Source organism: Dasypus novemcinctus, chromosome 14 (genome assembly GCF_030445035.2).
Source record: "Dasypus novemcinctus isolate mDasNov1 chromosome 14, mDasNov1.1.hap2, whole genome shotgun sequence".
Lineage (NCBI taxonomy): Eukaryota > Metazoa > Chordata > Mammalia > Cingulata > Dasypodidae > Dasypus > Dasypus novemcinctus.
The window spans coordinates 83218333-83354139 of record NC_080686.1 but is presented as its reverse complement, the minus strand read 5'-3'; the positions used below and the strand labels follow the sequence as shown (position 1 = coordinate 83354139).

Below are 135807 nucleotides of genomic sequence, written 5' to 3'. Positions count from 1 at the left end.
GTGGGAGAGGAGGGTTTCCCAGTCATGACATCTTTGCTGTGTCAGGTTGCTGGTTTCCAGTGAGAGCGCTAGCTGAGGACAAGAACATGGGATAGTCTGGTGAGTTTTAAAAGAGGAGGATCTGGTCCCTGGGACCCTATCCTGGGAAGCCTTTCACTAAGCATAGTCTGAGCACCCATCATGATCCCACCTAGATCACTTATTAAAAATTCAGATTTCTCGGCCCACCCCTGTGCTCCTGAATCAATCTCTCAGGGGTGAGACCTGGGAATCTGCATGTTTAACAAGCACTTTTAATGATCTGACCCACCATATTATTTGAGAACCACTGACCTGATGTAGAGACTTTGGGGTGAACCACATGGAGTTTTGTTTTTTTCCCCCATATACATCTTTATTGTTGACACTAGAAATTGGTGTGGTAACTTTGTTACAACTGATTAAAAAAAAAACCAAAATATTCTTGTTAACTCTATTCCATAGTTTGCATTAAATGTATTTTTTTTTCATATATGAGCCTATTATTAACATCTTGTAGTAGTGAATATTTTGTTACAGTTAAAGAAAAAATATGGAACGCTTCACGAATTTGTGTGTCATCCTTGCGCAAGGGCCATGCTAATCTTCTCTGTATCGTTCCAATTTTAGTATGTGCACTGCCTAAGCGAGCACCACATGGAATTTTAAGCAGTCAAGCATATGATAGAATTGTTTACATGGTTGCTCCTGAAGACAAAAATCCATCTAGTCTGCTTCTCCATTTTGCTGCAGCACATCCTGTTGCTACTTGTCCCTGCCATGTAAGGGGTGCCTGCACCAACTAGCCAAAGGAGATGCAGGAGCGGAAAGGAGGCCTCCCTTTCTCACATCCTCTCCCCCCTCCTCATCTTACCTTAACCAAAGGCATTAATCCCAGGTAGAAACACACATGTCCTTTGATCCCAGTAGAGCACCACTTTGAACACATCTTGAGTCATTTCATTTGGTGATTCAAGGATGGGAGGAAACGCATTTAGCAGCTTTCTACGAGGTCACCAAGTACCTGACGAAAGGACCCCCAGGGAGAGTTAATACAATCTGTTGGAACTCAGAAACTCACTAAATCCCTTTCTAATTTTGTAGGACTGGTTTGCATAGTCTGTAAATTCTGTGGGGGCTTTTTGTTTTGTTGTGTTTTGGCAGAGCTTAAGGAAAATTACCATGGGGGTAATTTTCCATACTTTTACCATAAATTTTTAATTATCCACTAGGAAAGAAAAAAAGCAGTAAATTGAATGTTCTGCTCTTAAGAGAGACATATGCTGGGAGGAAGGAAACTCACAAGGCTTTTAGTGACATCATTTACAACGTCCTTAGAAAACATCCACGTTGCCAATAAGACTCGGACTCTGTAGGTGTCTGAAGGAAATTAATTGATTCCTGTTTTTGTAGGAGAGTGGAAAGGGGATTAGAAATAGTGAATAACTGCTTTCACCTTGACGCCTGTTCGTCAAATCTGCAAACAGAAATAAGGGTCCTGAAGTATTTTCTGAGAGAACAAGTTTAAGGAAGTGAAGAGGCATCTCAGGTGGTCTTAATTTCTGGTTGGGAGGGAGGATTTTTGTATCTTTTTTTTTTTTTTTTTTTTAATAAAAACAGTAATATATGAATGGTGAGATTTGAATTGTGTAACTGCCCATAAAGAATGTAGATGATGGCTTTTAAACACTGAAAGCCTTCTTACAGTTTTTACGATGTCTCTTCATGTTAGTCAAATAAAGATTGTATCCAAGGCTCTGCATTGAATTTCATGATAGCTGCAAAATATATTGAGCATTGCTCTGTCAGACACCTTACAAGTCATGATCAAAACAGGTAAGTGCTCCAATCTTTATTTCACAGGTAAGGAAACCAAGACTCAGAAACACCCAAAGTTAAATATATGTATATATATTTTTGTAAGAGGAAAATTTGTGATTTGAATGTAGACCATCTGATTTCAAAGTCTGTGGAGTTTACCACAGCCCTAAGCTTTGTAGTTTGTCTAGACAACTTTTTCTAGGCTCTTTCAGAGCTGATGTGTACAAATGCACACATATGTATGTGTGTGCATGCACACACACGCACACATACAGAGACATGCACACAAACATACACATGCACACAGACACACATACAGAAGGATGGTTATTCCTTAGGAACAAAATACTCACTTCATTTTCATTGTATAGGAACCAGGTACAAGAAAGAGAGGATTGGGTGAAGGAATTAACAAAAAAAACAAACCATGCTTGCCCTTGGAGAAATAGATCAGCACCATCAGTCTTCTATTATAATATCTGTTTTCAAGTCATTTTAGTTTTGTATTTTAATTTTGTTCTTTGGCTGTGTATGTTCTTATTGGCAAGTGGCAATGTCGTTGATTCTGGTTTTCTCACCCGTAAAAGATAGACTTAGATTAAATGATCATTAAATGCCTTCAGTTTCCAACATTCTATGAGTATATGTGGTTCCTGCCTTCAAGGAACTTGCAGTATCTAAACGGGTATAAAGACACAAGCAATGTGCATTGCAAATAGAAGTTCAAGTGAGTTACTCAAGTGTCTCTTAAGGTGGTCTTGAAGTCACTGCTGAAAGAATGGTAATGACTGTAAAGAGGCAGAGAGATGCCATAATGCTGGTGTAATCAGTAAAGATTTCCCCAAGTTGATAAAATTTAATCTGTGCTTTTAAAAGTTTCATCCAACTAGACGTACAAAAATTTTCAAGATGAACACATGCTCTTTGTAATAAGTCAAAAACTACAGGGGGCTATGAAATTGAAGGATAATTAGGATAGGTAGGGAAGAAGGTGGGAGAAAAAGTCTGTAACGAAGAAAGAGCTTGCCCTTTTCCTAGTACAGATTGGTTTTTCATTTTGTTGTGTCCCCATTAACACTTCACACATATTGCATCTAATATCATGTTGTATCATCACCATTCACTCATGGCCCCTTTCCCTGGTCTGCAGTTCCTTGATGACAATTCTATATCACCATTGGTTCTGTGCCAGCATTGACTATACTTTTAATAAATAATTGGTTGAATGAATAATGGCATGTTTTGAAGGAGTTCATTCATTCTTTACAAATAATCCTATTGTGCACTCTATGCATGCAAAGATTAAACCGATTTTGTCCCTGCCCTCATGTTGCTCCAGAGTTCTTATAGAGATGTTCATAACTTTCTGAAATGCACAGTAGCAAGAGAAGAGTGCCTCAAGAGAAATTTTGTAATTACGACTCTACCAATTTAGATGGACCAGAGGAAGAGTTCAATTTACTTAAGGAAAGACATAAAATGAACAAATATAGTCCCAAATAACTAGGTGATTATTTGTTCTTTTGTCTGCTCCTTAACTCTCAAGGTGGATCAGTCTCCCTAGGACTTGGATGTTGACTCTTTTTTTTTTTTTAGATTTATTTTCATTTATTTCTCTCCCTTCACCCCCAGTTGTCTGTTCTCTGTGTCTACTCACTGTGTGTTCTTCTGTGACTGCTTCTATCCTTATCAGCGGCGCCAGGAATCTGTGTTTCTTTTTGTTCTGCCATCTTGCTGTGTCAGCTCTCTGTGTGTGCGGCGCCATTCCTGGGCAGGGTGCACTTTCTTTCGCGCTGGGCAGCTCTCCTTACGGGGCGCACTCCTTGCCCGTGGGGCTCCCCTACGCCGGGGACACCCCTGCATGGCAGGGCACTCCTTGCGCGTGTCAGCGCTGCACATGGGCCAGCTCCACACGGGTCAAGGAGGCCCGGGGTTTGAACCATGGACCTCCCATGTGGTAGGCGGATGCCCTAACCACTGGGCCAAGTCTACTTCCCTGGATGTTGACTCTTAAGTTCCCTCCACTATTCCAGCTCATTGTGATGTTATGTGCAAGAGGCTAAGATCCCTACTGACCTTTGGGCAGAAGTGTATCTAATTGCAGAAGAACCCAGAATACATATGGAAGGAATATAAGAAGAGCATTGATTTCCATCATAGAAGGAACCAGATCTTAAATGGGCATACTGGCTTGAGACCGAAAAGAAATGGAATAGAAAAGATAGCAAATAAAATGAACTGGTATTGGCATTTCCACTGATCCCTTCACATGGGAATCTAGTTGAGTGGTGGCTCCATTTTTAAATTAATTTATTCACTCATGCGACAAATGCGAATGGGGTGCTTATAAACTCTCAGTCACTGAACCAAGCTCTGAAAGACGCCAGAACCTTACCATTTGTATAAATCTGAGACAGAATATGCAAAGCTTCAAAACTTTTCACCTCAATTCAGGAAAGGAAGAAGCTTGGGGGTGATTATTTCATTCAAGTTGTTTTTCTAGTTTCAGGTAAATTGTTCTGAAAATCCAAAACATTAAAAATTTCCATTCATGCAGGATTTTGTTGCTTGATAAAGATGGTGAATTTTAAATTTTTTGGCACTAAGTTATGTTAACCAGCTCTGACTGTTTTGTTTACTAAGTCCTTAGTTACATCCTGGAGTTGACGTAGGATGTCTTGCTTTGAAAGTGTGGACACATTGTCCAAGCTCTAAAAGAGGAAAAAACACAGTACTTTGCTGGCCTTAAACTGAGATTTATAATAAAGGAGGATTTCAAGGGTGTTAAAACTAGAATAGATGATGCTGAACAACTTTTTTTTTTCAGTGGACAAAGATGAATTACATGTTTGGATTTGGGTTAGAGGAAACATTTTGACTTGGGATCAAGGGGAACAATATGACATTAAGACTGTTGGTTATGCTTATCAACAGGAACTCCCATGCTTGTTAGAAGCACTTCTGTTTCCCATTGAGGACATTTTCATTTCTGACCTCAGGCATGACCTATAGAGCCTGTGTGAAATTATGAGAGATAATACATAATCCTATCTCTTTGCCAACTTCGGTCTTTTCATAGAGTGGCCATTAAAATATCATCCTTATTTTCTTCATAGAACACTAGGTTGAGATTATTCTAAATGGTGCAGCCTACGGATTGCAGATTTATTAATGTTGTTAACTTGGTATTTTCCTTCCATGAGGAAAGAATACCTCTGCATAAAGCATTTAGAGAATAATTAAACTCCATGAGATGTTGTAAGGCATCTTGTCCAATTCCTGTCTCTTACAGGTGAAGACCCTCATGCTGCATGTCTCTCTCAAGGTCACCGTGTCAGGTAGTGGAGTATTAAACTCAAGGTTCCCTGACTTCCTGCTAAGGGCATGTCCAGCCATAGAGCAGCAGCACTTTCGTCCTGTCCCCTTATAATCTATAAGGACCTTGAGGCAGAGAAGGGTGAGGCAATCTGTTGCAGATCACAGGGAATTAAGGCAGAGCCAGAAACTGGAACCTACATCTTGCCACATGTATGAAACCCACCTCTAGGACTTCTGCCGGTGCATCCTGAGTTTATACTCTCCAGAGCTACTGAAAAGGACCCTGACTCTTATGGTCTTATAAGGGACAGAAGCATGGGATGAAGGGTCTCTCTTCTTGGTATCTTTTTTTTTTTTAAGGAAATTTAGATTACATAAATGTTACATAAAAAATATAGGGGATTCCCATATCCCCCCCTCCCACATTTTCCCACATTAACAACATCATTCATTAGTGTGGTACATTTGTTACAATTGATGAACACATTTTGGAGCATTGCCACTAAGCATGGATTAGAGTTTACATTATAGTTTATATTTTGTCCCATGCAATTTTGTAAGTTATGACAAAATATATAATATTCTATATCTGTCATTGCAATGTCATGTAGGACAATTCCAATGTTTTGAAAATGCCCCCTTATTACACCTAGCTTTCCTTTCTCTCCCCTCAGAACTTCTGGTACCCACTGCCTCCACATCAATGATAAAAGTTTTTTCGCTGCTAGAATAACAGTAAATCTGCAGTAGAATAATTGTAAATCTACTTTAGTCCATTGTTCATTCCCCAATCTTGAGGATTTTAGGATGGTGATGCTCTCTCTGCGTCTAGTTAGGAGGGGGATTAGATCCCAATGGGCAGATGGATGGAACTTTCTTGTTTGCAGTTGCAGACTCTCTCTGTTCCTTGGGATGGGCGTTGTCCATCATCATCACCTTGTTAGTAGTTCTGGGTGAGTCCAGTGAACTGAGAGTAGGTGTTGCAACTCTGCTGAGATTAAGGGCCCAACTGGCACATGGACAGATCAAAGATTTAAGTCTCTTGGACATATACCTATCAAGTATAGTACTAACTGTAGGTTCATATAGAAGGGGTAGAAGAGCCATGTGTAAAGAAACCACAAATGAGTCCAACTCTGTCACACTGGGGAGCGTAAATTCCAAGGTAAGGTCCACTGTTAGGGCACCAAACTCCTGAGCTGTCTACCCTGCCTGTAGTGTCTGGATGTCTCTAGAGCCCTCAGGAACCCCGCTATTTGAGGCACTATTTACTGTGGCAGTCAATAAGATCCTGCTGAGACGTGCATAAGTGTAACCTCTGGAATGACCTCCTGACTCACTTTGAAATCTCTTAGCCATAAAAACTTGTTTGTTTTTACCATTTCCCTCTATGGTCAAGGTCTTTTTCCAGGTGCTTGCTAGTTGGTGTTTGGCACTAATATCTCGGTGCCAGGGAATCTCATCCCTGGGAGTCATGCCTGACACTGGGGGTGGGGGGAAGGAGGGAAGACAGTGTGTTTTAAGCTGAGTTTGGCTTAGAGAGAGGCCACATTTGAGCAACAAGGAGGCCCTCAGGAGGTATCTTAGGCAACATATAATACTAGGCTAAGGGGGCGGCGGACTTAGTGGTTAGGGCATCCATTTACCACATGGGAGGTCCGCGGTTCAAACCCCGGGCCTCCTTGACCCATGTGCAGCTGGCCCACGTGCAGTGCTGATGCGTGCAGGGAGTGCTGTGTCTCACAGGGGTGACCCTGTGTAGGGGAGCCCTACGCTCAAGGAGTGCGCCCCGTAAGGAGAGCTGCCTAGTGCAAAAGAAAGTGCAGCCTGCCCAGGAATGGTGCCGCACACGCGGAGACCTGACACAGCAAGATGACACAACAAAGGGAAACACAGATTCCTGTGCCGCTGACAACAGAAGCGGACAGAGAAGACGCAGCAAATAGACACAGAGAACAGACAACCGGGGTGGGGAAAGGTGAGAGAAATAAATAAATAAATAAATCTTTAAAAAAAAATACTAGGCTAAGTTTCAATTTGAAAAGAAAAGGTTCATAAGTACAATCATCAATACCAAGGACCTGGTGCACTGGTCAGTCCTACTTCACTAGGCACCACCCTGTACTCAGAGGATCCTTGCTGTCCCATTAGAGAATGTAGCAGGAAGCCATCCAAATGAATGAAAAAGCAAACTGTGATATATACATACAATGGAATATTACTCAGCTGTGAGAAGGAATGCAGTATTAACACACAGAAAAACATGGACGAATCTTGAAGACCTTATCTTGAGTGAAGTAAGCCAGGCACTGAAGGCCAAATATCACATGACTTCACTGATATAAATTAAGCAAATTGAGCAAACTCACAGAGCTAGAGCCTGGAAGATAGGTTTATAGAAGACAGAAAGGGAGTAGCGGGTTGTGAGCCCATGTCCATATGGGTAAAACCTATGATAAGGTGGAAGGATGTAGTTGTGCAATGAATGGGTGTGGCAGTGGTGCAATGATGCTATTGGTTTTGGTGGTGCTGGTTGGTGAGGGGGTTAGGGTTGGGGGTAGGGTTGGACTATACATGGAAATGGGGGGATGGTCGGGGGAAGGAACAGGCGAATTCTGGGGATTTGCAAGTCTATGGTTAAAACTACAATGTTGCAGGAAGCAGACTTAGCCTGGTGGTTAGGGCATCCGTCTACCACATGGGAGGTCCATGGTTCAAACCCCAGGCCTCTTTGATCCATGTGGAGCTGGCCCACATGCAGCGCTGATGCGTGCAAGGAGTGCCTTGCCACGCAGGGGTGTCCCCCGCGTAGAGGAGCCCCACACGCAAGGAGTGCGCCCCATAAGGAGAGCCGCCCAGTGCGAAAGAAAGTGCAGCCTGCCCAGGAATGGCACTGCACACACAGAGAGCTGACACAACAAGATGACACAACAAAAAGAAACACAGTTTCCTGTGCCACTGAGAACAACAGAAGCGGACAAAGAAGAACACGCAGCGAATAGACACAGAGAACAGACAACTGGGGCAGGGGGGAAAGGGAGAGAAATAAATAAATAAATATATCTTTAAAAAAAAACTACAATGTTGGGAATCTTCTTTTGGCAGATATGGCAGGGGAGGATTACTGGTGTAAGGTCTTAGATGGGGGGTGGGGCATACAGGACAGGGTACACCTGCAGGCTTCTATAGAATATGTAAATGCTCATCTTGACACAATGTGTGCTATCTCAGTGGGTGGAGACCCACACAATAAACAAGAAAAAATTAAACTCCCATCCTGGGGAGTCATGTTATGTTCTCAGATAGAGGGGCAAGAGTCACTTGAGAACATAGGCAGTGCCTCATAAAAGAAAATAGACCAATATGTCAAGCCCTCAATATTATTGCAAGTAACTATTAACCTTATTCTTTAAAAAGTGAAATTTAGTGGTTACCATAGGTCTCGAGGGGAGGGGGAAAGAAGAATAGAATAGATGGAACATAGGGCATCTTTAGGGCATTAGAGTTGTTCTGCATGATCTTGCAATAACAGAAACAGGCCATTTTAAATTTCATCAAAATTTATAAAAGTATATGGTTCAAAATGTAAATCATAATGTAAACCATTGACCATGGTCAGTAGCAATGCTTCAATATTTGTATATCAACTGTAACAAATGTACCATCTGCATGTAAAATGTTATTAATGGGGGAGAGTGGTAAAGGGGGAGGACGTAGGGTATATGGGAATCCCCTATCTTCTGTACATGACTTTTCTGTAACCTAAAGTTTCTTTGAAGATAAAATGGAAAAAAAAAAAAAGACACTGGGGGAATATTGAGGAGAAAATATCACTGAACATACAAGACAACAGATCTTACAGTGATGAAAGACATAATAACATAATGTCTAAAAATTTTTTTAAAATTACGTATTTTATTTGTTATTTTAAAAACTCATTATTTCATTTTCTTATTTTATTTGGTTATTTTCTTGGCTTCATCTTTGGAGAGGTTTTGGATCACAGAAGGGTCACAACTGTGGCAGGGAAAACATTGATACAGGGTGTCAGTGATGGGGGATGCACAGGAGGGCGTTCATCTGGGGGCAAGCCTCTAAGGCATATGAATGTGTTCAAGTGTTCACGGGGTATTGTCACGGTGGGCGGAATCCACCCAATAACCAAAAGAGTATTGAATTCCCATGCTGGAGAGTTGCTTCTTGGTATCTTTACCTTTGGTATCTTTGCATAGAGGAAAGTCGATGGGACAGGACTTAGAGATTCCAACAAGAAATTAGTCAAGGTTCCAGTTTCCCTTAATTGCAGTGGATCAACTGAACAGCCTTATTTATTAATTGATCAATTATCAAGTACCTGTTGGTATGCATTGATAACATGACAGAAAAAAAAATTGTGAATCTGTCTGTGCCCTCTACCATGTAGATATACTAGATATAAACCTTCAAAAATATACCTAAAATGCACACACCAGCTATTCCTTTTATTGTAGTTTCATAAATTGAAACATCCTTGAAGGCAGGACTGTATCTTAATTATTTCTATCTGCAGCACTTAACATGACCAATACCATCCTGTTAACCTAATGAAATCACTTTCAATAATAACATAAAAGATGCCATAAGGCTCCTTTATGGGTAGAGTGAGATTCAACAATGGGAAACAGGAAATAAAAGCAGTAGCTTAAATAAGTACAAATGTATTTCTACTCCACATTGAAGATGTCTATGGGCAGTAGCCAGAGCTCCATGGTATAAGTGACCTAGACACCTCCTTTCTTATTGCACTGCTGAGTATGGCTTCTACTCCAAAATGCAGCTGGAACTATAGCAGTTACACTGACATTCTAGCCAGCAGGAAGGAGGATATGGTGAAGAATGATCACCCCCTCCTTCTAAGGATACTTTCCAGAAATTGCGTACACTACTTCTGCTTATATCTTATTAGCCAGAATTTAGTCAGAGCCAAAGCTAGCTGCAAGAGAGGCTGGGAAATGTCTTTTTTTTTCTAGAGGGTTGCAGATCTACCTAAGTATCAGGTGTTCAATTACTGAGGAAAGAAGGATCAGGGAAAATACTGGCAGGGTCTGACATAGCTCCAAGTGCCTGAAAAAAAAAAATGTTTCACAGTTGTATTTCTGTACTTTTTATTTTGTAAATTTGGGGAAAGCATCACCAGTCTTTAGTTTTAGTATTAATATTATAGATTATATAATAAACAGAGCTAGTCTGCACCCTGGCTCTGGCAATTACTGCATATATGTGACTTTGTTTATGGCCCTTAACACAGGTTTGTTGGAAGAATTAAACTACAGTCCTTGATACACATGCAGTTTGCAAAAAATGATGATGTTTATTGTTATTTTTCTTTTTATTAATTTCCCTGTTGAGAAAATATACACTGAAAAACAATGCCAGTAAAAGATATACCATCCAATCAGCTTGGAGTATGCATGTCTTACAAGCTGTAGTCATTACAGTACCAGAACAAAGAGTTATTCTTTCCTTCTAATTTAAGGTGGTTGGGGAACAATAGCTGTAAATATTTTGCATATATACATTCTGTTCCTGTAGCCCTGTGGAGAATACCATTCCTCGTAGTATTCTGTGCAGGGGCACTAGGTACCCGAGATGTAAATGGCATAGAAGAATTCCAGAATCTTTAACTATGTTCCATTTTAATATGTCTATAAAACATATCTTTTTTTTTCTTCATATTCAGAAAAACTATAAAGTGATTGCTACCTCTTTCAGCCAGTTTCTCCAGTTGGTTGTTTTCTAATCGGTTGAGCAATGAAGTTGCACGCCAATAGAGGCAAATGGGCTGTAGAATCACCTGCAGGGACCTAGGCTTGGAAAAAACACCTCAGCTGAACAAACATTCATTGAGCTCCTGCGTGGCAGGCATTGCATGGATCACTGAAGGGCACTGATGTCTGGTAGGAAAGACAAACATGAAAAAATCATCTAAGAGATAAGCTGAAGCCCACAGGAAGAGTGATTATAGCATCAGCTCTCACATCAAGAAAGTTATTATATTCAGCTCCCTACAAAGTTAGAGATGAATGGATAGAACTCATATGGACAGATCTCTACTAAAGAATGTACAAGGAAAAATAAAGAGATTTGAATTGTCACCTCTCTTTTGCCATTGATTTTGTCGGCTCTGTAAATTTAATTACCACTTATGGAGCACTTGCCATTGCCAGGAATGAAGCAACTGCAGATGAGCTTCTTTTAGGAGGGAGGTGGTTTAACGTTGTACCAGTGCAGTCCAAGGCGTAGCAATTATATTTTGCATGATGATCAGAATTAGTAAAAGGAAGCAGGAACAATTTTTAAATAGGAGTCAATAGGAAACTATGATCTGAAAATGTATTATATTTTTAGGATCTAGGCATTTGTTAATCTACAAAATCTGACTTGAAAGTTAACAGTGGAAATAGATGGTGCCTTTGAGTTCAGGACAGGCTTGTGAGTAAATTGAGCTGCATCCCTCAGGTTCTGTGTGATCCTGGGAAGGTTGTTAGTGTCTATTTGCCTCTACTTCCTTTTCTGGGTATTTTAGTGACTAGTACTTGGAACGACATATGCAAAACACTAATGTCTTGCCTGGTACATATTAGAGGCTTGATATTACTTTGTCATCTTCCCCTCTGTTCCCCTTCTCCTTCTATCCTTGATTGCTCTCACCAATTGCCAAATTCCATGGACAACTTTTAGTTCTTGCTGTTGGAATCTTTTTTTGACATTTGACACTGCTGACTATAAGCCCTTTCTCCATCTTCTTTCTATTGTTTTTCACAATGCCACTGACTCCTGGATTTACAGTTCTATCCATTGTGGGCCCAGCTCCCCACCTTCCCCCAGACCCTTCAACACAAGTGTTCTCTAGGTTCCATCCTTACCCTCCTCTTAACTTATTCTTTCTTTTCATATTAATCTATTTTGTGGTTCTAGCCTCACTGACTTTTAAATCGATACCTGCTGCCCCAGCTCATTCCTGTATTCCAGTTTCATATTTCCTACACACTGATTGCTATCTTCCTCTGACTGTCCCAGGCACATCAACATATTAAAAATGAACTCTCTCCCTCTGCTCTATTTCCTGAGTCAGTTAATGCATGATCACCACAAAGTTACCACTTTCTTTTCCACTTATCTCATCCTTCCCTTTCAATCAGTCTCCAAGTGAACTGGTCTGCAAACCTGCTCTCAAACACTCTTTCTTCCCCATTACTACTGCTACCACTCTAGTTCAGCTTAGCTTAATCTTTGTTGTTTTTGATGATTGCATCAGCATCCTAATTGGTTATCCTGTCTCCATTCTTTTTCCTTGTCCAGTCCACTGTCAAAATCTTAATTAGTTTTATATCAGTCTGCTCTTCTGCTCAACTATCTTAAATGGAAGAATTCTGGCTGAAAACAGGGACGTAAAGGCATTTCTACCTCAACTCTAATTTCTAACATCAACTAAAAGAAAAAAATTATCTTCAAAGAACTTAGGAAATAGCTATACCCTCAAACCCTGAAGAATAATTGCCAAACACAGTAAAACTTGAATCTCATTGAGGGAAGGCACGTAGAGTAAATCCACTTTTCCAAAATGAGCTGTTACTCTATTGAAGAGCCAACCATGCCTGGGATAGCAATATTTGGAATGGTGGGTAGACTGAAAAAGCATCCTTGTGCCCTTGTCCACACTGCAGAGGACTATGGGAGGTGGAACTGATAGAGAACCCTGCAGACATGTCACCTCTACAAGAATTATCTGAGAGGCAGGTGGCAATCATATCAGCATCATCTATAGACTCAGGCAAACACATGCCCACACACAACACTTGCGACATAGGAAACACCTGGCACTATGTGACACACAAAGACCTTCTTGTTTTTCTAACAAATAGCTCTCCATAAAAAAAAGATGCAGGTACACAAAAGAAGACAAACACAGACCTTGAAACAAGCATTAGAAATCAAAGGAGACATTACAAAATGAAAACATAAATAAGAGAAATAAGAATAAACATATCTTTCAGGTCGGTACATTTAAGTGGGGTAAATTATTAAAAGGAAGACATTCTGGATGAATAATAAAAAATAAACCTATATCTCACACCTAATAGCAAAATAAACTCTTGATTTATGAGAAATATGAATATATAACAGGAAGTGTTAAGAGTGTGAAAGAGATCATGGGTAGATTTTAATATCTTGGAGAAGGAGAAAACTTTCTAAGCATTGGATAGAGTCCAGAAGTCATAAATGAATAGTGGTCAATTTTCCTATTTTCTTAGTATATAAAGAGCCTTTATAAATCAGGAAGGAAATGACCACAACCTAATAGAAAAATGGGCAAAGAAAATAAAAAGACTGTTAGCAGAGAAAGAAGTATAATTTGCTTATAAACATATAAGAAGTTATCATCATCATCCAGTTAAAGAAATGCAAGTCACAACAATGAAATAAAACTGTTTACTTATTAGATTGGCCAAGATTTAAAAATTTGATAAAAGAGTGAGCTCAAGGGTGTGTGGAAACAGATACTATCTCACACTGGTGGTGGGAGTATAAATAGGTACTTTTTATAATTTTTATGGGCAAATTGAAAATACTCAGATTTTAAAAGCACATAACCTTTGATCCAGCAGTTCTGTTTTAATAGTTTTTCTACAGAGACACTCACGTGTTTGCAAAGACCCAAGTGCAAAGGATGGACTGCAGCCTTGTTTGTAATAACAAACCATTACGAACCACCTAAGTATTTAACAAAAACTAGTTAAACAAAAGATGCCTCAAGAATCTAACACATGGCATACTGTATAGTATATACACCGACACAATATAGCGCAGGAAAAGAAGCAAGTGCAGTATACTGTATACATACTTATTTACAGAAAGACTTGTAAGAGTATTTATACATGGAAAATTTCTGGAAGGAGAGAGATTAAAGGTTTGACACCAGATCCTTCTGACGAATGGACCCAGTGGTCTGGGATAAAGAAGGAAATAATTATTCTATTATATCCTTTTTGTACTGTTTGAATTTTTGTTTTTACTATGTGCAAATGGTTTCCATAATGAGAATAGAAAAGTCTAAATACAAAAGTCAATAAAACACAAAAGAGGAAATTTCAGTCTCTTTAATGGGCCTGCATTATTTATAGGATCAAGTCCAGAAGTTCCGCCTTAGCTCAGTAAGATCTTGGAAAACGAGCCCAGTTGACTTTGCCAGCTTGATTGCCAAGCCTCTCTCTCTCTTGCTGTTCCTAGAGCCATATTGAACTATTTATTGTTTCTTGAGCATTTTATGGCTTCAGTGTTTTTATTCATCTGTACTTTTTGCTTGAAATGTCATGCTTATCTTTTAAGATCTGAGTAGGTCTCAAATCTGTGAGGTCTGACTGGACTATCCAGGGTGAAATTAACATTCCCTCCTTACTTAGTAGCACTTTAATCAGAGGGAGGCCAGATTTGTGTTATCTACCTGCTGCCATGAATCCAAGGAGGACCAGATGAAATGAAGCTCCTTACAGAGCACCCTGATTAGGCCTCCAGTTGCTGTGTAAATTGGACTCATCCCCTTGGGCCTTCCAGAACCAGCCATCAGTGAGTGAAGTTTGTGCTTGGTGACAATCTGGTCTCGACTCCAAAACTCTTAGATGGGTTGCCATAGGAATGAAGGGCAATTAGGGTCCAAACGGTTTTCCAAACATCACGTAAGTTTATGTGTTTGACTTAAGTTATCCTACACAGTCTTTGTAATGGCCCTTCAAGGTAGAGCGAACTATCCTTGCATGCTCTACAAGTAAATCTGGTATTAAAGGTGGGTAAATGAATTGCCTAAGGTTACATTTCTAGTAAGTGGTAGAATTTGATTTCAAATTTGGGCTTTTTGTCTCCAAGGCCTGTGCCTGTTCCTTCCTGGAAACTGTGCGCTAAGGACAGACAAAGGGAGGGCCAGGGTGAGACAACAGGGCTCTCCCTTGAGATGTTCCATCCCCACGCTTCCTCTGTTCTCCCAGATATGGAGCATGGACTGGGCTGAGGGCATGGCAGAGAGGGCAATACAAGGAATGGGGTTGGTGAGTTGGGTATGGCAACCTCCCTTCCATGGTATTCATTTGCTAATTCTATGGAAATCTTGGATTTGTGGATGCTCTCCTGACCCAGGTTCTGTCCTTGTAAAGGCCAGCTGGGGATATTGTATCTCCTGAGTATCATAGAACAGATGATTAATACTTGGCAAACTTTAGAACAGGAAATGTGAAACACGTGCTTGTTTGGTGTTCCTTCACATGTTTCTAATCAACCAACCAGATTTCACTCAAATCTTTCATGGCTTCTCTGAAATTTGTAATGAAATTTCGAGCCAATGTAGCCCTGGACCAATTTGTGGTTGTTATAATAACTATCCTCTTTCCTGACTCCCTTCACCACTTAGAGAAAATTATTATTGCAGTAAAATTTCTTAGTCATACTTTCCAGGGGGTTGAAACTTTTTAGCCTGTCATATGGATAAATATTATATTATGTAATAGAACAATATGGCTGAATAGGTCTTTGCATAGAACTTTATAAAAGGCACACAACTAACAGTGGAAATCAAAGATTGAAAATTCCATAACCAGGACGTACTGCACCTTCAATTCAATGCAAGAGTCAATTTGAGCACCTATTATGTATAAGGCACACCAGAAACTAGATCTATGGAGATAGTTTCTACATTTATCTTTTACGAAAGCCTGTAAAAATTGAACACATCTCAAAGTGGACTCACCATCTTCTCCATGATCCCTAGTGCAGGTGATGGCACCACTAGGGACACATTTACTGAAGCCAGAAACCCTGGAATCATCCCTGCTTCTCCTTCCCTTACACTTGCATTTAATCAAGTCCAGGAGATTTTTTACATCCTAAACTTTTCTTGCTGTTACCTTTTCCTCTCCATCCCCATTATCCTTTCCTTTTACTATCTCTTGCCTGGGCTATCAGTGGTTTTTTCTTTGATTTTCCTGCCCCTAGACTCTCAACTTCTTTTTTCCTGCCAGAGAGATTATCCAAACACTAATATGATCACATCACTCCCCTATTTGAAGCCTTTCATGAATTCCTTATCACCCACTGGATGAATATCAAACTCTTCATCAAGTCATTCAAGACCTTCTATTGTATGGCCTTGAGTACCAGGTTGGTGGGTAGGGGGAGGCCTCTGGGGATTGGGGGACAGGCATGTGAACGAAGACAACTTAGACAAATGAGGATCTTTTTGTTTGGAAACAGCACGACTGAAGGGAAAGAAGTATGAAATTTTTAGTCTTAAAAATCTGAAAGCTGAGGCTTGGGATGAGCTAAGATGGCTCCCAATTCATAGTCATCCACCACTTCAAGAGCATTCCGTGAAGGCAGAAAAAAATACATTTATGACAAGTACAGGACAGTGGGTAATAAGCTTGTGGAGCACTTCTAGGCAAAATATAATATTCATTGGAAACACAAAGTTATTTATTTTTTTTACATATTAATGCATCCATTTATTCCTTCATTCATTTCTTTGATCAAGAGAGGTCTATTGACTCCCCAGACAAAGAGGATGAGAAGTAACAGGGGCAAGGGGAGACATGCTCTCAAGGGAAGGCAAATAAATAAACAGGAAATTTATTTATTTTTATTTTTTATTTTTGTCTTTTTTTTTTAATGTTACATTCAAAATGTATGAGGTCCCCATATACCCCCCACCCCGCTCACCCCACTCCTCCTTTAACAACAACCTCCTCCATTATCATGGGACATTCATTGCACTTGGTGAATACATCTCTGAGCACTGCTGCACCACATGGTCGATGGTCCACATTATAGTTTACAGTCTCCCCCAGTCCACCCAGTGGGCCATGGGAGGACATACAATGTCCAGTAACTGTCCCTGCAGTACCACCTAGGACAGCTCCAAGTCCTGAAAATGCCCCCACATCACATCCTTTCTTTCCACTCCCTACCCTCAGCAGCTACCATGGCCACTTTCTCCAAATCGATACTATATTTTCTTCAATTACTAATCACAATAGTTCATGAATAGAATATCAGTAAGTCCACTCTAATCCATACTCTATTCCTCCATCCTGTGGACTCTGGAATGGTTGTGTCCACTCCACATTTATATCAAGAGGGGGCTTAGATTCCACATGGATGCTGGATGCAATTCTCCTGCTTTCAGTTGTAGGCCCTCTTGGCTCCCTGGTATGGTGGTTGACTTTCTTCACCTCCATGTTAGCTGAGTGGGGTAAGTTAAAAAAACCAGAGTGTAGGAGTTGCTAGCCTGTTGAGGCTCAGGGCCTGGCTATCACATGGACAGTCCAGACATTCAGGTCCCCTGGGTGTACACTAAACCCCAGTGCTCCAACCACAGGTTAAACAGGCAATTTATAAGAGTGTAGGATGAGAGCTCTGACATGAAAAACAGTGCTTTGAGAACACATATTAGTGGCACCTAATCCAGTCCAAGAGGGTCAGGGAGGGTGAGTTTTAAGTGCAAAGCAGAAAGAAGAATCTGACTTACCTAGCTGAAGAATGAAGGAAGAGAAATTCAAGCAAAGGAGAACATGGACAAAGTCAAAAGTAAAACAGAGGAGGATTGGAGAAGCTGGTTATTGTGGGATTATAGTGCTGAGGTTAGAGGGGGAAGCAGGTAGAGGGGTGACTACATATGAGTCTACAGCAGGAAGTAATGTACCACGCAGAGGCACTTCTAACTCATGCTGTGTGTTTGGCAGAAGTGGGCCAGTGCTAGGGCTCATGACATGGGTCAAGTGGACTGAAGTCCAGCCTCACTCTATCCCTTACCTGGACCCTCTTGTGTATAAATACAGCCACCGTGACCAAATGATTGCCAAATGGTATTAGGGAGTTGATGCTTTATCCTTGAGAGGGGGAAACTCTTCAGTTTCTTAAGCAGAGATTTAGATGGTCAGGTTAGAATTCTAGGATGTTGTCTCTGGCTGCAGCATGGAAGTTAGGTAAGACTTCCAACAGGAGTCAAGGAGAATGGTAAGGGGTCCAACTCAGTGAGCTGAGGAGAGATGATGAGAGATGCTGGTGGTCTGACCTAAAGGAGTAGCATTCATTGGAGTTAGTGCCATCATGAACAATTAAGAGAAACTTATTAGTAACCTCTGAGAAGCAAGGTAGGAATAACAGTCTTGCTCTTTCTTACGGAAAGCATGCCTTGGTCAGACACACAGAACCCAGAACTTGCTGGACTATGACTCTGATTCAATGAGAAGTTGCATTAACAGTAGAAATCCCACAATGGAGTAGGAAGAGAAATGGGACAAGATTCCGTCTGTTCCCAAAGCTGGCTCAAATGAGTGTCCCCGGCTTCCTTTAGTTACATAATAGCCCCACTTGAGGCTGACAATGCCATTTACGTTTGTGACAACTTGTTCTACTTTTCCTCCCACTGGAAACATTTACACGAGGCAACTGAAGAATCTCATTCATTACCCCCAAAAAGCAACTCAAACATTCAAAGTTGTGCAATCACACGGAGTTAAATTTTTACAGGCCTTTGGTCTGCCTAGTGTGGGTGGGATGTGAGCCAGCAGCGCGGGGGAGTGAGGAAGTGCAGGAAGTCAGGCAATACTTGAATTAGGCACATTACCGTTTGAGCTGGTCTGTGTTAGGATCCTCAATCGCCAACTCAGGGGTGCTTTGTGGGCTAGTACTTGGACTGGAAAAACAATTAATGAAGAAAATAATCGTTTGTATTTTCTCTAGTTTTCTATCCAAGTTTTTTAGTTTGTTTGTTTTTAATCTGTTCTTTTAACCCAAAGAAAAGCATAGTCATAAAAGAACAAAGCACTACGAGGACTGACTTCTAGCCTCAGTGTCTTCCCTACCTACTGTAGGCATTGTGATGTTTGATAAGACATTGTTTCATCCAGGCCTCATTTCCTCATCTGTAAAATGAGAATCAGGTCATTTTTAAAACTCCTTTAAGAGCTCACAATTTACGCTTTTGTGACATGCTTGCACTTTGAATGGTTGGCACATAGTACATTCTCAACAAATGCCTTTCAAATGGAAGAATGAACATTTATGTACTAGGTCCAAGCGTAGCTATTGGAAATCACAAAGATACATGAAAAAGTTCCATGGTTTTTAGTTGCTCACCGTCTGGCAGAGGGGATGGTCACACACACTGGTGATTACAGGACACTGTACTTAACTTTATAACACAGGCATGGTCAGAGAGCTGTGGGATTGCAGAGGGGAGGAAGGCAAGAGGAATGGTTGAGCTGAATCTGAACATGGGTTTGCCAGATGTGCAGGAAAGGAAGACCATTCAAAGTGTTGAAATCAGAAAACGGTCCATTATTTACCCTCCATAACTCAAAATAGAAACTTGATGCTTACATGGAAAAACAGCTCTCCTGGGGCTTGCAGGATAATTGTCTGAACAGTTGGTAGCAAAATCAGTATATTTTATGGCCACTTGCTACAGAGGGTTGTGTCTGACCATTGGATTGCCTACCATGGGTCAGCCACCCCAAGTGCTGATTGCAGATGTACTGAAGAGACACCCCAGGGAGGCTCAGCAGAGGATGCCACAGGAAGGTTGGACACATAAGAATTGCAGAAGGAAAAGAAAGAGATTGCTTGAGAGGCTTGTGGATGAACCAACAAGACCCAGCATCTGTGGAGCCACCGTCCCCTGCCTGCTAGTGGCACTGCTGTATACTAGGTGGGAAGAACTAAGTTGCTTACATTAACTTTTGATGCCAGGAGTGGATCTAGCCCACCTCCTTCTCCCATTTTCCCTTAAGAATATTGCTTCGGCTTCAGCTAAACCTTTCCACTGTTGCTACTCTCAGAAAGTAGAACCCAGATGAGCATCTGGCAGGGATTTTATTAGGAGGATAGCTACACAGCATGTGAAGTTTTCCCAGGGTAATGGTTTGCAGAACCCCTTTTTCATATTAAATCTTACTTATAGGAATAATATAAAAACATCTGTGGTCAAATAACAACTGCCACCAAAAGCATCAACATTTAGCAGACATTTACAATGCCCCAAGGGCTGCGCTCCGCGCCCAACACACACTCCCTCTTTCAGCCTTTACCGTTCTGTGATGTGTGGCCGCTATTCTTGTCCCCCTTCTCCTTGGTGAGGAAACTGGTCACCGAGAGTTACATCAGTGACACTGATGGCACAGCTTGAGACTTTGCCGGCACGTCCTGGGATCCATGCCCTCTTTCTCTTTCCTCTGTGGAAGCAGGTGTGACTAAGCTTCTCTACCCTCCTTCCCCTCGTTCTCTCTCATGTTGGAGGTTGGGAATTTGGGTAATTTACCAGGCTGCTGTGTGATACGTTCTAAGACATACTGTCTTGGTTTGACCCTCAAGGATTTTCCCAGAGTTCATCTTCTGTCACACTCAATATGAAGGGGATGCTTATGGTCAGAGGTAGATGCCAGTCACAAAGGTGCATATTTGTTTATATCTGTTTATATGACATGGCTGGAATAGGCAAATCTCTAGGTCAAAAAGTAGATTTTGTGGCTGCTTAGGGCTGGGAGACTGGGGGAAATATAGGCAGTGACTGCTAATGGGCTTGGGGTTTCTTTTTGGGCCAATGAGAATGCTCTACAATTCGTTGTGGTGATGGTTGTACAACTCTGTTAATATCTTAAACTCCACCGAATTGTTCAATTTGTTGGTTAATTGTATATTATAATGAATTATTTTCTCAACAAATCTGTTAAAAAAGCAAAACCATGTCAAGCATCTCATTAAGAATTCATCCAATGTTTTAATCCATTCATTTGTTAATTCATTCCACTTATGTATGGAGTCCCCTCTCTCTTTGGGCACTGTGCTTGGTAGGGGGTTACAAGGAGAAAAGGGCCCATGCTCAAGACCAATCATGCCCCAGCAGCAGGCAACAACCATGATGGCCCTGACGAGGACATGTGCAAGGGGAGATGAGGCCCGAGTCCTGTGGGGGCATTGGGAGAGACCTGGTAGAGTAGGTGATGCTGAACCCACACCCAGATTTTACCGGCGAGATAAGCAGGGACATTCCTTAGGTAGCCAAGAGGGGTGTTCCTGGTAGAGCTAGCAGCACATGAAAGCTTGGAGACACAAGAGGACTTGCTTGTTTGGGGGTTCATACGGCTGGCAGATCATGTGTGGAAGGACCAAGGAGAGGAGGACTGAGAGATAAAGTAGGAGCTGGAGGACGCCATTCATTCAATCATCCATTCATGCCTTTACTGACCACACCTGTGTACCAGGCAAAACTTACAAAAACAGACACCTGGGGCCCACCCCAGAAAAAAAAATGGTCTGAATATGCTTTGGGCATTAGTATTTTCAGAGTTTCTTGGGGGATTCTAATTGTAGTGAGGATCGAAAACCATAGGCTATATGTTGGAGATGAGAATGATTAATTGAAAAAAAAAGAAGAGAAAGATGGTCCCTGCTCTGGGGATCTTACAACCAGCAAATGTTTGCTGAGAGTCTATTAGATTCTAGGACTACTCTGGCAGTGGGGATACAGAAGCAAATAAAAGAGGAGAGCCCTAGCCCTCCTGAAGTTTCCAACTAGTAGAAGCAACAGGAAATAAGCAAGTATCAGAGGATTGTGATAAATGATGTGAAGGAAGAAATGAAAGGGACAGGAGCCAATAAGAAAGGCTGGCTCCCTAGACTGGCTGGTCAGGAAGGTCTCTTTGAGGAGGTGACATTTAAGCCAGAACCTAAAGGATGAGAAGGAAACAGCCTTGGAAGATCCATGGGAAGAACGTTCTGGCCAGTGGGCACATGTGCTGTGTGTGCACTGTGTGTGAGTGTGTATGTGTGTTTATTGTCATTGCAAAGAGCAAGCAGGCACACGCTCAAAATGCCTTAGGAAAAACCCAAGGTTATTGTATGGGAGTAATTCCAATGTGTTTATAAGCTGTGGTGTGTTTTATTAATCCTTGTATCCCTGGAATCCAGGTTGCTGAGTGGCAGGTAATAGTTGTTTTATAAATGGCTGCTGGATAAGTGAACTAAGGAATTGGAGGGGGGATGATTAATGAAACAATATTCTGGAGGAAATGTGAAGGGAGGAAATCCATAGCATATACAAAGGGGAGAGGTCAGCGGTGGGAGAGGAGGAGTTGAGAATGGAGCTAAGTTTTCTGGGGTAGGAGGCAGAAAGAGTTCTCTTCTGCTAGCTACCATGTTGGGGGAGAGAAGGTTGTTTGCCGAAGGCAAGCCAGGAGGGAGGGGGGTAGCAATCTACAAAGGTGGGAATAGTGACTCTCTAGTCCCACCTGGCCAGGGGCACTTGCAAGGACTGCCATGGTGCCAGGCACCTGACCCAGGCTGCAAACCACGCACGATGGTGCCAGCGATAACGAGCCGATAACTGCATGTTGGGTGGAGGTTTTGAAGATGAGTTTCCAGTGGTAGGACAATAAACAGACTGGGTGAAGGGAGAGAAAGATCGAAATTGCTATTAAAGTCTAGACTGGGAAGGAAAGGAGGAAGGTCAAGAAGGACCTGAAAGATAAGAAGTGGCGGGAACCAGGGGCAAACCTCCAATGAGTCAAAACGCTAGAAGTATGGTGGGAAGAAGGGAGTGAGAGAAATGGAAGGGAAGGGAGTTCCTTGTGGCTCCATGGTAGGCGCTGCATACATTAAAGTAGCTTAAATCATTGGGATGGTTACAATAGCAGAGTACTATATATATGCCAGAAGAAATGCTAAGGGCTTTACCCATATAATTTCATTTAATCCACGTAGCATATACCACAGTTTCCGTTTACAGATGCAAAAACTGAGACTTACTGAGGTTAAATACATTGCTCACATTTTTGTAACTGCTAAGAATAACCTGCATCGGTCTGATAAAGCTAATGACCATATGCACCAAGCTAAGCTGACATTTTTCTTTCTTGTTATAGAATATATTACTCTTGTGACCTACTCTTGTGAGCTGAGAACCCGAGGCAGTTCTGTTATCCCACTCAGCACTGCAGGATGAAGTCCAAATTCCCTCGAGTGACACACAAGGCTGGTCAGAGTCCAGGCCCACACCCTCCCCTCTGGACCTGGCAGCCCACACCCTGCCCACTTGCTTTCCTGAGCAATTCTCAGTTCACTGAATGCACCATGATCTCAGGCACCAGCTTGTGCTTCTCCTCCTGGCTGACTCTGACCAGTTCTTCAAAACTGAGTGTGAGTATCACCCCCTGTCCCCTTCTCTGAACAGAGAAAATGAAAACCATGGCCCTGGTCCTGCAACTCAGGGCAGGCAGGTCAACGGCACCTCTGTAGACCTCCGACTTAGCCTTCCTCATCACACTCATTCTGGAACGCTGACTCCTCGTCCAGTGCTCCTTCCCTAGCCACAAACCCACAGCCCCTTCCCTTTGGTTTCGTATTTCACCACTGGAAGGACCCAGAAAGAGCAACTGAGCAAAAAGCAAGAGGCACTGACAGTGGATAGTGGTTGAGGATGGCAGCAGCCTCAGGAGCCCCTGGCGTGGACCCGTACCTCTGAGTTGCCAGTCTGGTTCCCATAGCATCCTGTTAACAGCCGGTAAAGGGAAAATGGAGATAATAAAGAAAAAGAGTAAAAAATTTCTGGGTATCTGCAGATATCAATAACCAGAAGGGCTATTAAGTTAAAAACAATTCCCAACACTCATTTTTATCATTCAAAACATTGAAAATAATTATAGCTACTGTTGCTTTATAGCACTTGGGTTGTATTTAAGTTAGTGTGGTGGATTGCCCTGCAGCAAGGTGGGTGGTTTAGTGGCTGTGGACAGGATGTAGATGGAGAAGACGCAGGCTTTCACTTTCTGGCTGGGTGACCGAGCAATAAAATAATAATAATAAAAAATAAGATCCTATTTCCTGAGCCTTTGTTTCTTTATTTGTAAAATGGTAATCCTAGGAGGGCCTCTGCCAAGGTCAAATGACAGCAGGATTGTGAAAAGCCTTTTGCAAACTGTAGCATGTTCTTTAAAAAAAAATGGTGGTATTATTCCAGATAGTATTAGAGAAACTTACCAACATACGCTTGCTCCTGTTTAACCTGCAAATGCTAGCTCAGAGAACGCATCAACCACACAGCGGCGAAACCTCTGCAGGAAAATCCACTGTGAAAAGAATTCATCCCACAGAATGAAGGAGAAATGGCAAACCAACCCGCCCCGAGACTCTCCTTGAAAGCTCCATGAAAAATTAACTTGGCGCAGCTGGGGGTGGGAATGTGAATGGCTGATGACCCCGTCTTCTGTCTCGGACACTTTGCTTCCCCAAAGCCATTTCAATCAAAGGTCATGTGTGTATCTTGTCAAAGGCCAGCTTCCAATGGAATCATTGTCCCCCGGGACAGCGGCCCCCTGACCACATCTGCACTGGAGAAATCCCAACAGCAAACGGCCGAGGGCAAACAAGAGCAGTCGGGAGCAGCCGTCCCAGGCCCCGCAGAGAGGCCGCGGCCCAGCGCCCCGCCCGGGACGGCGCCGAGACCCCGCAGCATGAAGCGCCACGCCGACCCGGTAATGTAGGCGCCTCTCTCCTCCTGTCCTCCAGGGCGTGGGCTCCCGGCTCAAAGCTGCTGTTGTCAGCAGAGAAACCTCGTAAGGGGCCTCCAGATTGGCCGGAAAGCGGTCCCAGTGGGGCTGCGCTCCCGAGCACTCGGCTGGAGCCCTTTCCAGGCGCGCACGGTGCGGAGCCCAACTAATTTCGAGTTTTCTTGGCCAGGGAATGTTTGGGTTTGTAAATACGTATTTCGTGTCCGACAGACGAGCGGTGGCACCCGCAGAAGAGGGCCGCGGACGAGTCTCCTCTGCTCACCACCGCTTGAGGCGGGGCAAGTGGGCGAGCTCCTAAGCAAGTTGCGGGATCTGTGAGCTATGCCCTCCCGGGGCCAGCCAGAAGGCTCGTCGATTATTATTATTATTATTATTATTATTATTATTATTATTATTATTATTAAGCATCTTGTTAGATACAGGAGTTACAAGAATGATGAGGATTTTTAAAGCCATCAGTTTCAACAATCTTCTCTGGACTCCTACTCTTCTCCAAATGAAAGATATCATCTCTGATGGAGGGAGCCCCTCCTCGCTGATGCCACAAAGGAAAGGTGTTAAGTGGCGTCCACAGTTCAGGCTGAGCTAGCCCTTTGTACTTTCCTATTTGGGTAAGCCTTTCAAATGGATCTGGCTAATTTTGTATAAGAATGGAGGGAACCTGGGGTCTAAACTGCTTATGGGTGCTTTTGATCTGGACTTGGAAATCTCCAGAGCAGGCGGAGCAGGTGGGGAGCGTTGGAAGTGGCAGTGGTGTGGAGCCATCTTCAGGTGCAGAGCGGCGCCGTGGGGGTCAAAGGGTTTCGGGGGCTACCAGGCTTCCACGCTCTGGTTTCATTTTAACGAGTTAACGCAGCCGTTTTTCCCTGATAGGGAATGAAAACAAAAACCTTTCTATTGCTCAGCAGGACTCAGAGGGAACTGGATTCTGGTGTTTGTTTATGCATTGATCCCATACCCAGTTCCACAGAGGGCTGGAGGTTTTCCACATTTCAGTTCATGGGGTATTTATAGAACTCCAGCTCTTCCCCTCCTGTTGCTACCCTGCTTTTCTCCTCCTCTTTCCCACCCAACTTCTTGAATGAGTGTCCTCACTCAACCCTATGTCCCCAGCCACCTGGCATCTGCCCTCACCTCTGAAGACCAACCTTTGACAGCGCCACCATAGAACCCTTAGTAGCTAAACCACAGAGCAAGTTTTCAACCTTTGTTTCCTGTCTTCTGTGTCATTTTGAACTGTGTCATAGAATGAACCTTTGTGTCATTCCTTCTATTTTGTTGACTGTCTTGGATCTATGACATCATGCTTCCCTGGTTTCCCTCTGACCTTTGGAGTTATTGTTCAATGTTGGTGAGGGTCTCCCTTCATAAATAAATGTTGGTGTGCCCCACTCTTTTTTCCTTGGCTCTCTTCCCTTTTCACCCTGTAGTCTCCCTAGATGATCCCATCCATTCCCATGGCTTGGACTCCTACATACATTCTGGCGTTCTCCCAGAATCTCTATCCTGATCTTTCTCCTATATCCCAGCCAGTTATCTACCATTGCCACTTTGATGTCCCATGGAGCCCCTTAAAACCAACATGTTCAAAACCAAATTTCCCTTCTTCCTCCTTCTCCCAGCCTTGCCCCTCTCCTTCTAGGCTCGGTTGCACAAATGGCATTATGAGTTGTCCAAATCAGACACAACAGAATCATCCTATCAGAGCACTTTTTAAAATGGCAACTAATTATTTACTTGTTTGTCTCCCATTGGTCTAAAACTCCTCGAAGACAGGAATCAGCTCTTTTTGTCTGAGTATCCTTAGAACCCAACTGGGATGCTCAGAGAAGTCTTGTGAAATGTTGTGCAATTGATTGAATGAGTATTTGAGTGTTATCTTCAGGTATTGATTAAGGGGACAGAGACACAAAAGTGAACTTGGAAATTATTATCTATAATGTGTGGTAAGAAGAAAGGTCAACAGTGATAATCAGGGGAAGACACTGCCTTCTGCTTATTTAACAAAGGAGGGGCTTAGACTTTTTTTGGGGTATTTGAGATAATCATCCAGGTCTCCTGGTCAACCAGCTCCCTCCTCGATCCAGGTCTCAAGTGGTAGGTTTCTCCTGTGGCCACCTGCATCTAGCATAAACTTGCCTCAGGCACGGAAGAGCTGCATGAAAGGCCTTTCACGGTTTTGCTTCTGTTGCCTTTGTGAAAGCAAAAGAATCTTCTTCAGGCTGGACACTGGCATGGGGAGGGGGTTCTGAAGGTCTAGAGAGCCCTTAAATACTCTGGTCCCAGAGAAAATGGCATCTAGGGCCTCAGAAAGAACAAAGAGGCAACGTACTTGAGGGCTCCCAGAGTGGTAGAAACTTCCCAAGACTGGAGACGAGAAAGTGCAGTCCTGTTTTTCTAAAGAGAGAAGTGGAGGATTAAGTTTTGTAGGGAGTGATTTAAATTATTATTATTGGGAGTCATGGTCCTTTTGAGATTCTGATGTATGTTACTTTTCTCAGAAAAAATGTGTAATACACAACACAGACCATTTTTCATAAACGTTCATGGGATTCATACAAGTGTGTCCTTGGACCCCTTGAGTTTTTATGACCCTCAGGGTAAGAATCCTTAATCAAAGGGATGAATTCATTCAACAGATATTTGAGAAAGGGGAGTAGATAGTGATTAGTAGGAAACAGTGCAAGTGAAATTGTGCAGAATTGTGCAGTTCTTTTTAGAGAGGATCCCAGCTGTTTTAGGCTGTTGAAGCAAATACCATGAAATGGATTGGGCTAAACCATGGGAACTTATTTGCTCATGGTTTTGAGACTGGGAAAATGTCCAAATCAAGGCACCATCAAGGCGATACTCTTTGCCCGAAGCCTGTGTGGTTCTGAGGCAGGCTGCGGTGAGCTCTGGTCCCTCCGTCACATGGCAAGGCACAAGGCAGCGTCTCCTGGTCTCTTCCTGCTGCTTCTGCCTTTCTCTCCCTCTGAGTCTGAATTTCATCCTCTTAGGAAGGGCTCCAGTAATAGGATTAAGGCCCACCCTGACTGAGGTGGGCCACACCTTTGCTGAAGTAACCACATCAAAGGTCCTACTTCTAATGAGTTCACACCCACAGGAATGGATTAAATTTAAGAATATGTTTTTCTGCTCCAAACCACCTGCTTTGTGTAGAAATGACTGTGGACTTAGAGTCACAGCACCTGGGCTGAGATCCTGCTCTTGTACTCCTGAGTCAAGTGACTTTCTCTCTGAGTGATAGTTTTATCATCGATACAACAAGGACAATGAGTGATGGAAGGTTTAACTAAGATAAAGTGTGTGAGTGCCTGAAACACAATTGTACTCAAGAAACCTTAAATCAATTCAAAACGTTCCTTCCAGGAAGGCATTTAGCCCAGATCTTGTGATAGTCTTCTGCATTAGAAGGGTGCACGTGGGCTGGATTGATGACTGGCTGAATGAATTTATCCAAGGAGAACTGATTAACAGGTGATGTCTTCAGTGGTATGGGATGGGGCTCTGTCTTTATTCTTGTTTTATTTAAATCAGTGACATCCATGAAGACATAACATACTGATAAGCCTCTCTCAGAGAAAAGGCACTGGAATTAGGAGGCCAAAAGCTATCAATAGGTTATAATCTATTTTGATTTTTATTTGGTGAGAGACAGAGATTGATACAAAATGTCTTACTGAGGGTTCTAAAAGTGAATTACTAAGTATTGGATGTGTGTTAGTGATAGAGCATTGGAGTCAAGTGACAGGTTAGCATTTAAGGTTTGGGGGTTTAAGCTGACAATAGGATCAATAGTGAGATGTTGCTGCTAAGAGAAAGTAGCCATAGATTTTATTCTAAGAGGTATAGTGTATAGAATATGACAGACGATAGTCAATCCACTACTGTATTGTTTAGACCACATTTGGAACAATTGTGTCTAGTTCTGGGGGCTACACATTAATTCATTAGCAATTAGATTTTTTAAAAAAATATTTATTTATTTCTCTCCCCTTCCCGCCCCCCACCCCAGTTGTCTGTTCTCTGTGTCTATTTGCTGCATGTTCTTCTTTGTCCACTTCTGTTGTTGTCAGCGGCACAGGAATCTGTGTTTCTTTTTGTTGCATCATCTTGTTGTGTCAGCTCTCCGTGTGTGCGGTGCCATTCCTGGGTAGGCTGAACTTTCTTTTGTGCTGGGTGGCTCTCCTTACGGGGTGCACTCCTTGCGCATTGGGCTCCCCTACGCAGGGGGCACCCCTGTGTGGCAGGGCATTCCTTGCACGCATCAGCACTGCGCATGGGCCAGCTCCACATGGGTCAAGGAGGCCGGGGGTTTGAACTGCGGACCTCCCATGTGGTAGACGGACATCTAACGACTGGGCCAAGTCCGCTTCCCAGCAATTAGATTTTGAACACCGACTACATACCAAGCCCTTTGCTAGATGGTGAAGGTAACAGTGCTGAAAAAACAAAAAAGAGGACCTGCTGTCATGGAGCTCACAATGTAGCAGAGACATTTCATAAATAAGCAGGTGGTTATAGTTCTGTGCTATGCTTGATTTGCTAGTGGTCCATGGAACCACCTGAGGAGGGGTATTTAATGCAAGATAGACTTTCTAGAGGAAATCATATCTAAATTGAGATCCAGAACCTAAATAGGGGTTAATAAGGTGAAAGTGGCAGAGGGAAGAGGAGATGCTAAACAGTATTTCCAGTGTGATAAAAAGCAGAGGTGATGGTACCTTCAATATAAGGACAAGAGGCCTTTTCAAGGACCTGAAAGAAGGATTGCAGAGGGAGAGTTGGGATTATGTGTGTGTGAGAGAGATGAGAATGCAACAGTGGCAGAGCCTAGTACTTCATTCAGAATTTTTGCAAGCCATGTTGTGGAGCTGTAATGGATCCTTAGAAGAATAGGGAGCCATTGAAAGTTGTATGCAGATCAGTACCACAAATGATTTTGTGTTCTGGGAAGATCATTCTGGATGCAGAATAGAGAGTGATTTGGAGGGAAGATAGATGTGTGTGTGTGTGTGCATGCGTGTGTGTGTGAGAGAGCGTGTGTGCTCGCAAGCACTTAGGAGGCATTGTGGCAATACAAGCAAGAATAGATGGTGGCTCAAATCAAGATGGTGGCAGAGGAGATGGCAAGAGTGTACCAATTCAAAAGCAAGTTAGGATATATAAAGAGAATATATCCAATATATCCTGAACTCCAGGGGAATGCCTTAGGAAGGATGGCTGAAGAATATTTAATCTGTAAAAGAGAATATCTAGAGTGTCATGGCATCTACTGTTTGAGTTTTCACTCTCGTGTAGAAGGGAGAGTGGCATGGGGTGTGTCTCTCCAAGATGGCAGGACTAGGCTAAAGAGTAGGGGGGGTGGGCAGAAAAATTTCGGTTCAATACAATGAAGAATTTTCTAACAGACCTGTCAGCAAGTTGTTGCTAGAGATATTGAAATAAATGCTTCGTAATTATTCCTGGAAAAGTTGGAGAGGCAGTGAAAGGGGTAGCAATGCCTGAGGGCAGTGACAATTCCTTTCAACCGCAACATTCCAAGATTCTGCATAAAAAGTTCAAAAGTCTTAACTTGCATGGGAGGCCCCCAGTGATCCCGACCCTTGTAGAGGGGCCATTGGTCCTGGTTTCCTGGTGCAGTCTGGTGTTGTCTATCTCCTACTAACTATCAGTAGCATCCTCTTTCCCTCTCAGAAGGGTCCTAGTTTGAACAATAAGTGTTATAATCATCCATCCCCCTGACTTAATTTTTCTGCCTATGCCCCAGCATCCATTTAGAAACTGCATGAACTACTCTTACTGAACTGTTACTCCCCCACTGAACGTAGCCTACATTTTGGTGCATGTTCATTTACTTCTGCCATTTCCAATGTCAGGAATACGCCTCCTCTCCACATTCCATCTTCCTCATTGAAAATATACTTTTTCATCAAGGCAAACTAAATCCAATGATGAGTCCTTCATCAGGCCTTCTTATAACATGGTAGGTTGCATTATATTGCCAAGTGCCTAATTACTTTTATACTTATTTGATCCCATTTCCTAGATTATCTTTTTTAAGTCCAGTACTAAGATCTGTGAAAAATAAACTAATTCAGTGGTATTTGTCTAAAAACCTTTCAGAGGGAGATTTTAATTTACTTTAAAAAGTCATATTTTCAGTATATAAATGTTACATGTATTTTGTAGGAAAAAAATTATATTAAGGAAAGTACAAAGAAAAAACATAAACTTGTCTACAATCTCACTACCTAGAAACAAGCACTATCAATACACTGGTGAAAGTCCCTTTAATATTCTTTTATGCACGTGTAGTCTTAAAATTGGAGTCATGCGTATTTTTCTCTAACCTGTTTTTCACCCATGTGATACAATGGGATACAATATCCCATGTCATTATATAGTTTTCAAAAAACAAGACCTTCCCTGGTGCATTGCATTCCACCCAAAACTGCTTCAAGATTTGCTTAACCAACTCCATTGCTGGACATCATGCTGCTTCTACTTTTTCGATGTTACAAATAATGCTGTGAGGAACCTCATTTATATATACATCCGTATATATACTGTATGTCCATTCTGTATGGGGCACTTACATCTTCCAAAATGGCAAGACAGTTAATGACTGGAAAAAAAATGGATGTCAGATTTCTAAAAAAGAACGAGTAAAAGAAAAAAAATCTAATTTTCCTTTTAAAAACTTCATTTCTATTTAATTTAATATGTATCTACTATATATAAGATTTTATAGTGTGTGTACAGTTGTTAGTCCTATAATTCAATGATTTGGAAATGCATCAACAGTCTGTCACCTTCATACAGAAATGATTGCGTGATTAATACATCTCTTGAAAAGAGGATTGAATTTTTGAATCTGTAAACCTCAGTGTCTCCGTGAATATCAGTGTGAGGCAGATTTTTGTTTCCAAATATGAAAGGAATATGTAAGGGAAACTGATGAAATGTTTGTTCCAGGATAAAGATAATTCTCTGAAAGGAGGGACACTGTCTAGGTTTTTAGTATCTGGAGAAGGTATGCGGCCATGGTGTTGGATATTTACTCTAAAGCTGGGGTTCTTAACCAGGGGTCCACAAACCCCAAAGGGGTCTGTGGAAAGATCTCAGGGGGTCTGTGAGCTTGAATTGAAAAAAATCAACTTATTATCTTTATTTTCTCTGACCACTAACTGAAACCTAGCATTTCCTTCACTTATGAATGTATGCAATAAATAAATAAATTGCGGTAGTATTCATTTCACCTGACTGGCAAGGGGTCCATGGAACAAAAAAGGTTAAGAACCCCTGTTCTAAGGTAAATACGTCATCATCTTCGACATCCAGTAAGCTGGTAGGTCTCCCTTGTACAGTGGAATACTTTTACCTGAGGAGAAGCAGGCTTTGATTGAGAAACACTGTGAATTTATTTTACAACTTTTCTGTGGAATAAATGAAAGATGTCAAGGCAGCATAATTCTGTTAGCATGGTTTTTGCTAATAACACTCAATATAGCATTATTTTGCTCGTTAGTCACCAGAGTTCCTGCTGTAGCTCATAGGAACAATAGGTAGTAGTGTGTTGCAACTTTATAGATTGCAAAGCATTTTTATATCCATTATCTACTTTGATTTGATAAATCAAAGCATGTGAAAGAGGAATCATTATCATCTCAGTTTTAGGAATAAGGAAATGGAGGTTCAGGGAGGTTAAGTGAATTTTCCAAGCGTGGTAGTAGTGGAGCTGAAACTCAAATGTGGGTCTTTTGGAACTAAATATTGTTCTTTTAATTTAAATAAGATGCCTTTCACTTTCATAGACATGCCAAATATCGTCTTTAATTATCATTCTTTAGAATTTGGACAGACATGTGTTGTGACTTGCTGAGCCAGTTTTTTCTTTTTTTTCAAACTCCCCTGAGAATGGTTTTATAAGTCCATTTGTTGAAAGATGTCTAACGTTTGAAGGCATCTACCATTCCCACATCTTCCTTATCAAATATTTATTGGGAATCCTTGATTTGGGCCCCTGTGTTTATGTGTACAGAATATTTCTTCTCCACTGAGAAGCTTTGTTTACTGACAAAATGGACTTTCTCAATACACAGTTTAATTAGTAACAAATCCAACTGCAAAACTTGGGGCATTGTGGATATAATTGAGTTTTCCATTATTGATACTGCCCAGCTATTACTTCGACATAGTGACATGAGGGGTGCCTAACATTTTCTAGGAAGCTGCTTGACTTTAATCAGTAGGAACACGTGCAAGGATATTGCACTTTTTCCTAGGGTGACCTAAGCTTGTTTTGGCACCCATGAGCATAAAATACTAGATTGTCTCAGAGCATTTCAGTGGCTTCTACCCAGGGGAGTTATTAGTTTTGGAACTTGGGGATAGTTCCATAAGAAAGCAATTCTTTCTCTCTGAAAAAAACAAAATAAACTTTGTTAGGTTGTTCTTGTTATGATGTGCTTTCTATAACAGCGATTCCCAAATTGTGGAGCCATAGAGATCTATAGGTAGGGTTGCCAATTTAGCAAAAGCAAACAAACAGGTAAACTAACAAAAAGCATATCCCAGTTAAATTTTAATTTCAGATACACAATGAATGATATTTTAGTGTATTTCCAAAATATTGCAAATATTAAAAAGTATTATATCTGGTAACTATATATATAGTTATATATAAATATACACACACACACATACATATACACATATATATATGACAATATTGAGGAGTGGAGTATTTCAAAACGCTATGGAAACCATGCATTTACGATTTTGGTTGGGAGTTTTTGGACTCCACTTGATAGCACTGGTTATTTCATGCTGAAAACCACACAATTATACCACCATTTTTTTTCTATATTTGTATTTTATTTATAATAAATGTTTATACTAAACAACATATTACCAAGTTAGTGATTACATACAATGATCTAATTAACATATTCAAATCTGATATATGTAAAGGAGATTTTTACACATTTACATATTTTCAAAGATAGAGATCTTTTTTTTTTTGTCTTTATTTATTACCACCAGTTTTGATTATGTTTATTCTAAGGTTCATGCTAACCATGAACATTATCTCATGTAATCCTCAAAACCAGGGACTGATAAACTATGGCCCAAGGATGAAATCTCATTGCTTCCTACTTTGTAAATAAAATTTATTTCTTTATTGAAGCAATTAAATTTGTTTCCATATTGTCAATGGTTGCTTTCACACTACAACAGGAGCTGAGTAGTTGCGAAGAAGATCGTGTGGCCTGCACAGCCTAAAATATTTTTTATTTGACCTTTTACAGAAAATGTTTGACTATTCCCATATTTAGAATGAAAAACAGAGGCCTCTAAAGGCTAAGGCTAAGTAACTTGCATAAGGTTTCACAGCTCTTAGAATTCAAACCAAGGTCTGTTTAATTCCAAAGTCTGTGCTCTCACTACAGCCAATCCAAGAAACTCATTATCAATTACATTTGCTCTAAATGGCCTTTCTTTCTTCCTGTCTTCCTTTCTTCCTTTCCTTCTTATTCTTTCTCTAAATGGTTTTAATAATAGGGAAACTGAGTCTGTGATTTGCTTACTTAAAGGAAAGGCACACAGTACAGCTAGTGGTTAAGAGCCCAGTCTTTAGCGCTACACCACCTAAATTCAAATCCTGGTTCTGCCACTTGACCTCTCTCTAGTCAATTCCTATACCTTTAAATCAGAGTCAATAATAGTGGGGATTAAATGAGATAATGCCTAAAAGGAAATTAGAACAGCATCTGAAATGTGGCCAGGAATCTTCAGCTATCTCTATTAAATTCAGCGAGTATTCATTCATCCACTCTGATTACTTTCTATGGTTTATGATGTGCATGTATTTGCAAAATGCAAAATGTGAAATCTGACTGTGCAGCTGTGAGCAGCAATGCTGAGGACTGTTGAGAAAAGCATTGTTAGACTGGAGCGGGCCGGTGAAGAGCCCGCATCTCTTCAGATTCATCACAAAGCCCCCTTTACTCCATAGGCTTACGACCCTCATTAAAATGCAGGGCATGCACATCCCACTTGTTTATTCCTTTCATTCCTAGACAAATAAAAGTCTAACAAAGAGGCAAACTGGTCTGTCCAGGTCACAAGTCCGGTTGGGAATGAGGGTATTTTGGTGAAGTTAGGTCAATGCCAGGAGGCTGCCATCACGTTGTGAACACTAAAAGTGATTTGGGACTCTGGAGCTGTATGGGTAGTATCGGCTGCCATGCTAATTACACTCTGCCACCCACTGCCAAGGGAGATTGAGAGGCTCTGAAAATTAGAATTGGCAGCCATGTTTCCTGGGTATTTCGATTTCTATCTGTCTGGGGAATAGGGCTGGTTCAGACACAGGAAACCCAACACTTTTATACCAGATATGGAACTTTCAGGAGATGACGGAGATGCAAACTCTGTCCTTGAGGAACTTTCAGTTTAGTAAGAAGAATTATTGGCATGACAAATTCAAGGGATGAGGCACTGTGTGGTGGAAAGAACACACAAGTAGGGTTGCACTCTTCACTCTACCACTTACTGTGTGGCCTTCAGCCAATTATTTAATGTTCTTGAGTCTTGGTTTCTTCACTCATAAAATGGAATTATATCATTATTTCATGCAATTATGTAAGTACCTTCATAGACGGTAACTATTATAATCACTGTCATTGTTTTTATTATTTGTTCTATCACTTACTGTGTGGCTTTGGGCAGATGACTATTCAGACAAGAGTATAAATAGGACGATTCTAACCACCTTATTTGTGTGATTCAAGACCTAGCTGCATTCTCTTATCATTCTCACCCCTTTGTTTCATTTTTTATTCTGAGGTCTTACCACCCATCGATGCATTTATATACATTATGTCTTTTCCATCCAATAAAATGTGAGCTCCATGAGGAGGTACTTGGGTTCTTTTGTTAATTGTTGTGTCTTCTGTGCCTACAACATAGTAGGTTCTTGATAAAATATTTTCTGCATAAATGAATGAATGCTAAATTCTATGTTAAATATTTAGAAAGTGGGAGGCACCTGCTGTAGATACATGGGAGTCGTTACCATGCTTACGGTCATAATTACCTTCAGAATATGGGGGGTACCACTGGAAGAACCAATACAGGGAGAGATGGCACTCAGCAATCCTTGCTCTTAGCTCTGGCATCTCATCGATGGTGTTGAGGTTGAGTGAAACAGCTGGGTCACTGTCCCATAGCAAGGTCACATGAGATTAATTTCAAAATTAAGTTTTCAGAATTTTAAAAATCGATTCTCAGGAAGAAGGGGAAACAGCTGCAGAAAAAGGGGGGTGGGGTGGGAAGACTGGGAGAAAGAGAAAAACAGCATCTTTTGCAAAACATTTTGTCACATGAGGTCATAGGCTACCAGTCTGTGACCGAGATTTACCCAGCGCCACACTTAGCAAGCATGCAAAAGCAGCTGCCCTAGTCAGATGACCTCAAAAGAGCCCATTGGCAGAATGGCTCCAACCTGAGATGGTGGCAAAGGAGAAATTGTCCTTTCTGAAATCTGTTGTTTCTGAACTGTTAAAGGCACTAGAGAAAAATTTACCCAACTGCTTTCCTAATGTGAGATTGGGGGAGTTTCTTTTAAAAGTAATAAAACCCAATGTACCATAGCACAGAGAATTATAGCAAGAAATATCAAGGACCTGAGTGCTGGTTAGGCAAGTCTGAATTTGCCAGCTCTGCTCCTTGCTGGATGTGTGAACTTAGGCAAGTTACTTAAACTCTGAGCCTCTGTGGAAAAGAGAAACCAATAAGTACTTTGCAAAATTGTTGAGATAATGTCTGTAAAATGACTGGTATATCTTGGATGCTCAGTAGATGGCAGCTGTTGTTATTCATGATTAAAGCTACATGGATTATTTTCTCTTCTTTAACCCTCTGAAGAATTATTCCTGCTTTACATTTTTCCCCCTTGTGGCTATGTTTGCAAGGAACATCAATATCTAGGTTATATATTTCTTTAGGATGGCTGATAGAGAGCAAGAGGGAGATAAAAGCCATCATTTGTTACTACCATCAGGGAGGAAAGAATTTGCTTACTTTTTTGCTAAGATGATTTTCAGCAAAACAGTGAGGTAGGTGGGGTTGATCCAGAAAATCTGTAGCCTTGTAGCACCACCTTTCTTTCCTCTATTCATTAGTATCTTTTCTAAACCCAGTACATAAATACTTATAAGAATCATTAGTATGTAATGTCTACCAAGTGCAGGTGCTTTGTGTCAATCGCTTTTTACATCAACACAACAGCTTAATGAAAAGAAATAGTGCGTTGAGTGGAATGTCAACATCCAATGAATTGATGGTGGGGGAGAATTTGGGTAGACTTTTACGGTAAATCACCCTATATGGGTACCTCCTTACTTGGCCCACTTAGTTTAAATCAGTGGTTCTTAAACTTAAGCAGGCATTAGAATCACCTGGAGGGCTTTTTATAACACCAATTGCTGGGCGTGACCATGGAGTTTAAGTAGGAATGAGATAGGGCCTGAGAATTTTCGTTTCTAATAACTTTTGAGTGAATGGCTTTGCTACTAGTCTAGGGGCAACACTAGAGAGGTTACCTAACTCAGTCAAAGCCACAACTAATGAGCATCTGAGCCATGATTCCAACCAAGTCCTAAGAGTCCAGGATTTTATAACAGACAGGCTGTATAACGTTCCTTGTAAGAGCAGTAGAACTTGGCAGGACAACTTAAGGTCCAGAATGTCTGCATTCTCTTGCCTAATACTCTGGTGGCAATCTGAGGTTATTGAATTTCAAATATGCAGTGGCTCTTTGTTTACAAAGGATTATGAGAGCCCCATTGGACTCCAAGAGGCAATGTAAGGTCAGCTCCTTTTATGCCTGTCTCCTAAATCAACCCAGCATTTCATTACTTTATCTCTTAAGTCCATCAAATGATTTTGTGAAAGGTGTTTCTTTCCTTTTTTCTTAGCCTAGTCCTGACAAGCATTTCCTTTAATTTGTGTAAGTTAAATGGAACATGTCAACTATTTACTTATATTTATCTATATCTATTTCTTTCAGGAGATGATGTAATAAGAATAAGGTGTGTATTAGGATCTTGGCTTTCCTCTTGATTTATCCAGAAAAAAATAAAACCTAATTTGGTTATTTAATTTGATTTGAGTTGTCTTTGCTGGTTATTAGAGAGGGAGAGAGAGAGGGAGAGAGAGAAAGAGAGAGAGATGGAGAGAGAGAGTAACTCAGCTAAGAGAATTTTAAGATGCCTAGAGTTGGAAAGTACCTTAGAAATTATATAGGCAATCTCCTGAATTTATTTTAGAAGAACTTATAACCAATATCACCCAGCCTTTGCTTGAATAGTGACCATGAGTTCATTCTTTGTGGGAGAACTCATTCCATTGTCTGCCTGTACCAATTAGTAGAAAGTTCTTTCTTATTATGAGATGCAACATGCTTCTCTGTTACTTCTAGTTTTGCCTGAAGAAGCACACAAAATAAGACTCATCCTTCTTGCATTGTCCTTCAAATATTTGAAGAAGGCAACTGCATCCACCCTTTCCCCTCACCCATACAAAGTATTCAGACTGCATAATCAAAATTCCTTAGAATTTTGTCCTCATTACATGTTCATTCTCTGAAAAAGTCAGAGTGAGGCTTTTGAAACATAAATCAGATTATGTCACTGCCCAGCTCAAATTCCTCCAGTGGCTTCTCATCACACCCAAAGTAAAACACAAAGCCTCTGCCATGGCCAGCAGGACATCTTTGACTTGGTCTTCTACTGCTCCCTTTAACTCTCACTCCACATCAGCCACACTGACCTCCCTGAATACCAGGCATACTCCTGCCTCAGGGCCTTTGCACTTACTTCAGAAAGGTACATGGCTCCTCCCTCACTTCATCTATATTTATGTTCAAATGTTATCTCAGAGAGACCTTCATTGACCACCCAATTGAAAATGGCTCTTCCCCTTCCTCTCTGTTCCCTTATCCTGCCTTATTTTCCACTACTGGAATTATGTTACATATTTATTCTCTTACTTAAATGTGGGATTCATGGGGCAGGGGCTTTGTTTTGTTCACTGCTGCATGCCCAATGCCTGGCACATGTTACATGCTCCATAAATATTTGTTAGATAAGTCAGTGAATGAATCAATGAATGAATTGGGTGAAATGGACTCCTCCTCATGCTGGCCATGCCTCCCTCGATACTGTCTCGTGTTTTAGTGACCTCTTAAAATGAGACATCCAGTAGTAGACACAAGATCGATAGAGGCTGGTCAGAGTCAAGTTCAGCGGAACTTTTCTCTTCCAGAGGTGGACAGTAACCACTTATTAAAGGAGCCTAAGATGAAATAAAAAGATGAACAAGAAAAAGAATGTAATCAGAGTACACCACTTGGCTCAGCAGTGAACAATATTTATAGTCATAATAATGTAAACATTGAATATTACAATATCCAAAATCCATGCTACAAAACTGTTTTGGTAAGATGGGTGGAGAGAAAAAGGTAAGGAAAGAGAATTAAATCTTTACCTACTGTAATAACAAATCAGAAGATAATGTTTACTGTTTAGAAATCAACAAATAACAGTATAGCCTATTATTTGAAACTATGGTGATAAATTCCAAAAGAAAGAGCTAAAAGTCCTCTGAGGTGTAGGAACTAAAAGGAATAGGAGAGGGTATGAGCAGGGAGCCACTGTATTGTGTGTAAATCTTTTAGTACTATTTGATTCTTAAAACTCTGCATGTTTTATTCTGATAAATATAAAAAATTAATTTTAAAAATCAGTCGCATATTAAATAGTTTCATTGTTTTCCCTCAAAAAAGAAAAAAAAAGAAAAGAAAAAAAGAAAAAGAACATACCCCAGACCTGTGATTCAAGATTCAGGAAGTGACCACCTGATGCTTAGAAAGATGGAGAATGGACATTGAAATAATGCTGCAGAAAAGCTCCCATTTTTATAATCTAGTTTGTAAGAAAAACAACTGAAAGGGGCAGGAAAATGAACCCTGTCTTAATTCTGAAAATGTCATGTGCATAATGGCAATCTACAAAAAATCTGCTGGACAAGAAGGCACCTGCAGGACAGGAGAGCACCTGGAAGCGGGCTTGAGTACAGTTCGAGTGAGCCAAGCCTCAGTATCTCCCACATATAGCTATTCCCTTCCTCTATCATAGAACTCACCATAGTGTTTTACAAACTGCTGACTTCTCCATCTCCCAAGTAAAACAGGAACTCATTGATAGTATGGTTTGTGTCTTTTATCTCCATGTCCCTAATATCAAGTAGTACTAAGCACAGAGAAAGATTTCAATAAGCATTAGCTAATCTTACTATAGTGGGTGCTTACTAAATTCATGTTGATCCAATACTGAATGCATTTTTAAAATTTTGGCAGAGTTTCGGGCAATTGCCTGACAATGACCAGCATTCTCTTCTAAGCTGTTGGAACTTTGAAATGACATGGTAATGACACCCAAGGTTCTGGTTACTTTCTCATTTACCAACTTTTTTTTTTTTTTGTCAAAATAAGGTCATTCTAGAAAAGAGGTTAATCTTGTGGATTCAGTTATCTTCTGAATTAAGAAACATTATCATGTATCAAGACTTACTGAAAATTTATCAAATTCTCTGCTTTAATAAACTCAGGTTTCTTTCAACACATAGTTGAAATTTCCAACCTTTTTTAGATCTTGCCAGTTGTAATCTGCTCTGGGTAATTGTGGAGAAAAGATTGACTTTTCCACTTAATAGGTACTTGAAATTGGGCAAATTGCCTAATATCTTTGAGATGGTTTTCTCATATATTCACAATGAAAATACTGTAAAGGGTTTTATGAAGATTAAATGAAGCAATATATGTAAGTGTCCCTAGTGTGCTGCCTGGCATACAGCAGGCACTTGCTAATTAATAGCTACTACTTTTTTTTTTTTTTTAGGAGGTACTAGAGATTGAACCCAGGACCTTGTGCATGGTATGTGGGAAGCAGGTGCTCAACAACTGAGCTATACCTACTCCCCAGTGAGAACTGGCTTTTCTTTTTTTAATTTGTTTTGTTTGTTTGTTTGTTTTTAGGAGATTCCAGGGACCAAACTGGGACCTCATATATGGGAAGCTTTAGCTACGTCTGCTCCCCAATACCTACTATTTACCAAGTTCCTGCTCCATGCCAGATATGGTGCCATATATACAAACTTGCTTTTCCCTTTCTTTACACCCTTTCTGAAACAGAGCCCATCCTGAGTCTTTGCTTTTGGGGTTTCCTCTGCTGGGAATACCCTTTTTCCGAGGATCTACTCTAAAAAGGACTTATTGTCAATGACTATATCAAATGGCTATTTGCTGTATTAGCTTTTCTGAGCTCCCAGTCAGAGTTAGTTTAGCTCTGTGACCCTGCCTTTCAGTTTTATTAATTGTAAATTGGGAAGAATGAGATCTAATCTTTCTATCTCATAAAGCTGATTTTATTTTTTAAAGAAGTCTTCTTCAAATGCAAGCCATTTGAGTTGTTTACAGTGTGTTATCATTCAGAGTCAAGCCCCTCGAGATCTGTAGGCAAGAGCTGGATTCTCTTCCTAAGCTGTTTTATTTGAAAGTAAAATAATTTGATGAAAATGGCATGGCAGAGAGCCTGAATTGCTCTGAGCAATTCCTAGGAAATCCTCCTATTTTTAGGGATGTAGAGAGTTTCCTTATACACGAGCTAGTTAAAAAGGCCCATTCCATGGCTCAAAGCTTCAGTTTGTTAATTTTCAGATTCAGAGGAAAACTGAGGTGATTCTGGAGAGAGCTTTGAAGACAAAGACCTGAGAACTAAAGATTAGAGTTAATGCTTCTCTTCTAGGAGCCCAGATGCTTTGGAATTTGCTTCTCTGCTGGCAAAAACATAATCTCATTAGCTCTTGTTTTGCTTTGTTTTGTTATTTTAATAGCAGCTTTATTGGGATACAATAAAAATTCACCCTTTCAACAGTACAATTCTGTGGTTTTTAGTATATTTTACAGAGGTGTGCAAACATCATCGCTATGTAATTTTAGAACGTTTTCGTAAACTCCCCAAAAAGCTTACTGGCAGCCACTTCGCCAGCCCCTGGTGAGCACTAATCTACCCTCTGTCTCTGGATTTGCCTATTTTGGATGGTTTGTATAAATAAATCAAGCAGTATGTGTCCTTTTATGGTTTCCATCTTTCACTTAGAATGATGTTTTCAAGGTTCATCCATGTTGTTGCATGTGTCAGCAATTAATTTTTTTGCCAAGTAATATTCTATTGATTGACATTTCACATTTTGTTTTCCATTCTTCAGTTGATAATACTGCTATGAACATTTGTGTACAAGGTTTTGTGGGACATATGTTTTCCACTCTCTTGGGTATATACCTCAGAATGGAATTTCTGAGACATATGGTGATTCTCTGTTTGACATTTTGAAGAACTGACAAACTGTGTTTGAGAGTGGATATATTGTACAATCCTAAAAGCAATGCATGAGAGGTCCAATTTTCCACATCATCATCAACACTTGTTATTACTGTATGAAGTGGTATGTTATTAAGATTTTGATTTGCCTTTCTCTAATGACTAATTATGTTGAGCATCTTTTCATATGCTTATTTGACAATTATCTATCTTCTTTGGAGAAATATCTATTCATATCCTTTGCCCATTTTGTAATTGGGTTGCTTGTCTTTTTGTTGTTGAGTTGTAAGTTTTGCTTATATATTTTGGCTGCTAGATCTTTATTAGATAAATGATTTGCAAAGATTTACTCCCATTCTGTGGGTTTTCTTTTCCTTTTCTGGCAATCTTAACAATATTGTCTTCTACTCTAATAGTTTATTTGTGGATTCATTAGGATTTTTTATATGTAAGATCATGTAATCTGCAAATAGCAATAGCTTTACTTCTTTCTTTCCAATTTGGATGCCTTTTATTTCTTATTATTCTCTAATTGTCCTGATTAGACATTCCAAGACAACATTGAATAGAAATGGCAAGACCAGACATCCTTGTCTTGTTGCTCATCTTAGGGAGAAAGTACTCAGTTTTTTAAGTATGATGTTAGCTGTGAGTTTTTCATAGAAGTCTTTTATCAGGCAGAGGAAGTTCTATTTCTATTGTTGAATATCACTAGCTGTTATTCGATTGCAAGGGGAATCACAGAAGTGGCAGTTTTGCTTCCTCCCAGAGAGTACCACTGTGCTGCTAAGCATGTGATAATGTTATTCCCATAGCAAGCTTCCTTTTAGAAAGCTTGACTTCAAACAAATTTCTTAAGATGAAGCTCAACTTCTTGGGACTTTCCAATTCAAATAGTCTTTTTATTATTGTAGTTGAAATCTGAAGATCTGCCCTGCACCCCTATCCTTCACCAAATAAGTGTTGCTCGTTTTCTCTTGAGGTTAGAAAGAATGAAAAAAGGTGGTCTGTTTGTAGCATTTATAGCTTTTATCTCCATATATCTCTGCATAGGTAAAAAGCATTTTTCCGGAACCTATGAGACCACTAAGCACCTACATGTGCCCAGAGCGTTGTTAGATGTTGGAGATGCGATAATGGTTGATGAAGTCCTTTTATTCTCCTGTATGTGGTATTGGAGATGGATCCTGAAAAGTTTTGAGTCTGGGAGGAAAATGATCAAATTTGCATTTTATGCAGTACTCTGTGGTCAATGAATGGGAATGAGTTACAGGTTAGATTAGAGAATTACTCAGTAAAATGCTGTTTGGAGTGGGCAGAGAGACCAAATAGGAAGTGCAGTTATGATATGACCTTCTCACAAGTGTTCAGAAGAATGAAGATGAAGGGATGAGCCTGAAAGTAATCACAAAGGAAGATAATTTAGGAACTTTAATTGTGCTTAGCAAGCGCTGATGAGTTATGGTAATAGTTATAATTAACAACTATACCTAGAAACTGATTAGAGACAACAGATGAAAGGATTGTAGTAGAACAAAGAATGGTTTTAATTTTTCCATTAAAAGAAATGGAATTGGGAGGGTGAACTGGTTGTTCAGGTAGCTACATTTTAGATGTGTTGACTTGAGGCCCTCATGTGGTGTATTAAAGAGATATCGTGCTGTTCAAAGAGATCTAAACTGGTTTGGGAGACCTGGTTTCTAGACCTGGCATAGTCACTTATTCTATAATTTTGGAGAAATCATGTAGTCCTTGAGTCTTAGTTTCTTCATCTGCAAGTGGAGTGATAATAGAGTCTCAGTACCTGCGTGACACAGGTGAAAGTCTTCAATCCTGTGGAAAAAAAAAGTATTTGGTAAAATATTTGTCTCTACTTATATCCCCACCCAATCATGCTCAGTATCAAACAGTAACATTACAAAGCCAACTCAAAGATGAAAGCCTTCATTAAGCTCTCACATATTCTGTGAGCCATCTTTCCAAACTGTTACATCCTTTCTCCATTCAGCTGGAAATTCAGGATACAGATTTTATACTAGCAGAAAAGAAAAATATTTAATTGAGTTTGAAAATGTTTTATTATGAGCTAAAATTAGGAACAAAGCTGAGTTATTTCTTGGCGATAATTTTTTAAAAATCTCAATTATGAGTATATGTATTTTTAATGTTTAAATTCCAACATAACATACTTTAAAATCAACTGTCTGAAATGAGTTTTTAAACTATTGACAAATGTTTACAGTTATTAGCCATATCTCTTATTTTAACTATTTAGTTCTAGCAAATGGACACGTATCTCTATATTTTTCTTATAACCCAATTAAAATTTAAGTAGTGAGTTTACTGAGTATGTATTTAGCAATCATATTCATTAAGTATTCATTAACCCAGGAGTCACACTTAACACCTTCCTGTCTCTCAACCCCCATATCCAATTCAATAACAAATTCAATCACAAGGGTTTTATTTCTTAACTCTCTTACTTTTCTCCATCTCCACCACTGCCATAACTGCCTCGTGTAAACTACCATTATATTTTGTTGGGATTACTGCAATAGTTTCCAAACCAATCTACTATATCCATTCTTGACTCCCTCTGATTCATATCTACACTTTAGAGAGATTAATACTTTGGCCTGTTTAAGCCCTTTACAAGCTTTCCATTGCTTTTAGGATAAAAATAACAAGGTCTAGGATGATCTTCAAGGCACCACAAACTGATCTCCACTTACCTCTCCAGTCGCATTTTACTCCACACTCACTTTTGCCTTCCCTGCTCTTGTCACATTAGTTGCCCGTCTGCCTTGGGTATGTGTCATGCCTCCACCCTACACAGGATGTTTGCACATTCTGTTCCCTCTGTCTGGAATGCCTTTCCTCTTCTTCTCCTCTCTCTCTTTTAATATATTTTTTTAATATATTTTTCTGTGCAGAAAAGGACAGAGTTCCCATGTAACCCTCCATTTTCCCCTCCGCTCTTAATCTCGTTAATCCTGTCTACCTGTCACATCACAGCTCACCTGACATGACCCAAAGTCTTCCTTGACGTCCCTGACAAGGTCAAACCTGAATTATATATTCTCATAGCCCTGTTTTACCTCTACATTTCTGCACTAACCACAGTTGCATTCTTAGATTTATTTTTTTTTAAGATTTATTTTTTATTTGTTTCTCTCCCCTTCCTCCACTCTCCCTCCCCCCACCCCCCCCCACCCCCCGCCCCAGTTGTCTGTTCTCTGTGTCCATTTGCTGCGTATTCTTCTGTGTCCGCTTGTATCCTTGTCAGCAATACTGGGAATCTGTGGCTCTTTTGTTGTTGTTGTTGTGTCATCTTGCTGTCTCAGGTCTCCGTGTATGCTGCACCATTCCTGGGCAGGCTGCACTTTCTTTTGCGCTGGGTGACTCTCCTTACGGGGTGCACTCCTTGCGCGTGGGGCTCCCCTATGTGGGGGACACCCCTGTGTGGTACGGCACTACTTGTGCACATCAGCACTGTGCATGGGTCAGTTCCACACGGGTCAAGGAGGCCCGGGGTATGAAGCTAACAAGTAATTGTGCAGTGAAGGAATCCTCATGGAGGGCAGAGATTATTTGCATGTGGGGGGCTATGTTCAGATTACATTGGAGTGAACATGAGGCATGGAAATTTATGATAAGATAAAGTCTGAACTCTATGACATTGGTGATTTCAGTTTTCGATCATGTAAAAACCAATAACACTATTTCTGTTTGCATTTCAACAAGCATGTCCTATTCCTCTGCTGGAGAGCCCTGTGGGACCACAGATTACCCATGAATCTTTGCTTCTGTTGTTTGGAGTCTTAAGTGGGTCTACTTTAAAAACATCTGTGACCTTGGATTGCGGGAGCATTGGGGTCAGCTTGTTCCTCTAGTAGCAGTCATGATTTTCTGCTCAATTTAGATTGGTAAATCTCCTTTTCCGAGACTTTTGTCCAATCTTTATTTTAAATTTTGTAATGGCCCTCAACCAGAGCAGAGTTTAAAAATAAGATCTAGCTCAAAGAGTTTTTAAAACAGAATGAGAAGACTATATGGGGGTGCTGTTCTCTTACCTTCCAAGTGTGTGTGCTGTAGTTTCAGCTAAATGATACCACTGAAAATCGAATGGTGACTAATTATCTAACATCACAGTCTTAGAATTTTTCTGGGAATGATGTAGAAAGATAAGTCACATTGATTCTGCATAATGAGAAACTGAGGCATATAAAGTTTCAATCAGTTCATGGAAATTTAATGACGCCCTTACATTATGTATCTTTCAGATCTCACTGTTAGACCTCAAGCTCTCTTATCTTAATCAGAACTTGGGAACAAGGATTCATAGAATCCTTTCATGAAAAGATGGACTGTGCATTTGTATAAATGCATCTACTGTATTGCAATTAAGCAATACACACACTGCCCCATTGTACCACCAGCAAAGTTGTTCTGTGGCTTAGTTTGGAGATGATTCCCAAGGAGGAACAGCCATGGTTTGTCATTAAGAGATCTAAACTTTAGTGTCCAATTAATAGTGAATGCTATTAATAATATGCTAAAATTATGTTATGAATCAGGTCAAGCAATTCAACACTCAGGGCATAACACAAATTTTCAGAGTAGTTGACTTTTATGCTCTCTCTAGATGAGGTCCTTAGATTGGTTGTATCAGAAGAACCTACTGTGTTGGTTTTTGTCTGGTCCCTTAAAGCTCCCCTTCTCCCCCCTGCCCTCAAGAACTTTGGAGAGTAGGGCATAAACATCAGCATTTAAAACTGGCTCGCAGGGTGATTCTGATGTCCAATAGATTTTTGAGACCCACAGAGTGATTTCCAGGGACTGAGACTGTTGAAAAGATTTGTTTTTAGTTCTGAGTTTTCTTCTGCCAGGGGGCAGTGTTCTCTGAAATAAGCCATGCTGGGAGTTAATCTCTTCAATCTTTCTTATATGCTTTTTTTTTTTTGGTCTATTTTCTTTCTTTCTTTCTTTTTTTTTTTCTTTTTCTTTTTCTTTGATACACTTTCTTGCTAACCGATCCAGCCAGGTGTGACCTTATATCAAAATCTTAAATACCATAGCAGGTGAAGTTTCTCAGTTTGGTTTGCTTACAGAAGATTTTGGACTATCTTCCAGTACATCTACAGACATACTTTATACATTATCAGAAATATTGATTTTCTCAGCTCTAGGAAATTAGGGGTTAGGTAATTTGGGTATTTTGTGGTTGATTTGATGCCCGAGGTAGGGATTTTAGTTATTCTTTTGACAGTTCATTTGCAATGAAGTATAATTCAGCTCAACTATGGTTAGATGATCTCTCTCTCTCCCCTTCTCTCTGTGTTAATGAGTTCCTTATGCACAAAGAGAACAGTGAGCAGAAATAGTGGCTGAGCACGATCCTTTGAGAGAATGGGTAACAAGTGCTGTGGAGAAGGCAATTATGGATCAACTTGTCTGTTAAATTTAAAGCTTCATCCCCCCACACAGCTAGTCTGCATGTCAAAAAAAGTAATGGATGATGTTCAGCTCTAAACATTTTTCGAGAGGAGCTTCATTATCCGCAAGCTGGGTTTCTGCAATCAACTGTCAAAAGTCTAAAGTTGTTGGATTCCGGTGGGGGCTGGGGAGAAGGAGAGGCTGACTTTTAGAACATTGGGAGCTCCGAGGCAGAAAATGAAATAACAGGATTGCTTTGATATTTTCCTTTTTTTTGGGTTATGTTTTTTTCTTCTCTAGAATGGCTGGCTTATATCTTGAAATTTAACACAAATAGTAGAGAAATCTTATATGGGGTTAACATCTTTTATAATCCTTGCTAAATACGCAACTCCAAATCATTTCAGTTTGGCACATGGACAATGGCAAGAGACTTTTGCTTATATAGAAAAATTCTGATGCCTGCCATCTCTGCAAGAGTGTAACGCTAAAAGGATTTTAGAAAGGCAAATTAAAGCTTGGCATTATATATTCTTTTTTCAATTAGTTGTTGCTAACTTCTAGAATACATAACAAAACCCAGGCCTACTGAGCAATGCACTATAAACAAGCCCTTGCTTTTGTGCTATCATGTTTTATTTGAGCAGCGACTCTGTTCCTTTAGTAATTTGTTGTACGGTGAGCCCAGTTATTTATCTGCACACATATACATACGTGTGTGCAAGGATCGCCACTGGGCCTGGCAAGGGAACACCAAAAACAAACTTTCTTCCCTCATTTGAATCCTAAAAGGGTACAGTATTTAAACAATTTTCCAATTTAGAGGTTTGGAGGGAGGCCTTGATTTCTCTTTTTTTGAAAAGCGTCATAGTTGGCAAATGGCTTAGGGAAAAGACTTTAAAACTCCTGTTAGCCTGGAAGGGCACAGCATTTGGGGACTAGATGATAATTTAATTGGGGAATAACTAGGGAAACAATTCTTTGACTCTGAATTCTGGCTTCCATTGTGATTTCCTCCCTAAATTCAATTGCTAATAGTTTTCCCATCCCACCCCACCCCCCAGCTCTTGCAGTCTCCCCCCACCCCCGCCAAAATAAAGCTGACAGCTTTTTCAGGAAGGAGCAGAGACTGAAGTTATTTTTCCTTTCCTAGTCGGGCAGGAGAACTTTATGCTGCTTAGTTGGCATTCCCGGGAATTTGATAAAAAGTTACTTTTCTCAACTCTAACAACAACACCGGGCAAAATAATGCTATCTCTTGTGCTAGTTACAATCTCGGGGGATTTCATCGTGAGAAACATTTGAGGAATCAGGATTAGCCCAGAATCTGGCAATTGGGACAGGGTCGTTTAAACGCCAGAAAAATAAATAAATGGGAAAGGCAGGGAAAGGTATTAGGTTTATAAATTATAAAACTTTCCCGGTTTTTTTTTTTTTTAAGTGAAGTTACGAGGTTGACTACGTTGAATAACTACATTGTAAGCCGTAAAAAAGCTGAAAGCCAGGAGAACCCGTCAACGGCCCTGTTTCATTTTTATCGGATAAAATACATTTGGTTTCTTTTTTAAAAACCATGTTTTTGTGAGGGAAGGAAAACGAACACGCGCTGTTATTGGCCACAGCGACTTAAGAAGCTCTCCTGTTGCCAGAGGAGACCACATGAAAGTCTGTGCGTTAGGGAGGGACCGATAAGGGGGTGGGGACAACGAGCGTGGTGCTTCCAGCCGCCGGGGCTCCGAGCTGCGATTTGTGAACAACCTGTGATGAAATCGAGTTTTGGGCAAATCAGATGAGTCTGTCAACCTCCCAGGTGGGATTACTTGCAGTTAATAGACTGAACTCTAGAGCCCCCCCCAAAAGCAGTGCCTTCAGTGTAGGGGAAGGAGAACACACTGCGAGAGACTTTCCAAGAATCCTCTGGGATGGCACGGGGCAGCCCTTTCCAGTCGCGTCAGGTAGGTGAACGGTGGGATGACAGGGAAAATGCTTGCTCTTGGGAATCAGCTAACAATTTCGCATTCTCTCTCTCTTTCTTGTAAAGGAGGACAGCACTTTATGATGCATTGTGAAAGTTGTGGGATTGGATGTTGATGGTGAAGTCTTCTGGACTGCCTCCACTTCCTTTGGTTTAGCCCTGTCTAGCTGTGTTTGACAACCGGATCTCTTGATTCCCTTAGGTAATATCCCTGTTCACTGTTGCAATTGGAGTCAATATCTGCTTAGGATACACAGCAAATCGAATTAAGAGGGCAGAAGGATATGAAGAAGTCCCTTCTACAGGTAAGGGGAGCACTTATTTGTATTTTCAATCCTTTAAAATATTATACAATAGGTAATAAATATAAACTCATTAAGAATTCATTTATATATATATATATTTTAAAGATACTTAGATTACATAAATGTTACATAAAAAATAAAGGGGATTCCCATATGCCTTGCTCCCTACACCTCCCACATTTTCCCACATTGACTACATCCTTCATTAGTGTGGTACATTCGTTACAATTGGTGAACACATACTGAAGCATTGCTACTAACCATGGATTATAGTTTACATTGTAGTTTACACTCTCACACAATTTTGTAGGTTATGGCAAGATATATAATGGCCTGTATCTGTTGTTGCAATGTCAAAGAATTCATTTTTAAGATAATTTTGCAGTATACCTACTTCAGTCCTAGATCTCTCTGGAATGAAACCAGCTATATGTATAATTCAGGTGCAAGAATATGGCTTTAATTAGAGTGAACATTTGTGATGGCTTCATGAGAACTGCCTATTTAAATCTTTGTGCTCTAAAAATTATGAGTGTTAAGATAAAAACTCCCTCGTTACTAGTTCACTAATGTCAAAGTAGAAGAGGTGAGAACAGGTGTTGGCTTAATATTGGAGATATAGGAATCTGATTTGTTGCGATGTGAAGGAATGAGGAATCTGTCACCTGAAAGTTATGTTCTAGTAAAAGGAGAGATGGAAATAAAAAAAAGTTGTGAACAGTCTTTATGAAACTTCAGACATTTAGAACTCTCTATAAGATTAAGATGTACCTAGAATAGCAAAAACATAAAATAGAGAAGGTACGTAAAAAAGTTTGCAGGAGTGACTTGTACTCATTGTTTTTTCTTTTGGCACAGGGAAAGGTAAGTTCTAGCAGTGCCCTGTGACTTAATAGAACTGAAGTGAAAGAGTTTCCTTTTACAATATACTGCTCCAAAGCAGTGTGGGGCTTCTTATAAAGGAGCTCCTTGTCCAGATTGAGGGGGCTTAGCTGACCAAGTCTTAAGTAATGAGTTGGTTAATTTCCTGGAAATTGGAGCTGCTGATGGTTTTATAAATAAAAATTACATTTTAGGGCATGGGTACTCAAGGGTGCAATATTTTCTGGACTTTCCTTGACATCCCAGGATGCCTGTCCACCTCCCTGTGAATTGTTTTAATCCGTATTTCTTGACTTGACTATCACCTGTCTTTGTTTAGCCAGCAGGGGCTTTTTTTATTAACCAAGTTCTAATACATACATTGATGGAATACTAAGTCTTCCTTACATCAAGTAAGTTACTTTTGAGTCATGTCTGAGGGATGAAAGAATATTAGAAATGGATTAGTGAATTGAAGTGGGGTGTGGGTGGAGTGAGGAGTGAGAAAATAGATCATAAAAATTGCAGCTTTAGGGAGCCAAATGGACAAAATGAATTGTCTTCTGTTGGGGAGGGAGAGGAGACTGGATCGCTGCGTTGGAGAATCCTGTTTTTATTGGTAACAAATGCTCTCTTCAAAGGCCTCTCTTGTGAGAGAAGAGCAGGGGGATTCTGAGCCTTGGAGGGGTCCTGTGGGCAAGTAAAGTTGAGAGTCCACTGCCGGTTCTTTTCAATGTACCTGAAAAGGAACCTTTTTGCTGTTTTGTTGTGCTGTATTAGTTTAGCTAAAACCAATATGAAAAAAATTCAAAGCTCATTCCTTAATTACTTTATAAAATTGAGTCACTCCTTTTCAAAGCTGACTGTTAGAAAAAGATCGTGATGGCCCTAGACTGGCATCCTGGCAACTTGAGTTCTCACCCTGGATCCGTGTAAATTGCTCTTTGGTGTTGGACAAGTCTCTTCTGAAGTCTGTTCCCTTAGCTGTGTAACCAGGAGCAGGCCTAGATGATTTCTAATTTCCTTCTGGATTTTAAAAAAAGTCGATTATTCTATCTGTTCTGTTTCTTTGCCTCTTGAATTTGTTTGCTCTCTGTCAGAAACTGGAAAAACTTAGACCAGATTTGTTAATACTTGAAAATATTTTATTCATAATGAACAATTCCCATATGTGATAATAAATACTTAATCAATACTACCTTTGGAAAAATAATACGAGTGCATGCAAAAACGAATTGCTATACAATCTAAGAGATCATAAATATACTATAACATAATATTCTTGAATTTTTATTTAATTAAATTGTTGATTATTTTAGACCTTTATGGTATATTTAATTATATAGATGTATATTAGTTAAACTACCTATGTGAAACTTAGTCCTAGAGTACTATGTAATTTAAGTCTGAGTTTTAGGTTTTGGGTAAGCCTGACAACCGTTCTTTCTTTTTATTTTTTCTTTTGATGTAATTTACTTGCTGTTTAAATATTGGGGTTGATTTCCCCTGCATAAGGATCACAGATATGCTTTGAAAACTGGGGGAAAGAAAAGTGTGGATATTTTAAAGCATTTTTATGCTTTTCAATGTTACAAATACCTAGAAAGATTTTCTCTCAAATAATATACTTAAGTGGTTGTTCTGTTAGCAAAGTTAGTGAGAGAACATTGTGCAAACATCTACATACATATTAGAATGAGGCACTAGGAGGAAAAGCAGCCAGGACCATTTTCACCAACACTTTTAGGCTCCAAAGAAATTCTGGGAAGCTTGGTGCTTCAAGCTCGTTTTGATGAATAGAACAAACACAAAAGGTATTCCTATACAGCCAGTTTCAAACTCATCAGAGCAGGCACCACCGTTTGAAAGCATGTGTTTCTTGTTTGCACTCCTCAGAGTCCTCAACTATAGCTGAGAATATTCTGCACCCATGTCCGCCCATGCTGCTGTGCTATGGACTGGGGTGTTAGTTTCAAGGTCGTGGCACTGTGAGCAAACGGTTATAATTAATTAACTAGCACACTGTTTACTTGGAGTTATTGTTAGGACTAAGCGAAGTAATGGTGGAATATATTTCTTCTCCCAGATCATGAAAAACCTATAGATTTATTAGAAAACATGATATGAGCATTGCTAATTAGAACTCTGTATGCTGAAAGGAATGGGCACTCTGGTAAATGAGATAGCTAGAATACATTTTCAAAAAACAGTGCGAATAACAAGTGCGCTTCAGTCTGACACCTTTGTATCATGCACCTGATGGGGCTCACTTGATTTGTCTTTATGACAGCAAGAGAATTTTTGTATATGCACGTAAATGTGTGTGTGTGTGATGTTATGGGGGCGTCTATTTTACTGAAGTTTTGCTGCTCAGAGACTTTCAGTCTCCAGGTAGAAATGGGATATCCTCTTTGAAATACAGGCAATTTAATATTTGAAAGACAAAGGGCAATTTGTGAGGTTGTCAATATATGACTAATAGAGACTTGAAAGCATAGTCCAATTTATCATCATTTTTAGTGGCTTGAAAGGGAAGTTTAAAAGTACGTGAATGAAGTTCATGGGTAAATATGGAATTAAGCATGTTAACAACTTTGTGAGTAATGCTTTTCTTTGTGACTCATAGAGAAAACATAAAATAGTGCTAGGAATAAGAAGGTCTTTGCTTACTGATAACTTCAGGAATCTCCTGCTATAATGGAAAGTGGTTTTAACAGTGGGAGATTCAGATGTAGGAACTGTAAAGCAGATAGAGATATCAGTTGTTACTCCTGAGTATAACTACCTCATGAGGAATATCACAGCAGGTGATTTCATGTTAAATCTGGAGAAATCAGGGAAATTTAACTCAATGAAATGATCTGAATTAGAATCTAAGGAGGCCATAGACTTTTTCTATTCTTTGCTAAATGGGGCTTTGGTCTAGTGGTTTCTCATACATTTTAAAATTAGAGAAAGTCTTCTCTCTTATTTGCATACCCAGAAATCTCAATCTTCAATAGAGTTCAACGTAGATGCTTGACTCAGCAAAAATCACTAAATGTTTCAAAAGGAACTTCTGTAGTTTGGAACTTATAAACCAAAATTTCAGTAAAACATCATTTATTAATGAAAAAGATACTATAGTTAGAGTCAAGACGATCTAAAATCTAGTCAGTACTTTGCTAGTTCAAATTAAAATTATAGATCTCACTTTCCCATCTGAAAATGGAAATAATGCTGTCTCTATTTATCTAAAAAGAATTTTGGAAAAAAAATGCCATATTAAGACTGATGAGAATTTAATTCACTTAATTCATCTTCAGTTAGGTTTGAAGGCCAGTGTCTACAATTATGCCTTTCTCGAGTTAACAATACTTGTAGTTTAAAATGACAACTCTTCATTCTTCAGTAGCAGATTTGCAAATCATTCAGGCCCATACCACTAACCACCATCGCAAATGCTACTTGAGTGGTTTAGAAGTTGAATTAAAAAACTTCAGCTTATTTAAATCACATAGAAGTTTGTTTTCTTTTAGTATGTGAAGTCTTTCTATATGTTGTAGTTATAGATGCACTGGGAAAGTAAGGTGTTTGAAAGCTTCCTAGATGGACCTATTTATATACCAAAAAAGTCTATGAAATATGGCCCAGAGCTGTGACTAGAAAGAGAGAACAGTGATGCCATAGAGATGGGTATTTATAGGAATATGTTATGTATTTAGGAAGCAGAGAAACCAACACACAGGCCCACAAGAAAGTGCCACTTTGCTAAGGGATTAGGTGAAAGGCATCAAGAAAAAATGGCAACTTTAATTTGCTATAAGATAGTATGACAGGAAAGAATCAGTCATATACTCAACAAGAGGCACAATAGAGTATTTAATCCTAGAGTTGGGCCACATCTTGAATTATCATCTGCTTTTTCCTCTTCCTTCTCTGCAGTTTATACTTCAAATAAGGCAGACACATCCTTAAGGAAAGGAGGCCACATAACTATAACTAGTCTGCAACCCATTTCAAGACTTTTCTCTCAGTTTCAGGAAATACTTGGGCTGAGAACCAAGGAGAATGAGAGGAACAGATAGGGAGTATTATCCAAAACACTGAAAATAGCCCCAGACAAAACTTTAAAGGAAGAACCTTCCAGCTTTAGACTGAACTAAATATTTTAAAACTTTCAAATACTGCCTCCCTCAATGGCCATCATCCAAATCTTTAATTCTCTTTTTTGTAGGAGGGTTTAGAGGGAAATATAATTGGGAGCCCAGATTGAAATGTTGTTTAGATCACAACTCTGGGCATGAATTAAGTTCTTTTTAATAGTCTAATTAAGTTATCAGTAGTTTACCCCTTTATCATAGAATAAATGCCACCAGAATTCTATAATAGTAACTCTATGAATGGTAAGATGTAATATTTTAGAAATAAGTTTTTACTAAGTAAAAATATCTTCACAACAGCTTCTATTTCTATCAGAATTATGAATTTATATGAAACAAATCAAGCTTTACGTTGTTTTTTTTATTACTTTTTAAAAAAAGATTTATTTATTTCTCTTCCCTTCTGCCCCTTCCGCCCCTCCCCCCGTTGTCTGCTCTCTATGTCCATTCGCTGTGTGTTCTTCTATGTCCACCTGCGTTCTCAGCGGCACTGGGCGGCACTGTGTCTCTTTTTTGTTGCATCATCTTGCTGCGTCAGCTCTCTGTGAGTGCGGCGCCACTCCTGGGTGGGCTATGCATTTTTCGCATGGAATGGCTTTCCTGTGGGCTTCCCCTATGTGGGGGACACCCCTGCGTGGCATGGCACTCCTTGCGCGTGGCAAAGCACTGCACGTGGGCCAGCTCACCACATGGGCCAGGAGGACCTGGGTTTGAACCCTGGACCTCCTATATGGTAGGTAGATGCTCTGTCAGTTGAGCCACATCTGCTTCCCAACATTGTTGTTTCTTTAAGTCATGAAATTATGCTTCTGTGAAAAGTAAGTAATGCATAAGTAAGTATGCATCTTATATAAACATATATATACACATTTAAAAATTTGAAGTCCCTATTTAAAGAAATATATACACACCTATATAAAAATATTCTGTATAGATCAGCAACATTTATTTTTTCAAGATTGTGGAACTGACTTGTATTTCAGATGTAAAATAACATCATTTAAAATATGTAATTAAAATGGTAGCAATGAAATTTGAATTTCATAAAGAATTGGCAAATGCCTCGCAAGAAATTCCAAGCTTGCATCATATTTATCACATAAATATGACTTGAAACTTCTGTTTCTTTTTAACTTTTTATTAAAAAAAATTTTTTTTTTAGATCCCAGCATTTTTGGAGGTCTCAGTAATGATCTAAGATGCAAATTATGGGGTACAACAAATTTGTTGATCCTTCTATTTCATCGTATGTCTTGCTAAGTTATAGAACCAAAATGCTCGCATAGATATTCTTTTGACTATGTTGAGGAAAAAATGGTTTGTAGTAAGTCAGGACTCTTTCCATATTTAACCATTAAATCAGGTACAATAAAGAGAAGTCCTGAAATCTGTCCTCAGGCTGGGTATGGGGAGAAGGAATAGAAAAGCCAGAACAGGGAGGATTGGTCGTGGAAAAAAAGATGCCTGGGGAAATGTAATGTGAATATTCTTCTTCTCTAGTGCTTTATTTTATTTAAAAGGGTAGCACCTCAAACTTCTTGAAGTTATTGGTTTTGACGAAGTCCTATATGACTAAATTCATCTTCTCATTTTCCCGCCTGCTATTGCCTACTGATTCCAAGTCTCCAGGAATGAATTTGGACTTCTTTGTCCTCTAATCAATACAGCCCAGGAACTTACTCTTATTGAAGTGGCAAAAACCCAATCTGGAGTACAATTTTTTTTTTTTTAAGATTTATTTTTTTATTTATTTAATTCCCCTCCCCTCCCCCGGTTGTCTGTTTTCTGTGTCTTTTTGCTGCGTCTTGTTTCTTTGTCCGCTTCTGTTGTCATCAGCGGCACGGGAAGTGTGGGCGGCGCCATTCCTCGGCAGGCTGCTCCCTCCTTTGCGCTGGGGGGCTCTCCTTATGGGTACACTCCTTGCGCGTAACACGGGGGACACCCCTGTGTAGCAGGGCACTCCTTGCGCGCATCAGCACTGCGCATGGGCCAGCTCCACACGGGTCAAGGAGGCCCGGGGCTTGAACCGCGGACCTCCCATGTGGTAGACGGACGCCCTAACCACTGGGCCAAAGTCCGTTTCCCTGGAGTACAATTTTTTTAAGACTTATTTTATTTTTTAATTTATTCCCCTGCCTCCCCACCCCTGCTGCCTGTGCTTGCTTTCTGCTCTCTGTATCCATTCACTGTGTGTTCTTCTGTATCTGCTTGTCTTCTCATTTTCTCTTTAGGAGGCACTGGGAACTGAACCTGGGACCTCCAACATGAGAGAGAGGTACTCAATTGCTTAACCCGTCTCAGCTCCCTGGTCTGCTGCATCTCTTACTATCTCTCCTCTGTGTCTCCATTTGTTGCATCATCTTGCTGCATCAGCTTTCTGTGGGTGCAGACCAGCTTGCCTTCACCAGGAGGTGCTGGGAATCGAACCCAGGGCCTCCCATATGGTAGATGGGAACCCAATTGCTTGAGCCACATTCACTTCCCTGGAGTACAATATTTTTTAATGCAGTAATTTTTTACATTAGGAGCATAAACACAACTCTTTTAACAAAGCTGTGTTCAGTCTAAGGATTGGCAAGGAGGACTATAACTGATAGGGGCAAGTAACTGAGTTAGATTCAATTTTTTTTTTCCAAAAGCAAAGTGTGGGACAAACTTAGAGAATCATTAATGTTCTAAGAAAATTGTAAAAATAATATTGATAGAATGGTTGAAGAAAGGCCATAAAATCCTACAGATATTTTGAAAGTAAAGAAAGCAATACGGAAGAATTCATGATGAGGGAAAAGCAAAGGGTGTGAAATGAGAATTTCAAATTGTCAAATTCATGATGGTACATTTTAAAGAAGAGGAGACAGGACAAGTAAATAATGGTTAGCATTAGAAGTTTTTATTTGTGCCTATAGATCTCTTTATTATCTCAGTCATAAGCATGGCTAATCAGATTTATATATGTAATTCATGGGAATCAATACTACTCAGAATTTATTGAAGGGCTGTTAGAATGATTCTGTCCAAGCAATACCCCTTAGAAAAGGACAATTCGATTATAAGTGTTTTCCTTATCTTTCTTTATTTTCATAATAGGGCTTTCTCTATTTATCTTTTTTTCACTCCTCAATCCATAGTTTCTTATGGTCCATTATGCATTGCTGTTAGGTTGGCCAAAGTCAATAGAAAATGTAGTTTATGGACGAGAGGTAAGGCATTGCTTTGGAAACCTGACTATTTCCTAAACTGAACTGGTGCGGTTTGTATATATTTTAGCATCCTAGAATCAACCATGCGAAACGTTTCACATCTCACGGTCTAGTGAATCTGTTTGCTTTAGTTGAATTGATCTGATGGCATAAAGGCTAGGATTGGGTGACTCTGACGTTAAAGAAGACAAGGGATTAAGTAATGAACAGGATGTTCAGATAAATGGCTTGCATGAGCCTATAAATATTATCTAACATCTGCTTCTCTCCTGCTTCTTGTTTTATCCTTGATTTTAAAAGTAAAACATGCTAATGATTTTAAAAAGGAAAATGCATAAACCTGCAAATAAGAAAATAAAATTACAAATAATATCTCACAATATTTTTTGGGATGAGAGTATATTTATTAGAGAAAGAAAAAGAAGCAAGTAAGCAATCAAACAAAAAGGCACAATAGATCAGACAACTCCAATTTTTTATAAAGTGATGTGTTTAGTATTCACTAGAGAAGCAGAACTGACAAGATATATGTATATATTATGAGATTTATTATAGGAATTGCCTCACACAACTATGGGGATCCACAAGTCTGAATTCTGTAGGGCAAGCTGCAGTTGGAAACACTGATGAAGGTTTCGGTGAATTCCCAAAGGGAGGCTTGTTGGCTGAAGGGCTGAAGTACAAATATAAATTCTTTCTGACTGCTAAAATCATCAGTTCCTCCTTTAAAGTCTTCCACTGATTGGATAAGACTTCTCTTATTGCTGAAGGCAACCTCTTTTGTTGATTGTAGTTGTAATCAACCATAAGTGCAATCAACTGACTAATGATTTAAAATGATGAACTACTCCCACAGTAACAATTAGGCCATTGCTTTCCTGACTGCACAACTGCATACTGTAACCTAACCAAGTTGTTAACCATCACAGTCTTCTACCCTTTGTCTCCTTAGCATCCACTCACATCTCCTTAAACCATACTTAGTTCTCTAAATAAAAAGTTAACAGTCATATTTTTGCCTAACATAACTAAACTGTCCTGCATACAACCAGAAAAGCACTAACCCTTGCCCCACAAGAATGTGCAAGTCCTTGGGTGATGTTTACTCTTAAACTTGATATCCTACAATTTAAATACTATATATGACCGTGAACATATTCATGGCACAACAAGGAAGAAATGCTAATAACCATTATAGTCCTAGTTTCTGCAACGGGTCACATGGAAATAGCTTTATCAATAACTACTTTCTTCCACTGCCCATTCCATATTTCTTCAGTTGGTCCTGGTTCTTTGCCTGGTGGGATGACCCAAACCTTCATTCCTGAAGTGTCTGGGCCTTTAGTAGTCTCACCTGTTTTGGGTTGTTACAGTTTTCCTTTGACTTTAACCACAAGGCATGGAAGACTAAGAAACACTCTAAGGGATATCCTATGTAGTAGCAGTCCTATTTCCCCTTGATAATCAGGATCAGTTACCACAGCCAGCATAGTAATTCCCTTCTTTGCCTGTTGATTTAGAGGCATGAGTACACCAAAGTGTTTGGGAGGCAGTCTTAACTTTCAGTTCAGTGGAATCATTGTTACGTCTCCTAGTAGAAGAATTCCTCCTTTTGGACTAAGACCTGTAGATGGCAGAAAGTAAGGTGAAGGGAAGCAAATTTTTTTTCTATCCCTAGGGTTAATATTGAGTGTTGCCATTGGTTCCTGGACCTATGAATTCTGGCCATGGGAGAAAAAGCACCATAGAGTGGACACTAATTTAGAGAATATACAGCCTCCTAGAGAGCATGGCCCCAACGCTGCAAGGTGTTGCTATTCAGTTGGCACTGTATTTGCCCATCCTACACTTCATTTGCTGTGGAATGGATCCCTTGGTCAGAAGTAATGCTGTGTAGAATACTGTGATGGTGGATCAGGCATTTTGTAAATCCACGGATGGTAGTTTTGGCAGAAGCATTACATGCACGGAAGGCAAATCCGTATCTGGGGTATTTATCTGTTCGAGTAAGAACAAAACACTGCCCTTCCCATGATGGAAGTGGTCCAATGTAATTATTCATTGGGGAATGGTACCATATTGATTTTTTGTTTTTGTTATTCAAATTAGACTTTTGTTCACTTGACCTTGAGCAGATCAGTAAGAATTTAGTAGATTGCCTATCTATTGCATTTCTATGTAACCCATGATTAATTAGTCTCTGCGATTCTGACTATTCTGATTATTGCTTTGTCCAATATGGTAGCCTATGCCCAACTTCCCTTTGGTGATTAAGTATTGCTACTCAACTCCTGCCAACCCAGGATCTGATCATCCCCCTTATTTTTAAAGATCCAAGTTCAGTGGCAGCAGTTGCCATAGTAGTAACTGACTTATAGAGTAGAGCAGACATTGAGCTCTTCAGGAATGATGGAGATGTTTTTGCAAGTTTATTCCTTGCATTCCTGGTGAAAGGTATGTCCTCTGATCATTTCTGGGGTGTTCTCACAAGCTACCTACCTTAGGGCATTCCATTACAGTTTAATCTGGTGAAACAGGGTTAATCTTTTCAAATGGAGGAGTGAGGTTTGTTTTCATTAGGGAAAGCAGTTAAGGTTTATCAGCCACAGCAGGGTTACTCTCTTCACGTGGAGGTTGGATGGCTGATTCCTCTGGGTAGGCCATGATACTGGCAAAGAAGACTCAGCAGAATCTAGGGTTTTGATGTTCTCACCACTTCATTATCAGCCCATATGCCTCTATTCCAATATTTTGGATCCCATTCCTTCCCGATCAGTGCTCTCATTTTAGTAGCAGACATATTGCAAAGTTGGAAATTCAGTTTATTTTGTAATTCAGCCACCTGCACAATGAGACTCTGGGTATGGTTTTCAGAAATCTCAGGTCTGTGACTACAAGAAATAAGTTTCTTTCAGGGCAGACATAGGAACTCTCATGTCCTACATGTGGTGTTTGAGCTGGGAATTTAAAACTATGAGCTCATCCCTTTCTTTAACAACTGTATCCAGTGTATTTAGCAACAACCAGCCAATATCATTATACTTTTTAACTCCACAAAACTCTGTTAAGGTATAAAATAACACTGACACCCAGAGTCTTACCTTTTATAGGCATTTGAGTAGCAGTTTCCAGTGGTGATATTTTGCATATTTCCTCTCTCTATTGCCATTTCATGCCATGGATTATCAGTATCAACTTGATCATTGGAAATAGAGTCATAAGTGGCTATTAATCTAATCAGATTAGAGAACCACTTCCCCAAACCCCAGAACCAACTCAGAAATCACATCATTAAGACTCTGTTTTTCAAAAACCATCTTAATTCTGATACCAAAATCTGTATTAGTCTGTCTTTCCCTCTTTCTCCCTCTGTTTTTCTCTCTAAATATGTTTATGTAAATATTATGAAATTCATTATAAGAACTGGCTCACATAACTGTGAGGATTAGCAAATCCAAATTCCGTGGGGCAGGCTACAAGTTGAGAACTCTGTTAAGACTCTAATGTATTCCCCAGGAAAAACTTGCTGGCTGAAAGGCAAGATAAAAATACTTTCTGACTGCTGAAATCATCAGTTCAATTAAGTTCTTCCATTGATTGGATGAGACTTCTCTCATTGCTGAAGCCAATCTCTTTTGTTAATCGTAGATATAATCAGCTGTAGATTCAATCAACTGACTAATAACTTAAATCCAAGAAATGCCTTCACAGTAACAATCAGACCAGTGCTCACTTGACAAAACAACTGGACACCATAACCTAGCCAAGTTGACACAAATGTAACCATCACAAATGACATAAAACGTTAGAAATTTCAAATAACGTTAAGGTAACATTTGAGACATAAAAGCCTCTTTGCCTCCCTCTTTCTCAGTCATTTTCCCTAAAGGTAATTCCTATAAACAGTTTCTTGCAGGAAAAAAAGTTATTTACATGTGCACTTTAAAAAATTTATTTATACCTGTACCTTTTCTCAACTTCTACCTTCCTTCCTCTGCTCCTCTCCCCTTTCCTTCTTCTTCTCCCTCGTTCCTAGCTCTAGCTCCATTTTTATTTCTCTCTTTATCTGTATCATTATTGCTGTCTTTATATGTATTTTAACACAAAATAAAATACATAACATTTAATACAATACTACAACACTGTGCACTTTGTTCTTTAAAAAAAGAGCTCATTTATCTGTTTTCTAGATCTTTCCATATTAGTGTGTACAGATCTGACTCATTCTTTTAAAGGGTTGTGCAATATTCCACTTATGGATATGGTGATTCTCCCTTGATGGTGGGATGCAACTTTGGTTGATTTCATGGTTTTTCATGGTTTTCTCCTCCCTATTACAAAAGACCATAATGAATAATGAATTTTTTGTATGAATATATTATCTTGTCAAACTTTTGCAAATACATATGAGATCAATTCTTAGAAATGGAATTTTGGGTCAAAGATCCATAGGCGTTTTTATATGTTGATAGATATTTCCAAATCATGTGCTATTTTGCCAAAATCTGCATTCCTAACAATAGATATGCATTGTTCATCTTTTCTCATTCTTTAGAAATCAGTTACAGTATAAGCTGGGATGAGAAACTAGCTTATTTTTTTCCAAATAGCCAGTTATCATTACACTATATTGATTAATACTTCTTTCTTTTTGTGATTTGAAATACTACTTTTATTATAAATAAATTCTCATGTATTTGGTCCCATTTTTGGACCCTGCCATTGATCTACTTATTCTCCATCAACAAACTGTTTTAATTATTAAACTTCAGAATATGTTTCACTTGTCTTCACAAATTGCTTTTCCTTTGCAGTTCTTTTCAATTTCATACCTTTTATTTTTGGATAAACTTTTAATATCCTGAAGTTTCAAGAAATCCTTTTGATATTTTTATTGTAATTGCATGGAATCTCAGTTTATTTAGGGAGAGTTGATATTTTTACCATATTAATATTTTTATCTGAAGATGCTGTGCCTTTCCACTTATTTAAATCTTTATAAATGTCCTTTTGTAAAGTTTTAATGTGTTCATCATGTAAGTTCTACACACCTCATTAAATTTATATCCAGATATTTTGAGTGCTATTGTGAATGGAACTTTCCTTTAATTTTTAAGCTTACATTGCTTCTGTATTACAAATTTGTAGAATTTTCATGCCACTGAATTCTTTTTTAAAAAATTTAATTGAATCTTGGGATTTCTAGGTCTACAATTATGTCAAATGAAAATGATAGAGGATGTATTTTTGACAAGCCAGTACTGTGGAATTTGTGTCTGTGTAACCCTGGTTATAGGAGTAGATTTTATGGTTGGAAGAGACCTTCAAAGTCTTTTTTCTGTTCCAATCCCATATGCTCAGTGTGTTACAATTTGTGGGCTCAATTTTCCTTACAAAAGCTGTGGATTTTCAAAGAGGCAAATGAACTCTTGTTTCTAAAGTATAGATCAAAGTTCTGGTCTTCATTATTATCATTAACATACACAGGGGTACTAAGGATTTATAGGTTTGTAGTAATAATAGTTGTTAGTGATAAAACCAATAGTCAACATTTGTTATGTATTCTGTATGTCTGACACCCTCTACGTTTTTTACATGGATTGTCTCATCTAATTTACATTACGATTTAGAGTTACTTTTACTAATACCCCACTTTTCAGATGAGAAAACCAGCACAAGAAAGATAAGTAACCTGCACAGAGTCCAAACCTAGTAGGTGGTTTGTAAACTCGCTTCTGTCTGCATGACCACACTACTTCCCAGCACCTCCCCTCTGCAGTGACATAATCCATATCCAATCCCATTGCCTTTGCCTATTGTTCCTTGCAGTGTTATCAGACTCAGCCTGGATCATCACATCAGCATCTTGCAAGGGTAGATGCTTTGAACTTCAAGAGCTTGAGCCCCCTGATTGCCGGTGTGACAACTTGTGTAAGAGCTACAGCAGTTGCTGCCATGACTTTGATGAACATTGTTTGAAGACAGGTATGCAATTTACAATTCTCTCTAGCCTCAAATAGATGGCTTAAAGATTCCCTGCTGTTGTATCTTCTGGTATGGCCATTCTCTTTTGGCCTATCCAAACCATTTCTTTGAATGATTGTCAATTGCATGTTGAGCACACCCTGTGGGACTCACTGTTGTTTTCACACCACGCTCACCCAAAGAAGTTTCTCAGCAGTTGTAGTCATTATTTGCTGGTTTCCACCCCCCATCTTCTCCATTTCTGTCTCTTACTGTCAATTCTCACATTTGCTGTTAAGGCACATAGGCTGAAATTGTATGCATCCTTAAAATGTTGGTGTTTTATGATCTGTTTTTATTTTTTTGCTTGCATTTGTTTGATTTCTTCTTATTGCATAGTAGCCATTGGTCTACCCTGATATCATCTCCCCTCTGTGCAAGTGAAAAATTATTATAAAATTCTACTTGAGGCTGTATGCGCTGGGTAGTTCTGCCATTGGCCTCTAAACTCTTCCTGATCTTTCATTACATTTCTTCCGTATTAGAAGAGCCATGTGAATATGTACGTTTCTAAATGACTGTATGTGAGTCGAGAAGAAGCACCTTTGGGGTGTTCTTTTTATCATTCTACCTGCTCTGTTTTCAAAGTCTGACAGTTTAGAATTGATTGGATTAAACTTTTGAGATACCCTGTAGGCTGTCCTTGCTTCTGCGCAAAATCACGTTAAACTATTACAAAAGACAATTATCAACTCCGTTCTTAAGACTAGTAGATACAGAGATCCACAGCTCCCTTGTAAAATTACTTGCCATTGGACTTTTATGGTTAGATGTTTGTTTCAGAAATCTAACTCATATCATCGTTATTAATTGGATCAATATATCATTAGAAGCAGATATTTTCCTTTGCTAAAGAAATAGCCCTTGGTTTATATGAAAACTGTCGTGAACTCTCTTACTAGTTTCAATGAGTTTTTTTTCCCTTCCTCCCCCTGCCCCCCCCGAAATAAAGAGCTTTAGTAGGCTATTTTTTGCATAACACATTTTCTAAGCATTTAGCCGTTTTTTTTGTAACTTTCCTCTGGAGTTTCTCCCAAGCTCCTCAGTTGTGGATCTACAAACTTATGAGCGGAAAACATTGTAAACTAAATATATGGATGGAACAGATGTCCCAGCAGGGTTTTTGAGCTCTAAAACATTTCAAACCAGCAGTCTGTGCTTGCTTGACACCAAGAAACCTACAAACATTATATATTTCCTTCTTAGCACCTTGAGTATCTTTTGCCAGACATTTCATCTCAAACTTCTGGCTTCCTGACCTTACTGAAAGCTTCACGGATTATCTGACTTTAGCTTAGTTCTCTTTGAAGTAGCTCATGCCTTTCTTTCCATGTTTAGTAAAAATGGACTATAATAACATTTTATAAGTTTAATGTTAACTCCCTATATGCAAAGACAACATATACTAAATGTGGAGGAATCCAATATCAAATAATAGAATTTGAAGGAGAAAAAAGTCTCTAAGTTTCTATGTTCTTGATACAAGCACTCTCCAGAAACAAGCACAAATAATATTTTGATGTAATGTCTCTGATTACTCTCTATGGATGTGTGCATGTGCATATGTGTGTGTATGTACACATGAATGTATATTTGTGTTTATGTATATAAATTGTATATATCCTTGTAAGGGAGGTGTCTGCACATATCTACATTTATATACATCATCCTTTTGAATGGCTCCATGATATTGTATCGAATGGACACAAATAATTTGTTGAATAACAGATGGATATTTTTATTTTTTCCATTTTTTTGCTATTATGAATGGTATACCAATGATTATTATCCATGAATATTAGTACTTTTCTCTAGTCTTAAAATAAATTCCTAGGAGAGGCATTTTGGGGTCAGAGTATGTATGCATTTAAAGTTTTTTGATATAAATTACAAAATTACACTTCTGGAAGTTTATATTTCTACCAAAGGGTACAAGAACTTTTTACCGCTCCTTTCCAAGCATTGAATAGTCTCATTTTAAAAAATTCTTTTCTGATGTGATAGGTCACTTTCTTTCTCAGTGTTGTTATAACTTTCATTTTTTTTGATTATCAATAAAAATAAATATTTTTTTATGTTTATTCCCATTTTTGCTTTGAAACTTACTCAGCTGACTGACTCATGCTTTGCTGGTACTCACTCTGAACCCTGATTTTTAAAAATTCCATTTGTACACAAAGTCTTCAATAAATGTAGCTTGGTAAAAGTGATGCTATTTTACAAGCAAAGAAATATTCATGTAGAATTAGGGGAGGAATAAAAGAATATTGCTGGGTAGAGTCACCCTTGATTTTGGAAAATATCCATGATCTCTATCAGTTAAAGTAACCTTGGAAATTTGGAAAATTGCTAGCTGTTGGAAAGAGTAGATCATGGATAAAGGAATTCCAAGTACTTGATCTGCTTGGGAAGAGAAGGGAGTAGAAATAGGAGATATTAAAAAATCAGAGAATAGGATCAGAATGCAAAGGTAATTGATCCTGAAAGAATGGAAATTAAGCAGTTGTTGCATGATTTTCTAGAAGTGGGGAAAGAATTTATGCATAACCACTGATATCTCTTTCTCCATTCATTCTTCATATAGTAGCATCTCTTGGCAGAATATTTATTATTATGCCAAGGAGCAGTATTCCTTTCTAAAAATCATTGCTTTTCATCTATGAAAAAGTTTTTATCAGAGATAAAAACCTGAGCTGTCTTAGTTTCTTAAGCTCAGAGAAGACTTCCTTGCACATTCTACCTTGAGTAGTACTCACAACCTCATCACTCTATCAATGCCATCCTGTAATTTCCTTCATAGCACCGACCACAGTCTGAAATTACATGTTTATTGGTTTTCTTGCTTATGGTAATCTTTCCCAATTGGAATGCAAGCTCCATAAAGACAGGAAATTTGTCTACCTTGCAATTTGCTCCAGCCACTTTTCCTAGCATCTAGAACCTGGAAGACATTACATAATTATTTATTGCATGAAGGAATTAACTATGAAGTTTCTCAGTATAGTAACCCTGAATTTCAGGAATCACATTCCCATGGAAATTTTCAATGATTATTTAATAAATATTAATTGAGGACCGAACATGTTTCAGGCATGGTCTTAGACACTGATCATAAAAAGTAAAGAAAAAGATATGATTTCCCCTGCCATGGGCTAGTGGAAGCAAAAAAAAAAAAAAAAAAAAAAGGAGAAAATTACACAGAAAATAAAACACTTTCCTTAAAATGAAAATGTTACGTTTTCTGAATATATCCTCTTAGTGGGTTTGAGCTATGAACTCTCAAACCAGTATACTCTAACAGAAACAACAAGCCATCTACTCTACTTAAAAGTGAGGACTCTGTCCTGGCATTGTAATTAGGGCCATAATTTAGGCAGTGGGTAGGAATTATAAGTGTTCCAATGCCTCTTTATATACTTCATATCTGTTTAGGACTTTCACCATCAGATTCATTTTATAACAGGTAGAGGCAATTTATTTGCCTATAATATGTATTTAGATCAAATTGATTAAAGTTAAGTAAAGCCATTTCTGAAAATAAAAGAACTGAGCTCTAGGCATTATCCCTACCATGATAGCTCCCCTTATCAGAAACCTGAGATACTTTTTTGTGGGGGAGGGTCCTTTAGAACTATTTAAGAATGGAAAGGGTACTTTCTTGCCTTTCTGGGAGAACCCAATGACACTTTGACTTTATACTCTGATTTGAAAACTTAGAAATTCATCTTCTTTGTAGGTTTTCCAAATGTCATCTAGGCCTCGGGCCGACTCAAATTTCACAGGCAGATTAAATGATCTAGGATTTTAGTCTTTTAGGTTGCAACCCTTGTTGTAACCAGATTGGGGCCTCTTTCATTTGGTTCATGTGCAGCAGTGAAAATGTCTTGTTGTGACGGTTTCAGCTCGTGGCTGGGAGTGTACTAAGGACAGATGTGGAGAAGTAAGAAATGAAGAAAATGCCTGTCATTGCTCAGAGGACTGCTTGGCCAGGGGAGACTGCTGTACAAATTACCAAGTGGTTTGCAAAGGTATGTGTTTCCTCCTATTGGCTTGATCTTTGAAAAATTAAAAAAGTGGATATGCTCCAAGAGATTCTGGATGCTATGGAAAGAACACCTTGAGTACGGATGTGGGAGGAGGGAATTAGTTGCCTCTTTGCTATCTAATTCTTCTTTCTCAGTTTTGCCACCCTCCATTTCAATGAATTGAAATTATAAGGAAATAAGCCAAAACTTCATAATTTGATAGAACCATAGTAATGATGAGACTTCTAAACACATCCTGACTTGGTGATAAGTTGGGTTTCCTAGAAGCTGAGCCTGAGACAGGGGCATAGAGCATGTATTGTGTGAAGTTACTATTGAGGTAGTGCCCTGCAGAAAAACTGTGTAAGGGAGCAAGGAAAGCAGGATAGGAAGAGGGCAGGGGCAAGGATGTGGTCTCAGGTCAAGTCTCACCTTGGCCAGTGTTTTACTTCCCAAAGGGGTGCTGATACAAAGGACCAGAAATGGGATGGTTTTTATATAGGGGTTTAGTTGGAGTAAAAGCTTACAGTTTCCAAGGCTATGAAAAGGCACCACCGTCAGAGATACTTTCTCACCAAAGTCAGCTACTGTTGATCCTGGCCTGCTGCCATGTGGTAAAGCAAGATGGCCACCAATCTCGGCTCAGCTTTCAGCCTTCCCCTCAGGGCTCACTGTCTCCTCTTGAACTGCATTGTGGGCCCAGCCACTTGGGGCTTCATGCCTAAACGATCCTGTAGTCTGCTCTCTTAATGTGTCAGGATCACACATGGTGGCTTTCTTTTCCTGTGTCTGTCTGAGTAAGTCGCTCTTTGCGTTTCTGTTTATATCAGACACAGCAAGGGGGTGGAGGCTCTACTGAGTCATGCCTCACTGACATAGTCCAATCCAAAGCCCTAAAGCGAGTCTATCAGGTAATCGAATCAAAGCTCTCTCAACTGAATTTAATGCAATCAAAGGATATCACACCCAGAAGAAAAGATTAGTTTTTCAAACATAATCTTTCTCTTTTTGGGATTCATAAAATAATTTCAAACTGCCACAGCCAGCTCTACAGTGACCTCTGGAAAGTGAACCCACAGTGTTACCCTTGAGGCAAGAGAACATGACTTTTGTGCTCGTTGGATTTAAGCTGCTAGCGATGGGGCACTTGTAGTAAAGGGATCAGGGCACCAATAGCTCCAGTACCCCAAAGCCATACATACATATGTGTTAACCTTGTGTGGTTGATTGTAGAATAGTGTGCCTTTATTCTAGTAATTAGTAATAGTCAGTGGACTTCATATAAAAGAGGTAGTTCCTGTCTTTCAGGAGTTTAAATTTTCATGGTTCCCACTTATAAAGTTTAATGGAAAGATCCAAGAATCCTTATGTAAAGTTTGTAAGACATTTTAGTTTCTAAAATTAAATCCTTCTTCCTGCCTGTGTTACTGCAAAGTAACATGGAACATGTAAGAAGGATTTCTGTTAAAAGATTTCAGAGAAAAGCAAGTCAGTTCTGAAATGTGTTCAGTGTTGAGTTGTGGTGAGAGGGTATTATAGTAATCCTGAATTTGCCCCCATCTAACCCATTATTGTCATTGTTGAGAAAGCATAAAATTGACTGGGAATTTAGTTCCTCTTATTTCTTACGTACCTATGTAGTAGATGTGCCCAGAAGCCACAAAGGCTATTAGAAGGAAAAATTGAAAAGAGAGGAAAAGTCCTAAGTATCATCCATTATTGAATCATGATGCATTGGCTTTTGCTCTTTAAATTCTATCAAGTGCTTTTTTGAGACCCTTTTGTGTGCCCTGGATTTTTATGTGTGTTAAAAAGTCAATCATAGTTAGATTCATATTGACCATGGCAGATTTCCAGTACTCTTTACATAGGAGCCAATACTCCAAAGTGTTGGCCACATTTTCCTTTTCTGTTCACGACATACGATCTTTGTTTGCCCTAGGACAATTTGAGAAAAATTGTTTGTTTGTTTTGTTTTTGATAATTTTCTCAGAGGGAAGTCTCATTTTACAATTTGAGCCTTTTTCTGTTCTCTGTTCTAGATAGGGCTAACTCAGGGAGTATATGGGTTTATGCTCCCAGATCTTGGAGGGAGATAAAAGTGAAAGATAGGACTGATTTTTATTCCAAAAGTCAAGGGCTGTACCCAGATCATTGACTAATAATCTCTCTCTTATAATCTTCTATTATCCCTGCATATTCTAAGCTTCACCCACCATCTAAAGGGAAATTGTGCCATGCTTTCTATGGCTTTGAAGTGTTCAGTGGCAGAGAAAAAGAATGTTCCATCTAATGACCAAATAGTTTATTTCTGAAGGGATGCAAACATGAAATTTAGTCCACTGATATCACTGGTGTTTTTATCTATAAGCCATTTAGACTCTGAAGGCCACTTGGGGTTATTAAATTTTAGCTTTCCCACCATGTATGGGTATACTTTAGTAAGCCAAACCAGATACTAGGTTTTATTTCAGAATTTCTCTTTAGATAATGTCCCATAAACACAATAAGTATTAACCATAACACAGGCCCAGAAATTGTGCTCTTCAAAGATCTAAGTGTTATTTATTTAGAGTCACCAATAAATTTATCCATTTTTCCTTACAGGAGAATCACATTGGGTAGATGATGACTGTGAGGAAATAAAGGCTCCAGAATGCCCTGCAGGGTAAGCATATTTTGTATGAATATTATGAAGTTTTATAAATTAGTTAATAAACTTAAAATATCTCAGTAAATGGTTAGAAATAATGTAAAACCCAAATGTTTTTATAGTACCAGACTTATGGGCATCTATGAGTAATTCACCAATCAAAAGCTAGAAAGCACATCTTGAAATAGCGATAGGATTTTGTTTTTCTCCTATCTGTGTACATATTGGAGCCTCAATATCTCCTATACTTCACATTGGCGAAGGATTTTGCAAAGTGTATCTGGATATCGCTGAAGAAGGAAGGAAATATTTTTGGCAGTGACCATTTTCCCCTCCAATATTTTTCCCACAAGTGTTCCTTTGCTTTTTGGGGAGAATGGGGTGGCTGGGGTGTTAACTTCTAAAAAAATATCATCCAAATGCTAACTCCTAACAGATGCTGCAAAAACTTGATGAACCATTGGAACACTGTTGGGGTGCAGCCAAAAGTGTGTGACACCCCATAGCCCAAGTGTGACCAGCATAAGGCACTTATTATGCCTTCCAGGAAACTGGTGAAAATTCATGGACCCTTAAAATGCCTCACAGAAAATAAATTTTCAACAAATGTGTTTTCATTAATTTTTGCTTTTTTAAAATGTATTTTTTGTTTTAGGTAGCACAGCCTGGCTCACAAAATTCAAGTATTAGACATCTCTTTTTTTTTTTTTTGCCTCCTTTTTAATTTCAGTGAGTCCCTTGAACTTCTTTGATATTGTATCTGAAAAATGGAATGAAAATAATTTCTGACTTTTTAAAATGTGTTCGGTTTGAAAAAAATACAAGACAACCTGTTTTTTTTTTTGTGACAAAAACATAGTCCCAACGGTAGATGTCCTGTTAAATGATAATACTAACGCTAGTAATGAGCCTTTATATAGTATTATTCTAAGTGCTTTATATATGACTCATTTAAAATATGCCTTATTTACTACGTTGCTTTATAAGTCAAGTCTATACTTGCTGGTTTATCTTCAAGCTATTAGAAATTATTTTGTACATATTTTGTTGTTGTTAAGTCTGGTTGAACAACTACATGTTCAGAATTTAATAAAGGGCCTAATTCATTAGGTCCTGTCCTCATTAGATGGATGATCTAGTCCTTTGATATACTTTTTAGATATCATAATTTAAATTTATTTTGAAATTATAATGCTATTAATTTCATATTCATTCATTCATTTGTATATTTGATAAATATTGAATGCTTATTAGGGATCCACAAAATTGAAAGAGGAATAAGACACAAACCCTGGTTTGAAACTGATGGGAAAGAGAAACATGTTAACAGATAGTTTGCCAGGACTGCTATAACAGAGTACCATAGAGTAGTTGGCTTGACCAATAGGAATTTGTTATCTCACAGTTTGAGGGACTAGAAGTCTAAAATCAAGGTGTTTATGGATCATGTTTTCTCTGAAGTCTGTACAGTTCCAGTGATGAGTTGCTGCCAGTTCATAACTCAGTCTCTGCCTCTATTACATGGCCATTCAATGGTCTCTGTCTCCTACTCCAATTTCTGTGTCTAAACTTTCTTTGCTTAAAGAACTCCAGTCATAATTCATTAAGGTCCATCCTAGTTCAGCCTGGCCTCATCTTAATAGGCCCTTCAAAGAGCCTATTTACAAATGAGTTCACATCCACAGGACCAGGGGTTAGGACATGTCTTTGTGGGGGACGTGATTGAATCCATAACAACAGATCATTATAACATAATGTAAAATCAATCATAAAGAGGTAGGAGTTACTATCTTAAAGCAATTCAGGAGACTGAACAACTAACATTATAGTTGAGGGAATCTTGAGATGGGTTTTAAAGGATGTATAGGAATTTTGCCAGATGGCAAATGAGAGAATACATATTCTAGGAAAATGTAAGTTTTCTACATTGTGAAAACTTTGTTCACAAAGTAGGAGGCAGCAGTTAAAGAAGTACATGGTGGGGGGCCATCTGTTACCAAGTCTCTTCTCTGGCCATTTCGTGACCTTGGTCATCAGTAAACTCAAATGTGGGAAATGAACTTGGCCCAGTCCGTCTACCACATGGGAGGTCCGTGGTTCAAACCCCGGGCCTTCTTGACCCATGTGGAGCTGGCCCATGTGCAGTGCTGATGCGCGCAAGGAGTGCCCTGCTACGCAGGGGTGTCCCCCGTGTAGGGGAACCCCATGCGCAAGGAGTGCGCCCTGTAGGGAGAGCTGCCCAGCGCGAAAGAAAGTGCAGCCTGCCCAGGAATGGCGCCACCCACACTTTCTGTGCGGCTGACGACAACAGAAGCGGACAAAGAAACAAGACGCAGCAAATAGACACAGAGAACAGACAACCGGGGGGGGGAGGGGAATTAAATAAATCTTAAAAAAAAAAGTAAACTCAAATGTTATGTGGCTGGAAGCCCAGGCGTGTACAGATGTCCTCACTTGTCGTTTTATCTTGAAAATTAATGGTCCTGGTTACTGAGGATGACTAAGCCTGATAGTCTGTGGCAATGGTGTTTTCTGAAGCTTAATGTGTTACTGTTTAAGGTTTGTTCGCCCTCCGTTAATCATATTCTCCGTGGATGGTTTCCGTGCTTCATACATGAAGAAAGGCAGCAAGGTCATGCCTAACATTGAAAAACTAAGTAAGTCGTTTTCATGCTCTGTGCTCGCACCTGTAATCCATGGTCTACATAGTAATTGCTCTGCCATGGGCTTTTGGTCTATGAATACATTGCTTGAAATGCATTTTCTTGTTTGAATAGCTTTACATAATATACAGGTGTTTATGGAGAAAGTAAAAAAGTAAAGGTAATACATGTCTCTGATAGTTTATAAAATAGATTTCCATACATGAAGTGTTTCCTGTTAGTTCTCTTGTTCTAATACCTGAAATTCTATTTCCAGGGTCTTGTGGCACACATTCTCCATATATGAGGCCTGTGTACCCAACAAAAACTTTCCCTAACCTATACACTTTGGCCACAGTGAGTACTTTTTCAAATGACACTTTATATATATTTGATGGGCTTATTCCATCCTGGAATGCCTTAAAAGGGGAAACTTTTAAAACATGTTCCTTAGGGTTCAAAGAAAATCTTTGTTTTTACACCTTATCTACCTCAGTTGTTCACGGCAAATGCCTTTAACAACTTTGTAGGTGACTGAGCCTCATTATAAATTTGAAACTGAAAACCTTTTAGGGGTGCAGTTCTTCCTGAACAAATAATTTCAACCCTTCTCAAATACCAAAGGGTCCGTTATTTATTTCCTTGGTTTGCAAATAAAAATGTTGGCTTCAGGCCTGCCGTGTTTTAATTTTTAGATACTCCCAATTCTATCTTGCTTCTTTCCTCAAAATAATGTATTTATTATTATTGTTAATTTTTGGTTGTTTTGGGGAAAAATAGAACTGAGAAAGAAGAAAAGTATGTTAAAAATAGAAGCTTCCTTGGAGGCAAATATATAAATTCCAAACAAAAAGTTAATTTATAGTAATAAAAATTGTCATCTTATCAAATTACAACAAGTATAAAAACCCCAAATATTAAATTCCTTATAGTCATGTTAAGTTTTTCAGAAGGCTTATAATTAGTGCCATAGAATCATTCATGGTAGACAAATAATAGACGTTACATATGCTTTATATAATTTTGGAAATTAAAAGTGCTATAAAACTTTCTATGGTAAGGAAACTTATAATAGAACTAGCGTGTAATTTAATGTGTTTTAATTAATGATAAATTTGCTTTTATACAAAGGGGCTGTATCCAGAATCACATGGAATTGTTGGCAATTCAATGTATGATCCCGTATTTGATGCCACTTTCCATCTTCGAGGGCGAGAGAAATTCAACCACAGATGGTGGGGAGGTCAACCAGTAAGTTTTGCAGTATTTGGAATGTGTGTGTGCATTTGAAACATTTCATCCCTAAATTTGTTACCTGTGGAAAAAAATGCATATAACTTCTTCATAGTTGGCAATGTTTTGGTCTTTTTTTATGTTATTTATATATATATGTTATATATGTGTACTCTATATATGCATGCATGTATATGTGGTTATATGGATATATAATATGAACACATACATGTTTATACATGTGAATATATATGTATATCTGTGTGTACATGTGTGTAAGATTATGATTATAAAAGTTATAGATAAGAGTTCACACTAGACTGATATTGGTGGGAATGGTGGCACAGAGGTGGATTTCATAAACATATTCAGATCTTATTGATTGACCAGACCTGGGGGTACAAGGAAAAAGAGAAGTCAATGCTAACCCCAAGATTTTGGTCCAGGTGCCATAATGAACAGAAACAGAGAAACTTGCTGGGAAAAAAGCATACTGAAACCCACAGTAAATTCATGAGTTCTTCTATTTAATCTTTCTTTTTTTTTTTAAATTAGGGACATTAAGCAGAATGGAATCCTACCTTGATTCTGAATCAGCAAATTAATGCTTTGAAAGAATTCTCACAATTTACCTCAGATCAAATTGTTGGGCAAAAATGAAAAGGGATGTAGCTGTCTTTCTATATAACGGTTCTCCAGTGTCTTTGCCCATGACAGAGAACTTGCTTTGGTCAGACATGAGCAAAGAAGCCATGTAAAGCCATGGTTCTTTGAATGTGAAGAGTGCACAGATCCCAGATCAGAACAGTTACCAGAACCATGTAGAAGAAAAAGGGCAGAAGGTTCCATCCCAGGCCAACTCTTGACTGGTGGTGGTGACTCCTTGGAACGCTGCTTAGGAAAGAGGGTTGTGATACCTGCCAAGGCGTGAGAGGTGGGGAATGCCTGCACTTCCCACGCATCTTCCATCTGCAAGTTATTTTGTACCTGGAAATGCTACAGTTTATAGGGAGAATAGGGAATATAAATTAAGAAAAACTTTTCTATTTTCCTCTTCAGGCATCGCTCTTTGAGAAGAGACCAATTGTGATCATATTACATAATAGGTAAATCAGCATACAAGGATAAATAGAGGCTTTTCATTTTTTTTAAAAAAAATTAAACATTGGGAGGCTCTTTGTATGTCTGCAGCAATATTTCTTTATAATGGAGGTTCTGACTCTGCTGTCTTTATTCAGGCTTGACTCCCAGAAGTCTATGAGGACCGAGGTTGTGACCATAAGTGAAATTTGTTAACAGAGTGGATTTCACAAACACGGTTTATGGTAGAGGAGCATTTTATGAGTAGAGAAAAATTATGGAAATTAAAGGTCTGTCAAGCCATTGCTATTTGGCCTTTTATATTACTTTTTCATGGAAGCCAACTTGCCTGAAGAACCACAAAGCATATAGAGATAAATAGTAATTTTATCAGATTGAATCACCTTACAGCAAGTGTTGACATTAGGTTTCCTCTGGGTTAGCATGACTCAGAAGAAGAGTCCACATATTAATTAACTTCCGCAGAAAGGAGCCGGGAGATGCTGTTAACTGGCCTGATGAAGTGAAGTCTCTGTTTTAATTCTGTTTGCCTGTTCCTCACTAACTCTCAAAGATGACACATTTAACCAAATTTAGTACTCTTCTAATGCTTACCAAGACTTGTGGTAAAATGGATTTGTGTTTCTATCAGCTTCGACAAGATGCCAGCCATAAGAATTCTGAGTGCACATAGTATCTATAATTCAAAAAAAAATATTTTTGAAATTTGAGAAATAAGAGGAGCAGGTGAGCAGAAACATTCTATAAGATACCGTGGGTCTTCATAATATTCCCTCAGCATCTGGCAGATCCACTCGGAGCGTTGTACATTTCACAAAGTCATCCGTGTAAAAAATAATTGGAATTGAGGAAATATTTATAAAAATCTTAGACCAGTAATTAAATTAAACTCAACTTATTTTTACTGAGTGTTTAAAACATGCAAGGCATTTGGCTAAATATTAAAGCAGTCAGAGTAAATGGGTAATAAGAGCCACTACCACTCTATCTTAAAATCTAGTCAAGAGTATAAGGCATCATTTATATAGTGTCTATTGGAAAATATTTCATCATTTCATCTTTTTATTTTTTTATCCTCATAGAGCCACGTTAGTAGGTCCAGTCTGCTTTTATTTTGCTAATCTTCAAAATGCATGCATATTTTCATAGAAGTTCTTAAGTGTGTTTGTTTCTTTGAACATTCCCTCTGCTATGGAACTTCAATTTCTAATACTAAGATATCTCAGGCAGGGTGTTCTCTGTTCAATTTAAATCTGGACTCAGAAATGTGGAGAACAAATGGGACTCTAAATGTGGAGATTTGAGAAACAAGTCCAACACTGGTCATGATTCAAGTCTTCTAAAACAAGGAGTCTCTTAAATAAATGGAGCTTTCTAAGTGGAGCTGATGTATTCTTATGGCTTCCAAGTTGCTTGGCCAAGAATTGCTTTCTGCCAATACTGGTGATGCAATGAGTTGTATAGGGACCATGCTTAGTGACTTGCAGCAGCGTAAAAATTCAAGGAAGATGAAATGTTCAGGAAAGACACCTAAGAGAATAGGAATGAAGTTAGAATACAGGTGAAAGCAATTGGCTTGATGAAAAGTCAAGTCATTGCTTAACTCTCTGTTTTATTTTATTACCTGGGTAGATGGAGGCCAGAGGCTTTTCTTTCTTTACATGAACAATTTTTACCTTTTCTTTATTCTGGTATTTTTTCCCATATGCTATTTTAAATCTGTATTTTTTTCTTTTTAAACTGTTTCCTAATGTATTCAGGATAATCTCAGTTCACTTGTCCTTGGCCTTTTGCCTGTGTCTATTAGACTCATATTCATCTTCCAAATTCCAGTGAAAGTATACCCTAAGTAGCTTTCCCTCTCTCCCGCATTCACCCCGCCCCCTGCCCAGACTAAGCCAAATTACCTTTCGTTGGACTTTCCTATTATTTCTATCATAAAGCTGACCACCTTCTTTTGAAGGTAGTTATTCGCATTTAGACTGTGAGCCCCTGGGGGTCTAGTGACTTGATTTCTTTAGCTCTCTAGTATCTAGCCCAGAACCTGGGACATTTAGCTCTCCGCTGCTGTTTTTTGGATTGAACTGAACTGCTCCCCCTTCTGAGGTGTGCTTTGCCCATGCGTCCCCTAGGGTATGTCATCCTTCAGAATGTGGCCTCCTCTTCTCAGTCCTGTGGACTCCAGGCCACAAGTTAGCAGCGTCATTGCTCACGTCTTCAGGCCCTGACCATGTGGAGAGTTGGCCACTGGGCCGCATCCCCCGGGCCTCACACCCTCCATTTGTTCTCACTCCTGAATCTCAGTGATTGATCCAGTTTCTGCTGATGGCCCTAACCATCCCTCCGGGCTCCCAGAATTCTATTTATCCTACTCTGTGTTTTTGAATGCAAAGGATTTCCCTGCAAAGAACTGCCAGAAAAACTACAGTAGTAGCACATGTTTTTGTGAATGTCTTTTGCTTATTTTCTTTTCCCAAACGTCCCCCTTTCTCCTGTAACTTCATGTGCTATTTTATTTGAGTGATTGTTGGATCTCACATCCAGACCCATGTGGTTTTAATAGGGAAGCTTTCTCATGCTCTTTAATTTCTTTATTATGCTTATTATGAAAGGATAAAAATACATAAAGATTTGAGAAATAAAAGTTAAAGAATAAAAGGTAGGGTTGAATTGGGGTTAAGTACTTCCTGGAAGAGGTGATTATTTCTGTACCAAGAAGTACAGTATTATTCCCTAGGACACATAAATTGAGAAAGCCTTGCCTCCAAATAAAGCAGAACAAGGGAAGAAACATTGAGATTAAAGACAGGAAACCCAAACCCATTGGGCTTTTTTGTTTTTTTACTTTTTAAGTTTGTTGTTTTACCAATCCCTGGGAAAATTTATTACATTCGAATTCAAAGAAATCATAATTCCCATTTCTCTGCATTAACAAGGAACTAAGAAACTCCTTTTTTTCTTTCATAATTTGAGACTCATTTTTACTTTTCGGCTTTTGCAGAAGTAATCCAACTTTTTCATGCTTCTTTTTCCCCCTTAGTAATTAGTAGATTTAACTACTGAGCTCTGAAAAAGAAATGTTATATAAACATATGACCTGTAAAAGGACTTTTTTAGTTGTTTATCATATGACTTAGGAATCCATTCTCTTTATGCTTCAGTCATGTACCATTTGCTAAACCTTGACAGATCAGCTTCATTACTGCTGGATTCTTTTGTTTAAAATTTTTAAAATGTGGCTTTTATTTCAACCAATTTCTTATTTGTTCATGCTTTGTATTTTCCTGACCATGCTCCCAATTTTCTTTTAGAAAATATGGTCAACATAACTTATACCAAGAAGCAGGGAGAATTTTATGCTTCTTTTTGAGAAGAAATAATGCTTTTTATCTTCCAGTTGACTTCATATTTCTCATTGCTTTTTAAAATTGGTTAATGTTTTTTCTAATACGAAGATGTTAATTGTTACCATGAGATTTTTAGAAAGTACAGAAAGGTACAAAGAATTAAATGACTCTGACTTTCCTCTTGGGATTTTAACACCCTCATGGCCATCTTTTTAATTCTGCATGCTTCTACCTTTTAAGTGCAATGGCCACTTAAAATGGGGGATTTTTTCCCCTGAAGAACTACTGAGCTCCAAGTTAGTCATAGTTTTTCCCGCTGCCCGATAATGCTAGCACCAGCATGTAGTCTACAATATAATTTTTGAAAATGTAGGGTCATCATTTGACAAATTTCAAATCAATGGTGAGCACATGTTTCATTTCTTTAAAAAAAATGTTTCCTTCATCAATTCCTAGAACGAGCTTATATTTCACATATGCTAAACATTGCTTAGTACACTCCCCTTTGACATAGTATGGCACTGGATTTTCTAGGAACTTTTGGGATATAAATACACTGTTTGTGTCTGTGAAATTAGGATAAGTGTGAAAAGAAACCACTTTAGAAATTGGTCCGCCTGGGATGGGGAGTGGTTTTGAGGCACCTCTGGAGTGTCCAGCACTTCGTTTCGGGTCATCCCCTTGCTGGTGGAGGTGCTGGAAAAAGAATGAATGAAATGCCAGGCCACATTTCCAACCTGGTTTGGGCTGAAAGAATAGGGTGGGCTGGACCAAGCTGAGGGCAGGGCGCTCAGAGCAATTTGGGACCCTTCTTTCTCTGACCTGTCCCGCGGAAACAGAGGTCCTGGCCAGCCAGTTCCAGTCCCTCAGGGCCATGTGGATGGGGTGAAGACTTCACTCTGTCCAGCAGGTGAACTCCAGTAGAGGCCTGGAATCAGACAGCAACGAAAGGGTGCTGTGTTTTCTGTTTTCGGGCCTTGCTTGGAGCTGCAGCAGCAGCCCTCCCTGGTTACTGGGCTGGGAATTTCCAGATGCCCTGAGGGTCCAGGGACCCCTGCTGAGCTCTTCCAGGCCTTTCTGAAACCGCTGTGGAGCTCCTGGATTCTCCACACCTCCAGATGACCCATTTACTCTTAAAATGAGTAAATATTTTCCCGGGAGTCCATAACACACTCTTATTAAAGTATATTTTTTTAATGTAATATTTTTTAAAAAATGAATAAATAAAATAAAAAAAAAAAAAAAAAAAAAAAAAAGAAACCAGAAAAGGGGCTGGCCATAATTCATAGGCCATTTTTGCTTTGACTTTAAAACAAACAAACGACAGTTCCTGGTTCTGTTTGCCTCCATCTCTCTTCTCTAAAGTGAGTAGATTTCTTCTCACATACTTCTATGGGGCACTGACCACTCTAAGCTGTGTTTAATGTTCTTAGAATAACTGGATTATATTTATTTCCATTCCTGCATAGTAATAAAGACTAAAATTTATTGAGTGTTTACCAAATGCTAAGACACTGTTTTAAGGACTTCAAATGTATTAACTCATTAGCTTGGAATAATTCTATGTGCTAGGTAATATAATCTACATTTTAAAGGAAACTGAGGAGAGCTTAAGTAACTTGCTGGAAGACCACATGGCTGATAAATGACAGAGGGGGAGGCTTAAGATCCAGGCTTTTTGTTGATAGATCCAAGTTTTTAAGAACCATAACATCTGCCTCCTGACAGCGCGGACTGTAAAGAAGAAGATTAAAAAAAGGTTTAATGAAATGCTGGGTCCATCTAATTTATCACAGGAACTTATTCCTAAAATTCCATTTACTGAAAGGCTAGGTAAAAAGTACAGAGAAAATCCAGATGAAAAAGTATGTTTTTTTCTTTGTCATTCATCTAGTGTAAAACAAACAAGACAAGTTAGGCTCCAAAATTTTGGCATCTTTGTGCCAAGTTGGGGGTCTTCTCTGTAAGCTTTAAATAGTAAAGGAAACGTATGGTCCGTTCCTGGGTTCTTTGATGAGCAGAATTCTGCCATGTAAGTGGAACAGTCAATACAATGATCAGAAGAGACAGGTACAGAAAAGAGATTTTTTAAGGTGAAATGAGCTTTTAAAAGTCCCTGGAATCATAGCAGAACTTTTGAGAGCTTATGCAGAGAACATTTTGAATAACAGTCATGGAAATAACAATTCTGATTTCCAGATGTGAAAAAGAAATGGTTGCAAATAATGTGAGATTTATGGTAGGGTGTGTGTTAAATATGAGATATCTGATCTAATATATTTTAAAACCTTTTTCTTCTTTGACCAAAACTCAGAACATATTGTAAGCCTCTTATATTTTCCTCATTAGCTATGGATTACAGCAGCCAAGCAAGGGGTGAAAGCTGGGACATTCTTCTGGTCTGTGTAAGTTACCTTTATTTTATGAATGTTTGTAAAATTATATTTACAACTTAATTTATGAAACATCAATTTAATGTTGATTTCATTCCAGTTAAGGGCAAAAGTATTAGAGTTCTTGAATATTTGCTGATATAAAATAACTTTCCAGGTATTTATTCAAGGATCCTCTCCCTCTTAATGCCTCTTTCCTGGCACCACTTCCTTCCACACACACTTTCTCCTTCATCTCTCCATTTTCAAGCCTTGCTTAAAAGAGTGTAAGGAAGACAGATTTTCTCTTCTTGTAGTCATTCTTTAGATTTTCTGTACCTGTTTATAGGGTTTGGGTAACTGGCCACCTATGGGATGTATATTTCTTTTGGACTCTATTGCTATGGTTTGTGCAATAATTTATCTAACTGGTTTCATGCCACTGGAGAGATGATGGTAGTGATCTAGAAATGGGAAGTTCCAGAAAGGAGACAAGGAGGAGGTGTCTGTTTTTATCCCACTTTCCCAATGAACTCCAAGATTTCCCTCATAATAAAATAGGACTATTTTTCTTCCCCACAGAGGTGAATGGGGATTAGTAATGTTCATAAAATAGTCTTAGGATGAAATTTACCTAATAAAAGTGTCAACATGTTGATTATTTTTAAGGTACTTTCATAGGAAAATGAATCTGTTTCAACTTGCATGAGGATTTTGTTCCTGCTAAGATGTTCTTTCCATATTTTTTTAACAAATCAATTTTATTGATGAATATTAATAAAGCATAAACCCATCCAAAGTGTACAATCAATGGTATTTGATATAATCACTTAGCTGTGCATTTATCACTTTAGTCATTATTAGAGTATTTTAATTATTACAATAATAATAATAAACAAAAAACCCTCATCACCTCTCTTTCAATCTCTCTGCTTCCTCTGCCAAACATAGCTGCTATTCTGTTTCTCTGTCTCTCTAGTTTATTTGTATTTATGTTTTGTAAAAACAGTCTTATATATGCAATACTACCAATAATTGTATTTCACATGAGGTTTCACTATATTTTACAGTCCCATGTCACACATTTTTTAGCTTTCCTTCCAGTAATATATATGTCCTTAGACTTTCCCTTTGAGCCACTGTCATACCCATATAATAACTCTCTTTCCATATATTTTTAAAGACACCTAAAGCTGTTTCATATTGCCTCTTATGCCTTAACAAAGATCTAGCTATTTTGTAATAGTAGTGTACTTAGAAGAATCACCATCTGTAGTCTCTAAATTCAGGAATAAAGTAACTCCTTTGGATTTGAAGGGCTGAATTAAGATTGAATTTGTTGATTTGAAGCTAAGGCAAGGTATCTCTTTAAAAGTTTTGTTTAATTCTGCTTAATGTAGATAGCATGTCGATTTACCAATTTAATCTTATCCATTATACTTTTTTTTTTTTTTTAACTCATGACTGCCATTGATATTTATAGAAGCTCTTCCTTCTGCTCCACAACATATTTGCCTGGCAAAATGGAGCGGAGCCAACAACATAATTAATACTTAGTCCCTACTCTGACCCCCCAGAATTGCAAAGCTTCCTTGAAAAGGCACAGTGTTCTGGCTTTGAAAGGCAATTTTCTCCACCCATGTCAAACCACTTATAAGAAGGTAGCTTTTGTGTGCTCCAAAGATGTCTGCAGTTTTGCTTTGCTTCTTATACTATTCTTCTTTTATCTCTATATCCTGAAAGTAACTTAGATTCACTTTTTTTTATTTCCTTTTATTTTTTGGAAGCTTTTTTTTGACTTAAAAATATGTAATTATACTTTCAGTTACTGAGTGGAATATATATCAAAGATATCTACACATAGTACGTTCTAAAAAATTTGAAATTTAAAACCAGATTCAAATCATAGACTTAGATTTTGAAGGCCATCTTTTTAACATGGTTCTGCCCTGCAAACTCGAATTAGCCTTGATTTTTAAACAATAGTATTTCATTCCAGTATCATCCTCAGCTAATACCCCATTACAGTCTTTTGTGTCCACTCATATTCAAAGGCAGTAATTCCCACCATGTATGAGTATTTAGATTGATATTAACCCCAGCTCTGCTTCTTATTGGCTTGATAACCTTGGACAGGTAACTTAATCTCTTCATGATTTAATAGCCTCATCTTTAAATGGGGGTGGTAGTACCTACATCATAGGGTGTCATGAAGATTGAATTAACATGTTTGAAGTACTGAACAGGGTACTTGACCCACAGAGAACAACCAATAAGTTTTACGTGCTTTGTTATCCACATCATTTCTTTCAATATTGACTTAGCAATATCTGTCCTAAGGTAATTTGTTCCCTTTTACCACTAAATACCTCATCTCACCCTTCATTTTCCATTCCTCCTTTTTTTTTTTTTTTTCCCTTTTTTTGCCAGCCTAATATACTTTGGTCTCATAAATTCTATATCAGTCAGTAATGGTGAAAACAGCAACACAAGCCCGATTTCCCTTTCCATTTGGACACATATGTTTCCTTAACCATATTTGTCTGTGCTGTTTCTGCATTATATTTTAAGCACTGTTGGCTGAGGGCTGTGCCTTTCTCGTCTCTGAAGTTATCTCCTAACATAATCTAGAATGCCTAGGAAACTTAGCGACCATTTTGTCCAAATCATCTTAGAGATCATTACATTAAAGCCTAAGTAGGTGAAATGTTGTTCCCAAAGTTATACTCAGGACTAATACTCAAACCTCCAGAGTTCTAATCTTATAAACCCCACCCCCAAACGGAGCCCCTACTCCCCAAATAACAATTACCTGATTATCTTTCTAAGCAGAGGATGGTGAAGTCTCCATAATTGTTTTTTTTTATACAGATATCTTGTATCTTTATTTATATTCACACAAATGCCTTGAACGTAATATACCTATCGTAAATGTGTTTTGCACTTTACAACAACCTCATGAGATAGATTTTCTTATTGTCTTTACTCTACAGAGGCACTGAAAGGTTAAGGAGCTTGTCAAAGTCCTATAGCCAGCACATGTTTGAGTGAGGATTCAAACCCAGGCATATGGTCTCAGTTAGTACTTTTATTTTCTACTCTTCTCTGGTCACCCCCAGGGTGGGGGAGGTAAAGGGTTAGAGTTTTGAGCTTTGCATAAATTCTGTTAGCTTGTGTTTCTCCATTAGCATCAAGTGAGTTCATCAGAGTCTCATTTTTGTGACTTAACACCAATTATATAAAATAAAGCTGCTTTCATGTAGGTAGTAAAGTAAGGAAAAATGAAAAATCTATGCCATTTATTTTTTTTTTTAAGTCAGGAAAGAATTCAAAATATGTAATTATTCAGATCCAAGGGATTTCTAAGGCTTAAAGAATTAAATGCCTTAAGTGATTAACCTGGCTTTGCCAAGCTTATTTCTTTTTTTTTTTTTTAAAGATTTATTTTATTTATTTAATTTCCCCCCCTCCCCTGGTTGTCTGTTCTTGGTGTCTATTTGCTGCGTCTTGTTTCTTTGTCCGCTTCTGTTGTCGTCAGCGGCACGGGAAGTGTGGGCGGCGCCATTCCTGGGCAGGCTGCTCTTTCTTTTCACGCTGGGCGGCTTTCCTCACGGGCGCACTCCTTGCGCGTGGGGCTCCCCCACGCGGGGGACACCCTTGCGTGGCACGGCACTCCTTGCGCGCATCAGCACTGCGCATGGCCAGCTCCACACGGGTCAAGGAGGCCCGGGGTTTGAACCGCGGACCTCCCATATGGTAGACGGACGCCCTAACCACTGGGCCAAAGTCCATTTCCCAGCCAAGCTTATTTCTAATTCAATTATAGAATATAATAAGCAGGTCACTTTTATTCAGTGGCCTCTGAATATTTAAATGAGGACTCATTTTATAGTAAATATGATTTTGCTAGTATACTAGCAATGATATAATAGATCATACAGTGAATAGAATTTTCTGGGCTGGTATGATAGTTCTAGACAGAGGGAGCCAGAGGAGTGACAAATGCCTGCTTGCTCAGAGAAGGCTGGAGGTGGTGGTGGTAGTGGGAGCTGGTGGTTGGAGGCAGGCTGCTTGGTTGGAGCCCCTGCCAGCTCTAGCCATCTATGATGGCTCTGAGGATTTGTCTTTCTCCTAGGCCCATGACTAGCTCAAGTCTAGCAAGACTGAAAGATGAAAGAACTTGCTCAACGTCCCATTAAATGTGTTTTTCTTCGAATTTATTGTGAACATGCTTCTAATGCCTAGTATTGGATGGGGGTTGTGGACAGGGTAGTATTATTCTCCTAGTTGAGAAAGAGTGAGCAAATTTCCCCTTAAGTAAAAATACCACTGAGCTTTTGACTATCTCAATGTAAGTTAGTCCGGGATAAAGTATTATCATGTTAACTGAGGGCTCTTAAAGCTAGTCCAGCTTTAGGGTAATTACATTTCAACAGAGGAATGAGACTCAAACACAAAAGTCATTGTAGATGAAGATTACACCTTCTGTCAGTTCATAATTACATGTGCTTATCTTGACAGATTTTTATAGAGCTGGAAGAGAATTTCAAGAATAGTTTCCCCAACCCTTTATTTTATAGAGGAGAAACTTTAGGTTTCAGGTTAAATATTTTCCTAAAGCTGATTAAAGGCAGAACCAGAACTAACTATGTTCATTAATAAAAATGTGTTTTAGTAGTTAGTATGTGCTAGGTACTGTACATGCCCCTGCATGGCTTGTCTCATTTAATTCCTTCAACAAAGCTGCAGGGAGTGTTCCACTAGTATCTTTATTTTACTGATGAGTAAACTGAGGCTGAGAGAGGTCAAAAGGCCTAAGGATAGTGCCAGTAAATTGAAGACTGGGATGTGAGCACTGGTCAGTGAGTGGTCACAGCTTTCGGTCCTACCTCCTAACCTGCCATAGTTCTGAATCCAGGGTCCTTTCTGCCACAACCAGCTGCCTGCAGCGGAGTCTCCGATCAGCAAGGCAGGTTCCTCCTTTTGCCTATGATTCAGAGTTTCCAGTTTCATCTTCTGTGGCAGAGGTTGAGCAATGTAATAAGTTGCAAATGGAAGTTTAAACACTAATACGAAAGAGAGCCTTTTACTACAACGAAATGAAAACAGATTGTGGTAAACGGAGAGCACTTGGCCAGCGTGCAAGAACCAGGGGCTCATCAGGCTTGAGTTTGTGAAGATGCAACTTAACGACATGCTCTGCTTGTTATTACCCCACAGTGTCATCCCTCATGAGCGGAGAATATTGACCATACTGCAGTGGCTCACCCTGCCAGACAACGAGAGGTATTTGTTTCCTTCTCCCTGCCTTTCTCACTTCTTCCTTCAGTAAATTTCCATCTTTGGTTAGAATTGTGTGAAAAATTAGATGGACTGTAAAAGAGAACCACAGCCAAGGTTTGATATTATTAAAAAGTTTTGTGGTTCTTATCCTTAAGCATTACTTCCCTAAGAAGAAGACAATGAACTTTGGTTTATGGGGTCCGTTTAATTACACAGATTATTACAAATTTTAATCCTAGCCATAACAGCAGAGCTTAAGGGAGTTCCTGGCTTTGAAAAATGAACCATCAGCATCCCAAGGATTGGGCAGGCATCAAGACTGACTTTTCACTTCAATGGAGTGGTTCTTTAGGGCTGGAGATTACATGGCCAGTGTGAATTATCACTGGGCTCTGTTATCTTGGGGAATCAAAGTCCTGAGCACAGTTTTAGATTTTCCTTCATGACTTTTTGATTTTTGAAAGTGGTACCAGGCAGTTGCCATAATTGGGGGTGTGGTGGTGGTATAGGGTCAAAAAAAAAAAGTTAGAGATGGGATTTTCATCGTAATAATAGCAATGGTTGGGAGATTAAGTAACTTGCTTTGAGAGACTTTATTTTTAATGTGTAGGGATATTTGATGTTCTTTGTTATGTGTGGTTTGGGGGAGATTCTGAACCCTTCAATTTTCCCGTAGGCCTTCGGTCTATGCCTTCTATTCCGAACAACCTGATTTGTCTGGACACAAATATGGCCCTTTTGGCCCTGAGGTTAGTAGCTTATCATCTGCCCGAGGAGAGCCTGTGTCCCTGGGCTGTCTGATCTACTGACCTTATTTCAGGATTTGAACAAATCTCTGGGGGATGTTGATATCTACAAGGTTTATTCATATTCAGAAAATAACAGGACAAAAAGCATTTAAAAAAAATCTTAAACATACCTATTTCTCTTACAGGAACTTCATTTCAGATTGATTTGATATTCAAACATATCCTAAACTTGGTGTTTATGGGAAATGGGATATATTCCAGCCCTGCGGGCATCAGTCATAAGGTGAAGGGTTGGGAAGTGTTGGCATTTGTCATTCTTAGGATTGAAGTGGAAAAGAATCTGGAGATGGAACATGCAGTCAAAGCATGCAACTGAATTTCAGTTCCCTTAAAATGAGTACACAGTTCAAAGAGGGTAGGTTAACTAAGTAGTCCCAATAGCCTTAGCAGGTGCAATCAGCCTGGCATATGTGTTAAGTTTTGAGTATTAGCTGCTTTTTAATTTGGTAAGTTTTTACGTATGTATACACCTGTGAAGCCATCACCATATCATGTGTGTGAACATGTCCCTGACCTCCAAAAATGAAATTAATTCTTAACTGAGGGGAACACAGTGTTGAAAGAATGTTTAGCAGAGAGTATGGACACCCTTATATGAAACACTTGGGAATCCTAGTAAAAAATAGCCTATTTGTAAGGTATTACCCAGTATAGCTCCAAATTTAGGAGGTGGGAAAGGGATGGCTGTGTTTTGTTTGTTCATCTTTCATCTAGACATAGAAATCTCCTGGAATTTTAGCTTATGGCATTAAAACATATGATGGACTTTGCAATTCTAAATCTTTTAATGTTTTAAAGATTTTCTACTTCTCTGTCCTACTAGAACCGTGATGAGATCTCTATGAGGTCTGTATCAACGTAACAAAACTTGATTTTGGAGGAGAAATCATTTTAAAAACTCTTTGTTGATGAAAATTACCTCCACTTCTCTAATTGCTTATGAGAACACTGATGGCTATAATTAAGTTCACCATACTCAGCGTAAGGATGACTTGGAGATACAGATAAGTGTATTGTGGTTTAAATATTTTTTGAGCAAATGCAGTATGTCTAAACAAAGGCACTAAATGCTAAGTATTTCTGGATACTTTAGCATCAACTCAGTGGTGATTTTTAAAAATATATTTTTTATTTAGTTTTAAAAGATACTTAGATTGCAGTGGTGATTTTTTTTTAAGCAGTAGAACTGTGGCTATGTGAAACCATTCTTTGTTTTAAGTCATTGAAGTCGTATAAGCCTGATGCTTTTTTCTCTTATCTCTTTGATGTTTAACTAGTGTAGCCATGATTATAAAACACAAATGACAAAATGAGAAATGCATCTGCATAGGTGAAACACAAATCTCATTTTGCCAGGAAGGAAAACCAGAGCAAGAATGGTTGTTTAAACTTTAGGTGACTTTCTTTGAGATTAATCTAAAATGAACAAAAGGAAAACCATTTTATTAAAATGTTAAAAAGCAAAACCGTTTTATTAAAATGTTAAAAAGCAAAAACCAAAAATAATATCTCCTAAAAACTCCTGTAGGGTAGGCAAAATATGGATTAAAAGAAGGAACCTGGTACTTAGAGAGGTTTGGGGCTGTTCAAATTGCTTGGCTGGTAAGTGGTAAACTTGGAGACGGAACCTCAGGACTTCTGACTTGTAGACCAGAGTTCTTCCCACAGAGACATTTTATACTCTTTCAGTCCAGAGGATAAACAAAGTGACCAGTAAATATCTTCAAGTCATACAGGACATTTTCGTTATGTCAAAAGTTGACTTTGAACAAAATGGATGAGGTAAAACTGTTATGATCTTCATTTCCTTAAAAGTGATGTGGTTTAACATTAAACATTCTATGCACATCTTTGGATTGCTGATATGTGTAGTTATTTACAATGACTTATTTGAAAGTATATGTGTGTCTGTTTTCTAATCAAGAACCAAACAATTTTTTCTTTAAGTTCTGAGCAATGAGTGAATGAAGCATGATATAGGATGCTTTAACTTGCTGTGATGGGGGTTCTATGCCCAGAGTTGCTTGTAAATATACAAATAGGGATTTTTCCAATAGGATTTGTGAATCAAGAATTGGAAGTATCCTTGCTATATTCTTTTTAGTATTACTATTTTTTTGCAACTGGGGTAGTCTCATATCTACTGGGTAAATTATTCTTAATTGGATACCTTAGACTGTATCTTCAATAATGGTAAACTGGTCACTTTCTTCTCATAAGACAATTTTCAGGTTTCTCCTTGGATCCTAGGAATTTTCTTTTAACTGAAAGAAAACCAAAATAGTTTACAAATTTAAAAAGAGGAAACCAAAGCAAACCAGCAAAGCCTATATATCAGTTATGTATATTTGTTGAGTACACCAGCTGAAAGATTATTTTTAGAATCAGTAATGTGTTCTCTTTCATATATAATGAGAGAATACTTTACGTTTGAATCCTAATTGAAATGATTCTAACAAAATGCTGTGTACTACAATCAGAATTCAGTTCAGTTGGAACTTTTTTGGTTACTATTTGAGAACAATTTTTTTCAGGACTGCTTCTCAAAGGCTAAAAATGAGATGACCGAAGGTTGAGCTTATAGTGTCAAGAAATGGTGTATTGCTCCTGGCTTCATAGTGTAATGGTGACTGTTCAAAAATATGCTTGCTTTTGATTATTGGCGCAATCTTTTTCTTTGACCATCTATGCTTTCTCTGTGACCCTTGTTCGGCTGCTCTTCCAGGCCAAGAGGCAGAGCTTTGGCTGGCTAGTTCCTACCTTCAGATGGCAAAATATCCTTCTGAAAAGCAGGGAAATTTGCCCTTCTACTTTCCCCATCCTCTTAATAACCGCAGGCTAAATCTTCTCAAGGCAGGCTAAAGTATGGCTGATCAATGAGAACTTAGCTTTTATCTACCTCTAACATTTGAAAGAGGAAATACATGCAATATAATCGCTGGGTGAAAACCTGTTTCGACTAAACCCTATCTCCGGCTGCTCCCCTAACCTGCTGTGATCGGAAGGGCTCGCCTTTGGAGTTTTTGGAATGTTGAGGTCCCTCGCCAATGGCCTAGTGTCTGATCGGCAGACTTGAGTGCTAGCTGAATGTATTCAGTGACCATGAAATGGAAAACCCTACTTTTCCTTTTGCTGCTCTTCTCTTGGAGATTTGCCTAAAGCTAGAAGCACTTTTTAAAACCCTGAAGTCTGTGGGGCTGTGCCTTTCAATTGCTCCGCCGGCTAGAGAGAGGAAGAGACTGAAACGGAAGTGCCTTTGCAGTTGCTTGCCCTGGAAACCATGAAATCGCATGGCAGATGTCCTTCTTGTATACACTAACATTTATCCTCCTCCTGCCCCTTCCTGCATCTGAATGACTCTCTGAACAGTTCCACCAGAAAAGTCCACTAGGTAGACAGAAGGGCTTGCTGCTTTAATTCACCTTTGCACCGTCAGTAAATCAGGGCCCTGCTTTTGTCCAACGTTTGCAGGCCCCAAAAGGTTCTCGTTTATGTGTGAGCCTTCACTGCTTTCAGGATTTTCAAAACAAAATGTTAAACGTGGTCACACTCCCTGCAAAAGGAGGTTTCTGAGAACAGAAGTAGACTCTTTCTTGATATGCGTACCCAAGATGAAGAGATCTTGAGGACTTTTTTTACTTTTTCCAAAAAATTTACAAAATTCAGTTCTATTTGTGTTTCTCCTTTGGCTTAGACTTCCTCTATACTGGAAGCCTAAACTGTCAGTGAGAAGTTGTTTCCTGCTAAAAGTCCTGATTTGTAGAGGTATTTTTATGAGTAAGGAACATATCTTATTATTTATATTTTGTTCCATACCTGGCTTTTACATTTTTTCCTGATACTTGCCATGAAGGTGACAGTTGTTTTGGTATGTTCAGTTTTGTGAACTGGAACCACTCACAAAAACTCCATTGTCATTTAGAAATGACCATGTGACTAGTATTCTGGTTCAGTTTTAAGCGCTAGTACTTTAAAAGTGGGGAGCTTTTCATAACCAGGGACCAGTCTCTCCTTGATTCGGGGATTATGGACTGCAGAACTTCTCTTCTATGTCACCTTTAGGTGTATCAGGAGTAGGCCCTCAGCCAGCAGAAACCAACCTGACTAGGTTCTCCTAAATTACATTCCTGTTCTCAGCGAAGAAACTGACCACAGAATCAAGATGGATTCAGGAGGCTACTCTCTCTAGAGTTCCCTGAATCACCCCTTATTTACCAACTTTTTTTCACTTAAGGAGCCTCAGTCATTCTGACTGAGACTCTGCTGACCCCAGATGGCAAAGTGTGAGCTTTATTATCTGACCCAGAGGGACAGACGACTTCTGAGTCCAGACATCTCTATCCGCCAGTACAGGAGAGTAGTTATGGCTCACCTCTTACTCCGGCTAAGAGACCTAAGAGGAAGGTTGCCCCTAAGAGGAGACAGGAAAGACCAATTGCTCCTCCAAAGAAAAGAAGAAGAAAATTACATAGGATGGATCATTATGCTGCGGAAACTCGCCAGGACAAAGTAAGTTTATCCATTGTTCCAAAGCTTTGTGGCGGGCAGGTTTGAGTTGAAGGTTTACTTCAGTGTCTTGATTTGAAAATCTGATGAATGAGTTTTAGGAAAACTCTGGTGCATTGTCCTTGACTTTGAGTCCAAAAGAATCTGCTACTTCAGAGGTTAACACTAACATGAATACTTTCTGAGCTCTTGAGAAGACAGGAAAAGGGGTCTTTTCCCCCCTCTGGAGTTAGGTACCTTAAAACTAGTATTAACATTTAGGTTTAAAGTGATTGTTAAGAAGCCTATTAGTTTTGCTTGCACTTTTTCACAAAATTAATCCTGGCAGTTTGTAGCCTCAGTTCTTGAGAACTACCTATTAAGGTATCGGAGAGTCATCAAAGACTAAGTAGAATGGAACTCAATAGAAAATTGGCTTAGTGCTCTTAGAGTAAAGAAGACAAGGAGATAGCTGAGACAGCAAGAAAGAGTAGACAATGAGCAGATATAGTTCTGTTTTCTTTTCTCATAGAGATATGAGTAATAGCTTTTCTTTCTAGTATATTCTGAACAAACGATATGTTGTTACTTTTCCTGAAAACTTCAAATGCTTCTGAAGCATCTTGTCATTGTATGATCACTAAGAAACAGGGATTAGATCTTCCCTGAGATGCCTTGCTATGTAAGGCAGAATAAGTCATTGCCAAGGATTAACATATGTTAGGCTTTTGGTATTTGTTTAGACAAAGATCTTAGAGGAGAACATGGTTTTCTCAGAGGCAAATTCCTCTTGCTCCCACATCTGTTAACCTCTTCAGATTGTGCTGCATATATCGTCCTGAAGCTTTCAGTTGTGACTTATTCTTTGTGGTACAATTTGAAGTAACAACTCCTGATACGAAGAAAAAAAATGTTTATACCTGGTTTCAGCAATGAAATGATATGAGGATTGGTTTTGATTAATCTAAGATGATGCTAATGGAAGATGACATTTTGTCTGAGTAAAAATTGTGTGTGGGTCCCTTATGCTCTTATCTCTGTTATCATGGTCGTATGTGTTTGGTCAGAGTTAATCTGTAAAAATCATCTAAAGTACTTTCAGTCATTTTCTGATGAGATGTTTCTTGAAAATCTTTCCATAGCACAATTAGAGATGAAAGTGAGAGGGGAAGCCTCATGCATGCTGTTAGTATCTTCTGTTTGAAGCAAGGAAATGAGAAATGGATTATGGTCCTTAGGGTTTGAAAATATTCTTCAGAGAACAGAGTTTTCATTCTTTGCTGGGTTAAATAAGAATCCTTCTAGAACAAACTCAGTGGTTTCACTTCTGTTTGTTAGGACTCTTGTAGATTCTTATTTTACTCAAGATCAGCTTGAAAGGAACTAGATTGAGGAGCAGTAGTTTGTTTCTTAGAATAAGTTCTTCCATTAAGAAGCTATTGCTTTCAGATAGTGATGGTGAAGTTCTTTGGTACATAAGATGGATCCCATTGTATTAGTGATATCTGAAATCCAGGGAAAGATTATCATTTCAGAACTGCTTTTGATTCACTTAGTCTCCCATCTGCTTGCCATAATTCAAGGCCTAATGTGATTTCAACTAGGTAACAAGAGGCTTAAACTACCTATCTAGCTTTCTGCTATTCTCAAAATTCTTGTGTTTTAAGAATATTATTACATTTTAGAAAGGGCATTGTATCTCTAAAAAAAGAATCGTCTTGATAATATTTCTGGTATTTTTATACCAAAGAATCCTCAAAGACATTGGATGAGAAGAGATTTTAATTCTCCTGAAAGAACACAAATATAACATGCTTAGACCAGATTTGTGTTAAGAATGGCAGGCAAATCTCTCTAGACAAAGCTCTGCCTCTGGGCCGGAAGTTTTCTCTCCACAATGTTCTAGGGGTAGAAGATCTATGAGAAGTTGAAACCGTGGGAACTAACTTGCTCCTTTTTCCAGATGACAAATCCTCTGAGGGAAATTGACAAGATTGTGGGGCAATTAATGGATGGACTGAAACAATTAAATCTGCATCGCTGTGTAAATGTCATCTTTGTTGGAGACCATGGTAAAGCTTTGTTTTTGTTTTCTAATGGGATGGAAGCATAGATAATGTGTCCAAATGGGTTGAGAACAGGAATCCTTGTCCTTTGTATCGGTTGCTAGTTAACCTTTCCACCTTTTCTTCAAGTCAGGGAAGGAATCATTAGGCCATGATATGTCCGGAGAGAACCCTGTGTTCACTTTGTTCTACCTCCATATTCTTTCCAGGAAGGGCTATTCTACAAAAATCTGACTCTTATTAAAGTATTGCTAGCAATTTACTTGTGCTGTTAGTGGCCTCCATGTGAATGAGTCATTCAGGTGACAGTACATGGTGCCTGCCAACCACAGCTCCAGAGAGAGCCCACAGAGTTGATTGAGATGGCTAAGCATGATAAGGAGGCAGAAGACAGGATTCTTGGCAAAGAAGTAGGATATAAATAAAAGGCTTTCCCTTTGTTCACTGACGTAAATCAAGGCCAAAACCAGAGGGGCCTGCTAGAATAGAAATGACAGTGAAAGAGAGGAAGAGGCAGTTTGGAAGCAATATTTCTAAGTAGAAAAATTCATGACCACTTTTTCGAGGTGATCAAGAGCATTGCAAATATATTATTATTATAAAGCTGGGAGAGGGGCTGGGGCACCTTAGAGAGCAGACTGAGTTCTGGAGAAAGGCTTCTGCAATTCCAGAACTATCGAATTGAAATAGTAACTCTGGAATACCAGGATGTTCCCTTTTAGCAGAAGGTTGGGAAGAAGATTGGTTGGCTCTTTGGGTATGTTAAAGATGACAGGCAAATCTGCCTAGTCAAAACTCTGCCTCTGGGCCTAAGTTTTCTTTCCAGAACATTCTTCTAGGGGTATAAGATCTATGAGAAACTGAAAAAAAAAAAACTGCAGGGATTAACTTGCTCCTCTGCAGGGACTAAATGTTACCTCCACAAAATCATGCTCCATGAGTTTGGCGTAGTGAAGAGTTGCAGACAGGACAGAGACTTTGGAGGTGTCAAAAGCATTTGGTCGCATGCTGGAGCCAAATATCTAAGAAGCAGATGGGTCTCAAGGAATCACGTGCTGGAACATTGTAAAGGCCATCCATAGATTTTAACCTTGTCTTACCAGAGTGTGGGCTTCTGAGCTGAGTAGCCCCATTTGTAATGTCTTTCTTAAAAACTAGTGTGGGCTTGGTTTTCGGAGCACAGGAGTCAGGATGAAGGGAGTTCAAATGGGATCGTGCCACCCGAGGGCTGTGTGTTATATTGTGTGGCCTCTCCAAGTCTCAGTTTCTTCATCTGTAGAATAAGAAAACTAACCTCTGCTTTACTAAACTGGTCTGGAGAGTGAAGGGTGGTAAAGCTTGAGAAGCACTTAGCACAGTGCCCATCTGTCTTTGAAAGCAAGGTTGGTTGTTAACCATGGGACTGGCATAAGTGTCTTCCTAGATTCCTGGGGTAACATTGTGCTAGAACACAGTGGCTGTTTATTGTTTTTACGTTTTCCTGAGGGCTTAAATGTAAAAAGACAGTATGGTATGAAGATTACTCTCTATCTTGCCCTCTTTTCATTCCAATTTGTATTTTAAAAAAAAAAGAAAAAGCTTGGATCTGGGATCCCAGAAGGCATTAATTTGAATTTTACCAGACACAGGCCAGGCTGGATTATGCATCTTTATTCTAAAACCTTAGGGTGTCCTTTATAGTATCACTTATTTTTCCTTTTAGAGGATATTCGTGGTATGAATTGTGTAAAGCAGTATTTTAACCTGCATAGTTCCAGATCATCTCATAAATTTCAAAAACAGTAATAAAGGTCGCAACAAGCCTCCATTATCTATGATGCTAAGATCTGAGTTTGTTTTTTTTTTTTTTGACATTGATGAGGATATTATCATTGAATGGGAGCCAAGAAGCCAATTTTAGGGAGAAATATTTGTTGGTTAAAAATTTCCCGCTCCAAGACCTCTTTCTGTATTCTGGTTGCCAGCTTCCAGTTCTGACTAATTAAATTGTTTGCACCTAGTTTTCTAGTTTTTTTTTTAAAGATTTATTTCTTTTTCTCTCCCCCCCCCCCCACCCTGCCAGTTGTCTGCTCTCTGTGTCCATTTGCTGCGTGTTCTTTTGACCGCTTTTATCAGTGGCACCGGGAATCTGTGTTTCTTTTTGTTGTGTCATCTTGTTGTGTCAGCTCTCTGTGTGTGCGGCGCCATTCTTGGGCAGGCTGCACTTTCTTTCATACTGGGCAGCTCTCCTTATGGGTCACACTCCTTGCCCGAGGGGTTCCCTTACACGGGAGACACCCCTGCATGGCAGGGCACTCCTTGCGGGCATCAGCACTGCGCATGGGCCAGCTCCACATGGGTCAAGGACCTCCCATGTGGTAGGCGGATGCCCTATCCATTGGGCCAAGTCTGCTTCCCTCTAGTTATTTTATTTTCAGTTTGGGTGGTCACTGGGGCTGACAATTTTCTTTCTCATCTCTTGTTACCAATATTGTTATTTTTCTTTTTTGAGGTGCTGGGGCTGGGGATTGAACCAGGGCTTCGTATGTGGGAAGCTGGTACTCAACCACTGAGCCATATCGGCTCCCCTGTGTTGGTTTTTTCATGCTTGTTGTTTGTTGTTGTTGTTTTTAGGAGGTACCAGGAGCTGAACCTGGGACCCCCCACATAAGAAACAGGTGCTCAACTGTTTGAGCCTCCCGTGTAAGAAGCAGGCACTCAACTGCTTGAGCCGCACTGCTCCCTGCCAATATTGTTTTATCAGCAACATCCAAGGCCACCAATGGAGACAGCAAGGACTTGAGATTATGTCCTCAAGACAGGAGATATATTAGAGAGAGCTAGACAATGATATTTTGTGAAAGAGACACAGAACTATATATTCCAGTTATTTATACCACCCCCAGCTAGGAAGAGTTGGAAGCAATCTAGGAGTTTTTAGTTTTTTTTCATTTTTAAAGAAAAGATCTTTCATAATGGCTGTATAAATAGATTTTGCTTTTAAAATCACAGTTACTTCCTTTGTCTTGGTTATTCTTGCTGAGGGACTTGAAATGATCGTTGGGAGGATACTTCTCAATCTTTTAGTGCTTGCAAGATAACCCTATCAAAATCAAAGTCTTGTGAAAGATACATAAATCAGCATTTACATTTTAAAGTCAACTTAAGAAAAAGAGAGAGCACCTCTCATTAGGTTGTTAAAAACAAATGAACAAGATACCTGGATGTTATCTTCTGAGCAGATGTGGCTCAAGCAGTTGAGAGCCTGTTTCCCACATGGAACATCGCAGGTTCGGATCCTGCTGCCTGTGTTGAGATTGACCGAAAATATTTTTTTCCCCTCCCGACAGGAATGGAAGATGTTACATGTGATAGAACTGAGTTCTTGAGCAATTACCTGACAAACGTGGATGATATTTTTTTAGTACCTGGAACTCTAGGAAGAATTCGATCCAAATTTAGCAATAATGCTAAATGTAAGTTGTTTTTTAAAATTATGAGTTGTTAAAGTAGTAATACAATGGTGTAGGTAAGTCCCTCACATTAGAATACTTGGGTACAAGTCCTAGCTCTACCATTTCTTAGCTGAATGGCCTTTAACAAGTCACTAAAGCTCTGTAGGCCTCAGTTTTATCATCTGAAAAATGGGGATGGTAACAGTAGGTATCTCGTAGGGTTGCTTTGAAAAATAATGTCTCTAAATCACTTAGAACAGTTCCTGGCAAGTAGTAGCATTCTATGAATATTTGCTATTGTTTTTTTTCACATGGAAAATGTACTTAATTTGAGGCATGTCTATAACTCTGCATTTCTGTTTACAAGGGAAAAGATTTTCAACAAGATTTTCAGGCTTGCTCTTTTGTAGAAATAGAGGGTCCTTGACAGTCTTGTGAGAACCGCAGTCTGATGCTGAAGGTTTGCTAGGAGCCTCTCGGCTGCTTTCTATCTTTGTAAAATGATTGGCAGAATCCCGGAGGAAAAATATCAAACTTTGGAAAGCAGCAGCTATTTTGAAGATAAGAACTAAAATTTGAAGAACAATCTTGACACATATTTTACACATTCAGGTTGTGAGATGCCACTGACAAGAGCTTTAATTTGTGGACCGAGATGTTTTAGGTGCTGTCTGCCTAGCTTTTGAGAAGCCCATAGCTTTATTGGAGAAATAAGGCATTTTGGAAAAAAACAAAACAACAGAAAAACTTTGGAGCTTTTAGTCTTGGGAATCAGAAACCATTGACACTGAGCTGAAAGCCTGAGAAAATTGTTTTTCCCAAATTACATTCCTGAGTCAACACAAATGGGAAATGTTCCAAGGTTAGCTCTAGGCAACGTTGTGAAATAAACAAAATGCTGGTGGCTTCTGTGTTCTGGGTGCTTTCCTGTCTTCAATGTACTCTCTTGTCTTCTGTCCATTTGAGACAGCAGGGCCCTCGCCAAAGACTGCAGGCAAGGCACTCGGGTACCTCTTGATTTTAGTGTTTGCACTGGAGGGCTTGTGCAAGAAAGGTTTTGTCTGTTTTGAAGGCATTTCAGACATCAGAAAATGAAATGGGGAGGCTATTTTAGGGGGGAAGAAAAACTTTTCAGGGGCCAATGAAATAAGAACTACCAATAGTTAAATGCTTTGTACTTTACAAAACACTCATATTTGTGATTTCCTTTTGTGAGAGGCAGTAGAGTGGAGTGGTTAAGAGCACAGACAAAGGGGGCAGAATGTCTAGGTTCAAATCCTGGTTCTGCCAGGTGTTCACTCTGTGACCTTGGGTACTTGTGACTTTGTGCCCGGGTTTCCCCATCTGTAAAGCAAGGCTTGTTACGAAGATCAAATGAGAGATTAAACGCATGGGTCTGGACTTAGATGAGTGTTTAGCACATAGTAAAAGCTACAGAAATGTTAGCTGTGAGAATAGTGTCTCCGCACATCACTACTTCAGCTAGCCATGCACACAGTCACATTTAATCCTTCCGATAGCCCTGTGTGATACACATTATTATCCCTGTCATAATGGTTCACAGAGAGGTAATGTACCTTGCTTGGAATAAGGCACAGCTGGAATTATGGCAGAGCTGAGATTTGAATTCAAGTCTCACACTGTGCTAGAGACCTCTTCCCCTAACACAAAGAGGGGACTGTTAGCCTGAGAAGGGGGGATACTTCAGAATTGAGGGATTGGCCTCCTTAATGCGGACTCAATTTATTTCCTCATAATTCTTTGCCTCCCTTTTGGGATTCTGCAGAGGATAAGATTGGCCCAGGCTAGTTCTTTCTCTTTATTACCAAAGACCATGAACTTTCCTGTTTGGTCCCTTGGAGGACTGTGGCTTGTGAGACTAAAGAAGGTAGAGACTAAAAGTGTGGCTTGTTCAATGAGATTACTTGAATTCCACTGTGAAGACTCTTGACCCTTCTAAAGACCTATTTTTATATTGACTTAGTGAGGGCACTGGCAGTATCTACCTTCAGGTTTGTGGTGAATGACCAGAGAGAAAGTGCCAGCAAAGCTCTCACAGAGAGATTGGCATAGGGTAAGGAATCAATTCATGTTAGCCATTACTTATTTGCATACTGTTAAAAGATGAAACTAAAATTTAGTCCCAATTGAAACAGAATATAACCCACATTTTGGATTTGAATCTCCTAACTTTAGAACTAAATTCTGCATTTAGTCTTTGAGGGTATAAATATAAGTGCCCGCAGGACAAGCTTTTTTTTGAGCTTTTTAAATAAATATGAAGAAATATTTATTAATATTAGTGAACAAATATTCATTGAGTGCCTACTATATGACAGATACCGGGGGTATAGCAGCAAATAAAATCAACAGGGCCTGTTGCCCTGGTATTTATATTCCAGGGAGAGCCATGTCATAGCATTTGGTATCGTTTCTGAACCTTTTTGGCTGCTTTCATAATAGCATACTGAAGCAAATTATTTGAAAGCAAAACAAAATCCAACCAACCTACAATCTCCTCCTTTTCCTTACATCTCTCCAAAGGGGACCTTCAGATAATATAGTGCTGTCCACAGTTTATACCCAGCCATCATTTACACAGTTTTGCTTTTAGCTAGTTTAGGGTATCAACTAAAACATCCTTTGTGTGCTGGTAGTGAAAATAAAGGAGGTGACTCCATGTGTATATGCCTGGGGGGAGCAGCTAGCTATGCAATTAACTATGACCGAAGACACAAAACTCCCTTTAAAAAAATAACTCAATGGATTAGATGATTCATCTTTAAGGTGGATGATGTTCTCTTTCAAAGACTTGCAGATAAATAGGAAATTGCATTAATGTCCCAGATGCCCAGCTTAGTTCCTGACATTAAGTTTGCAAATAAACTGAGTCTAGGGTCCAATGGTATCATCAGTGAAACTTAAGGAGCCCATTTACTCAGTGGTATCCAGGTGCCGCAAAAGGAGGAATTCCCTCCCAGAAGAAGAGACCTGGCTCTAGCAGGGCAGTTTACTTTCTTCTTTAGCTGCATTGCATTTACTGAAACATTAAATACCCTCACACAATTTTATGTATTTTTAAAGCACAATGTTAAAAGTACTAGCACTTCTGGGGGAGGAAAAAAGGAAGAATTGAAACTCTCTTGCTATAAAAAATGATTCCTCGGAGTAATCGTCATTATTTCTTTCTCTCTTTGAACAGATGACCCTAAAGCCATCATGGCTAATCTTACGGTAAGTATTTGAGTCACCAGGCCTCTGACCTCAGAATGGCTTCCACAGCGTCTCCTCCTGTGTCCACCTCTCCAGTGGGACAGGGGAGCATTTTCCTCACCACCCTGCCATCCTGTATATCTGTTTCCCTAAGAGCATTCAAAGCCTTGAGCTTGTGAACAGCTAGCTGCAGGTCTTAATTGCCTTGGCAATGATTGTGTTGAGAGGAGGTGATCCTTCCATTAGCACTGAAAAGTAACCATTCGTGATCAACAAACCTTCGCTCTCTCTGAAACAGATCTGCCCACCTTGGTTCCTCGATCCAGTAAAAAGCACCCAAGCATATAAATCACACATCCCCCTACCCCGACCCCCACCCCTTGATTTGAAGCTCTTGGAAAGGCCTTGGAGTTTGGGTTGCTCTCACTGATGGCCTCAGGAGTCAGGAATGTATCTTGAAAATTCCTAACTCCCCCGTTAACCTGCCATATCATCTTCAAAGTTATCTAATCCCCTGGTGAACCTATTTGTTTTCAGTGTGTATTATTTCCCTTGCCAGCCTTTTGTTTGACTTAAACCCTCATTCAACTTTTTAGCGAGGGAATATCGAGGATTGTTCCATATAAGGCCCCAATTTCCATTATATTTCAGTGTAAAAAACCAGATCAGCACTTTAAGGCTTATATGAAGCAGCACCTTCCCAAACGTTTGCACTATGCTAACAACAGAAGAATTGAAGACATTCATTTATTGGTGGAGCGCAGATGGCATGTTGCAAGGTAATTTGGGTATTGGCTATCCCTTTCTCATCTTGACAGCCAACTCTTTGGCACCTGGAATACCTTAAGGTCCTTTGCTATCAGAAAGAGGAGCAAGGTTAGGGAAAAGGAATCTCAGGTGGAAATCTGTTTCCAAAGATTTTGCAAGCTAAATAATTAAAGCTGAGATGATACATCCCTGTGAGGTGATGCATCTCCATGTTTCTGTGTGTGTGTGTGTGTGTGTGTGTGTCCCTCTCTCTTTCATTTTTGGAATTTACCTTCTAGCCTTTACTCTTAGTACTTGAGTATGACAAAAGAATGATTGGGACCTTGTCTTAGGACACTGGGTTGACTTGATTTCAGTTGACCAGTCTTCGCCTGTAGCAGTGTTTATAGAGGACTTCAGGAAATGTGAGTCTTAGAACCACTGTTATTGTGAATGTTTTACATTGCCTTAAATATTTCAGGTATTTGCTTTCTTTTGCATTACAAAAGACTTTCCCATATTAGAAGGACACACTCTGATAGGCAGTGTTTAGTATTGAACAGACTGTTCCTTGCTTTTCAATCTAGTATAGAAAGCTTCTGAAGGTGATCACCTCTCCCAAGGAGTTATTCCTTAAGGATTTATCTGTTTGTATACAGACTTGACAGGAGCTTTCCTCCATTCATTCTTATTCCAATCTCAAGAAAAGTGTTGTGAATCAGTCTATAAGCAGTAATTGTACATACTCTACATGCATTCTAGGTAGGTTCTCTAATGAGTAACAAGGGAGAATAAAATAATGAGAAAATTTTGATCCTTTAGAAACTAGTATCTGTATAGTACACTTTGAAAACCGTATGTGACAAATGTATGAATATCCTGTTGTAACAATACAAGGGAATACATAAGAGTTAAAGTATGGAGAATTATAAAGAGATATTTGAACACCAGAAATTATTGGAATAATTTAGAATAAACATGGGGAGCCTTCATAAAAAACTTACAAAGATGTGACCAACATGGTTTGGCTGAAAAGGGGGGTCTCTGCAGGACCTTTTTTGTGTGGGACAACTTGGGAGAGAGGGAAAACCCAATGTAGGGCTCTGTTGGTAGGTTTTAGCTGAGCAAAGCACAGTATTTAAATAGAAGTTAAGTGAAAGATGATGAAAGGTGAGAACGTCCCCTTTCAGAGGTAGATGCTATTCTTATATACCAAAGCCAGGAATTTTTTTTTTTAAATTTGAAAAGTTGTGAGTTTACAAAACAATCATGCATACAATATATGCATTCCTATATATGCCCTACCACCAACACCTTACTTTGTTGTGTCACATTTGTTACAATTAATGAAAGAACATTGGCATAATATTATTCATAGTCATAGCTTATATTTGGTGTGTTTTCCCACAAACCATCCTATTATTAACACCATGTATTAGTATAGTGTATTTGTTATAGTTCATGAGAGAACATTCTCATATTTGTACTGTTAACCATAGTCCATCATTCACCATGGGATTCACTGTGTTATATGGTCCCCTGCCTTGTACAATCCATCTAAAATGTGCCCTCAGTGACTCTCAATTTCATCACAGAATTGTGCTGTCATCAGCCCATTCCATTTCAGAATGTTTTCATTATTTGAAAAGGGAAAATCCCATATCTTCTTATACACCCCCATTACTGACTCTTAGCATTGATATAGTACTCTTTGCATTGCTGTAAAAATATTACAATATTACTGTTAACCTATAGTCTATATGTAACATTAGTTCTATTTTTCCATGTATCACCATATTCTTAACACCTTGTAATAGAGGAACATTTTTGTGTTTGTACTATTATACACAGTCATCATCTACCATTGAAATCCTATGTTTTACAGTCCCTAGATTATCCTCTAGCTTTCTTTCTATTGACATCAACTTCCCTAGATGATCCCTTTCAGCCACAATCACATTTCTAAATTAGCAGTATTGATTATACTCACTCTAATGTGTTACCATCAACTCTAACCATTTCCCCACATTTACAATCCCCTTATTAAACATTCTGTATACATTTAGCATCAGCTCCCCCTTCTCAATCCACATTCTACCTTCTAGTAACCTATTAGAATATGAGTTTAACTCTGTGAGTTTACTCATCATATTTAGTTCATATTGGTGAGACCAGACAATATTTGTTCTTTCGTGTCTGGCTTATTTCACTCAGTGTAATGTCCTCGTTTCGTCCATGTTGTCATATGCATCTCAACTTCATTTCTTCTTACAGCTGAATAGTATTCCATTTATGTATATACCACATTTTGTGTATCAGTTCATCGATTGATGGACATTTGGGTTGTTTCCATCTTTTAGCAATTGTGAATGATGCTGCTATGGACATCGGTGTGCAAATGTCTGTTTGCATCCTTGCCAAGCCATGCATTTTAATTGGCAGTAATATGTTTTATTTAACTCTTGTATTGTAGAATTCTAATATGTACATATCTTATTATCACAAACTGAAGATACTTAAGAGTGGGGACCCATATCTTACATTTCCTTTTTTACCCCAAAGCACTTGACTTTGGTGCTATCTACCCTCTAGGTATGTAGGAAATATTTATACTAATAAACATGAAATTGTTTGGAAAGGGGCCATATGACGCTGAAGCAAAAGGTGTTTTCTTGTCACAAGAAAGAAGGTCAAATGGTCTTGATGTCTAGTGGCCAATATTTCCATTTTCTGTTTCTAAATAGAGATATTGTCTATGTGAAACCAGGTTTTATTAGATATGTCACTATTACTGTTAAGTTACTACTCAGTTGTATTCTCTAGTTGTATTATACTGATATTTGTGTGCAAACATTTTTATGGAATATAGATATCCATGGTTAAAAATGAGCTATTTTAAAAGTGACTGCTGAGTACTTGGCATTGTGCCTAGTGATGTGTATATAGAAGCGAGCCTGTCAAACACTGACCTAGCAGTCGAGGACCTCACAACCTTGGGACTAGTGGAATAAACTGTTCATAGGTTTCCATTTTTCCTGGGGTAATAGTTAAAGCAAAAGCACTTAGGAGAATGAACAGCATGTCTTCTCATACTACATGGGTGATGCAATTAAAATAGAGACAAAAATACTTTTTTAAAAGCAATTTTATTGAAATATAGTCAGAATCATACAATCCATCCAAAGTATACATTCAGTGTGTTTTAGCATAATCAGAGTTGTGCATTCATCACCACAATCAATATTTTAAAATCCATTTCTTAGATCTTCTTAATGCACTGAAATTGGCTTTTTATCAGAGTGATTTAATGAGAAATCCCAACTAATTTTCAATTGCTTCAATGTAGGAAACCTATGGATGTTTATAAGAAACCATCGGGAAAATGTTTTTTCCAGGGAGATCATGGATTTGATAACAAGGTCAACAGCATGCAGGTATGAGTATGGAACCGTGAAATGAAAATATGTTGTAGTGATTCTTGGAAAGGATGGGGAAGGGTGGGGTGAGGGATGTTGCATGGTATTTGTGAATAGAAGCTGGGTTGTTACCAGACCTTAGCAATGTATAATTGATTTAATTTTCTTTTCTCTTTGAAGACTGTCTTTGTAGGTTATGGCCCAACATTTAAGTACAAGACTAAAGTGCCTCCATTTGAAAACATAGAACTTTACAATGTTATGTGTGGTAAGTGACTTTTTAACCAATGCTAATGAAACAGTTCTTAGTTAACATGAACTTCGTCAGTGTCGCAGAAAGAAATGGAGTATCTGTATTCTGAGACTACCTCATTCCTTCTACCCTCACCACCATCAAAATGTTGTACCTTGACTATTGGTTGCAAGGACAGAATATCATTCCCTTCTAAGGCTTTTTTGTCTTCCTTCAACAGCTGACTAATGGGGAGTTTTCACAGTGTTGCTCTTGGCAGCCTCTGGCTGATCCAACATAGCATTCCAATTTGACACTGCTGGTAAGAAACTTGGTGAAGCAAGAGTTCGGCACAGAGCTTTCTCCCACTTCCATCTCTTATATTGCAGCCCAGTTAAACTTTTGCCAGCATGCATCCTGGCCAGTTATTTATGTGCTTCTAATTATTTTTCTTCCTTGAGCTTCTAGTTCCTGAATGAGGACAACTTTTCCTATTTAGCGAAGGTGTGCCAGTCTGGTGGTTAGAGGGGGAGTCTGTGAGTCGGGTCTCCTGGGTTCTTTTCCCATCTTGGCTGCTGGCTCTCCCCTGCCCTGCCTCTCAGCTTAGGCAAGTCACTGTGTGCCCACTTGGCAACCATTCACTTGCTATGAAATCAGCCTGTTCATCTCACAGTGGCGCTTCAAGGCACAGGGCCAAAGCCTCCTCTTGCCCCCACACTTCTGTAGAGTGCATTAGAGGGCACACTTGTGACTATTTATTGATTGCAAGTCTTGTTTTGAAATATGGGATTAAAAAGGCCCATAGAAGTGCAGAAAGGCACTGCTGGCCCCGTTTTTCTTCTCAGGTTGTAACTCTCGCAGACATAGGCAATGGCTAAGGAAGGCCTTATTCCTCACTCTTTTTTCTTTTTGGGTATGTCTCTCCCTCTGGTCAAGCAATGAACATGGTTGTTTGAGACAACTGAGGCAAGACATCATTAGGCTAGAGGGGTTCAGGGAGTAAAAAGAGAATGTCAACCATCTTAATTTTGTCTCATCCAATTCTGATTTGTGTTCATAGTTTTCAGGCCATTGGAAACTGGATGGTTTTGATTCTTACCATACCTCATCAAAAAACATTAAAGAAACACCTGGCCCCTTTTCTTTCTTATCAGATCTCCTGGGATTGAAGCCAGTTCCTAATAATGGGACCCATGGAAGTTTGAATCATCTCCTGCGTACTAATACCTTCAGGCCAACCATGCCAGAGGAAGTGACCAGACCCAATTATCCAGGGATCACATTCCTTCAGTCTGATTTTGATCTAGGCTGCACCTGTGATGATAAGGTAGAGCCAAAGGTAGAAATAATCTTTTTGCTTATCATAGAGAAGCTTGTTGGGTGGAGAGTAGTGTGTCCAATAGCACCTTCTGTGATGATGAAAATGATCTCTGTGCTGTCCAAATAGCCACTAGCCTCATGTGGCTTTTGAATACTTGTGATGTGGCTAATGTGACCAAGGAACTGAAGTTTTCATTTTGTTTCATTTAATTATTTTAAATTTAAATTGAAAGAGCCACATTTGGCTTGTGGCTCCCTTACTGGACAGAACAGGAATTGACAATATGAGGCAAAATGTAGAATTTATGATGTTATTCACTGGAGTCAGTATTCCCAACCAAAGGATTTTCTTTCTTTCAACCATGGTTCACATTGGTGTTAGTCAGGATCCTGAAAGGAAACAGATGACTGACCTGTGCAGAAAAGGTTTTTAAGGACTTTTAAAGGACTGCTCCTAATATGTTTAATAAGAGCACTGTTTACAAAGGCTGGGTAAGGTTGAGAGAAGCCAACTGGGATGGTGAAGCATCCTGGGACTGACAGGTTATTACTCCTATGCCAGAAGGGTAATGGGAGGAGCAGTTTCCACTACACAGGGAGCTGCCTGGGAAGGAATTGTGGTATTTGGTAAGGGGTGTGCTAATCCACTGCAACCAGGTAGCGAGGGATCTGAGGAGTACATACATCTGCCTCTTCCTCCTCTAATCTCCTGCTGGTGCTTCCCATTGGTGGAACCCATCAGGAAGCAAGGGCAAACATCTTTGATGCAGTCTCTAGAGGGCAGCCTTTCTGGGCAGAGGACATGGTGAGGAAGACTCCAGAAATGGGTCTCAGAGGCAAATGGAGACTATCCAGCACACCATGTTTTGGTCAATTTTGAACACCAAACTACAAGTGTTTCGCAGTAATTTCCTTACTGAATTTTGTATTGATCAAAGACCTTCATAGTTGCCAGTCTGCACTTATGATAAATAGGAAATAACCTGTGTTACCACACTGAATTGATGTAATTCCACTCTAAAGCAAGGAAATCTGATGTTTCGGCCTGTGTGACCTTATTATGAGTACATATGTGATTTTTTTATTTGACTTCAGAACAATTGGAAGTAGTTGTTATGTTACCCCTCATCCCCTTCCTCTACCATTTGCTACCTTCCAGGACTCCCAGGGGTCTAGGAGTCAGTGGGAGGCTCACTACTGGAGAAATTCAGTTTGCTCTCTGTCTTCCCCGTCCTTGTTTTCCTTTCTACTTTTGCTCCTGACAAGAACCAAGGAAGTTAGTTAATATAAAAGAGGTCATTTGAAAAGGTTACCCTTTGAAAAATTTCCCAGATATAGTTTTAGAGGAATCTATTAGTTGTATCTTATTTTCTGAATTACCTTTCTCTGGGAGCTAAAGAAATCTTTGGGATATCTTGTCTTAAATCATTTTAGAGAAATTTGACTTGCCTTTGTTTTGTCTATGGGTTTATGCAAAAGACTACTTTTCTTTTCTTGGAAAAAAAATTTTCAGGCTTATATCTCTCTACATACATTGTAAGAAAGAAAACATTACAAATTTAATCGAAGCTCCATGTATACCCTCCACTCCATCCCATCTCCTCTCTACCCCAGACAAAATTAGTATCTTGAATCTAGTGTGTCTCTATGTTTACTCCATAATATATATCCCATAAATATCTTACATAATCTTTAGTATAGCTCTCTTAAATAATATATGTAAAATTTTGCATAATATAAATTTTATATAAATGCTATTTATTATACTATATGAATTCTATCATTGTTTTCCTCATAATTATATTTTTTGAGATTTTTGTATGTTAATGCATAAAAGTTGAGTTCATTTTTACTAGTATTTAATTGTGTAAGTATACCATAATGATTTAATTAATTTTCCTATTTGAGAACGTTTGGTCATTTCCAACATTAGCTCTTACAAAAGTGCTGCAATTGACATTATTGCAGGTGTTCTTTTGTACTAATATGCTAGAGTACCCTTAGGATAGATAGTGAGGGGAAGAGTTGCTGAGCCATTACTTTTCAGCTTTGGAAAAAGTGATTTCACAAATTAGTTTGGGAATCACTTTAGTGGACCTAGGATCAATCTGATATATTGAGATCTTATTCTAATTAATTTACATTATAGTTCCCAAATAATCATCATTATCAAGATGGGAAGTTGGTACCATGATTATCTACAGTTTTAAGAAAAGAGAACAGAGTTGTCGAGAACTTCAAGAAGATACATTGACTTTAGAGCTATTAGGAAGTTTAATTTAAAATGTTTGAGATAGGGAAGCGGATGTGACTCACCTAATAAGAGCATCTGTCTACCATATGGAGTGTCCAGGGTCCAATCCCCAGGGCCTCCTGGCCCATGTGGTGAGCCGACCCACGCGCAGTGCTGCCACGTGCAAGGAGTGCTGTGCCATGCAGGGGCGCCCCTGCATAGGGGTGCCTTATGTGCAAGGAGAGCTGCCCTGTGTGAAAAAAGCACAGCCCTGCCAGGAGTGGTGCCGCACACAGAGAGGTGATACAGCAAGATGATGCAACAAAAAAGAGACGCAGTCTCCCAGTGCCGCCTGATAATGCAAGTGGATGCAGAAGAGCAACAGCGAATGCACACAGAGAGCAGACAACAAGGGGAAAGGGGAGAGAAATAAATAAATAAATCTTTAAAAAAAGTGTTTGATATAAAGTAGTAATTTCTCAATAAGGCTTATTATGCTAACTGATGTTTAGGATCCTCTTTTAAGCTTACCCAAGGTGCTAAGTAGAGAGAAAACTATGGGAAAGAAAGAACATTTCTGATATACTTCTTTTTTTCTTCCCCCTTTCTTCTGGTTTTCATACATGAAGAACAAATTGGATGAACTCAACAAACGCCTTCCTATGAAAGGATGTACAGAAGGTAAGGGGTTTATGCAAAGGACAATCAGACACATTTTATTTTCCAGTTTTCAAAAGTTGAAGAAACTTCTTACTTACCTTAGAGAATATGCACAATATATTTTAAAATTACAAATTAGATTGCAAAGTGATTTTTATATCTATCTGGCAAAGGCTGCTGGTTTATTATACATACCCAAGAAGCTAATAGTATAATCGAAAAAATCCCCTCTAATAGCCTTTTAAAACCCCTGAAAAAGACATTCATTCTGTATCTGAGGAGTTATAAGTTAAGATCACCATGGGGATTCTTATAAAAGAAGTTGTAGTCACAATTATAAATAATAATAGAAGCTCACTTACCTAGAAAGTTGGTGTGTGTGTTGTGGTGGAAGGAGATACACAGAAGAAACCTCAACATAAATGATCACCGTTAACCCTAACTTAGTCTCCTCTTCTTTATATGCAATGATAACAATCATGTGTGATTCAACTTTGCAAGCTTATGCTTTGATGAAAAAACCCCCCAAGGCACAAAAAAATAAAATACAACGAACAAACAATCGAAAACAGCCCTCAACTCTCAGCGGTTTGTACCAGGAAAAATATATTTCTTGCTTGCACTTCAGGCCCAGTGTGGCCCTGCCCATGTCCATTCTTTATTCTGGAGTCCAGACTGAAGGAGCAAGCCCTGCCTGGGCCTGTCTTTTTTCTGGCAGAGGGAGAAAGGCATGGCAGCACCATGGAATGGGTCTTTGTCCCTCAGCTTTTGTATGGCTATGTCACTTCCATTCGCAGGTCACTGGCAGAAGCCAAGGCAAAGATGCAAGTGGGATGGATGAATAAGTATACTCTTTCCATAGGGCTGCTGTCCTGTAATTGGTGGCAGCTGGGGGGAGTATATCATCCTGTTACAGAAGGGTAGTGCATAACTGGGAAAAATTATACAATCTACCACACAAGCTCTATCTTGTGATTTTGAAGTTCCAGGAAACTGGATGAAAATAGAAGGAGAGGAAAAGACCCTTACAATTACTATAGTAGATGGGATAGCATGTGATAACAGCAAGGGAATGGCTAAAATTTTATTTAAAAGACCTTAAATAGGCAGTCCCAAGACATGTAGTAAAGAGCATACAGTCTAATTCTCCTGAGAGCATCACTTACTGTTACACAGGATTATAATTAATATTGATAATATCAATATGGTTTTGTGCAAAGAAAAGAAATTGTATTAAATTTCTTTTTACAAAAGCAACAGGTTGTTTAGAGAGATTTGCCTCCAGTGGTTTCAATCATGTAGTTTTGTGCTTAAAAAGGGTAAGCATTAAGCTACCCAGAAATAAGTTGTTCCCAAAATTATAATTAAGGATTATATTTTGTGTCCTCTTAAAAATTATACATTTGCCTTATCACATCATATCTCCCCACCTTCACAAAGCAATGAAGGTTTTTTCCTATTGACTTCATTAGTGTACATATGGTTTTGTTTATCATACGCGTAGCTTCCAATCTGATTAAGTAGAAGCAAGGAAGTCAGTATAAGATCTTATTTACTTGACTTATTTTCCCTCTTTACAAAGATCCTCATCTGTCTCCTCCTTCCCTTTCCTGGATTATCACATCCTTCTTTCCCCTTTGATCATAGAACACACAGACCCTTTAGTATGTAATTGAATGAATATTGCTTAGAAGATAGGACTTTGTTTGTAGAAGGATATACAAATCCTTCACAAATTCTACCAATGATTTTGAGATGCCTGATACCTAGCCTCCAGTGGAATCAGAGTGTCTTAATATCATGGAGTCATAATTATCATAGTATCATAATTATTAGAAAAATTGGAAGATTGCAAGGGCTAGGGGGTTAGAGGCTCAGGATTCAAGTCTCAGTTATCAAGGTAGAGAAATAGTAATGAGATGTTTCTCATGGAAAATTCACCAATGAAATAATTAATTGTAATAGCAATTTAAAGGACTCCTATGATTTCTCTGATTTAAACTCTGATTATTTGTGGAGGTAAAACATTTCTGTCTTTGGAAAAACAATTCCTATATATATTTAGTTTGTTGGTGGAAGTGTACTCATGCAACAAAACCAGTCTCACAGCTCAGCATAAACAGTATCCACAAACTTTGGTGCATTAGAACAAGAGGCATCTTCTCAGAGAATCACTGATCCAGGGATGGAGGGAGCAAAAGTCAGTGATTGACCCTCCACTGCTCTGCTTGGAACTGAACATAGGTGTCTATTTAAGATAATTTCACATCCTGGGAGCTTATCTACTTTCATGGAAATGGACCCTTATGGATTCATTCAATATACTTTTATTGAGTGGTTTCTGAGCTGGGAACTGTTTTCTCTGAGAATGCTCTGGTTCTGCCAGCTGCATCATTGATAGTATCCAACATGTGGCTTCAAAATAGAGGTGAGGGTCATAGTAGCACATGCCCTTGACGTGCTCATGCCCAAGTTGGATAGTCTTTAATGATAAAAGATAGACTTCAAAACTATTATATGAAATAGAAATAATTATATACCATTGCCTTACTATGTACAAAGCATTCCTAGAATAAATATATACCTCAATATTCTCTCTGTATTTTTCTCTGTGTCCCTATTTTTCTTGGTCTTTGTCTCTGTTTCCTTAAGGGTCTTGTCTCAGTCATTTCTTTGGCTGCAAAGTGTTCAGACCTTTATAATGTTTCCATGTCTAAATACAGTCTTTCACGGACTGCATTTAGTGTCTGCTCCACTAGAGTGGAACCTTGTGAACATGAGTTGCAGTGCGGTGTGTGTGCATGTGTGTTATGTTCAGGGTAATTACTTCCCCTTTCTGGATACCTATGGTTATGTACTGAGGCTTTCAAATCACTTTGTAAACCTAAAGCTCCATACAAATGGAAAGTTGTATTATTTTTATGACTAGTTTTATGACTAGGTAGCAGATTTTTTCAGAAGAAACCATATGCTATGTACATTCCACTTGTAACATTCACATGTGGCTGTTTGAAAGTCTTAGGCCATCAAAACCATTGATACATCTGTACAAAACAGATATGCAAAAGCTATATGTATTCCATGTGAAAAAACAACCCAAGGAATATTTCAAGAAATAAGAAAGAGCTATAAGACATTAACTCTGGGCAATATTTTTATTCAAACCATTGCAGAATAAAGTCCATCACAGAAATGAAGATGAGGAAAATATAATTTTCATGAAGTGATCTAAACTGCTTGCTAAAGTCTTAATATGTTTAGATAGTGAGTAAGTTCCAGATTTTAGTTGCATGACTGTTGTTTCTGGATCGTATATCCCTAAGGTAATTGCAAACTTATTATCCAATAAAAAGTCATTGAAACATTGAATTGAATCAATGAACAAGTGAATGGATGGAATGAAAATTATTAAATCTCTCATAAAGCAATTCAGTCACTTTAGCCAGGTATAATTTTCCCTGTAAAAGTTATTCACCATTTATTTTCATGTTAGTCTTTTCTCTATTTATATTGTTATAAAAAATGTTTGATATTGTCTTAGTTAGGTAGCATTCACTATTAACTTTGTGAAAAAATGAATTGATAATTATGTTAACACTTATATATGTTTGGTCCTTTGTCACACACAGTGAGATATAAATTTTGACAGTAAAATGACTTCAACACTGGGAATTCATGTTACCTTTAAAGCAAAGTCCTGGCTTTGGCAAAGGAGATAATCTCCTCCATAGTTCTTTTTAATTCTGAAATGCTTTTCAGTTTTGTTATTTCACTGCTGATGCTAGGTGTGCTAAAGAAAGAAGGAGATGTACTGTGTGTGTGTGTGTGTATGTTTTGGGGAAGACTTGGAAAAAATTAATACATATTACAACTGTACATATTTTATAGTAGGATTCAAGATGAATTTGATGGTATAGAGAAACTGAATTTTAATAGCCTTTGTCTACCAATATTCTTTGCTGATATTGAAGTAGAGCATATACCATTTACTAAAATCTTACTATACCTACTAGGAGTCAAGACTGAATTAGGGGATTTATATATTTGCCTCTAAACACTATAACGTCACAGTGAGATAAGTTTGGGGAGGTTAACTTATGGAGTTATAGATCTATAAAGAGTTGAGCTGAGATTTGACTCCAGGTCTGTCTGATTCTAAGCCCTTGTACTTTTCTCGTAAAATGCTTCTTCTTCTAAGGGTTGGAATAGAGAAAGCATGCCCAAAGAGAATCTTGGTGTATATCAGGGTTTGGAAGATGTTTCTAGAGTACTAAATACCTTGAGACAAACCACTGTCCTCTTTAGCTTCTCAGCAGGCATTACTTGGGGAGAGCTCATGCCCAGGAGTAGTTGTATCCTCATTCCACTCTGCCCTGCATTAGTGTATTCCAGAAGTCAACATCCAACTGAAGAGTGCCCAAAAGAATAAAAAGTGGAAAAATGGACTGGGAAGCTAGAGGCAGAGATTCTAGGCCCTGCTATATAGCTGAATAATCTTGTACAAATCATAAAACTCTCAGTTCCTTCATCAGGAAAATGGAAATGATGCTGATACCTGCTAAGTCTATCTCTGATGGTTATATCAGGCAGATCATATATAGAAAATTGGAGCATCATAAAGGCTGTATTTTAAAAAATGAAATGCCACCATTCATTTATCTAGCAGATTTTTACTAAATACTTATATGCAAGGCATTGTTGTAGATCAGGAGGATACAGCAGTGAACAAGGCAGATATAATCCCTGTCATCATGAAATTATTATTTAGCCAGTTAAAGAATTACAACATGGTGTTTTAATTATTGAGGAAAGAAAGAATAGGGGTGTCCCGTCTAATCCCAGAGATTGAAATGGCATTGAGTGACACTAAGCACTTGAAAGCAAAGTAGGGGGAAGGAAGGAAAGATCTTGGATAGAAATTTTGTGGTAAAATTTAAGAGCACTTTATTGTAGGGGTGGACATTTTAAAAAATAAAAAAGAAGAGAGATTTTCATGTGGCTGAAGTCAGACAGCTAATCTGTGGGAATATGAATCAGGAAGCCGAGGAAGGAAAAGAAACACAAACTCAAATCCGGATGACCAAATTTTGGAAGATTTAAAAAAAGAACAAGCACTGGGAAAGTCCACACCACTTAAAAAGGTTCGCCTTGTAGTATTTTGCCAAATGTGGTATCTGGTGGAGAACCTTGGCCTGTATCAAAAGTGCCAGAGACACCACTGTAAACAGGGAACAGTGGTGTGGAATGAAAGTTCTGTCTGGAATTCCATGGAGTAAGAACCCAGCCTGGGAAGACATGAGACATCCTAGATCCACATCAAGAAATCATGACGAATAAGTTTCAAAAGCAGAGGCTCCCAGGCAGCTCTCCAGGGTCAGTAGTCTTGAAACAAAGAGCTCAAGCCCATGTTCAAAGACAGATTCAAGTATGCTTCTGCTTAGCTCAACAGAAATGCAGATGGTGGCTCGCCCAAGATGTCACAGAGTAGCAGAGATAGGCTTTGACTGAGAGAGAGCCTGTGATTTATTGAAAAAAAAAAATCAAAACTAAATCTTGATTCTGGATGCTAAACTTTCTAGCTGCAAAGATGATTTCACCTCTCTCTTAGATGATGCTATTATGCTTCAGAAAGACCCAAGTGGATTCTTTCATCAGTCGGGAACCTTGGCTGGATTTGAGGAGGCTTTTGAAACCACTACATTTTTTCTTCATGCCAATTATGTCCAGTAACAATTGAGAAACAGTTAGTGAGATAATTATATACTTGTGGTCCAGCTGTGTGCCAAAAATTTCAATTACAACAATAACTTGGACGTTAAGAGGTCCAAATTTATGAGGAAATTTGAGTGTATAAATGCAGAACAGAAGAATGGGAAGAGATGGAAAAGCTTAGTTGGGGAAATCTTGGAGAAAGTGAATCTTGATATGTCTCTTCTCCCTTCTTTGACTTTCTCTTCCTGACATCTCTTCCAGGTAAGCTGAATTATGTGACCATACTATTTACCATCCCCCTTTGGGTATGAAAATGGACACTGCTAACAATTCTGCCAGGTCAACAGGCATCAACCAGGACATGGGGTCATTCTGGCTTAACTTTTTCTCCTCCATAGGGACTGTATTGATGCTACCTCATCCCCATCAGCAGCATAGCTGTCTTCTGTGTTCCTATACCTCTGTCGATATCATTGATATAATAGATTCCGTATTGCATCCCTGTACCATGCTTGTCTCACCCACTGAACTGTGAGGTCTTCAAGGACAAGAGCCCAATTTTAATCTTCTTTTCATGGTATCGTCATTCTGTAGTCCAAAGCCTGGCACAAAGAAGGTTCTCACTAACTGTTGGATGAGTGGGGAAATATGTTAGTCATCGATTTTAAAGGAGAAGGTTGATAGGATTGGTAAAGACTGGGGAGGTTACTCCTGGTAAAGATAAAGGGAATAGTGTGTATGGCAGTGCAGTGTAGATTTGCCAACCAAGATGAGGAGCAGAATGTTGCCCAGAAACCAACCCTCATGGAATGCATATCAGGCCAGAGAAGGTAGAGGAATGAGGAGGATTGCAGGAGGAGCCAGAGTCAGTGGAGACTGTAGAGTGTCCGACGTTGTTTGGTGGCTGCTCTAAGGAGTGGTGTTGTCTGGAGAAATACAGCTGCTATCTTGTTGTGTCCTTGATTGATGGAATAGACTAGATGCTAGGTTTGCATTTGAGTTTGGAAGAATGTTTTGGTAAGTGTAGCAGTTTGATATTATTGATGAATTCCAAAAAAGAAAAATTGGATTATGTTTATAAACTGATCTTTTCCTTTGGTCATATTAGATTATATTGGATTCATAGGTTTACTTGATTAAGTAATTATGTAAACCTCTTGTGCCGGTAGGGTGGTGGGGACTCAGAGATAAAAGGCATGGCAAAGGACAGAATTAGGGGTTTTTGATGTTGGAGTTTTGATGCTGAAGCCTTAAGCTAGAGCCCCAGGAAGTAAGCTCACAGAGGAAACAGAAACAGGAAGCCTGAACCCTTGCAGATGTCAGCAGCCATCTTGCTCCAACATGTGAAAATAGACTTTGGTGAGGGAAGTAACTTATGCTTATGGCCTGGTATCTGTAAGCCTTTACCCCAGATAAATACCCTTTATAAAAACCAACCAGTTTCTGGTATTTTGCATCAGCACCCCTTTGGCTAACTAATACAGTAAGCATTAAAATTTGAATGATGGGAAGTGGACTTGGTCCAATGGGTAGGGCATCTGCCTACCACATGGGAGGTCTGCGATTCAAACCCCGGGCCTCCCTGACCCATGTGGAGCTGGCCCATGCGCAGTGCTGATGCGTGCAAGGAGTGCCATGACACGCACGGGTGTCCCCCGCGTAGGGGTGCCCCATGCGCAAGGAGTGCGCCCTGTAAGGTGAGCCACCCAGCGCAAAAGAAAGTGCACCCTGCCTAAGAATGGTACCACACACACAGAGAGCTGACACAACAAGATGATGCAACAAAAAGAAACACAGATTCCTGGTGCCGCTGATAAGGATAGAAGTGGTCACAGAAGAACACACAGTGAATGGACACAGAGAGCAGACAACTGGGGGGGTGAGGAGTGGAGAGAAATAAATAAATCTTAAAAAATAAAATTAGAATGATAAAAAGAGAATAGCTTCTCAAAGAATCTTGATACTTCTGCTTCCAGCTGAAACCAAGAAATTCAGAGACAGCAAAAATGAAAACAAGGAAAGCGTTAATGGAAATTTTGAACTTAGGAAAGGTTTGGTTTGAGTTTTGAAGGAAAATCTGGATTCACTGGCTTTAAGTACTAATGTCATGATTTGCTGGCTTTTTTGAGTTGTTATTGTCCATCTTTGTTTTATTTATATAATTTAATCATATTATGTTCTAATTCTTAGGTGTGGGCTCCCAAATTTGGCAGCTTAACCAAGGCTTCTATATTTACCACAATGTTGAAGAAGCCGAAATGCCCAGAGCAGGCATGCGCTATAACGGCATAGGTCCTTTTGCCTCAAATCAGCATTTCTACTTGGGAGGGTCTTCCAAAATATGCCACAAAAGCGTTTTCTCGATTACTTGCATAGAATGGTAACACTTTAATTAAAACAACATGTATACATAATTTAATAAGTTATTGCCAGAACTGCCTTTCCCTAATTAAAATAAAAAGTTAAAAATATTTAGATTATCACTTAGGAAACTGTGACTTGCCTAAGCCTTAATCTCTAAATATTTTGATATTCCGAACCCCAGTTTCCAAGAATCTATGACAGTTCTGACTTTAACCTATCCAAAATGAGCAGAGCAAGCCCCAGGCATTTATTTTGGGTATGGACTGAAGATTTGCATACTAAGTTCACATCTCTTCCTCCTCAAAGAGTAAAGTCTCAGATCTTTCTTCCTAAGAAGAGGACTTTCCCTTGGGGATCTGAATCCTGGATCTCAGCTGAGTTCTTCAGTAACTGATGACCTTCCTGCATGAGTATTTAAAGGCCCCTTCTTCAATGCCCACTTATTTTCTCTATACATGTTCCTTTAAATTGTTACGTAAGGGATTTTCTGCCAGGTGGCGAAGCTGCTTACTTAAAATGCTTATTACTCTCACTTATTGTGCTCAAATAATGCATATTTGAGTTGCAGTTTGCAAATAATGATCAAAGAAAGCCTCCCTCTTAATTAAATCATTGGTTAATTTAATGAGCCTCTTCAGGGATCGTATAAATTAATTCTACAAAAACTTAATACTATTGACTGTCTTTTCAGCTGAATCATCTCAAAATTTACTTATAATGTTTCCTTCTACATATTCTAAAGTCTTTACAACTAAAAAGCATCAACATAAATATGACCTGTATGTTATAGTTTTGATAACTCTAAACTTGACCCATGCTTAGGCAATCAGATAAATCACAACAGGGGCAGGGTAACTGATTTGATTAAGGGGAAGATGAAAGCAAGCAAAATTTGGACAACTCGTCTCTCTTCCAATATTTATTTGCAATTATAATATTGCTTTAACATTTGAGGTAAAGTTTAATATGTATTTAATGAAGTTTATTTTTTCTTTCCTAGAGAGACACCTTCTCTATGGACGACCTGCAGTGCTTTATCGAACTAGATATGATATCTTGTATCATACTGATTTTGAAAGTGGTTATAGTGAAGTATTCCTAATGCCACTCTGGACATCATACACTGTTTCCAAACAGGTCATTGAGAAAATGGGGTTTAATCTTCATTTCATTATATTTCTTGCATTAACACAATGGTTACTTGACTAATATAATTTTTCTTAGGAAAAATTTAATTTTTCCTGACAAAAGAAATCCTGTGCTGGATCTATTATAAGATACTTTGAACTTGACTTTATTCAATGTTCCAATAACTCCATGGTCATACATCTAATACTGAAGGAAGCCTGCTAATTCCTTTAGTTTCTTTTACTCTGCTTCAGTCACTATCCAATAGTTGCCTAAGTCCTCAACATTTGTTTATTTGCTTTTAAGTAAAGGCTTTATGTTGGGGTTTTGGTTTTGGTGAAAATGAGAGAGATAGGTTGTAATGGGAATTTGAAAAATTATTTGGTACTTGGCACATTTTAAATTTCTGAGTACAAATGAAGAGAATATTTCTACTGCCAAAAACTGAGCTTTTTGCTGATTTATACTTTGTGATCACATGCAAACATCTGAGTGTACACACACACACACACATGCACAGAGTTTTTCTTTTTATAGGGGAATTGCCTATATTATTCCTTAAGAGTATTCACTGAGAACTTTTTTTTTAAGGAGTCAGATGTGAGCTTACTAAAAGCTAGAGGGTTTTGATTTGGACCATTCATAAAGCGCAGCAGAACATTAGTATTTCCCTACTGGTTTGGCCTTGCCTCTGCTGCTGCTACTGAACATCTTTACCTCCCCACACAGACCGAGGTCTCTGGGATTCCTGAACACCTGACCTCTTGCGTCCGACCTGATGTCCGTGTCTCTCCACTTCTCAGTCAGAGCTGTTTGGCGTATAAAAATGACAAACAGATGTCCTATGGATTCCTCTTTCCTCCTTGTAAGTTATAGAGTATAAGGGTCTGACGACTCTGGGGGGATGCTATTTTTGTGGAGCCTGGAGTGTGAAACTTGGGGGTTGGGATTTCAGTGGCTCAGAATTTCTTCAGGAGAGGGATTCAAGAGGTTATAGACCTGAACTTCTGGGGAATCTTTCCAAAATTGGCCAAAAGAGACCAGCTTTCAAAAACCCTGTTCTCCTCTTGACATAGATGTGCAATGGACACAACCAATCCAGTGTCCACAGAGAAAATGTGGCATTGGTCTGGGAAGGGTGGCCATGGTGGCTGCTGGGTTTGGGGAATGGGAGGAAGAGATGAGATGTGGAGGCGTTTTCGGGATTTGGAGATGTCCTGGGTGGTGCTTCACGGGCAATTACGGGACATTGTAGATCCCCCCAGGGCCTACTGGATGGAACGTGGGAGAGTGTGGGCTATGATGTGGACCATTAACTATGAGGTGCAGTGATGCCCAGAGATGTACTTACCCAATGCAATGGATGTGTCATGATGATGGGAGAGAGTGTTGCTGTGGGGGGAGTGAGGGGTGGGGGCGGTGGGGTTGAATGGGACTTCATATTTTTTGAATGTGATATTTTTTAAAAAATGAAAAAACAACAACAACAACAACAAAAAAACCCTGTTCTCCAGGGCAGTTCTGAAGTGTGAGGGAAACTTCGATGTCCCAGCTGACATCATTAATGAGAATCTGAAAGTGAAATAATGAATCATTAAGATATTAGTTCTTTAAATAATTCTATAGAGGTGATCACTCAGAAATAGGCAAAGACCTTTACTTATCTTGCACTACCTTAATGACCATTTTAAACTCTAAATTGCTCTACTGGAGGCAGTGAATTCTTTTACAGAATACTTTGTTAACTCCAGAACTAGACAGGAAAAAAAGGCATTGCAAAAAGGTTTTTTTTTTTTTTTTTTTTTTTTTTTTTTGAGAGAGCTATTGAGTGAAGAAAAGAGAGTGAGGGAGGAGGGAAGAGTAGAAAATGCTGTTAAGGGGTATAATGAGTAGCAATAAGAGAGGAGATTCATTCACTTCATATTGTTTGGACCATTTTGGACAATTGCTTGTTAATTGGTATAGATTTTGGTATACGATGTTCACTATTTGTTTTCCTAATGTTTAGATTTGAGCTCTTCACCAGAAGCTAAATATGATGCATTCCTTATAACCAACATGGTTCCAATGTATCCTGCTTTCAAACGTAAGTCCATTATTTACCTAATAAACACTTATTTATGAAAATTTACCACTTACCTTTTCTTCTTCTATATTAATTTTTATAGTACCTTTCATGTGTTTAGCCTTTACAGTTTTTGAGGACCTTTCATGTAAATTCTCTGTTGTTGATCCAAACTATGAATCTCTGAGTGGGGCAGACAGGTAGTTTACCCATTGTTTCTAATTAAGAAATTGAAATCCCAAGAGATTAAACAGGTCATAAATGGTAGACAAGTTTGTGTTTTCCTTCTAATTTGATGTTCTTTCTATTTCTATACTCATTATTTTGGTGGCCAAAAAGGGTCTTCTATGTATTTTGGAAGTCAATTAATATTTAACAATATTTCTATTTATACTTCACACATTATAGTAAATACCACCAGCATCTCTTTCCTTGGCGATGATATATTCTGGATATTGATCTTGAAACCTAGCAAGAGCCTAAAGGGTCTTCCATATCATCAGAGTGTTGAATTCAGATGGTTTTAGGGCTGAAATTACAGTTTTTGTTTCTCTGAAGACGTGTAATTTCTTTGTATGTGACATAAATATTTGTGAATGATAGTGGTACTGTGAATGTCATAGGCATAACGAGTCCTCGCCCTAATGTGGGACCATTCACTCTGTGATTATGTAATATCGTGATAATTGTATCTGCTATTTAACCTCTCATTTGTAAAACTCAGATGTTTGATTGAATGGCTGCTAAGGTTTATAAAGATTTGTGGTGTAATTGTCCAATAGCCAAAACAATTCATTTTTAAATTTTCTGATGTCAGAGTTCATTCACCCATTCACCATCAATCCTTTCATCCATCCATATATTCAAAGATACATTTTGGAATAGCTTTTACCTCCATTCTTTTATCATGAGCAGAACCATATGCTATTGGGAAAAATAGGAAAAGGAAATAGGTCTACCCAACTCTGCTCAGTAAAGAAGGATTGGGCCATATTATACGGCTTTCAGGGCTGATATAAAATCTCAAAATAGAGACCAGTGATTGTAAAGAGTCACCTACAGTGGCAGGCCTCCCCAACTTGACAGTGGTGAGAGGGCCCACATGTTTTTAGAGAAATAATATTTATTTGATGACCTAGTTAATAATTGAATCTTTTTTTCAAAGTTAGAATCCATTGCTTATGAGTAAAAATTTAAATTATGCTTCTTAAAAGGAGGCTTCTTATTTTGTTCTCAGAGCCAATTGAGGAACATTTCAGAAATCCATGTAGATACAATGATCACCATATTACATGGAATACAGCTTCATTTAATTCACAAACCAGGGTTTACTGGACTTCTCTATCCTTCATAGATGTGTTTTTGACCAAGCAGTAATAAAGTCACCACCCTGAGTCTGGCGGAGCAAAAGGCCTTCCACAGAGGGCTTGTTGTTCTTCACCAGGGAAATGGTTTTTTTACGTCACATTTCTGGGGGTTTGGCCTTTTGACTGTTCACATTGTTATTTCTTTCCTTCTCAGTCTTTCCATTTTTTATGCTCAATTTAACATTTGAACTTTTTCTCCCACTATCCTCCTTTCTTCACTGAAAATGATTATCTAAGGTGTGTTGGCTCTCATGGGCTGCTCTGCCATTCTCATTCAGAGTAGGGTACCTGAAGGTGCAAAGAGCATTTGAAAGACTGTGAGAAAAATGGCCAAGTACTTTTTAATAAGTAGAGGTCAGAAATGATAACAACCTAAAACTCACATCCCCCATGTAGCATAGAATGTGATGAGTTGAACTTACCATTTCAGAACCATCTCCTTGTTTGCCTTGCTGCCCTGTTCTGTTTCCCTTCTCTTGCCTTTCTTTTCCTTTTTCCATTCTCATGCCCCTCTGATTGCCCATAATATAAGTTATAATTAGGGTGGACAAAGAAATAGGCTCTGAAGAGGCAACAGTTAAGCTAAGAAGAGAATAATGAGGAGAAATCAAGCACATACAGATCAAGGAATGAGTTTTCCAGGCAAAAGGAAGAGCAATACAAAAGTCTGTGGTGGAACAGGTTTGGCAAAGTTGAGGGACAGGAAGAAAGCCTTTTAGCTGGAGTATAATGTGTGAGGGAGAAGTAAATAGGAAGTAAAGTCATGGAGGTAGACAGTAGCCATGATGGTGAGTTGAGATTTTATTCTAATTACAAGATTGTAATGTTGGAGTGTTAGAAATGGGCGTGTCCAGGGGAATGTGATATGATCTGATTATGACATAAAAAGGATCCATCTGGCTAGTGTATGAAGAATGGGCTAAAGGGAAGGAAGAGTTTCTCACACAGAGCCTAGGAAGTAGCATTTGTGGAAGTTTGATGAAGAGAGAATGGTAAGTTAGACAAAAATGGAAGCAGTGAAAATGGTGAGAAGTCATATTTGTGATGACTGGGATGCATTTTGGAGGAAGCACAGACAGCACTTATTCACTTAGTTATGAGGTCAGGAGAGAAGTCACAGTTGACTTCTAGGATTTTGGCTGAAACATCAGAGTGAAAGTGAGTGTAATCATCTGTGATGGAGAAGCCTTGGGTTGGAGCAGCATTGGGAAGAAAATCAAGAATTCTGTTTGGATAATTTTGTTTGATATGGCTATCAGATAGCCAAGTAGATTATGGCCTGAGTGGTTAAATAATATGTCTGGAGCTCTGTGGAAAGGTCACAGCTCGACACATAGACTTGGGAACTAGCATATGGATAAGATCACAAAGGAAGAGAAGGTAGATCCACGACTTTTTAAAAGAATTTTAAAAAATTCTCAGAAGCACCATATTTCCTGTTTTGCACATACTGTCCCTTCTGCCTGGAATATTCTGTCTGCACCTCTTTGCCTAGGGTACAGTTACTCATACCTCAAATCTTAGTTCAGTAACCACTGTATCTGGGAATCCTTCCCTGATTTTCTGGACTATGTTAAACCCCCACTTCTCCACTACCTCATATCTTTCTATCTTTCCATTTGCTGGCTCATAAATGACACACACATGGATAGTTTTAGATAGCTTTTTCTCCTGAATCATAGTAGCTCTTCCCTATCTTGGCTTGTGGCATGTGGCTTGCAGAACATATCCTAGAGATGATTTGGCTAACGAATGGAGTTTTGTTCATGAAAAATTGATTTTGTCTCTGCACAGGAATCTGGAATTATTTCCAAAGGGTATTAGTGAAGAAATATGCTTTGGAAAGAAACGGAGTTAATGTGATAAGTGGGCCAATTTTTGACTATGACTACGATGGCTTGCATGACACTCAGGACAAAATCAGACAGTAAGTTTTTCATTCCCACTCAGTGTGTTTTCAACTGTCAAGATTTCATTCAAGGTTATTTCTCAAATATTCATATGCTAAAGAAGAGCTGTTATCCTATACATTTTTGTTCTGTGAATCTCCTTGTGAGTCCTCATTCTTTTGGGCATTTGATTCAAACACACCATTGGTGGTTGGGATGGAATTAAGTTTTGTGGTAACTGAATCATTTTTCCATTCTGTGAAAAAAATATGCATTAAAAGAGTTTAAAAATTTGAAGTCATTTGTTCTTCAACTCTTCAGGGGGAAGATGACAATTCCCACTTATCCCCATTTTTGGGGGGAGAATAGGGAGGGACTTTGGGAAACTCTTAGATACTTTGAGGCAGTACATCTCAATAGGAAATTGCATATGGATGTTTGGTAAATTCATTAGTCAACCAGTGTGTAGCATCTGCTGTGTCTCTATTCTTATCCTTCATGCTGTTGAGGATATGGAAGGTAGGATATAGTCTGTACTCACAAAGAACTCATGGTCTGAAGGAGAAGGCAAGAAAATACAAACACATCAAACTCAAAATATGACTTTGTTTAATTTTATACATGCATGAAACAATCAGAGAACATCACAAAATATGAGAGGGTTTAATGGTAATTCACAAATAATGAAAGAACAGAGTGCTAATCATTTGCTACAGATAACTAGCACAATAGAAGTTAACATCTTATTTGCTTTCCAGTCATTCATATGACAAGTTTGATCTTAATTTTGTATTTATTTTTGTGCTGATCATTGTTATAGTTTTGCACCCAAATTAAGCTATTAGCTCAATCTTAATTTAGATATTTGGAAAAATAATTAATAGAAAATCATCAAGGCATTGTGAATTTCTATACTCTCTACTGGAAAAGGCTCGTCATTAGCACCCATCCTTACTGTTTCCTTTGGCAAATGAGTTTTCTCTATAGGATCTTACTGTGGCTTGAAAAGGGTATTCCCCTAACTTCAGTGTCTCCTGTCTCCAATCCATTTTATACAATTCTGTAAAAGTTATCTTCCTGCAATGTGGATCTAATAATGACATTCCCTAGATAAAAACCTTCAATGAAATGTTACAGGCCAACCAAAAATGTCCAAACTCCACCCCTTGACAGTCAGAGGTTAACCTTCCATGGTTTGGCTTTTATTGTGTCTCTTAGCCTTATGTTTCTGCTACATTGATCTACTCACCATTTCTGTAGGTCTTAGTTCAAGGGGATTTCTCTGCCTGGAATATCTTTCTCACTCTGCCAGGTTGAGGGGGAGGGATTACCAGGCAGAGGAAACATGTTCACAGATACAGAGGCAGACTAGCACTTCAAAGTGAGAGATGACCCAACTTAGGAGAAATTAGTTATAGTGATTTAGGCAATACTCATTGATTGCCTTTTAAAAATATAGTTTCCACGTCCATTGTAATTTTATTTTACTTTCTTGGTTACAGGTATGTGGAAGGCACTTCTATTCCTGTTCCAACTCACTTCTACAGCATCATCACCAGCTGTCTGGATTTCACTCAGCCTGCTGACAAGTGTGATGGTCCCCTCTCTGTCTCCTCATTCATCCTTCCTCACCGTCCTGACAACGAGGAGAGCTGCAACGTGAGTCTTAGAGAAAGTCTTTTAGGATTTACTTGCTTATTTCATCTTTGTTTCTTAATTTATGCTCCATCATTAAACTAGAACATACTTATTTTTAAAACATTTGCAATATACCACAAAATAGAAAGAAGAAAGGACCCAAACAGAGCTTCACTTAACATTTAGGAAATTTGTATTCTAATATCTTTATTTTTCTAAGAAAGGGTGTGTTATATTTATGACTGCAGTTTAACAAATGAAAAAAAAAAGGAGCCCAAGCATTTCGGTTTTAGTTTTGCAAACGGTATATATACTTTGTAAAAAAAGAAAAAAAGTAGAAAGGAGCAAGAGTTTGATAATTATTAACGCTAGGTTCGTGGGAATTCATTAGAATAGCCTCTACTTCTGTGGACGTTTGAAAATTTCCATAATAAAAAACTTTCAAAAGACACACACAGAGGAATATATATATATACCTTACAAATCAAGTTTTCTTTAGCTACTAGTTATGTGAACATATGTAACAGTTACCCTGTCCTCAAGGAGCACTGTTGACTCCCAATTCACTTATTCCAACCTGGTGACAGAATGGCTGGGAGGCAGAATGGCATGATGAAAACAACAACAAAAACAAGCAGGGGACATGCTGTGTGCCCCTGGTCCTGGACAGAATAAGTCTTGGGTACAAATCACATAACCTCTCCAGGTATCTATAAGGAAATAGCCCACACTCCAAGGTTAATTTTAGGCTCTGCTTTTGGGAGGCTGAGCATGGTACTCACAGGGCTTTGACAAAACCCATGACAGTGAGGTAACAGAACTTGAAATGGGGTGGTGGTCTTAGGAATTTAGAAAGGGGAAAGGGAAGCAGCAATAATATATCCAAAGGATCAATAGGATCTTGTAAATAATTGGATGGGAGATGGAGAAGCAAGGGGACCGCAAGTGAGAGACAAGCTGCCCTCACCTTCATGCCGTGGCCTTCTCAGCCTGCTTGTTGAACCCCAAGAGTAGCTAATGGTGTACCAGGGAAGGAGGTACTTCTGTATATCATGACATACTTTCCTCATACTTCAGTTTTACTAATAAACTTATTGTGGGGAGGTAAAAGTTTGCATTAAACACCTACACAGTTGATTCTTGGTATCTGTAGTAGTTATTTTCTATAAAGTCTCTGTGAACACTGAATTAGCAAATACAGAGCCACTGCTTCTGGGGGAAATAGTTAACTTACTGCAATGCTCTGCTCACATTTTCGTCAACTGTGCAATACGTAACCTTGTTTTATGTGAATTTCAGTTTAAAAACACCTTATTTAATATGAACTGATTCATTAACATTGAATTCGTGGCCAATAGCACTGTAACTTATGCCTAAGTTTCTAACACACGTGTTTTCTCCATAAGGCACATAACAGCATTTTTCCACTTAGGAACACTAGACAGCACTTCAGCCCTATGCTTGGGGGCTTATTTCAACAGTAAAATTAATAATAAAAGCACAAAAATGAGAGAAAATGTGGCACTAAATATACTACAAAAAAGAATGCTAGTTTATAGCATGAGAGCTGAGACAGTCCTCGCTCGGAATGTGCACATTGGGCCATTCAAGTATGTCACTGCTCTGCATGTGCTGACAAATGGCATTGAGATCTCTGAAAGTTTTATTTCATGATTACAAATAAATTTTAGCTAGCAGGGAAATTTGCAAATATGGAATCCATGATTAATAATCGACTGTATTGTGGAGTGAAATTCAAATTTGATGTGCATTTGAAAGATATATCAGAGACTACAAAAACATTTCATTCTTGTAGTAGGCAATTTAAGGTACACCAGATTCTTGGGAGATACACGTTCAAGTTCCTCTGTCATTAGTGGAATTTGTTGATGACAGAGTTTAAAAACCACTGCTCTAAACTCAAGGCAAAGGCAATTCTAAGATCACCCCAAAATTTTCATCTGGAAAGTGAAATCCACTGATATCCTCAAAAGTATTCCTCTCCTTTCCGGTTCCTGATGCTGCACAGAGTTTAGAGATATTTCTTATAAATTCATGGTCAGTGCGGTTCTTATTGAATCCCCTCCCCTCACAGAAATATGCCCTTTCATAAGGCTCACCTTGATGCTGCTGGGGCTTGAATCCACAAACCATCTTGAGAAAAAGTCAGGGAGAAAAGCTAGGTGAGAACTGAATGTCCACAGCAAGAAAGACAAAAAGCAAATTTATGGATTGTACTTAAATTTCATTACTGTTCTAAGTTAATTATTGAAAATATTTTTACTTTACTCTCTCCCTTCGTGCACATGATTTTTTATTTGAATTTTATGAGTTTTGCATTTCACACTGGAGTCTTCTCAAGCACATCTGTGGATTTTCAGCTAATGTCAAGGCAAAAGACATTTTCTTTGCATGTAGCACAACCAGTATATCCTAATGACTAATGGGAGGCCAGATGAGAAACAGCAGAGAATGCCCCTCAAATGAAATTGACAGATATTTTTCCTACATTCTTACAATCCCAGCTGACTACCATTTAAATTAGGAAAAAACTTTTCATCCTGTATCCACACACTCAAATGACTGCATTTACAAAGATATAATTGGACTGGCCATTGAAATATCAAATAAATGAGATGAATATGAAAATTCTCCCAAAATACAGCTCTATGCTTGCTGTGCTTACTCTGAGGGGGTCCTGACCCATTTAGAGACCTCCTACATCGTTAATTATATGGTCATCCTGAGGGTTGGTCAATACCGTTGTGGGGTAGAGTTATATTTAGGTTTGTCCTCTCCTATGAATTGTGAGATCTTGGTTAGGTTGGGATAGGAGGGTGGGGTACAGAGGGTTAAAATCTTTACTTCCCCAGGCTGTAAAGCGATTTCTTCCTCTTTCTTCATTTTGCCTACAATGGCCAGGAATTAATTTCCTGAACCAACACACTCCTGGTACATATTTAGTACTGGCACAAGTTGCAGTAGCTCCCTGTCCAGGTCTGTGTGGATTAGAGCTTTCCGAGAAAGCCCATTGCAGGGTTCACTGAGGCCACTAGTGGTGAAGAGTTGGGTGACAGCATGTCTGAGTGTTCTAAGTGCTGGGACATGCATCTACCCTTAAACTTGTAGAATGACTGTTGGGAGCCAAATTGCAATTCTGGAGGCATTTAAGGATGAAATTCTTTATAAAACTCTCCTGCTTGATGTCTAGTAATGAATGTAGGCATTTCCCCATAATTCACAGGGCCCTCAGATCTCATTTGTTCCCTCAACTTCCCTCAAAAGTGAAAGAAGGATTTTTTAAGATACAAAGGATGGCTTTGCCTGAGTTACTTTTAAGTTTCAAGTTAGTCATGAAATGAATTGTTCAGTGTGAGACATCTGCAAGTCTTTCATCAGGAATTTGTACCAATGAGGCAGTTCTTTTTTTTTTTTTTAAAGATTTATTTATTTAATTCCCCCCCACCTCCCCCGGTTGTCTGTTCTCTGTGCCTGTTTGCTGCGTCTTGTTTCTTTTGTCCGCTTCTGTTGTTGTCAGCGGCACGAGAAGTGTGGGGGCGCCATTCCTGGGCAGGCTGCACTTTCTTTCGTGCTGGGCGGCTCTCCTTACGGGGCGCACTCCTTGCGCGTGGCGGGGGACACTCCTGCGTGGCAGGGCACTCCTTGCGCGCATCAGCGCTAAGCATGGGCCAGCTCCACACGGTCAAGGAGGCCCGGGGTTTGAATCGCGAACCTCCCATGTGGTAGATGGACGCCCTAACCACTGGGCCAAGTCCGTTTCCCTTGAGGCAGTTCTTAACAAGCAGCTAAGATGGAAAGAGAGTTCCTTCCTTCCCTCTTTCCTTGCTGTTTTTTCCTGTTCTTTACTGTTTTCCCCTTCTTTCCTCTCTTTCTTCCTACCATCCTTCCATTTAATCTCTGTTCCTGAAGTAAGCATTATTATCCTTATGTTCTGATGAAGAAACTGGAGCCTAGAGAAGTCGAGTAGCTTGGCCAAGGTCTCATACCCAGGAAGCTGAAGAGCCACAATTCCACCTTGGCCCTGAACTACTTCTGGTCCAACTCACCGTTCAAATATCAAGTAATTCTGGTAAAACAGATATGCAGTTGACGCAGTGGGTTCTTTGAAAAGACGAGTAATGCACACATGATTTTGTGTATTGGGTAGAAGCAGAAGAACATTCAAAAATACTTGGGCTCCATGCTGCAACATTACTATTTGAAAGCTGGGCAAAGAAATTACTTACTGAATTCTCCAGGGCCTTTGGTTTTCCTAATTTTGATTTATGTTCTGAGAATCTATTGAGTCAAATGCCCTGTCACACCACATGGCTCGTTTATTTGGCACAGCTAATTGCTGTTGGAAATGTTTACAGCCAAAGGCAGGTATTTGTGGTGCAATACCAACTGGAATGCGGTTGAGTGTCAGAGAGGCCACAGGGGAATAAAACGTATTGATCAACCCTTGTGCAGGAGCACATCGAGGTCATCTGTGGACTTGGAGCAGACTGACTTTTTGGAGAAATTCCTTTGGAAAATTCTGACTCTGAATGTGTTCTCTTTCTATTGCAGAGTTCAGAAGATGAGTCGAAATGGGTAGAAGAACTCTTAAAAATGCACACAGCTCGGGTGCGGGACATTGAAATTCTCACTAGTCTGGATTTCTTCCGAAAGACCAGCCGCAGCTATTCAGAGATTCTGTCACTAAAGACCTACCTGCATACATATGAAAGTGAGATTTAACTTTCTGATCATCTGCAGTGCAGTCTTATCAATTGGTGTATATTTTTATATTGCTTTTGTATTTATTAATTTGAAACCAAGACATTAAAAAAGTTAGTATTTTAATCCTCTACCAAATCTGACATATTACTCCTGAATGACTCCACTGTTTTTCTCTAATGCTTGATTTAGATAGTCTTGAGTTTTGAGTAGAGCTTATAATAAGCACTGCAGCTTGCATTTTTAGTGAAAGCTTCTAAATGATGCTGCAGATTTGATATTTGCATTGAGGAAATACTAATTTTTCAGTGGACAGTTGCCACATTTAGTTCTGTACTGTATTGAAATACTGATTTTTGTAAAGCCACATTCATTTATTGTTAACTATGAGAGACATATTTAAGCTTTATAGACCAATCTTAAATATAATAAATACCGGTTCAGTTTTTTTTTTTCTTGTCTTGCTTGGCCTTTATTTCACTTATAAATTAAAGCATTTGTTTCAACTGTATTCATTCATGTAAAGAGCACATTTCCTGGACCTAGGCTCTTTTCCAACTTGGATGTAGTTCACATAGTCAAAGGGACGTCCATGATATTCAACTACAGTGACCTGAATGAAATGGTTTAGGTCCATACCCATGGGAAATCAAGAGGGGAAGGAGAAAGTGGGCACAGAAGTACTCCTGAATATGTCTCTCCAATTGTTTCTTTAAAAAATATTCTGAAGTTTGGAAGAATAGACTTTTGATCGACTTGGTTCAAAACTCTTGATATTAGACTCAACTGAGACTATATTAAGCATATATTCTTTACAGATATCTACATAAGAACCTTGGAGAATATGAAGAGAATTAGGGCTGTGGAATGGGATATAGACATTAAAAAAGTAATTAACCAATCAACATAGAAAATAATATGTACCAAGTGGGAAGTTGGTAATACAGTATGATGGAAGGGTCTGATGGTATGTGGGGTGGTGTCAGATGGATATAGTTATGGCATTAAATAATAATGAAGCACAGAATTATGACATCATTCTTGACATTTTTTTAGTCCTTCTGATTGAATCATGGAGAAAGACTCACATTGGTGCTGGCATTTGTCTAACACTTGTTAATCTCCCTATTTTAAAAAAAGTAGAAAGAAAACCAGCATATGGTTTGTTTCCATAATGTTAATTTTTGCAGCTTACTCCCTTTTATGGTCAGTGAAATGGATTTTTAATTTCTATAAATTTTCCATTAAAATAAATTGATTTAGGAAGAAAGAGGTGTCAAACAGCACATTATATAAAAAATAGAACAGATGGTACAGAGGAGGTGAGAAAATCGTGACGGTGGTAAGAGCACACATTTGGGAAACAGCTGTAGGAATTCACTGGAAGAAATGATCATGGTAATACTGATAGCTGCATTTATTGAACACCCTTTATGGTCTAGGTATGTCCTTGTCATTTTGTATCCTTTGTCTCTAAACATGAAAAATGGGGAGCATGGAAGATTTTATGGAAGAGGGAGGAAGACAAGAATGGGAAAGATTTTATGGAAGAGGGAGGAAGACAAGAATGGGTTTAGAGTTCAGTGACAGCAGGGGTAAAAATGAACTGGAACAGAGTTCATTTTTCACTCAATATTCAACAATGATAGTAGAATGAGCATCTACTATATGCCAGTGTGTATACTTTTCCCTGGGGACAAAACAGTGAATAAGATTAACATGGTTCCTGACCTCATGGAGCTTGTCCTTGAATGGAAGAGAACCCCCCACCCCCAAAAAAATATTTTAGTTGTGGTATGGTATATGAAGGGATTAAACAGGGTCATGAAGTAGAGAGAGATAAAGGGTTGGAAATGGAAGGACAGTAGAGATGCTAGCCAGGACCCAAGGATGAGAAAAGCTAGCCTTGAGAAGAATGGAGACAGTTGGAACAAGGACTGGGGGTAGGAAAGAGCTGGCGGATGTGTGAAGGTCTGAAAGAAAACCAGCATACCTGGAGCGCAGTGGCCTCAGATCATGTGGTGAAGTCAGCAGAGGCCAGCTCAGGCTGGTCCTTATAGACCACAGTGAGGCATTTGGTTTCTATTCTAAGTGCAATGGAAAATAATCGAAAAACCTCAAGCAGGATCTGATTTAGAATTTAATGCAATGATTTATATTGACATGAATATACAATCATCACATAGCATGCTTTTGATATAATTCAATGTATAAAAGAGGCTCTACCTAATAGGTACTATAATTTGTCTCCCAACAGTGGCATTATAAGGGCGAAGGGTGAATACTATTTTTTTTTAAATTTCCGAGCTCCTTGCTCAGCTAAATTTCTGCTTCACCTCAGATTGAACTCTTCTTAAAATAGGTTATACCCAAGGTTTCTGGGGAGAGCAGTTGCAAGTTTATTTGAGTACTGTTGCTCTATTTTTAACCTTAGGCCAAGTCTTTTTTTCTCATAAATAAACTCTATATCCAGAGAACATCAACCACTGTGTACTTCAAGTGAGTGGCTTTGCCGATAAACTCGTCATTAATTGTGGGGTTATTTTGAAAGTCCCTGAATGGACAGGGAGTCCATTAAAATGAGGTCTGGAAGACTGTTTTAAGTTGAGGTGTTTATTTTTTTTTTATATTAAGACCTTGGTCCATTCTTGCTTTCATGGAGCAAGTTGCAAACCACTTGCTAGCATGGTGGTCCTGTTCTAGTGGACGGATTTATAACCTGACTCTCTAAAATGAGCTCGTCATACTGGGGTAAACCAGGAAAGCAGCCACATAGTTTCATGAGGGCAAAAACATTCTCAATTGTTCTTAGGAGAGTTGATCTTTTTTCTCTCTAAACAAAAACAGTGTTTGCTGCCAACTGGGTTTGCATAACTCAGCCCCAGAGCACAATACCCGGCCTTCCCTGCCTCTTATTCCTTAGAGTGGTTAGACTTAGTAGGCAGGGGAAGTTGCTCCTGCTTGTATTCTTACTTTGTTCTCTCTCTCTCCCGGTCTTTCTCTCTGCTGAATCTGGACTGGGCTGCATTGTGGGTGGGAAGTGGTAAAAACAGTGGAAATTCTCCCATAGCTTTGAGAAGAAGGGTCAAGTAGGATAGTAAGGAAGATTTTCATGTTTGTGTTTGTAGGCTGGGTTAAATAGATCACTGCTGGAGGCCCAATGGTGGCGGTGGTTCCTGACTAGGCTAATTTCTAGGAAGTGCATACCCTTGACTCCTCTTGACAGAGACATGTAGTTCTGGCAGGAATGTAAATGTGGAAAAATGAATCTGGCTTCTTTTTTTTATGGGGTGCAACTGACATACAAATAAACAGCACATAGTTAAAGTATACAATTTGATAAGTTTTGACACATATATATATATCCATGAAACCATCACCATGACCAACAGAGTGTACATATTCAATACATCCAAAAGTTTCCTCATGCCCCTTAGGAATTCCTTCCTCCCACTCTACTTCCCCCATCCACAAGCAACCATTGGTCTGCTTTCTGTCACTATAAGTTAGTTTGCAGTTTCTAGAATTTTATATACTGAATTCTTCCAGTTCCTCTACATCCTTGCCAACCCTGGCTATTGTAAGCCTTGGTAATTTTAGCCATTGTGATAGATGAGTAGTGGTACCCCATGGTGGTTTTAATACTCATTTCCCTAATGACTTCTGATGTTGAGCACCTTTACATGTGATTGTTTGCCATCCATACAACTTGTTTGTGAAGTGTCTAAATCTTTTGCCCATTTTTGAATTGGGTTGTTTGCTTTCTTATTGTTGAGTTTTGAAACATCTTTACATATTTTGATTCAAATCCTTTATCACATACATGCTTTGTAAAGATTTCCTCCTAGTCTGAGGCTTGCCTTTTCATGCTCCTAACAGTGCTTTTGGAAGATTGGGATTTTAAAATTTTGATGAAATCCCATTTATAAATTTGTTCTTTCATAGACTATATATGGATATTGAATCTAAGAAATCTGCCTAATCCAAAGTCACAAAACTTTTCTCCTTTTGTTTTATTTTTAAAAATTTATAGTTTTAGTTTCATTTTAGGTCTAGGATTCATTTTATGTTAATTTTTAAAATTTGGCCTAAAATATCAATCTGGGCTCTTTTTTTTGGGTATATGTATATCTTTTTTTTTCTAGCACCATATTTTTTAAAAAGCCATTCATTTTTTTTTAAAGATTTATTTTATTCATTTCTTCCCCTCTCCTCCCCAGTCCCCGCATTGTCTGTTCTCTGAGTCCATTCACTGTGTGTTCTTCTGGGTCTGCTTATATTCTCATTAGGTTGTTCAGGAAATTGATCCTGGACCTTCTGGAGTAGGAGAGAGGCAATTATTCTCTTGTGCCACCTCAACTCCCTGTTCTGCTACGTCTTATCTTATTTTCTCTTCTCTGTGTCTCTTGTTGTGTTATCTTCCTGTGCCAGCTCTCAGCATTGGCCAGCACTTGTACATAAGGCGGCTTTCCCGTACTGTGCAGCATTCCCTCGCAGGGGGGCATTCCTGTGGGGTAGAATTCCAGCATGGGTCAGCACTCCACGTGGGCTAGCTTGCTCTCACCAGGAGGCCCTGGGCATCGAACCCTGGACCTCCTATATGGCAGACAGGAGCCCAATTGGTTGAGCCACACCCATTTCCCTAAGAAGTCATTCTTTTTCCACTGCATTGTTTTTTCCATCTTTGTCATAAATCAGTTGTGCAGATAGCCCTCCAACTGACTTTGCTCTTTTTAAAGTAATTCTGTCTCATCTAAGTCCTTTATATATGAATTTATAATCAGTTTATGAATTTTTACAAAAATGACTGCTGAGATTTTGTTGAATCTGTAAATCTTTTTTGGTATAATTGACATCTTAAGTTGGACTGAGATTTTGGACCCATGAACAAGGTATATCTCTCCATTTATTTAGGTCTTTAAATTCTTTCTGCAAAAGTGTGTAGTTTTCAGTGCACAAGTCTTTCACATTTTATTAAATTTATTCCTCAATATTACATGTTTTTTTATGCTATTGCAAATGACATTAGTTTTTAAAATTTCAATTTCTAGTTGTCTGTTGCTAAACAATAGAAATATTAATTTTTGTATCTCATTCTGTGTTGCACAACTTGCTTAACTCACTTATTTGTTTTAGTGACTTTGTTGTGTATTCCACATGATTTTCTATACAGTTGATCATGTTATCTATGAATAAGGACAATTTTACTGTTAACTATACAATCTGGATAATTTTTATTTTGTTCTCCTGCCTTATTGCACTGGCTAGAACCTGTAGCACAATATTGAATAAAAATGGTGAAAGCAAACATCCTTACCTTATTCATAATTTAGGGGAGAAAACATTCAATGTTTTACCATTAAGTATGATGTTAACTGTAGCTTTTTTCCAGATGCCCTTTATCATGTCGAGGATGTTCTCTCCTCTTCCTAGTTTTCTAAGAGTTTTGTTTTTTTAAAATCAGAATTGGATGGTACTGTTTTTCAAATACTTTTTTTTTACTTCT

At 38.9% G+C, this 135807-nt stretch overlaps 1 protein-coding gene, 1 long non-coding RNA gene and 1 other non-coding gene across 13 annotated transcripts; 1 reads left to right on the top strand and 2 right to left on the bottom strand.

Annotated features, from left to right (window-relative positions):
* Positions 1-565: 565 nt before the first annotated feature.
* Positions 566-672, bottom strand: LOC111761201 (U6 spliceosomal RNA). Its single transcript, XR_002794627.1, has one exon. It is a non-coding gene; the product is annotated as a U6 spliceosomal RNA (small nuclear RNA).
* Positions 673-17994: 17322 nt separating this feature from the next.
* LOC131273305 (uncharacterized) lies at positions 17995-24321 on the bottom strand. The gene is made up of 3 exons (XR_009180493.2): positions 24220-24321; positions 18812-18880; positions 17995-18256 (listed from the first exon to the last, which is right to left on the bottom strand). It is a non-coding gene; the product is annotated as an uncharacterized lncRNA (long non-coding RNA).
* ENPP2 (ectonucleotide pyrophosphatase/phosphodiesterase 2) lies at positions 23276-130753 on the top strand. 11 transcript variants are annotated; one of them, XM_012520533.4, is made up of 27 exons: positions 23276-23379; positions 24517-24713; positions 49816-49918; positions 63951-64106; positions 68048-68173; positions 70778-70838; positions 73383-73480; positions 73743-73822; positions 74597-74716; positions 81496-81551; positions 86739-86804; positions 87478-87550; positions 91964-92119; positions 94059-94167; positions 97491-97616; positions 100798-100829; positions 101460-101587; positions 104902-104989; positions 105152-105239; positions 106358-106542; positions 109386-109437; positions 118493-118629; positions 119350-119485; positions 120629-120706; positions 123847-123979; positions 125444-125600; positions 130152-130753. In XM_012520533.4, exons 1-27 carry the CDS (start codon positions 23307-23309, stop codon positions 130320-130322), a joined length of 2985 nt encoding a protein of 994 aa, XP_012375987.2. In that variant the 5' UTR covers positions 23276-23306; the 3' UTR covers positions 130323-130753. The 11 variants fall into 11 exon arrangements, with proteins under 11 accessions (XP_012375987.2, XP_012375988.1, XP_058131941.1 ...); XM_012520534.4 differs by lacking the exon at positions 24517-24713; XM_004480734.5 differs by lacking the exon at positions 23276-23379 and having other exon boundaries at positions 24411-24713; positions 106358-106530.
* The last annotated feature ends 5054 nt before the right edge of the window (positions 130754-135807 follow it).

Bases quoted from the DNA above. Each gene is read 5' to 3' on its own strand.
- ENPP2 (XM_012520532.4), top strand. From the start codon at position 24,426: ATGGCTGATGACCCCGTCTTCTGTCTCGGACACTTTGCTTCCCCAAAG. The intron at 87,551-91,963 runs GTTAGTAGCTTA...CCGCCAGTACAG, and splicing joins ATGGCCCTTTTGGCCCTGAG to GAGAGTAGTTATGGCTCACC. The intron at 106,543-109,385 runs GTAGAAATAATC...TCATACATGAAG, and splicing joins ATGATAAGGTAGAGCCAAAG to AACAAATTGGATGAACTCAA.